The sequence below is a fragment of the Streptopelia decaocto genome (genome assembly GCF_964273445.1).
Source record: "Streptopelia decaocto genome assembly, chromosome: 3".
Taxonomy (NCBI): Eukaryota; Metazoa; Chordata; class Aves; order Columbiformes; family Columbidae; genus Streptopelia; species Streptopelia decaocto.
This window is the reverse complement of record NC_138656.1, coordinates 45,385,569-45,529,747: the sequence shown is the minus strand read 5'-3', so window position 1 is coordinate 45,529,747 and position 144,179 is coordinate 45,385,569. Positions and strand designations below refer to the sequence as shown.

The 144,179-nt window shown below is 41.8% G+C and overlaps 2 protein-coding genes across 5 annotated transcripts; one reads left to right on the top strand and one right to left on the bottom strand.

Annotated features, from left to right (window-relative positions):
• Positions 1 to 62,312: 62,312 nt before the first annotated feature.
• DLL1 (delta like canonical Notch ligand 1) lies at positions 62,313 to 71,224 on the bottom strand. Its single transcript, XM_082048691.1, has 11 exons — positions 70,297 to 71,224; positions 69,793 to 70,104; positions 69,477 to 69,537; positions 68,959 to 69,216; positions 66,459 to 66,519; positions 65,828 to 65,958; positions 65,511 to 65,680; positions 65,152 to 65,368; positions 63,628 to 64,420; positions 63,399 to 63,513; positions 62,313 to 63,014 (listed from the first exon to the last, which is right to left on the bottom strand). The coding sequence occupies exons 1-11, from the start codon at positions 70,354 to 70,356 to the stop codon at positions 63,009 to 63,011; spliced, it is 2,184 nt and encodes a 727-aa protein (XP_081904817.1). The 5' UTR covers positions 70,357 to 71,224; the 3' UTR covers positions 62,313 to 63,008.
• A 6,551-nt stretch (positions 71,225 to 77,775) lies between these two features.
• FAM120B (family with sequence similarity 120 member B) lies at positions 77,776 to 130,824 on the top strand (the record flags this gene model as incomplete). Of its 4 annotated transcripts, none has more annotated exons than XM_082049258.1 (11): positions 77,776 to 77,818; positions 81,104 to 82,149; positions 85,374 to 85,554; positions 91,655 to 91,750; positions 96,949 to 97,121; positions 101,177 to 101,269; positions 118,474 to 118,680; positions 122,613 to 122,721; positions 123,944 to 124,057; positions 127,926 to 127,983; positions 130,523 to 130,824. In XM_082049258.1, coding segments are annotated over 11 exons (2,121 nt in total). In that variant the 3' UTR covers positions 130,524 to 130,824. The 4 variants fall into 4 exon arrangements, with proteins under 4 accessions (XP_081905384.1, XP_081905387.1, XP_081905386.1 ...); XM_082049261.1 differs by having other exon boundaries at positions 77,808 to 77,812; XM_082049260.1 differs by lacking the exon at positions 77,776 to 77,818 and adding an exon at positions 80,072 to 80,621.
• Positions 130,825 to 144,179: the final 13,355 nt, after the last annotated feature.

Below are 144,179 nucleotides of genomic sequence, written 5' to 3'. Positions count from 1 at the left end.
GACTGATCAAGTGTCACACCCAAGGTCACCCTGCAAGCCTGGGGCTCATCAGGGATTACAGCACGACAATATCCTTTGCAGTTCCCGCTCTTGCCCTTTGAACCCTAGACCCCATGGCTCCTCATCAAAATATGACCTGCTTAGATAAAAATATCAAGTATTGTTTCACTCTGGAGTATATAAAATAACTACAGCCTGGTCTTGCTTGCTTTTCAGTGAGCAGGACAGGTTTTCTGCCTTGCCTCTGTTACTTTCAACATGCTACTACTGGCAAAACTGCATAGTTACATTGTTAGCCACGTTCACTGGAAATAAGAATATGCCAAATCAGCATATATTGACATAAACACACCTCACCACATCATCAACATATTTGGTAAGAACTGACCAATTGATCTTTTGAGTTGCATAGGAAAATTCGCCATAAGCCTGAGAGCACAGCAGGCAGCGGGCTGGACTCGCTGGGGTTCGTGTCTTTCAGAAAGTGCTGGCTGTGCATTGCAACCAGAGTGCGTGTGTGGTGAACAGAGCAAATTTTGTGTGCAAGCAGCTCTAGGGTTCAGACACATGGTCTGTGTACAGGGCTGAAGGAGTTACTGCATGTCAGCCAAACCTCTATAACTGTCCATGTCTGCATGTTTAATCTGTTTCAGTTTAAGCTTCTTTCATCAAGTTTTCAGCTAAATGACATTACTTCACATCTAGGGCAGACCAAGAGCATACAGGGCAAACAGCTACCGAGGTTGGTTCAGCTGACACGTGGTGATCTACTGTGCCTTGCAACTTGCTCGTGTGCAAGAACACTACGCACAGGAGACTCACGCAGTCAGGTGGAAACAAAGAGCAATGTATGAAAACTACCTTGATCCTTTAACATTTTCTTTCTGAAACTCAGAAGGCTCAAGAAGTTTACTTAACAAAACAGAGATCTTTGGGGTGGGAATCAAATATCGCATTGGGTTATTAAGTTGATGTTGCTGAAATAAATGTTCAGTGTGCTATCACTGGAAATTTTGCTGCCTGGAAATAGAGAAACCAAAGATCTGTGCATGAGTAGAGAGGTATTCCCTGTCCCAAAGCACAATACTCTTTGCAAAGTCTTTAATGATGTCATAGGTGACCCTTACAATGAAATCATGAACCTAAAGCCATTGAACTTTGGGACTTCACAGGAAGTGAATCCTCAAGAGGCACTCACGGCTGATTACAAAAAACAGCTGATGTAGTGACGTTTCTTAATTTTATAAAGAAGATCGTGAAAAGTCTCATTTTTGATTAAGGCTGTAATACAGCCTATGCACCATCGGTGACTTCTTGCAAGTGAGGAACATTCATGGAAATTTAAAGGTCAAAAAAAGCCCATCAATCTGCCACGAGGAGTTCAACAGAAGCATGCTGCTATCTGAGGACAAGGGAGCTGGAAGAGGCCATTTGAGCTGGAAAGAGATCATTCCACATTTCCAACACAGAACACCTAGGAGATTCAGACATGGAAGACCATTTCAGTTTCATCTCCCATCGGGGCTTACTGCAATCACAGCTGCACAAGACAACGTAAAGCATTCGCTTTTCTTTCTGTATCTTGACATCCTTTCTCTTAAAAGAAAAGCATTAACTCTAGAATTCCTCACTGGAAGTGTTCAGAGGTTTGTTTCATGCCCACTCAGCAACTTAAGGTCTTCAGATGGAAGGTGAAAAGAAACGCAAAGAAGAGTCACTATTAACAGGTATGGTCCCCTGGGGTAAGTATATCTTCTGCTACAGAAAAAAATCTCTGCACTTTCGAGCTGCAGTTACTTGACCTTTTGATGTAGTGTGGAGCTGATGGTTTTCTCAGCTATTAAATCTCAGCCTTTATTGAGGATGTTTCCAAAAACATTGCCATGATGGAAGAACAAACACTCAGTGTTTTACCAGCAGCAGAGGAAGCATTTGCAAGCATGGCTTTGCACACCAGGCCAAAAATCTACTTGACTATACCAACACATTGTGGTGTGGAAAAGACAGTTGGTTGCTCAAAAACTGCAACAAAAGGGTTTCTTTCCTTCCCATTAGAGCTGCACATTCCAGTGACAAGGAAGGCACCTGGGGTGAAAAGTGTCCTAATTGGGCCTTCATTAGCTTTGGGTTGCTGACAGGACCTCCGTCTTTTATGTGCTAGCAGTCTGCCTCTCCCCTAGGAGACGAATAGTGCACCAAATATACTCCCCCAGAGCAACAGGGAACCAGCCCAGCTGGTGCGTTGTGCCACACATCAGGTACTTGCTCTTCAGAGAGCCTGAGGTATCCTCCCACAGCATCCTGAGCTGAGGGCTCTGATGAACCCAGTTGTCCAAGATGTCAAAAAAAGGTTATCTTTTATCAAAGGAACTTCGTTAGGTTAGTCACAGGGTGAACCACCTAATTCCTCAGAAAGAGCTCATGAATGCTGTCTCAGGATAACCCAATATAGGTTTCTGGCTGGCAATGAGGTCACAGCTTCTTTATATCTCATAAAAAATGTGGCCCTGTGCCACCAACATTGTCCTTATCATCTCTACCAGTATGAGCCAAAATATGCGAAGAGTGCCCATTCAGCCACTCTCTCTGCTTCTCCCCGAGGTGATCACCCATATTTTCAAGTGTTTCAGGAACACATTAAGTCATTCTAGACAAGCTTTGCTACCCAGCTAAACAAATGACCTTTTCTGAGCACCAAGCAAAATAAGGGCTTGGGAACAATTGGAGGAAGTGCACCAAACAGATGCTCCTGAAGTAATTATCATCATTCATTTGGGGTAGAGAGGGAGCAGGGGAGCACCCTGGCCAGGACCACCCTCTCCTCTGGGGCTGGGGTCTGCTCCCATTGTTCTCACCAGGAGACACGCCACCGCCTCCAGCAGGAGCAGGATCAGGCCTTTAATCCCCATTTCCTCTTGGCCGAATGAACTGTAGTGTATGCCAGTGACAGCTAAATGAAGGATTCCTTTTTCCAGAGGACCAGCAACAACTCTTAACTCATAAACTCAAGGTAATTGACATTACAAACAAGCTTTACCCACAGGGACCCCAGAGCAGTCAACAATTGTGCTTTAATGAGTAGGAAGGGAGAAGGGGGGAAGTCTTTGCATGCCACGGTAGGACATTCTTAGAAAAGCTCTTTCCCTTTTCCAGGCAAGACAATGATTAAAGTCTGTGCATGAAAGCCGGCAAGGAGGGAAACCTTGATGAAAATGTCTTTCTTCCTGGCTTTCTTGTGGAAAAAAAAAAAAACAAAAACCCTAGGGGGATGAAAAATGGTTATTGGGACTTGAGAAAGATGACGGCAGCCAGCTAATATACTCAAACAATAAAAGAAGAAGCCAAGCTTAGATGAAAAAGTTGAAGATCCCAGAGCTCTGGAGTTTTGCACAAAAGGACATCTGAGAGAGTCCAAATAATAGTATGAACTGCCATAGAAGAGCAGAGCATGGGGTGGAAATGCCAACCCAGGTATTATATGAGCCCAACAACCTAACAAACCTGACAAACTTAAGATGGTATCCTGCCTCATGGTCTCTCTTCTGTTTCTCCTCCTGCCTCATGGTCTCTCTTCTGTTTCTCCTCCTGACTCAGCAAAGCCCTGGTTGGTTGGGAGCAGTGTCAGCACTTCGCAGAGTGACACTAGTCCTGACCGCAGAGAGGAAATGAAGTAGAAGAGCACTACACAAGAGCATCGCTGTTTGCAGGTCTGCACTTGTCAATGCTTATACGGTGCTGCTCAGTTTTCACTTTACCTGTTGGGCACAAAAAGGTACTCATACTTCATAAGGGCATTTTTGTTTGAATGTCTCCTTCCTCTGAAAGCTTAAATCTAAGGCAACTGACCTAGAAATTTATGAAACCTTTGTGCATGTATTACATACAACATATTAGCAATTTATCGTAAAAAGAACAGCATAATGAAAAATCCTATTATTCACCTTTATCAAAATGTTAATGTTGCTGACCATGTTCTAACAGTAGACCACAAAGCCAATGGGCTACCTGTTGTACAAAGCCAGTAAGGATGGCCCCTGCCTAGCAGGATTTTCTCTTAGATTAGAGAGGGAGATACAGACAGAGAGGCAGGGAAGCAAAAAAATCGCTCAGGGGTAATGGACAGTGGCCTCGGCCCATCAGCTACCTAACAGGTATTGTGCTCTGAAGGAAGTTCTGTTTTTCTGGAGTATTAACAAATAGTCAGGACAACCTTCACTGAACGACGTGAGTGAGTGAGACCTGGTCACACCTTGGGGGCTGAGGGTCAGAGACAGACTGTGCAGATGCAAATGCCATGAACCCTTTTAGAAAGGGAGAGCAGTCCACAACTAGTACAAATGCTGTGTGTTGGCTGATGGCACCAGATCAATGTCAGGCAACTGTGGACAGTAACAGCAGTTTTCTGGCTTAAAAACTCACGGGGAAATGATTGCAAATAAGTCGCAAAGCCCTGAGATGGAAGAAAAGGATTAACCTGTCCTGAAAATCCTTAAGAAGAGAGGCAAAGGCAAGATGAGAACTTGGGAGGGCTGCCCCTGGGGAGAGGCAGAGCCCGCTGCTGTCTCAATCCCCAGATACTTGCAAGAGGTTTCCCATCCTCAGGGCACAGGACAGGAGATACCTTCAAGTTTTTGGCAAGCCCTGTAGGGATTCCTCTCACAAACTCCAATGAACTCCTAAGATTTTTGGTTTGTGGACAATCCTTTGTTGATTGGCTGGTTTTCTTTTGTTAGACTTTTAATGGGAGGCATCCTGAATCCTGCATGTATTCCCCCATAAAAGTCTGGTTTATGATGGTCCAGGTGAAAGGGAATATTTCACTGGTGGTCCCTGACACCCAGTCACACCATAATAATAATCAAACTGGGGGGACTCAACTGCAGAGGAGTTATCCCTGAATCCAGCAACTGAGGAGTTAACACAGTAACACAGATAAGACATTACCTATGTTTTGTGATTAGACTAAACCATCTGTCATGTCCATGCTTTTGATGTGCTTTAGCAATGTTTCCTGCCATATCTGGATCCCAAAAACACTATCCAATAATGAAACGTAATCGGCTGGGTTGGGGCCTTTTTTTTTTTCAGTACACACAGAGTTCCCAGGTTTTGCCAGAAAGGAAGGAAGGTCTTGTAAGTGAGCTCACGAGTATAGCACTTGGTGCATGCTGTCTCCATCCCAGCACCACACTAACAGAACTGTGGTATCCAGACCTAAACCTGTCACTGTGACCCCTGTCAGCTCAGAGTTTGAGATCAGGGCAAGCAGGGTCAGCTCTTCCACTGACATGCACCCATCCTTTGCAGCATCACACAGTGAGCTTGTGTCTGACAGCAGCAGTCACACTGGCTAACGGGTGCTGAAACAAGCTTTAGAAAGCTTTCCCAAGAAGGTGAAGCATTGCCTTTCACAGAAATTGAGTGCAGCACTGAAACAGTCCTGTGTGCCCATAATCAGCCATTCATAGCCGTCCTTATCTTGGGTAAGTCCTGTCATGTACATCAATGAAGGGTATACTGGCTGGAAGAAGCACACTTGCCAGTGCTCCAGAAATGCTTGAAACAGATACTTGTAGTGCTTGCTGTCAATTGCTAGTGCACACGAGGGCAGGGAACTTTTCTCTTAGGTGGGGTTCAGGAGCCATTACCACTGCCAGCAATCCCTGAGACCCATTGCATGGGGATCCTGCAGTCTCATCATCCATTTAAACCCCTAATGATATACACCCTGGCCACACTGAGTTCAGTGCAAGCTTACAGACTCAAGCCCTAAGGATGTTGCTCATACTGCCCTGGGATTCACAGCTCATACTCCCTCCTGGTGAAATAGTGGGTTACAGATTTACTCCTACTGTATCTAACAGCAAAACTCTCTGCAAGCCAATAGGAGTGGAGTCAGGCCCACCTTACTCAGGAAATATTGAGTCTAATAAACTATGGTTGTTCAGCAGTCATAATAGTCATCTCTTTGTGCCACCAGAACAGGGAATGGCAGGCCAGTGGCAGGACCACCAAGTTCACTGCAGGTAGCTAGGCCTGATATAACACCATGTGCTTGCTAGCACTATGCTCTAAATACAGTAAACCTGTGTGGGGTAAATCAAATTTATAGCTTACAAAATATTGTCCAAAAAAGACTGTGAATTGCCTAGACCAGTACTATCATTTTGCTTGAGACCTCAAGCTGAACCCAGACCACGTTCCCAACTTTGAAAGGCCAGTGCATTATCTGCTAAGCCACCCATCCTACTGGAAAATCTTCTCCATGTTTGCACAAAAGGAAAACAAAACCCATACTGCTCTGGGCTCTAAGCCAATTCTGAACACAACACACAGTCCCCAACAGGCAGGGAAAGTGCTGCACCAGGGCTTGGCAATTACGAACAGGCACTGATGTTTGCAAACTAGGTTTTGCCACAAAAGTCATTATGCTGGCAGCCTTGGGTATGCTCAGTTGTTTGTATGCTGCAGGTACATTTCCTTACTGGTGGTGTTACATTCCTCCTGGAAAAGAAGCTCTCAGTGGATCAGAAGTATTTTCAAAGAGACTCTTGAAATGTAGGGCACCGTCTTGCTTGTTTTTTTATTCTCTGCTCTTGTGCACTTTGTTTTACAATAACAGGTATAGAGAGCAGCCAGGCACTCGGGACAAGATTTTCTCCTGTCTTGTTCTTTGCTTTGAAATCTCTGCTCACTGCAGTCACCTGTGAAAGCTGTTTCCTACATTCTATAACAAGAGATTCCTCTTAGTTGATGTTCAGCTCTTTTTCAAGAATGTACCCCATGTGAAGATCCATCACAGTGTAGATCTGTTGCTACTTACACCAGAACAAGTTTTTATTTTGTTTCACCTCAAAGTAAGGTACCATTTATTAGCCTTCATCTACATGCAAAACTTCCCTTTAGTGTCACCAAAAATGTGCCCATCCCCAGCTGTGTTGTACTGCAAATAAGCTGCTACAGCACCAATGCTTTGACTTTTCGGTAAACAGTGCTGGGCTGGCACTTATGGAATTGGCTTATTGAAGAAGGTCCCTGGATTTCCTAGTTAATCCTTGGGAGTAAAGTTGAAGACATCTGTAGTCTATTCCTGGCTCTGACAAAGATTTCTGACTTAAATATTGAACAATTGCTGTGTTAACCCTACCCAAACTGCAAGAACAAGGTAAATAACAGAGATCCATCCCAGAGTTAGGGACTAGAAGAACCCAGGCTGGCAACATGGTTTTCTTTCTTCACATGGAGGTTAATGCAGACATGTGAAGGTGCCACTGTATGTTCCTGTCAGGACAGCCAAGGAATCCCACAGCAATGGCAAGAGGCCAGTTTCCCCAGAGAGTGAAGGTTTCTCAGCAGCTATGACCACACTGAAAGCCCACTTCAATAAGATATTGCTGAGCATGAACAAGGGCTTCCACCAACTTCTGCTTCAGAAAAAAACAGTCTAATTGCTCTTTCTAATGGTGTGTCCAAGGTGAACAGCCACAGTGCTGAGGGATGGCAATGCCCATGTGACACAGTCCAGCAGACGGCACCAGGCTGAAGGCAGGTCTCTGCAAACATGCTGCCTCCACCATCACCAGGAGACACCCTCTTTGAGGTCACACAACTACCACTTACGGGATTCATTTCTCATGGAAAGATTTTCTCTGAAAAAGTAAATGAGGTGCATACACAGCACTGGAAGGGAGCCTGCCAGCATCACAGAAGACAGGGTAGAGTGATGATGTTCTGGATCTCCAGAAAAAGACCAAGACAGACATGGAAAGAACAAACACTGAAAGAAAAGACATTCATATCTTTGAAAGAACTGCAGTGCTGTTCTGTATTAATTATATTTACACTTATACAGCACAGACAGCCTGGGAGTCTTGAAAATTCATGCACAACGTTGTACTTTGCATATCAAGAAAGCTAAGGAGCTGAAGTCAAAATGCATGCAGTAGATGAGTCTGATTCAGAGAAAAGGATATTTATTCAGAGCACTTCCAAGTAAACCCCAGATTTTATGAGAAACACCATGAACTGCATCTATCAGCCACTTCTGCATACCACATTGCTTGGTTTATCAGTTTCAGGGTGGTGAAAGGCAGTATCAGTTTTGCCTAGATTTATATCTACAGAGACAGAACAAATGTATTCAGACCACTAGGCTAATATACTCCCTCTGTAATTAGGATTATTGGATCTTTTACAACTTAGATGTTGCATAAAAGAGGTAAACTGATAGGAGTTCAGAAACCATTAAAATGCACATCAGGAAAGTGAGTGTCATTGCTGAAGTTGTAGTTGTGGTCTCCTTCCTTGCACCAAAGGAATAACGTGATGCTTTAAGGCTTGCCAGGTGATGCGAGGTGCTTCCCGGACACTTATGCTTGGAAAGGATAGAGTTTACATCCAGCAGAATTAAAACCTTCCCAAACCTTGACACTTGGGAACAGTGACTCTCAAACAGATCTTTGCTGCTCACTGGGAAATAACTCCTAGCCCTGGTAATTGCCGCAAATTACTCTGCTGAAGCACAGTTTCCTTCAAGAGTATCCTGTCATACTACTTTGTTTGAATTTCTTGCCTCCTTGGAGACAGAAAGTCCTATGGGTGGAACTTACCTGGCCTGCCTCTGGCTACCAAGTGTGCTTGGGCTAGGTGCCCAAAATGTACATAAAGCAAGTTACTTGCCTTCCTGCCCATCACTAAGTGATCTGGTGCTCACCTAAGAGAGGCTTCTGTTTCCCAGTGCCACTGAATAACCCCAGTATCTGCTCCGAGTAATGGGAGTTGTAGATGTTCAGCACCTGAAAAATATGGATTTAGGAGTCTAACCTTTATTCCTCATGATCAACCTTTTTAACCCAGCCACAGTGTTCAGAGCCCTAGCCAGAAGGGCATGTAGCAAGTAGGGATCAGACTCCTACGGGCTGTGACCCCCCCATTGTGGGAGACATGTAAATGTCTCATCAGCGGTGCAGGCTATATCGAACTGATGCAGACATTTGAAGAAAAAAGAGACCAGTTTGAAATCAGCATCTTCTGCTGACCAAGCTGGGCCAGCGCAGCCCTGGTGCACACATCGCCACCGCTCCATCAGCCACGAGACACACATGCTGCCTGCAGCAGCAACTGCTATTCGCAGAGGTGGAAGGAGCCATTTCTTTGTCATTAACAAAAGGCAGAGTGTCTATTAAAAAATAAAAGGCATTCACAAAACAAACAAGATGACTCACTGGGATTTTAGGACTCACCTCCAAGCACAGCAGGAGGGGAAGAGCTTGCCATTACCCATTCTGGCTGCAGAATGGGATCAGCTCAAGAAAAAAGCATGTTCCCACAGTAGACAGTTTGAGCTTGTTTTGTCAGACACTGAGGTTCAAATGACCTTTCTTTTTTGGCACAAGGATTTTGGCAGCCTGGAGAGTGCCGGTGCTAAATAACAGTAACACCAGCTTTCCCCGGTACCACATACAGTACACAATGCAAACACTGTTTCAGGGACTTTGTGAGGCTGAGTTGCTGATTGGGATCCAGAGACAGATCAAACTTTGGTTAGCGAATGAATAGCTCCTGTTCACTTGTAATCTCCATGATGGTGGGGGACAGAGACACGCATGTGAGAGCAACTCCTTCTGTGAAAAGATTTTCCACCTTTCTTGTCTCTGTACTCTGCTTCTTCAAATACCTTGTTGGATGTCATCTCTGCAGCTAGTGTGTCATGCAGGAAAGGTAGCCAGTGACAAGAACAGTATTGTGAAGCAAATGTACAGCATTAACAGCTACAGGAAAAGTAAATGTAATCCTGCACTGCAGATTTTCTACCCAAAGTTACCTTTTAGTTCAGCTATTGTCTGTTTGTGTCTTTATGTCAACTTTTTGTTTAGTAACTTTGAATTCATAGGGCAATTTATTTGAATTTTGGTGGAGAGATAGAGATATTTTATACATCACCTTCTCACAATGTTTGTGAATGGCTTTGTGAGGAAAGAGTCCTTCTTAATGTCTGATACAGAAGGACCCTGCTATGTGGAGTCTGTCAGTCATTATTAGACATCAAAGACATCAAAGAACCCAAGCAGAGGATCAGCTGGCTCCCTTCTCCAGACTTGGCTGGTCTGCATCTTACTGAACTGTGCTCCACTCCAGAAGAGCAGGTATGCAGGTATCTACAGCTCCTTTCAGCTTCCTACCAGGAACAGACTTCTCAAAAGACCAATGGAAGGCACATATGTACACATATTTCATTTGCAGGTGGGGGTGGGTGTTAAAAAAGGGCTCAGCAGCATTATCTTTTGATCAGCTTAGCTTTAGATTCAGTCTAGGCAGCAGAGGCGAAGGTTTGCTAGGAACCCTCAAAGACACAGGGAAGATAATGTGTGGCTAAGTATCACCTGGAAATGTTTGATTTATTTCCTGAAGGCACTGTCCCTCTTGTATGCTCCAACAGCTTTCCATTTGCTGTTCTTCCTTCTCCAGAATTTCAGACTGTCCCCTCTGCCCCACTCCTGACCTCACTGCTAAAAGACACCTTTCTAATTAATCGTTTTACACATTACTACATTTAAATGAAGCCAGGTGGGAGCTTTCAAAGGAGCTGAAGGTGGAAAGTCAACACCTCATTTCCTTTCAAAACCTTTGAGGACCTCATCTAACGGGACTCAAGGGTTTTAAAAGCTGCAACAAAAATTGTACATAGTCCAACACAGTCAACACAATCTTTCAGTTCTGCACCCAACAAAACCAGAGCCTAGAAGACAAATTTTCAGTACTTGAGTCATTGACCGAATTTAGGAAGGTGTCAGAGCACATGAAGATAGCTACAGTCTGTGTGCATGTGGGCTTATACCCCATCACTTAGAGTTTCCACCAGGCAGAAGAACTGTGACCTTGTACTGTTCTTCTGCTTTTGCTATAGAGAAACTCACAGTAGTGCGGTGAAAATTTGCCAGCCTGCAGAACCAGTCCTGGAGATGTGAGCCATAAGGAAACCACTCTGACCTCTTATAAAGAGGGAACCTGTCATTCCCACCACATCCATCATGTATCCCCACACCTGGTGCCAAGTTAGCTTGGTGTCAGTGGTTGGAAGGCAGGTCTACCTTTCCAGCAAAAGGTGGTCATGGCCCTCACCAGCACTGATCAGTGCAGGTGACCTAATCTGGGCCACACTGCCAGGCAGAAGTGTCTCCCACCTCTTCCCGGCATACTGCTGCCTGTGGACGTACCTGAACAGTCGGGTCTTCTGTGGGGTTTGGCAATGGGAGATGTTTGCATGTTTGCTGAGTGGTTTGTGGCTGGGCAGTCAGCTTTGTTATGTGTTCTGTGCTGGAAATATGTAAAATAAATATTTTCTAGTATGTGATACGTGGGCCTCCCCCACTCTGAATTAAAAACACCAGAGCAGAGCCAGCACCAGACCTCGTTGTCCAGTGTACCTCTTGGCAAAGGAGAAAGCAGGAGCAAGAAACACATCAGCGCCTTCCGCTTTCCATGGAGAAATCTGGTGTAAAAGTTCTTTGAAAGCAAAATTTCTTTTCGTATTGACCTGGAATATAGTGAGGCACATCAGGAGGTATTTGTCTTCCTCTGAAAACTGATGGTTCCAGCTTTTTTCACAGAAAGCACATCTGTGAGTTACTACTTTTGATCTGTTCAAGTATAACAAATACTGCTTTAACCTCATGGTAGCAAAAAAATTAAGGCTGAGTCAAGAAAAACTTGAACAAGATCAAATCCTGCTATATGCTGTATAACTTCTACTCCTAAGGAAGGTACATATCTTGCAATATCAAACCATTTCTCCATTCTGCAACACAAAATTATTTTTCTGAGAATAGTGGGTGTCAGGCTTTTTTATAATCTGGCAGTATAATATTCTATTTATCCTTCTACCTGTCTACTGATCTATGTGGTACCATTCGTATAGAACTAGCCATGTCTCACCACAGAGATGGCTGTAATGCCTCAAATATAAATAACTTCAAACTCCTCAGAAAGCTGAGACCAACACATGTCCCTCCTTGATGAGGAACACCAGTTCCTCTGTGTGGATACAGCTGTAATGAGATGGAGCACTGAACAGAAGCATCCAGTGGTTCCACTGTCAGTGGGAACCAGAAGAGAGATAAATTAAACAAAATAAATCTGTATTTTCCTATTTGTCTGAAAGAATGCAGAAAAAAGGAAGGCCAGAGGCTGTCTATGTGACCAGGTAGACCATGGATCAACTCAGCTAACAACAGGCATTTGGTCACCTTAAGTAGAAATAAGTAATTTATATTTAGAAATGTAAACAAAAGCATCACCTATTCAGAACATAGCTCCTTTATCTAACTGTGGTGCAGGCGCAGTGTGTCCACATATACATCAGCAGCAGATACTGTTTGCTTGGGTCTTGTCAGATGAGTCAGGAGTACGAGCAGCAGATTTTCAGAACCAAAGGGATGCTGGAGGTGGTTCGGTCAGGTACTCTGACCTGGCTATTAAGCCACAGCACATTCAAATGCCAAGAGAGCTGTTAAACTTTTCTTCCATTAAACCCAACCAATGCTGCCTTTGCTTTCTCCCTGGGTAGGTGGTCATGCCACCAAAACCCAACCTGATACCTCCTGAACCCCTTTTACCCATCTGCCAGGCCTTTCCTCCCCACAAAATGAGAGTCCTGGGTCTCTGCTGCAGGCTCTAACTGGGGGAGGCTGCCCAGCTGCTGCAAGTGATGCTCCGAGACCAGAGTGGATGGCGACCAGAGCTCCTTTCTGTTTCTGCGCTCCTGGGATGAAATGCCCCATTTTCAAATCCAGACAATGCAGCTCAGCACCCTGACTCCGCAATACGTTCCTCAAGTGTCTTTTAGATTAGTAAAACAGGTATTTAGGAACTAGTCACTCATTTGAATGTTTTGCATCTAAGGTTGGTCCTGGTTTTAAAACTGGGTCAACTGTTGGTTTCTCCTCTAATCTGTCTCTTCACACTGGTGGCAGTCTGCAAAAATTACTTTTGTAATCTGAGCCAATCTCTCACAGATTAATATGACTGAACATTTTTGGTGAATTAGTGTCTTGGGTTGCAAAAGTATGCAGTGACTTACTGAAAAGGTAGGATCTCAGCAGCCTTTGCAGGACTACATACTTAGAGGTAGGACAATTCTCCCAACAAACTGATGTGTCTGATGTGAGAGAGCTCTAATGTGTCTTCAGTCCTCAAAAAAATTTCATAAACAGTGGCTGGATGATGCTGTAAGCGTGGTCAAGAGGCATAATTTGCAGCTTCCCCTAAACAGAGGCTCAGGTAAAAGACTATATGAAAGGCAGCTGGAAAGACTGAAAAAGGAAATGTTTGCAGAAAACACTTAGGTGTTATAGGCTGCATGGACACTGACTTTACAGTTTCACTTCTGGTCACCTACGTGAAGTCATATTAATGGGGGCTTGCTGATGATGACTGCTCAAATTTTTGCTGTGTCAATCCTGTACACAGAGCTGCCCACAATCTGAAAGTTTGGGCTTTTATCTGTTTCGATTCAGAAATTACCAAACTGAGAACTGCTGACCTCAAGCTCTCTGTTTGCTAGAACAAAACCAAAAGTCTGCAAAACCACATTAACTCACTTGGGTCAGCTACCCAGAAAAAATGTGCTCATGCAGGGCCGAGTTTTAGTACGCTGTGCTAATACTGAACACCAGCCCACTCCACAGAGCCTGGGAGAAGGGACAATTGAGACAGGAAAGCAAATCACAGAGTCAGAGGCTCACCACCCTGGACCAGCCTTTCCATTGGAGAGATCATGGTGCCTAACCCTCAGCACAGCTTGTCTCACCTGAAGGTGACAAAGTCCTGGGTGAACACACAAGCACCATTACCAAGTCCAAGTGGGCTCTTCAGCAGAGAGGCTAACCTGGGAATTCAAGAGACAGCTTGGTACCCAATGACATCTTTTCAGCTTGATAATAATAGCTTCCTATACATCATAATTGGTGGGAGTGATGTAATTGCATCCAACTCCTCTGGTTGTTGTCTGTAACCTGTTGTCTGTTTCATCTTCTGTGAACTCCTGCCAGTTAACCTTCATCCCAGCCCAAGCCTTCTATAAACACTGTATTGTCCTTTCCACCGCACCAGCAACACCAACTATATTGAAAATATCCCACCAGATTTGAGCCCCATGTTGCAACACCCATCTCCTGGCTCACCTGCAGGGATGGGACCAGTTGAAGCTCCTGGAAGCTCTCGCAGTAAAGAGGTGGAGGTGACTAGGGGACTACCTTAATTGTAGTTTTTAGTGTTACCATGAGATGCTTGCAATGTTCTTGTCCTGGCCTCTGCTATTCTCAGCATGCTGGACATACTTTCATTTGGATTATCATTTATACTTGGTATCTTAGTATCACTTCGTAAAATTCAAGTTCTTGTTCTGAGCAGCACGTTGCATGTTTATGGTGACAGGCCACAAGACTCTCATCGACAGATGTTTGTTGCTCAGGCTGGCAAATGACGTCTGAGATCATATACTGGGTTTTGGCCTTTTTTTTTTTTTTAATCTTAAATTAAGACAATTTCCGCCAATTTCAAAGAATAGGTGACCTACCAGAGGGACTTAGGCTTAGCTTGGATGTGTTTACTGTCAAGTGTATTGTTTTAGCTCCATTTTTTCTATAATATCTGACCTCGTGCATTTCCCTTGATTAAGGAGCTTGCCCAACTATTTTTCTGTTTTGAAACAGGTGCTCAGGGGTACCTGGAGTCCCCCAGTGCTCTAGCAAGACCTAACCATCTCTGAGCCTCGTTTAGAGAGTTAGCCTAAAGATTCTTGTGGTAGAAGCAGAGGCTGGCTCCAGCAGTATGTCACTCCAGCCACCCCATCTCAATGCAGGGCCAAAGCAGGGAGCAGCAAGGGTCAGCAGCATGGCCAAGGACTTCCAGCTAGTCACATCAAGACTGCTCCAGCCACACACATTTCTAGTCAGCACAAGAGAAGTAACAAAATACTGCATCAGCATAGGGAATGTTTAAGTCTTCCAGAGTGTTTGTTTAATTTTACAGTTCTGCACATGAAATGTTGGGGCTTGGCCTATTTCATGTTGTTTCTTCTTTTCCTTACTGCTTCTTCTATAGTTTTTCTATCAGTCATTCTTCTCTTAAATGCTGTTGCTGGAGCAGCAAAGTTTCTCCCTTAAAAAAACATCATTATTGTTTCTGCAGCCTAACCAGGCTCCTCTCTCTTTGTTACAATGTGCCCCACCAGGAACTGCAAGGATGAGCTCCACGGCAGGAGCCCCACTCCAAAAGCACCGGGGTGCGCGTGTGAATGAGCGTGTGCGTGTGAATGAGCGTGTGCGTGTGTGCAGAAAGGGAATGCGAGAGGGAGAGAATGTGTGTGTCCTCAGTTTAATTAGAAAATTTAATTGGATGGAGTTTGGGTCATTTTTTTCTGCCCCCCTCTTTAGAGCTGGCTGCAATAAACAGACTTTTCTCTTTCCCTTTCATCCTTCAGTGGTTTGTAGTTCTGCATCTGCTCTGCTGGCATTGTCTCTGCTAACGGCCATACCGATCAGGAAGCCAGAGCCAGGAGGCAAATGAAGGGACTGCATTGATACCGCTGATCACTGCACCCCACATAACTGGCAACTGTTTCTGTCTTTTACCTCTGGAGATGAGTTGAACAGATTGTGTAAAATTTGGTGGCTTCCAAAAAAAGAAAGGGGGGGTGGGGAAGGAGAGAGGGACATCTTACCATCATACTGCCTTTGCCCACTGGCTACCTGGTACCCAGGAGTCAGTTGGAAAAACATCTTCAACACAGGAAGCAAAAGTGAAAAATTCATGGAAGTGAGCAAATCCGCTGATTTCAGGGGAGGTTTGCATAAAAGAGAGACTAAACACACTGCGCTCTTTTCTCTGTTGGCGGATGCTACAGGCTTAAATCCTACTGCAGAGCCCTCCACCTCCTTGTTTTGGCTCTGCTGCAGCAAGAGAGCAGGCAAAGCCTTGCACCATATGCTCGAGAAAGTACTTCAGCTTGGACACAGGGGAACCGGTGCCAGGAACAGTGATTAACATTCGAGAGAGGCTGAGGATGTGGGGCGCTTCTCACAGATGCCATCCTCCCTTGTCAGCAGCATTTCATTGCACAGGATATGGGCCACAGTCATAAGGCGAGTTATTTGTCATGTGTACCCAGAAAAAATGACCTGAGGAAGCTGATTGACATTTTTTTGCTGTCCTCAGCCCATCTTCCAAGCAAGAAAGTAAAGAGCTTCTCTCTCACCATGTCCTGCCACCTTTCTGCACACATTAGCAGCTCTCCTGATGTTCGCGATGTGCTTGGGCACGCAGGTGAATTACATGTAGGTGGATGTTTGCTCACCCTTGCCTGGCTTTGAGGAGGATTATGACAAAATGTATCTCTAATAGGGGAAAAAATTCGATGCAAACTGTTTCTTTCTCTGAATTTTAAGATGAGAGGGACAAGGTAGGCCCCCACCAGATCATCCTTCTGGTTCCTCAAGTGGATCAGGTTCAGACACAGGCATTATATGGTCCACATACCCTATAATCTCTCTCTCTTTTTTTCTTCTTACTCTCCCTGCCCCCTCCCCACCACATTACAAAGTCAGGCTGGGATCAAATTCAGCTTACTTGAATGTATATAATTTCCAAGTTGAAGGCTAATCTGCAGCCTTGTCCCCAGTGAGATACTCAATTTACCACTCCTGTAACTAAAGCTAATTGTTACGGCTATAATAATCAAATGTATCATTTTTCTAAAGGATACTTCTGGTCAACATTTTGCATTTTTAGAAAGGTTTCTATAAAACTCTTCTCTTTGTTAGGTCACACGCAGGCTTCCTGCTCCATTCAACCTTTCTTTTTATTTCTGTGTCCCATTCATTACGCCAGTGTGGAGGTAAAAAAATATATATATTTCCCCTTGGAAGAATCAAAACTGTTCATGTCTATGAAAGAATAATAGCATGACCAGGGGACCACAGATCAATGTTATCCAGATCAGCACTTAAATGGAAATCACTCTGCATGAAAAATTCACGATGCCCTCTATCCTTTAAATGGATAATGGGGACATCTGGTTACAGCAGACAGAATCATTTTACGTATGTATATATGTGAGATACAGACCTGTGTGCTTTCAGTGTAATTCAGACAGTGACTGACATTGACTGAATTAGTTATTTTGTAACTATTTTGAGCACTCTTATACACCTTCCTCTAATGAATACAAGTCCCTAATAGCAGTATCATCAGAGATAGGATGATCAGCTAGATAAGACCACTGCTGAGACACTGTGATACCTGTAGGTTACCTGCTGCTATTTTTTAACTGATGTTTTTATTATTAATAAAAAGGTCAGTGGCCAATCCTCCTGCCCATTCCTTTCTCCTTCTTTGACTGGATCCCCAGCAAGGCTTCCGCTGTCCTGGGACTCTTGGTTCACCTGCATAACGAGGGAGGGAGCACAGAGCACCACCATGGTCCAGGCACTTTGCAGTTTATGCCATGGCAGCCTTACAGAGCAGCTACTGGCCAGGGAAACTCAAGTATATCTTAAATCTCTGACCACACTACTGAAGACTGTACAAACCTCATGCTTACCTACCACCTGACTCCCCTTCTGAAGGTTCATGCCTTGATTCTTTACATCTAAGGACTGAACAGGACCCTCTTACCCTTTAAACACAACTGGAGGACAAGTGCCAGCAGCCCCGCTGGTCTCCTGTTGTGGTGGCCTTGGGCTGTGACACCCCTCTAGAAAGTTGGAATCCCAGCCTGGTGCTTTCCTCTGTCCCAAGGGACTCGGTCCCGTGCCCCCACCAGTCTGGGGAGGGAGTACTTTGGGGAAAGGGCTGGGAATGGTTGAGCAGAGAGGCAATGCCTCCATCCCTCATCCCAGAGGTGGCCATTGCCCTACAAGGGATGAAGGCTTCGAGGGCTAGGAGAAGAGGTAATGTCAAAGGGAACCCTGCCTTTAAAGGCATACACCAGCTTCAGTTTCTCAACCCTGCTCCATTGTGGATTTACACTTAATACAATCCAGCCTTTGAAGAGGAGTTGCTAATTTTGATTTGTAATGGGGATATCTCTATCTTTAGTTAGGCTTTCGAAAAAAAACATTAGGCCTATATTGTATTTCGTCTCATGAGACACTCACAGCCACTCCAGTTTTTGCCTGAAAACACATCGGAAGTTTAAGGAAATTAATGAGCTTCCCTCCTCTTTCTCAGGAAAGTCGGGAGTCAGTGTGCAGTGTTGTGTGGCCCCCCCAGAGTCCAGGGAGCACCTCTTGCCCATGTTCACTGGTACCCAAGGCCAGAGGACAGGAGGGCAAGTCCAGGATCTGGGAAGGGGAACAGCAGCACCCTTGTTAGTGTGCAGTAGCATGGAGGAAGGAAAGGTGGGCAGCTATGCCACTTTTTGTTGTCAGGCGTGGAATGTGAAGGCAAAGGCCATCATGGAGAGAAAAGCAATCCAAGTGGTTTCAGGATATGCACATGCAAAGATGCACATATGTTAGTATTAGAGATTAAGGCAAACCTGTCTTATACCTGGAAAAAATACACAAACAGAAGATATCCAAACTCAGCACACCAAAGGTAGAAACGACAACACATGAATCAAGATTATCTCCCACCATAGAGGAAAATTAAGTTGTATATTAGCTGTTCAAGTTAATGATATATCAGCATATGCTTTTATTATCGATATATATTGCTGTCTTGGACAATATAACCGGACTAGATCAGCAGAAGAGGATCCCATACTAGACACCTATGTCCTAATAAATATGCACATGAGAACTACTTCACACTCCGCTCATGCCAGAAGCTGCCATATAGCCATTAATATTGATTGGTGTTTAAGTGGAATTCGCTGTCAGTCCATTTCACTAACTCTAACGTGACAGCCATGGTTAGTGCAATTTCTGTTTCTAACACAGACCTTAACCTTTCTGCACTTACCGATTCCCCCGGTACCCACTGACTCTTCAGGACTGCTGCCTCAATCAAAGGCCATTACACAGTTTACATAAAGGAGATGAAAAGTTTTTATATTAAGAGTATAAATTTTTTCTCCATCGCTCACGCAACTTTAAACATTCAAATGAGGAAATTAACTGCTGAGTGGTACCGACTAGATCTGGTCTCATTAATCCAACAATAATTGAAGTACAGGACTTCCCCTGAGGCCACAGATTAATGACCAGCTAGGTGGAGCTGCTGACATGAAGCACAACCAAGTGCCATTAACCCAAGCCAGGCATTATTTACTCCCAGAGGAAAGGTCCTGTGGAAAATTGGTTACCTTTCGGGTGAGAGCAAGAGCAAGGAGAGGGGGCACATGGGTGGGTGCATGGAGGGTGCCCTTCTGGCTGCCACACAAGGGGCATCCCTGCATGCACCCCTCACCTGCCACCATCCCATTCATCTCGTCACATCCCCATAGCCTGTGCTGACCAGTGGACACGTAATTAAAGTGAATTAATGATCTGAAGCAGAAACTGCGTGTAATGAAGCCTCACTCAGACTCATGCGCTAATGCCAACCCTCTTTGCCGACAAAAGTTTACCAACCCTCTGTGCACAAAGGCCTAAGCCACCCGTTCTTCTTCTCATTATATCTCCCTAAGTCTAAAGGTAGCACTGTCTGGTTGGACCTGGGACCTCCAAGCCACTTGAGAGCCTCCTAAATGTCTCTGACAAAGCTGAGCCAGATCTGCCAAGCTATACTTGTTTCAGTCTCCTTCTTTTTAACTCCAGCCATTGTTCACTTCCTAGATGTAAATTCAACCAATGCTGTTGCCTCTTTTAGCATAAGAGGTAATTTCCTGGTTAAAGGTGCCCACCAAAATAATTTATGTCTTTTCAGCCAGAAATTGGAAATCCTTTAAGCTGCATATGTTACTCCCAATCTCTACAGAAGTGCTACAAATAAAAAAGAAATAGATTATATACCATAGTATTAGTTGTAATAGCAATACTAGCAACACTACTAATAGTTGTAGTAGACATAGTAGTCATAGCAGTAGTAATTAGTATCATCGTAATGTAATTAATAAGAGTAATGGTTTAAGAGCTTATTCTTGTTTTCATTGAACTTGATGGGAGTTTTGGGATTTACTTCAATAAGAACAGGGTCAGATCCTAAACAAGCAAGGGTTAGCCTCCCAAAAAAAAAAAAAAGGAAGCAGTGTAGGATTAAGTCTCCCTCCCCTTTCCACTCCAAGTAAAAGAAAACCAGGAAAGATTAGAAAGCTGTGAGGGAGACATACAAGCAAGTGACAAGCAGAGGTTAAAAAGCAGACAAAGCTGCATGCAGAGCACTGGGTTGTGCCCCCCTATTCCCACCAGTGAGTGAATGTCCACCTCAGCCATTCCAGCAGGATAGGGACAAGCACGTCCACTACCAACAGGAGAGAGGGACCCCATGCACAATGCATGAAATCTGAAAAAACAAAAATGTGCCTCACATTTCACCTCTCTACTCAACGGCTTACACTTTGATGCTGCACTGAGACGCTAGGTGCTCCTACGTGCTCAGGCTGCCCACCCATCCTGACACATGAGCAAGGGAAGTTCTGGGATGCACAGGAGGAGACAATGCTCCTGTGCAGGCCGGTAACTCCTTTGCTACATGGGCTGGAACTTGCTGCAGGCAGACAAGCAGGTATGACTGGGGGGTAACTGCAGCTTGAACATTCAAGGGACACCAAAAACATCTTTCTCTGCAGCAGTCCAAGTCTAAGCTCACAACAATCAAAGCTGAACCGCATCATACCCTGTCAGAGGCCAGGAAGAAGAGTCCCGCAGACAGCACTTGCTCACACTGCACTGTGCTCAGCACAGTTTTGGGGAATCTAAACCCAGAGGAGCTGTTCTGGCAATGGAGGTAGGCTGAATAATACACTCCTGGTGAGAGAAGGAAGAGCAGTTGTGAGTGCAAGATGCACTCGACAGCTTTTTTCCACCTCTGCCTCCTCTGCTCTGGCCATCAGCAACAAAACATTCTGTTTCACATCCTTATTTTTCTGGGAATGGCATGACACAAAGCAAAGCCCCATGGTATTACAAGGTCACAAAAAAAAAAAAAAAAAAAGGGGCCGGGGGGGTGGGGGGGAAGGCACTACCTGCTTGTTCCTCCATCTAACCATAGCCAAACATTAACAACCAATAGTTCCTTTGTAGATAGCTGGCTCCTTCCAGTCCTGACATGTGCAGTTGCTTTCTGGTCTCCCACCCGACAAAGCACAGTATGAAAGGATGTACACATGAAAGCTAGGGTAAATTCAAAAACATCAGTCCCAGACTGCAAGGGAGCTGAATTCAATATCAGCAAAACATACAGGAAAGGACAATGTATAATGGAAGTGGAGGGGGATGGAGGGGGGAGTGTGCTGGGGGAGGGGAGAATGTAAACATTCACACATGAAAATATTAGATGATTCTTGTTGCACAGTGACTTGAATTCAAAGTATTTATGTGGTCATTTCCATTTCTTTTCCCAAGAGGGTGCTGGGACTGGCATGGCTGTCAGAGGAGTGTGAGAAGATGCCAGCACAGGCAAGCAGTTTCCAAGGCAGAACTACAGCAATGCCTGATATTGTATTAATGTGAGTGCTGGCCATCTGGCCATTAGGGACAAGCTGCTGCCAGGGTGTCTCTCTTTTTCCATCTCATTTCAGAAACTCTGGAGCCTGGGACTGAGACCCCTAGGGAGATTCTGGCTAAAGATCATTCCAGCATCCACTCAGATGTTGTAGAGAAACGGCCAGAGAGCTGATAAGGCAGGAGAATGTGCTCACACCCACACAGAAAAAAACAAGAGAGAATAATACGGGGGGGGTGGGGGGGCAGGGGGGGAGTAGAGGCAGAAAGAAAATGAGAGCAGATGAACAAGGGAATGGTTTAAATAAATAAGAGGGAGGAAGCAGGCAAAGGAAAAGAAAAACAAGAGGCACAGCACTCACTCTAAAGAGCCTTAAAAGGAGGGGAGAGGAACAGAGAAGAAAAGGAATAGAAAGGGTTCAATAAGGAGAAACGGTTATCATTAAAGAGGCAGGGGTTCTGAAAGGACTACGAGCACAATGCACCTTTTCGGATTTTAACTACTCGGGGCTAAAGTAAGACTGCTTTCAGTGTGCCTTCCTGAATAGCACCTTGTCCCAGGAGCCTGCTGAAGTCAGTGCTCAGTGTAAGGGGTAAGGGAGCACGGGTAAAGGTGCCAAAACTTTGTCTTGTCAAAATAAATGCTCTTCCTTAAGCTTGTTTATCTACTTTTAATGGTCATTGGAGATGTTTAGTCTAATCCGCTGGGAATTTTTTCAGTGTATAGAAAACTAAGTATAAAGTTGATAGTTACCGTTTTGTGTCAATATGGAAGACTATGTTCCTGGAAATCTCAGCAGCTTTACCAGATTGCTGCTAAATCAGAAAAGTGAAACAGAAACACCAGGCACCCAGTTCTTCTGTAAAAGAAAGCAAAACACCTATCTACAAAATAAATCCTAGCTAATGGGCAAGGAAGTGGCATGGAAGAGTGAGAGCCTGCAAAGCCTCTCTTCCTGCAAAAGCTGCTCAAGAACCGGCATTACAGTGTGATTTCCTGAGCACGTTACTGAAAAGTAGGCACGATATGCGACTGTTATTTCTGTTGCTGTTATTATTATACCACTGTTATTCGGATCCATATCCTCCAAGAGGATCTGTGGGCGGATCTGGAAGTCTGAAAACAGGATTCTTTCTGAGGTTTCCCATGCTTCCTCACATTACCCGACGTCTGCCGGATGACGTTTAAGGGCTGCTTTTCAAGAAGATGTTTCTGGCATGACAGCTGAGGTATGAACTTCACACCAAAAAGCCAAAGTCCATCTCCCAAACTAGGGGAGGAAGTCTGAACTGCACTGCGACATGAAGTTCAGGTCTGAGTGGTGGGAATGGTGCAGGTATCACAGCTGGTGCTTATTGGTAGCTGACATGGATTACAAGAGCCTTTCCATAATGAGATCTGTGAGGTCTCACCCTTTTACATCAGCAACAGGTAAACCTCTGCAACAGGGAACAGGACTGATCCTCACTACAATGAGTGCTGAGGGGTGAAGAACTCCCTAAAAAATAATTTCAGAAAAAATTAATTACTGACAACGTAGAGGGGTGTTAGCTCTGTTTACGTCCATGAAATTCACTTGAATTTAGAGTAGCAGAAATCTTTCTCGTCCATTCTTAACTAAATCCAAACCAAATTAAGTACTGGCATAGCATCACCCTGGAGTTAAACCAGTATAACTGGGATCAGAACCGACGTTTGGTTCCTGCAGACTCTCCCATGCAATTCACTCCCGCTCACCAGAGCAACCTGTTTATGGGGACACGATTACTTGTATAACTTCCCCTTAGCAAAGCAGCAGAGAAGCGTGTTCTTAATGGATAATAATACATTTTTTCTGGCTTTTTGGAGGTCGGGTAGCATTTTTTTTTTTCACATTTGACCAACCATTTCTGCCATGAGTTCCCTCTAGCAGCAGCACTGGCTGCAGGCAGCAGGCACAGGGCTGCGTGTGATGATGCTGCGGGGCTGCGGAGCTGGGGCGGGCGGCAGGACTGGTCACCTCTCAAATGCAGCCAAGAGCCCCCTTCCCAGGGGAGGCGGCTTCAGAGGAAGGCGGCTTAACAAAAAATCCCATACAATGCTGAGGAGGGGAAATAGGACAGCCAGAAACCTGCTTGCATCCGCGGAACACAGTTGTGTGCTGTATCACACAGGGGAGCTGGGGTTTCTCCAGTGAAACCACGCCACATCGCACTTTTGTTCTAACAACTCATTCTGTGCTCACTTCTTTAAAAAAGGTTTTCCAGCAACCTACACAGATTTCAATGAGAAAAAAAAAAATCTGCAGGAAATGTACTTGCATCCATTGCCATTTAAAGTTTCATTTAAGTTTAGAGTTCCTTTGCATGGGTAGTCACGTCACTAAAACATTGAAGGATTGCCACACAAGTGATCTGAGTAGGCAATCTTCAGCGAACATAGAACATTTTAAACATCAGAGAGATAGAACCTAATTGAAAATATCTGAAATAAAACCAACCTGAATGTCTTCACCTTCCTGGAATATTTTTAATGCTGCAGAGTGCCTTATCTCCCTTTATCCTATATTTTATTAGAAAAAGTGTAACTGATAACACACATAAAGATTTTTTTTAATATACATAATTATTTCAGTGAAAAAAAAGTCTTTGTTGGGACAAAGCACACTGTAGGAAGACACATGGTAGGAAGAGAAAAAATCCTTTGCCTTTCACAAAGAAAAGAATAAGATTATGTAAAAGCTCTATTCCACTTTTAGTTTCTGAAATTTGATCTATCTTCTTTATATTTCTCAAGCAGAACTGACCAAAACTTTGGAAAATTATTTTACTCAATAGGAGTGCAAATCAAAACTGGTGTTGTTTTCCAGAATTTTCACTGAATACATTGGTACATGATTTCCTAAGGTATTTTTCAGATAGTGTTTTTCTCCACCAAAATTTTTAACTAAGCTTTTAGCTGAAAGTGGCTTTTTTAATGCCGCATAAAAATATTTCATTTGATGAGACGTTATTTTCGACTAAGAAAATCTATTGTGCTTGATTTTTAAAAATTCAATTATTGTTCTGATAAAAAACACTGGAGAAGAATATTGCAAAGTCAGACCATTCTGACAATGATTTTGGGTTTCCACCATCTTTAAAAGACTTTGAAAATAAAACCATCTAGCATAAGAATTGAAATAATGGTTTTCTGCGGGTAACTTTTTCAGCTCCACCTTGATTCAAGAAGATAACAGGTCCAGCGTGCCCGTGCTTTCTTTCTCTGCTGGTTGAAACAACCACAGGTTGAGGGGCTGAGGTGTTATAAGGGAGGGCCATGAGTTATTAACCAGGTGTACGTGTCACTGCTTGTATTTTCTCACCGTGTTAAATCACAGGCACCCAGGAAACTGTTTCATCTGTTAATGTCTAAGTGGGATAGGACAGAAAAAACAAGATGACTTGGAGCAGAAGGCCAGGATAAAGACCTTTGTGGCTCACGGAATGCCGCCCTGCACATGGGGATCAAGGAGAAGTTAAGCAGCACAGACATCCTATGCTGCACCCTCTGCACAGCACTGGGTTTCATCCCTGGCAGTAGAAGCAGCATGGCAAAGGCCAGGCAAAGCGGTAGCCAGTAGGATGGGTGGTGGTGGGCAGGTGGGAAGCTGGGAGGAGAGCTCTGTTGACCAACACAGTGTCTCTCACCTCAGGATACCCGCACCAGGAGTGGCCAAAAAGGATACCAGCACACAGCGGGGGTTTTGGGTTCATCTGGTTGGACAAAGCAAACCCAGAGCCTGAGCATCTGCTACTCAGTGGGGTTAAGGATAGGTGGTCAAGCTGTTCTCCCTGCAGATCCCATGGACAAGTACAATTTCCCCCACTGTGATTGTCATGTCTTCACCAGGGAGGTATGGAGGGACAGGCTGATGGCTTGGGGACACAGGAGGATAAGGGATCCCCTGTAAGGCTCAGAGAGATGGCACTCAGAGGAAGGCTTCCTTGTGATTGTACCTGCATAGCTCTGCTCATGGTGCCCCTGCTCCTCCTCAGGCCACCAGGCAGCCACTACTGCTCTGCGGCAGCAGTCATGCAGCTGGGGCATGGAGACAGCTCTTTTCTTCACAAGGAGCCCATGCAGCTGAGGAGGAGATGGCTTCCACCTCATCCACTGAGACTGAGGAGAGAAGCAGAAGAAGGAGGACCAGAAGTGAGATGGAGACAAAACTGTGGGAAGTCAGACCAGGATCCAGCCCACACCTGCTGAAACTGGGTATTTAACAGAGCAGTCCTAGAAGTGACACCATATCAGTGTGGTCCTGCAATCTTGGCTGGACAGAGAAGCAGTGACACAGAAATCAATGAGAAAGCCCTCCACAATGTCACCAGATCAGGCTCACACCACAGGTAGAAGCTGAGGGTCATTCTGCAGTAAAGCACAAACCTCTGTATCACAACTAGTGCTGGGGCCAGCCTTACAATATTTACACCCTGTGATTATGATATTCCCTGATTAGGAGAACAATCAACTAACAGATGGGTAAGTAATGGATTACACATGTTGTCTGGTATTTGATTTTACTGTCTTGTGAAGGCAGAAAAACTGTGCGTTTTGAAGGATTTATTGTTTGGAAATAATATACTTCACACTCAAGGAAAATCAGTTCTAATGCAAACATTTACAAATAAATATGACCTTCTTCATAAAATGCACTTTAACATTAGAGTCCAACCTTGGCAAGTCCTGAAAGAGTGAGTTCTTCAAAAACTAAAGGTTCTCATTACCTTTCAGGACCGGCCCTTAAACTCGGTCTCTCCTTAATGTTCATACAGAACTTTCTTCCCTTTTAGGCTTATTTTTGTTTTTAACCAAGAGCCAATTAGACGGATTCTGAATAAGGTTGAAGCAGTTTTTGTTCAAATGAGAAATTTTTAGTCCCTTGAAGTGTAATGGGTTTTCAATAGAAACCCTCTCCTGCTGTGCATTGATCAGCTATTGATTGGTGAGGGTTTAAACTAAATTATCACTGCCAAATAAAAGACCTTCAGGATGAAGGAACTGAGCTGAGCACAGTGTTATATGAAAAGTAAGCCAATCCTTTGTGGTAGAATCGAAAGGCTCTGGTCACTCTTGAAGAAAAAAAATGTTAATTGAAAAATTCCTTAAATAGGTAACAGCTCTGAAAGTCTGCTTTACATAAAAGATATGAAATCACAATCAGCCAACAGAGAGAAAAGGATCTTACAGCTCAAGTGCTTTTTCTCTCTAAATGGTGCTGATTACTTTCCTATTCATGGATGACATGAAGTGATGGAAATTAGTCATTTCAGAAGAAAGGACTAATGACAGCTGAACTTGCGGGCACTGGGGGAAGTTCGATGATTGGCTCCTTGAGACAGAAAGTTAAAACAAAAGAACTTCCTATTGGGTGGAAAGATTTATCCCAAACCTGGCAGGAAAACAAATACAGGAGTTTGATTAGACTTCAAAAGATCCATTTTTTAATTTTTGCTTTCACCAGTGATCACAAGGGTTTCAGGCTTTTTTGAAAGAGCAATGAAAGAGAACTGCATTCACCATATACAACCGGCTATTAATAAAAAATACATTCTCAAACAAGCCTTTTTCTTTACAATTTGGAAATTAAACAAATGGATGTTGCTGATCCTCTGAGGCAGGTGTGGGAGGTCTGAGTTCCAGCCAGCTGTTGAAATTTCAAAGGTCTGATCTGCAAAGGCACTAAAAAGCTTTTGGTATTCCCCATGTAAGTTAAAAATATCAGGATTCTGAAAGTCAGGCCAGATCTTTGAGGAGTGAACTCTAGGTATGTGTATCTCAACATGTGCAGCACTGCGAGACCAGGCCAGGCCGTGCCCTGCCAGAGTCACCAGGCCGAGTTGCTCCGAAATCTCTGAAGCTGCATCGCCACATCCCTGCTGGAGCATGGACACATCCCACATGGCCACATCCCTGCCTGCGCCCAGCGCTGCCTCCACATTGTGAAGCTCACCCACACCACCCTGGGCACAGCTCAGCCTTCTCTGCCGGGAAACTTCGCTGCTGCCAGTCCCCAGAACATGTCTTTTTAAGGATCGGGTAGCATGTACTTAATACTTACTGTCTTAGTATGTCGAAGGGCATAGGATCACTCAGTCAACGTATTTAAGTGTAACATTTTATTATAATCAAAGGTATTTCAGGAGAACAAATCTATAAACCTGTTTGCAAGATTTCAGTAACTCAAAGTTCAGAATTACTCCATTTCACTGACCTTTTTTTTTTTTTTTCCCATTTCTGAATAGCTGTCTCAAGAAATAAATACGGATTCCAAAACATCATCATTCAAATTCATATTTACATGGTTCTATGGTGTCTGGTTCAGGGGTCAGTTTAGTTTGTTATCCAGACCTCTGAAAAAGAAAGGTCTGTTCTGGACTCCACAAAAAACACCTCCAATCTGGCACTTTGTATAACAAAATCATGTATATTTCAAACTTCAAAGAAGCTAAGGACAATATGCTTGCTTGATTCTTTTCAGTCAGAGGAACCATATCTATCCAGTAAAAGCAATCTCTCTGATTATGCTAATCTATAGACATTTAGCTGCTGGTAGTTGTAAATTGAGTGCTTGCCCAGATTTTGATACAAACATTTAATCCAACAAGATCCAGTAGAAGTCTGCCATAACTTCTCAGTTGAGCAGGATATCACAGCAGTAACAGAATAATATTTCTATGTCGTAACTTTGCCAGTATTGTAAATACAGTGGCCAATGCCAGAACCTTCAAAAGAAGAATAAAATGCCTCATAAACCCCTCAGTTTTCTAACTGTAGATACGTTGAACATTAATGTCCCAGAATAACCTCATCATTCTTCATCACAGACCAGACAGCATTCATGTGGCTAATATTTTTATCCATACAGTTGTCTACTGCTTTTTCTTCATTTTATTTATTAATATACCAAAGCTTAGTTTCATCAGATAATCACATGTGCATCAGCCAAGAACAAGCTATGCTTCAGGCAAGCATGCATTCAACCAGGCTTGAGAGAGAGGAAACTGGGAAAAATGTAATAATTCCTGATAAAGAGGAGGTCAAACTAAATTATCTAGTTGTCCCATCTGGCTCAGAGGTCTGTGAAACAACTTAGCATAAGGAGTCATGCCCTTCCATTCATGTTACACCCACTGCCTTTTAACTGAGATAACTCCTTTTTCATGTGCTCTGTGTGCAAAGGTAGGAAGTAACATCTATCTCCAGTGCAACCTTGTGTTGAACACACAAATTTCCCCCTTTTCTGTTAAATAATTACAACAGAAGAGTATACTGAATATTGAAAGCCCAGTCTTTTTACCATTCCAGCAGTGACGAGTCACCTGGCTTTAGTAAGAAAGATCAAGCCACAGACCCGGAGGCAAATGAATCTGATGATGCTGAAGATTGCAATCTGGGAGAAGGAAAAGAGGCAGAGGAGACTGGAAATATTTTCTTCCCCTGCTGCCCACAGACTATTTTCTTCATTCTTTCTCATCCCAGCATATTTAGGCAACAGACAGATTAATAAATTAAATAGTGCCTCCCCAATCTCCAGTTTATCACCAGCATATGGCTACAATATGCTCCAAATCCTAACTCACTGATAATTAGGATGTATTTTAGAGCAAGAATAAAAATAAAAACCTCTAATAATGATGTAGAAGTATTTCATCCATGTAGCAAATACCTACAAAATCATATAAAGTAAAATCTGCCAGTTTGATCGAAGGACCTGATTTGACCAACAACTCGTTGCCAGATTCCCTGTTACATCTCCAGACAGTCAGTGCTTTGAGTGGCCGGAAAAGTCCACTGGCCTGGGAAGTCAGGGTTCTGGGGCAATGCTGGGTTTCTTCCCAGAACACTCTGTGTAAGCTTAACAACAGAGTTTAGAAAAGAAATTCAATAAATGGTAGTCAGCTCTCACCTCTCCTGCACCTTGAATTTCAGAACCTACATTTTATGTCTCAGAGTTTCAGATTACAACCACCAAACCATCAGACTTTGGCATCTGACACAACATGCCTACTGGGCATGTTTTTCAGACTCCACAAACTCACCAGGAAAATGAAGAATAATTTGTTTAAGTATCCACACTACTCCTTTGATGCAGGTATAATGAAAATCTCTATTTCACACCAGAGAAAACTGAGGAATGGAAAAAATACCACATACCTAAGGTGAGGAAACCAGCATCACAGACAACGCTAGAACTCAAATCGTCTAATTACTGGACTGTGTTCCCCTAATTGCCAAATAAACCCACAGCCCTAGCAGAAGAAGGATTATGCCTTCATCACCATCCTGTTTATTCAACAATCCAGTAATAGAGCAATGACTGTGAGAAAATACATTTTGTTTTTGAAAAATTATTTCAGAGATTTGACAAGTCCTCACACAGAGACCTGTAATGGTTTCAAACCACCATGAAATAAAACTAAAATCTGAAACAAGCTTCTGAAAAGGAATCTGTGTCACTTTCTGAAACAAACTGTTCATTTACATTCCTTTAATGATCTGACTGTATTGAACCCAACACTCTGAGCAACACATGCAAGAAAGCTCATTTACACTTCCAACTTTGTTTTTCCAAGGGAGCTATATTATTTACCTCCTCATTTCCTTTGGAGCTCTTACGATGGGAGCTATAAGCTAAATGTCTCAAGTAATAGATGGAAGATGAAAGGTGGCCAAATATATTCAAGCCGATAATAAACAGAGAGCATTTGTAGGTGAAAACAACCAGCTTGGCACAAGAGAGAGAGAGATAATGCAATGGGTTTAATAGGAGGCTTTTAACATTTCCTGTTCAGGATTGGCTGGCTTATTAATGATTTAAGCACAAATTGAATTAACCAAATATTGAACATATGTTCTTTTAAACTCTCTTAAATCTACCAGAGCCGTGTGCGGGAGAGCTATGCGGCCATGCTGTTGAAGTGGGGGAGGATGACAAGGGGGTATTGAGGGTGACTGGGTAAGTAAAACATAACCTGAAGGTGGTCAATTTAATGCTGTGTTAGTGGCCTGAACTTTCAGTTCCCAAAGGGAAAGGATGATTAATGCCACTACCAAATGTATACCCATACCTGACCCTGATCTCATCAAATCCTGCTGCCACCATCTGCTGTTTTTAATTCCTCTGCAATATTTGTATTTGCTACCTCCCTCCTACAAAGAGAGGGAGAAAAAAAAATGTTCCCTGCTTATGAATGGTGTGATCTGGTTGTAGTGGCTGAACGCTGGCCAGGAGGCATCTGTTGCTTATAGTCCTGACAGCATCTGCTACTATTTCTCACTTTTCCCAGCATGCTGTGAGATATGGTTTCTCCCAAAGGTGGCCTTTGTATGCACCATTGTCAATTCCATCATTGTCTGCCACAGCCTGTTCCCACGATGCAGTGGTAGTTATTACCACGCTGCAAAACCTTTTCTTGCAGGCTATCTGTAATCTAAGATATTGTGTGATTGAGTTATGCAGTTAACCCTTTTCCTATGCATCAAACCATTAAAATAAAAAGAAACAGGCTGGACCATTTTTGGAAGGAAAACCTTTGGGGCTTGCAAGGGATGTGAAAGTGAAACAGTGGTGGGTGTTTTGGGGGTTTATGTGGGTTTTTTTTTTGGCTGGGGTATTTTTTGCTTTTAAAATAATGAGAGTGTGGCACTAAGTAAACTCAAGGTTTAAAAACAAACAAAAAGACAAAAAGCAAAAAAATGTCCTAAGTAGCAGTTTTAATTCCTTTAAAAATACTATAAAGGATGTATTGTTTTTTCTCCTGATTCCTGATACGGCTATTAAGCATTGTAACCAAATGTGTGTGAATGCTATTATTTATGTGTCTGATCTTTAAATACCCTCTGCTAGAGGGATACAGACTGAGACTTCTGATGGACATAGGCGTCCCAAGCTGTCATCTTGCCTTGTCCTTCTGTCAAACAGTTAGTGTGTCAAGCGCTTCTCCTGGGAACTTTTAGAGCAAGAGACTGTAAGCGCAGAACGGTCCGGTCTCCAGAGAGCCACTTTTAACTCACGACAATATCCTCGGTGTCAGCTCAGAATAGCCCACTATGGGGCAAGGAGAAAGAAAGCGCAACAGATGTTACTAGTAAAACCATGTTTACAATTCTGTAAAGTTATTGCCCTTACGTACCTTCTAACCAAAACCCACTTAAAAGACGGCCAGGTTCCTAATGGTTGGATTTTTAAGTCGATTCTGTTTACATAAACCTTAGCGTACAGTATCAGTGCGATTAAAATAGACATCACACCTCTCATGTGTACGTGCCCCTCGTATTTCCCCCAGAACATTTGTAATTGTGTGGACTTTTGACTAACATAGTTATCACTTACAGCTCTATTTATGGTAGTCTCTATAGCTGTATAAGAACTGCAAATATCTCTCCCTGAAATACATAGGACATGAGTGAGGTTTTATCTCTCCAAATGCATCCATACATCTTTTATCCTCTTCTATTTCTCTTCTTTTTAAACTTTTTTTTCCCTTTAACTTTTGGGGCTATTTATTATGTATGGAATCATATCTAAATCCCCTCAGAGGTACGTTCAAAATTTTGTAATAGTTAAAGCAAGCAAGGTGGCTGACTCTGGAAGCAGTAATAATAATCAGCTCATTTTTTTTAATCCATCTTAGAGCAGACCAAAATATTGGAGAGATGAGGGGAAAAAACAACCACGAAATTTGTGAAGAAGGCTTTTAAAACTAAGCCACCTCAAAATCCTCATCTCTCCTTCTTCCCAGTCCTGAGGAACTGTCAGACAGTGCAATACAGCACACGGTGACAAAGTAAATATCAGGGCAACATTTATCTGCAAGACTACATATGGCTACTGTTCCCCTCTTCACTTAATTTCTTTTATCTTTTGTGTCACCTACATTACATTTTCCAGGGGAGAGGGTTTCTGAGGAAGGGGAAAATTGTGTTATTTTCTGTCTCTGTGGTTCCTATTTTAAGTGGGGACTCATGTTATTTCAACTGTGTTTTTACTCTGTCTGCTCTAATAATGCTGAGTGTAGTACCAGCATGGAAGGAATGTAAAAAACAAGTACTGTAGAGATGTACTGCTCTCTTGGGCACCAGTTCATCTTGATGTCACACTTTTGCTAGTTATTTAAAGTCCATTTTCAGTGTTACCATAAATTTAAATGAGTAAGTCTGATTTAAAATTGTTTTCCATCTTCTCTGTCCACATAAAATACTAGGGAGAATAAGGCACTTTGCAGGCTAAGGCAGGTGTGATGTTAGATAACAGAACTGCCAAGCTGATGTTGGTTAAGACCATTAAAATACACTGCTGAATCCAAGATCTAATTCCTCTCTGGACTCTAAAATCCTTTTTCCAGAGGCAACAGAAAACAGAAGGAGAACCATGGCTAGATGACTTGCAGCTTTTCTATCACTAAGACAGGATGAGCCTGGGAAAGCAAAGAGAGTACCTAGAGCTGGAGCTCTGTACTTGTGGTATCTGGTCTCCACAGTGGCTGCAAAATCCACACAAGAAGATTTGCATGGAGAAATTCAAGACTTCTTTTTAAAAAAGGGAGTGTGTGCATGTGAAGGAATCCATAGGTACAAACAGTGTGTGACCCACTTTTATAAACATTTAATATCAATCAATGGAAAGCAGTAAGATTTTCCTAGCAGACAGATAATATGACTTGTGACAGAATCATTTAGCGGGATCACAAATGCTCAGAACAACAGATTTCAAGCTACAGGTTCCTCCCAGGTTGGCTGTAGAAGCTCAACTACTGCAAACCTACCACTGTTTGAGTCTGTAGGTCCCTGAGTCGTCACCAAATCCTTTACTAGGATGCCTTACTGACAGCTTTTTTGCAGGAGGAGCTGTGTGTTTATGTTTTCCTGTAACACAGTGAACCATGGTAAGACCTACTGTGAAGGGCACTATTACCATCCTGAGAGCTACAGAAAAGCAGGTGTGATGTAAGGAGGCAGACATGCACAGCTTTCAACAGAAAGAGATTTGCACACTAATGACATAATATTGCTTCAACAAGCCTCACTGGAGACTTTTTCCTACTTCAGGCCCATCATGGGGCCTCTGTTGCTCTTTGGTTTGTCTCCTTGCTGCTCATGGTCTGGCTGACACCAGTGAACTGCTCCTGCCAGAGGCAGTGGGTGCTCCCTGCCCCTCCAACATCGACATGGGGCCGAGCCCTCACCAGCACTATCAACCAGCCAGCAGCTTCCCTGAATGAAAAGCAGCACTGGCACGTTCACAGACAAGCATGTGTATAAATGTCTTCCTGAATCAGGAAATATTGCAAGGAGGCAGCAATATTTTTTCTCTGTTTCAGCAGCAGGAACAAGTATGGGCAGTATTCCTTTATTATGGGCAAGCGGGGTATTCAGGCTGGGTTCTGCTGTCTCTTCTCCTCCCTCCAGCATTATTTTCAGAAGATCTGTTTGCAAACTAGAAGAAGAAAAAAAAAAAAAACAAAAACAACACACAAACAAAGAAAACTTCTGCTGTGTGCAGGTAGGTTTTGGCAGCAAGCGTGAGCCACAAGCTGCTCTCACCCAGTGTCTGTTTGCTATTTAGGCAAGTGGCTACAGCTCCCATCATGCAAAACAGAGAAGCGGAAAAATAAAAAAAAAGGGCAGGAGAGCCTGGTAGTTAGATGGGGCAGGGGTTACTGGAGGAGTAGGCCGCACGCTGGGGGAGATCAGCCACCTGCCCTGGCAGCACCACCTTGCCGCCCCATCGCCCATGGGGCACCAGCTGGCGGCCTCTACCCAGCGCCCTGCGGCTGGGCCAGCGGGGTGGCTGGGCTTGCTGAGACCCCATCCCCCGGTGTTCCCCGGCTTCCTCCAGCCTCCCCTGGCCTTTCCTGGCCTTGCGCGGCCTTCCCCGGCCCTTCCTTCCCCCGGCAACAGCAGGGCGGCAGCCAATGGGGCCGGGCGGGTCAGGGCGGCCGGGCGGCGGCAGCGGCAGCGGCGCGGGCCTTTGTGCGGGGTGGCAGGTGACCACGGCGGGGGAACAAAGCGGGGTCAGGGCGGGAGCCGGGTCCCTTTTCTCAGGCCCATGTTCTCCACTCCTCACAATCTGTCTGAATTTAACTTGCCATTGAGGTCCCTGGCTGTAGAAAACAGCTTTATGTCGACTAATCCAGGCAGAAGTAAGGGTAGACACAGAGACAGGTTTGAAGGCGGGGACGTAGCTATTCTGCTGCCTCTTTTTTTTTTTTTTTGCTTTTTTTTCCCCTCTCCCTCCCTTCCTCTCTGCCTCCAGTGAAAAGTTTTCTGAACAAAAAAAAAAAAAAAAAAGAAAAAAAAAATGGTGACAAGATTAATCAGCCCGTGGAGCTGAAACACATGCTTGACTTAAACAACCTCTTTGCTGTTATTAACAACTGCTCCAGCATTTCTCTTGTTATGCTAATGGTACAGATTAGAGTAAAATCTATTCCTTCTTTGCTGAACAGGCCAATTGATAGAGGCCGATCTATTTTTCTCCCCAATTTTAATGCTTTTTTTCTCCAGGCACAAGTGTTTGCAGCAGCAAGAACAACAGAACATGAAAGAAAAAAAAAAAAAACAAAAAACTGCAAAAACTGCACACAAAAGTGACCAGCCCTCACATACACTAAAATCATTAATAAATACAAATCTATATCAATCTCCATTACAGCCTGGAAATAATGTCTGAGTGTTGTAAGACAGGCTGACCACAAAAGACAGGAAATTCAACATAGTGGCGGATGCCCTACCTTTAACTCATTCTCTTTGGTTTTTTTTCTTTTTTTGCTGCACATTCTCAGAGTTCCTGGTTAAGGAGACAGCTTTGATTAGTTTTAATATGTTCGTGGGATGAAAAATAGAAGAGAAGAGAGCGTTGCTGGCAAGTCCTGGTGCGGAGAACTTCACTCAACAGTAGATTGCATGCTGGAGCATCATTAGGATGGAAGGAGACAGTCCTGTTGCCAGCCCTGTCCATAAGGCCATTTGTTCTTTGACATCAAGGGGAGCAGGATAAGTGCCTGAGTGTCAGTCAGAGATTTGAGGTTTATGCCTCCTGGGTCAGACCCTAAATACTCTCTAGTTTTTCTCTGTTTTTTTCACTTACCATTTTAGTAGTCAAAGACTGGGAGCTGTTTCACAGATAACAGCAAAGCTGACATTGCAGTCTATGAATTTATCATATACTAAATATTTAAAAGCCTGATATGTCTGACATATCAGAGAGGAGCTTTGGACAGGTAGTAGCCACTGAGTGAGAATAAATGCACCATCAGCTTCCTTGTGCAGCATGCACATAGTATTTATATTAAACCCTGTATTATTTCCTCTAGATTCAAAATGTTCCTATATAAATAAATGGAAACATCATGACCCTGGTCTGCCTCAACCTAAGCTAATCCATGAGACTCCTCTCATGGATTTTGCTGATTTCTAGATTTGGCCATACCACTGTTTCTGCATAAAGTCACTGCTGAGTGGCAAACATCTGCTGCTGCCCAACAGCTTCTTCACCCTCACTGGTCCCATTTACGATTGATTGATACTGTAAAGTTGTCCAAGTTCAATGTTCAATGAGTTCAGTGATTCTCCAGGATCCACTTGTGAAGCCTACAGCAACAGCAGGCTGATCTGCCTGGGTCCAAAGACGTTAAAGACTCTTCTGGGCTAAGCCTGGATTTGGAGGTCAGCACTTTGCTAACACTAAATTTGATCAGACAGATTTCATAATTTCATAGAATCAAAGACCACAGGGATTGTTAGATCATCTGCTCTGACTTTCTGTATACCATATGCCATCACATCTTGCCCAGTTATTCCCATATTGAGCCTAATTAACTGTACTTGATTAAAACAGATCACCCATCCTGTCCTAATGAGATGAAATAAAAAAATGAGAAACAACTACCTCCTGTAGTAGTTTGTGCCAGTATTTTAATGACCTTCACTCTTCAAAAACATGTGCCCCATTTCTCTTTTGAGTGAGCCTGGCTTCAATGTTCATTTTTGCCTGATTCAGCTCTACTAAAGTAGAAGAGTCTTTGTGAACCTGGTATTTTCATCTTGTGAAAATATATTGATTTCTTTGCAATCTTTGTGTCTTTATGTCATTTTTTGACGATATAAGCTGGTTGAACTCCTTCCAGTGTTCACTGGAAGCCACTTCCTTGACCTTTCTTTGGTGTTAAATGGGGATTGCCTACTGTTGCTTTCTAATCCTGCTCAGGTACCCAAGGACTGCTTTGACCCCTTTGCCTTAGCCATGTTCAGGCAGCTCGTCCACTGTCAGTGCCAAACCTTTTCAAAAATGCCATATTCCAGGAGGCAACTCCACTTTCTCAAGGAGTGGTTCACCTTCTTTGCTCCTAAGTGTGCACCGTTTTGCAGTTTTAGACACATTGTTCCATATGACTTCTGTGTCCTCAACCATCCTACTAATCTTTGTATGTAAATGTGTATTTAGCAGGGCATTTTTTTCATCCAAGATGGGTAGGATGAGGCTTGCATCTGGCTGCTGTCAAGCACACTAGAAATAATCTCATTGAAAGGTAATTACTCAGGACAACTTCTCTTCATCACAGGCCAGTATCTATCTATTAATCTGTTTATCACATGGTATTTTAAAGAACTGTACTCTTAATTAATGTTCCATAGCATGAATGCTGTATAGAATATATTGTATCGCTGTATTTACCTTTAAAAGTTGGACTTTGAATCTCAATGAAGGAGTTGGCAGTTACTTGGCAAGATCAGCTTTCTTTGGTATCATTAATCCGAAGATATTTCCATCTTCTAATTCTTTATTGATTGAAGCCTACATCAGTCTTAAGTGTTATTTCCTCCCAAATAAATGGTAGGCTAACTGGGCCACTGCTACTTGGGTCATCCTTCTTGCCCTCTTTGAATGTTAGCAGGCCATTTGCACTCTGTACAGCTGGAATATCCTTGGTACTTTGAGATTAATTGAAAATGCATGTCAAAAGTGGAAGGTTTCCTCAGCCAATGGTTTCTGAACTTCTGGGTATGAATTATTGGTTTATAAATGATTGTCACTAAAAGACATTGCCTTGCTTTTCTTCCAATAACCCAGTGTCTGAAAGGAGCTTATATGATCTTCATAAAATAGAACCATATAAAGAAAAGAAAAAAAAAAAATAGCTGTGTCTCATGTTTTAACCCAACCAGCAACTAAATCCCACACAGTCACTCGGTCCCTCTCCCCTGGTCGGGTGGGGGAGAGAATCAGAAGAGTAAAAGTAAGAAAACTCATAGTTTGAGATAAAGGCATTTTAATAGGTAAAGCAAAAGCCACGCACACAGGCAAAGCAAAACAAGGGGTCCATTCACCGCTTCCCATGGGCAGGCAGGTGTTCAGTCATCTCCAGGACAGCCAGGCTCCATAACATGTAATGGTTACTTGGGAAAACAAACGCCATCACTCTGAATGTCCCTCTCCCTTCTTCCCCCAGCTTTATACGCTGAGCATGACATCATATGGTGTGGGATATCCCTTTGGTCAGTTTGGGTCAGCTGTCCCTCTGTTTCCCTTCCCAACTTCTTGTGCACCCCCAGCCCGTTCTGGCGGGGTGGTTTGAGAAGCAGAACAGGCCTGGACTCTCTGTAGCCTTGCTCAGCAGTGACTAAAACACCCCTGTGTTACCAACACTGTTGTCAGCACAAATCCAAAACATAGACCCATACTAGCTACTCTGAAGAAAATTTAACACTATCCCAGCCAAAAGCAGTACAGTGTGGAATACCTGGTTTTCCACATCCAAGGAATATTTTTTTGTAAACTCCATCTGGTAATATTTGTATCATATCATTAGGATTTCTTTTGTTCCTAATGTAGTTTAAAAATTCCTGTTCATTGTCTTCAGCAACTCCAGATAGGGATTTACCCAACTTTAGCTTTTCCTCAGCAATTTTCTGCATTTCATCCCTTGTTACATCCCCTGTTCTCAATTTTACCTTTGTCATTACTTATTTCTGACTACTGCTTTCAATGTTTTGCCAATGCTATGTTGTTTCTTCTTATGATAAGTGCACATTTACCATAAAATATCACTTCTATCCAGAGAAAATGCCAAAATGTACTGCATTTTTAGCATATCTACACTATTATAGACTCCCTAAAGGAAATCTAAGAAATTATGAACTCTCTGTTAGTCCATGCAGAGCTGTCCTCTTTCCAAGAGGGAAGGGTTTATATATCAACATGTTGGTGAATTTCGATGCAGTCCAAAGCTGCAGGCTGCACCACTGCATCCTCATGACTGTGTCACATTGGCAAGAGCATGCAGAGGAGGCATCAAAACCAGTTCAAGCAATCCCAGGCGGAACTAGGGGAGTGCGTGGCACACGGCAGGTGTGCAGTCACCAGCAGGACCATCTCGGCACATTGTAGTCGTACCAGACACAAGCAACAGCCCAAGAGCTGGCCAGAAGCACTGCTCTACTTGGGCTGATGGACATGGGGAGCCCCCTGGGTGCACAAAGGTATGAGGAGGAGAGGGTCTACAGCTGGTTCAGGGTACTGCTGCTCCTTCTTCTCACCCTCAAGCAAATCTGCTTCTCTGGGTAGTGGTGTGTGAAACAAGCGTTGGAGTGCAAGTGGTGTTAGCTGCTTCTTAAACAGAGGGAGAAATCCAGGCATTTTGAGCCAGGTACTAGGTGAGGATCTTACTCCACACTGAAGGAACAGTGTTCCGGGGAGAAATACTCTCTCCTACACTCAAGTCTGAACTCAACAGCAACAACATGAAAACAGAATAAATATTTCTGATTTTCACCCATATACGTTAAAGTAATGAGATTTTTAATCAGAATTTCAATGTCTACTTGCAAGTCAGATATTTGCCTCAGTGACAATTCATCTCTACACAGCACAAGGCCTGTCAGTCCTACCATGGGCCACTTTTTCCCGCTTCACTTGACCCATGTAGGATGTCATTATTTCTTGTTTCAGTTTAGCTGGTGGGGAGCGGTGGGAGAAAAGTGAGAGGAGAAACATGTTGGCTTTGGTGCCAAATCCCTGAGTCTGAGCTTAATGAAAACAATGCCAAAATATGGATTGGGTGATATAGGAGCCAAGATCCTGTACAGGCACTCGTTGCCAAATTTTAAATAAAACTACTGCCCTTAGAGAGGAAACCATTAGATTTTAAGAAGAGATACCACATTGTCCAGCACTAAGGCCTCTTAAAGCCAATAACTGTGATGCAACATAGTGTTACAACAGGGGCTGGAGCCAACTATTCTTGTAAATCAACAAGGAAAGACCAAAAGTGGTATTATTGCTGGTGTATTATTATTATTATTGTTGTTGCTATTGCATCATTTTCTCTTCCTAATAGTGCAGCCATAGACAGTGAACTTCCTTTCACAGCAGATAGTCAAGAAAATGGAACAAAACTCTGCAATTTCCATTTACCAGCATTCACAAAATTTAGTTTGGTCTGCATACCATGCAATCCCTGGTTTACCCAGAAATATCTTGTAGACAGAAGCTGTATCTAAAAATAAGCCAGCAAAGGAACTAAACACCGTAATAAAGAGACTTTGTTGACATGTGTAACATTGTCAGAAAATTGTACAACATCTAGCAATAAACTCTTTTCCAAGTTTTAACTACTTCATCATTAGTTGGGTTGCGCACTGCCTCTTCTGTTGTTGTTTATATTTCTGTAGCATTACAGAGTCCTATTTGTGGACCCATTCTATTTAGCCATCGGTACTCTGTTGAATAGTACCAGATTTTGTGGTCTTGCAAACCAGCTATTGGTTGGAGAAGAAGTGATACAGAGTCTGGAGATTTTCTCAGTGTGGGAGTTATCAGGCTTTTTGGATTAGATACTTGTGACAGACATCCGCATTTCTGTCAGCCATTCAATCATGTCTGTTAAACTTTTAGTTGAATGCACTCCAGAGGAAAGACTGGTCCATAAACTGGTCCTTGCATGGCCAATGGTATACTGTGCTCAGACTGGGAAACAACTGGTTAGACAGTATTTCAGAAAAGCCCCAGGGGCCAGATTTTTTCAAATGAATCAGGACGTATTAAAGAAATACCTAGACTCTGCATCACTGTCTTAGGGTTTGGCTGCAAGAAGCTTTGTAGGCTGACACAAGCTCGCTCTGCCCACACTCCAGGCAAGCACAAACTCTTTCCACCCTAGTCAAAACCAAGGAAACTTTGTTCTGGAGTCCCTGCAGCTGTACTAGTGCTGCATGGATCCAAGGCAGTTTCTCCTGCACCTCTCAGCATCATTTTTTAGCAAAGGCTCAGTATCCCTCTAGCCACAACTTCCAGTTTGGAGCTGTCCTGTGTCCAGCTACCTTACTGAACAAGGCAGCTGTCTGTGAAGTATCACACAGCCATTGCACCATATAGTAACATCTTCTGTATAGCCTATGTGCATGAGATATGGGAAAAAAAAAAAAAAAAACACTCAAAATTCCATTGTCCAAGACCTCCCAGGAAAAATTACTGCTGTGCAATTAGTCAGAAACAATCCTGTTTCTAGAATTCATTCTAGTTAGACAAAACCAGGGGTCAAAATCTTCTAATGCTGGAAGCAAATTCTCCTGAGAAAGAGACAACATGACTTAGCCTAGCAGTTTTTCATGGACAGAATAGTGTTCTTCCTCAGAAAAACAACTGGAAAAGCCACAGGTGTCAGTCCTATGCTGAGACTGTGCCAGCCCGCAGTTGTGTGTTCTTAATGAATGATGCCACTACTATATTAATTTGACTTGTATAACATAAGAATATATTCTATTTATTTTCATAAATATATATATAACATATCTCTTATAAACATTTATTGATTTTACAGCAGGTATGGTCGGTGTATGACAGTCTTGTACTTAACTCACCATTGGTTTTCTGTGCAAATTTGAGTATCACTGTTGAGACAAGATGTACAGAAATTAGAGTAAGCCCAAATAAGATAAGAGAAGGCTGAACAGCTTGGGGTGGTCACATTCAGAAAAGTCTGAGGGACTCCAGGATGAGAGTCTTCAAATATGTGAAAGGCTGCCAGTAACAAATAATATAATATCCTGCTCTCCTTATCCACAAGTTAGGAGTTCATTCAGACATCAGGAAAGCTTTCTGACAGTGCTGACAGTGAAGCACCTGCCTGGGTCACAGGGGGTGATTGCAGGATCTGTGTCACTGAAGGTCTTAAAGAAGCAATTAGAAAATATCTCTCAGCTAAGGAGAGACATCCCATAGCTAGAGCTGATCCTGCCTTGATGCAGTACTATGGACTTAATGACATGCAAAGGTGCCTTCCAGGACTGTTTTTCTGAAGTCCATGTTTTCAGGTATTGCCACCTGAATAAAAATGGCTCAGTCTCAAAGAAGAGCAAGACTTCTCCCTCTAAAGACCCAAAGACCAGTGCTAGCCAGCTCCAGCTTGTCAGTGGTAAAAGCTTCAGAATAAGGGCTGGTGCCTGCAGACTTCTGTGGGTTAAATGCAAGTATCTGGAGGTATTAACTACTGCCCATTCCTGGTCTTCAACCATCAACCATGTGCTGGAAATGCAACAGCAGACATGACAAAGAAGCAATTATCCCAACAAAATCAGTTATTACCAGTGATTCATATGGTAATGATGGTGGTGAGGATGGTGATGATACTGTTCAACTGTAGCAAGGATGATAATAACCAGTGTTTTAGGGGACGGATTACAGGTTTAATCAAAATGAATAGTTTATCACAGATAATGAATTTTACAGGGGAATATAGTCCTAGTAAAATGCCTTGTTCTGAATGCCTGAAAATTACATTGATTTAAGTAGTGGGCTACCATATTTGCACTATTCATTTAGGAGAAGAGAGAATGCAGCACTTTTATGCAGATATTCTTTGCCATCCTTAAAAAAATGCGTGTTAATGTCATGATCATAGTAAGGAGAGCCATTACAGAGTCTCACATTTATTTGCGTCATTTTTATAAGCTCTAAAATTTTACTCGAGTCCTATTTATATCCTCTTTGTTTTGTCTCTGGCATAGAAAGAAAAAACTATCCATATGCTAAAGAGAAATTAAGACTTGTGAGCATCTTGTGAAATTCTTAAGCACTAAAGATCCAAATTCAGAAGAATGTTGATATTCCTGTTATTAGAGTGCAACTTAAAACACAAGCGTAGATGAGAGGGAAGCTCTTTCAAACAAAGGATAAATGGAGGAGGTCTGGAACAATATATTAGCACTAAAAAAATTGTTAAGCATATTCATTTCACAGCACATGTCCTTTTTTTTTCTCAAAAGTAAAGGTTAGAATCTTCATTTATATGTCGTATGGAGAGGTTAGGGAGCAAAAAATGAGAAGGGTGTGATAAGATAGAACTGAAGAGTTGCCCATGTTTTAAAAATGGATAGAGACATTTTAGATGCAAGAGAACATTATTTTATTCCCCAAAAGAAGCAGATGTGGGCTACCGGTGTATCTCCTTTCCCATTCATTTAACTTGTCTATGTGTAGTTTGCATGTTGAATTGTTCCTAATACTGTTAATGCTATTCTGCTATCATTCTTGATTTCAAACCAGGCTCTGCTTTACTTCATAAAGTGCCCTCCAAACTCAAACAAGCTGCAGAAATGCTGAAATCAATACATGCCTCTTGAAGGATAGATCTTTTGTAACACAAAGGGGAGAATGACTAATAGATTACTGAAGCCTTAACAAAACCTCAACAGATCCCCATATGGTGCATTGCAATTAAAAGAGTAGAGGATGGATTTATAATTTTTGGGGTGGAGAAAATAAAAAGAAAAGAAAGAGTTTTGGACAAGAAAATGAGTGAGGTGGAGACAGAAGTGATGTGTGACCATACACAAAATAGAAACCCTTTTTTCTGAGCCTTTCATCTCCGGGTCACTGGTTCCAATCGAGCCCAGGTCGATAGCGAACAAAAATCATTTTAATCTGATGGCTGTTTGCTGACCTATGTGAAATGAACTGGTTGTGTCAGTCCACTTCCCAGCTGACAGCTCTCCCCATCATCAAGGCTATTGCTACAAGTGGCAGTAATTGGTACTTTTTTGAGGCCAGCTCAGCTAAAAGGCTGAAGAAAGGAAAAAGCAGTAGGGCTGAACCACCTCCTCCTCTTGTCCAGCTGCTCCCTCCAGGTGAGTGCTGGGGGACGCTGGGGGAAGCTGGCACTGCTGTTGCCTGCACCACATCTGCTCTTTGGACCAACAAAAGACTTCGGGGCAAAGGGGAGGCCTCTGATGTGGTAGAGACCTCTTGTGAACACAGATTTCTTGGTGAGGATGTGAGGTGGTAAGGCCCCAGGCCTCCAGTATATTGCACGTGGACACCGTTGTTTGTTGGTGGCCCCATGGGAGGGTGTCTGTGCAAGCATGGGTCACTGAAAGGACCAATTGGGCTACCAAGCCCAGTCCCCGGAGCCTGAGGGTCTATAACTACAATTCCACCTGCAAAACAGGAGCGGGGAAGCCCACGTCCAACTTCCACTTGTGGCAGTGGAAGAAAATTTGGGCTCTATCACATAAGGGCACATCCGAAGGACTTTAATAATATTTTCAGAGAATTTCAGTTTTTAACAAAACAAACTCATATGAGGGGGGGTCTGACAAAGTGAGCTGAATCTAAGATGTTAAAATAATAAAGGAAGAAATAAAAGATTGACTTCAAGAGGTTAATAAAGAGTAATGCCCTGGAGTTGACAGTTTTAATCATGAATTTTATCAGTGTTCTCCAAGCAGCTGATACCTCTCCTATTGTGTGGGGATAATGTATTACGAAAAGGATATTATGAGGGGGACTTTCAATTGTGCTTTAAGCCACAGCCACCTCGCCTCTGTCAAATGCCTCCTGGGAGCAGAGATTTTGCAGTGGGACATCAGAGATGACAGGATGGCCTTAGCTAATTGGGGCACCAACAAGTACTCCAAAGTCTGCTCAGATGGTCCTGGCCAGTGACGTTTTCTAAAGGGTAAATCTGTGCCTGCCACTGCAGACAAGAGGGAAAGCAGTCAAAGGTGTCAGATCTGCTGGCAAAGCTCTGAAACAAAGTCTCACAAAGTGGGAAATCCACCTTGTGAATATCTGTTTCCCCTTTCAGGGATACACACAGAAGGGTAAGAGGGTGAGATTGCATCAGGCACACTCCAGCTGAAAGGATCCAGGCTACAAGTGGATTTTGTGACATGTGAATGAGCTGCTCCCAACATTGAACTTCATGAGCAGATTGTGTGATATTACAGCTGCGAGATTTAGGTGCATGGTATAGGGTCAAGGAAGAAAAGAAGCCTGAAAAGATTAGCATGAACTTGGGTTTTGTAAGTCAAGCCTTGTGCAACTAAGCCTTTGACATACATGGTCCTCTTTTCAGCACCCACAGCAAGCATCACAGTCACTTGTCAGACTGGGCACTAGGGAAAGCAACACCTCAATTCTCAGAGTAGGAGCAAGAAAAAGACATGATGCTCTCTCATGTGATACCCTTCTGAACTCCCACCATTCCCTTTCCGTCATCAGATAGACTGCAGCTAGACGCAGTCTGGGGGTGGGGGGGTCTGGCAGTGGTCTTCACCAGCACATGGACCCTCTATGCCATTTCTCTAGAGCTGGGGATAAATAAGTGATGTGTCTGCATGGAAGAAATTTGTTTTCAGTTTTCATTGGTGGTCCCCGTATTACTGCCAAGAAAATAAAACACCTGGAAAGTTCTAGCTATTTCAGTCTGGACAGTAATGAACACTGACTGCTATCAAAGCTGCCTGTGCACACTCAAGTCCCTTGTAGCTCAGAGTCTGAAGAGTAAGAGATACTAGGATACCTCCAAAATCTAAAAAAAGAGCTGTTGCCTTCCCACTAGCTGAAATTATTTGAAAGGCCGTGAGAAGACGTAATGGCCTAACAGGCACTGGTCCCACCTCAGTCTGAACCAGTCCTTGGGCAGGAAGGTTAAGAACAAGCACTTAGAGGTCTGCAAGTGTGTTATGGCAACTGAACTAGCTGGGCTTTGGCTGGAGTCTCATACTCCATAGGATCCTTTCTCTGTTTAATCCAAGTTAAACCACTTTGTTCAGAGGTTTGCCAGTGGGGTAAGTGCAAAGTGAATTTTGCTGCCATGAATAAAGATCTAGGATGAATATCCTGCCACAGGCAACGAAGAGAAAGGGCAGAGCTAGGAAGGAGAGTTTGCAGGATGAGCCCATCTCCATAGCATGCTGTGGGATATATGGTTTGTAATTCACAGCGGGTAAGGAGTTGTATTAAGAGGAATGTCATTTGTAGAGCATCCGTTGGCAAACTAAAACCTACGTGTATTCTCTATGATAGTCCTCTTCTCTTAGAATACAAACAAGAGCAAAATATTCAGGGGCAGGTAGAAACATCACACATAGGTGAATTGCACCTGTGAGGTGTCTGACCTTCCTCTGAATAATTTGGCCTTTTCAGAGATTATATCAGTACTGGAATAAATAGGCTGCAAACAGAAGAACACCATTTCAATTGGAAACAGAGAAATTTCCACAGTGGCTCAGACCTCTGGTCCATTTAATTCAGTACCCTGGTGGAGCCACCAGCAGATGCTTGCTCAGAAGCTGTTACACCCCTGCAATAGGCAGTTCTGTGAGGACATATCTGTTTTGAGCTGTTTCTGTCTAAATACTGCAATATTGTCACCTCCTCAGGATTTGGGTGAGCCTCAGTGAATATTCATCACTTGTAAGCTATGGGGTTTAGAGAACTGGAGTTTTGCAGTAATTGGGAATTACATGAGACCACCTAGTTCATTAAAACAAAATGAAAGACAGAGTCAAAGCCAGGCCTGCAAAGGTAAACACTGCATGAATTCACTGTCTCCATATTTAAAGCCTTCAAAGCCTTCAGTTAAAATCCTTTTCCGCTCTGGATCTCAGCGTGAGTCTGGCTGCGGGGAGGTTTTGTGTGGTGGCCTGTCAGCTTCCATCTCCAACACAGTGAAATTCAACTAATTGTAAGTGCACATTGCTCCAGGCAAACACTGCACACTGACACTCGGGCCGTACACACGAGTCGTGACCCATCCACCTACCAAAAAATACGGTATTCTCTCCCCACGCACACACACTTTTTTTTTTTGTTACTTGAAATCACTGAAAAGATGACAAGCCAGAGCAAGGAGCAGAGATGCCCGTTGTGTTTCTGCAAAAATTGGTGTGGAGGGATTTAGTCTCACGACTGTGCATGTGCCAAAAACTGCGGCAGTCATTGGGTTGTGCTTCCATTAATGACAAAGGGCTGGTCAGAGAGCACAGTGTGGGGCTGCGTCTGCTTTCAGACTTTGATCTTACCTGCTGAAGCTGACCTCACTGCCATGTCAGGCTCTCTGCATTGCAGCTGAGGATCAGAAAGCATCAAGAAGAAAAGAGGAAAAGAAAAATGGGAAATACCTCACAGTTGAAGACCCTCCGTGACCCAAAATAGCCTCTGTTAGCGCTAATCCTCAGTTGCTTGTGAGGTTCTGCAAGGTCAGGACTAATTTGCTCCTTATGCAAAATGGTTTCATTCCTGAGCTTTCATAATATAGTCAGAGTTAGTAGCAAACTGTCCCCAGCTTTTTTCAGCACATTCTCATTCTTCAGAATTCACCATCTGAATTTCACAGAAGTCATCTGAGTTTGTTTCTCTTTCTGGTTTGGATAGTCCAGGTTTTCCTTCCATCAAAGTAGGGTTTGTTTCCTCTCTCCTTAAACTAGAATCTTTTTCAACTTAGTTTTGGCTATCAGCTTGACCATCACATACTGCTTGCACGAATGTCTTTGTCTTCAGCTGGACTCTTTTCTGGAGGGACAATGTAGGAGTATGTTTACTTTCCTCTCCCACAAATTTCCCAACTCCCTGGTTGAGAGGATCATTTGCATCACTTTTGTTGCTGCCAGTTGATCAGCAAAGTATTATGGCTGCAAATCATACACATCACCCTTCTAGGCTCACTTTTTTTTTGTCTTTGTGTGCTCAGTGAGGTAAGCAGCCACCTGCTCCACCACACCTAGTATCCTCTGTAGGCACCTCGATGCTCTTGGGGTGCATTAAGCATAATCCATACACACCGAGAGATCAGCCCCATCGTGACACTCAGGTAGAGCATAGGTGTCTCCAAAGTTCACTGAGCTTGGCCTGGAAGCAAGTGCTTGCCCCCAGGATTGTAAAAGCTCCTGTGGCAATGGGGAAATTTCAGGGACCTTTGTGACCCAAAGCTCAAAAGCTCATTGGTGCTAGGTGCCTCCCCAGCAATGGGGAACTGGATTTCTGAATTAATCTCCTTGTGCCTCAGTCTTGTTACAAGAGTATAGGGTTCTGGAAGAGGTCGTTTCAGTCCTGCCCTATGCCTTTATTGTGTTTTAATACCTGATCCTTCACTGGAAACTCAGGTTGAATGAGTCATGTAAATAAGTTTAATGTTTGGTTAGTTGTTAGCACACCTTTTAGGCTGATCCTCCTAAAGCTAACTTCTGTTCTGAGCAACCTTCCCTGATGTGACGAGCTTCATTTTCATTACTCTATTGCAGAAGTGTTTCTTGTCCTTCAGATCACCTGCTAACTCTGCTCTCATGTTCAGTCGACCTGTGACACTGTATAATTCAATGCTACTTCAGTGACAATAACATTGAAATTCGACCACACAAGATCAACAATTTAAATAAATAGTTCTGACTGCTCTCAAAGAACTCATAATCCAAAGGCTTTCATTGCCACTCACCACTGAACCTCACCACTTATGCTCACCTAATTAAGCAATACTTTTCTTCCCAAGCCATTGCACCTGAAGTGCTGATTATACTGTACTTGGGGTGCTGTATGCTCTCTGAAGGGCTATTTGTGGTGTCTGTGAGGTTGCCACTTGCTTCCTGATAGAAGTGATCCCATTGCTATTTCTACTTTGTTTTGGAGGAAATAATTGAAGTGCTAATGTTCAGGGATGCATCCACAACACTGCAAGAAGTGCAACAACTCCATTTTTGGAGATGGGGATGTTGGAGCAAAGCAGTTAGCCCAAAATCTCGTCCTCATTTCTAGGCAGTGTGAGAACTATGATCCAGGAGTGCCAGACCCCTCTCTCCTGACTGAGAGAGCACACTTCTCCAAAAGCCCTGACTAAGATAACATCTGCTGCAAGCTGCCTCAGGAATTAATTTGTTACATATAAGAGAGTCCCAAAAATATTTGAAGGAACTATTCTGTTTATTAAATTCTGTTTATTAAATTAAAAAAAGAAAAAATCTTGAGGAGTTAATAGAAAGGAACAGAATATGGTTATGCGTGTGGTGTATGTGTGCACGTCTGGAGATAGCAAGATATAGGTACAGATACAGAATAGATATAGATATATATACAAGATAGATAGAGATTGTCTCTCCCTAACTGAAGTATTCTCATTAGTTTTATTGGTTCATTTATTTATTTCTAGGCGTTTTTATAAATACATTTTTTAAAAAGAAGTCATTCCAAATACTAGAGCCAAGGGGTACTTTGTCTTGGATCTTTTGAAGTTGAATCAGAGTGCACTGGGGTTTTCTAATAGAGCAAAGACAGCTTCTGCACATATAGCCAGGAAAAAACTGTGTGCCAGTGAAGTCTTGTCTTAAGGACTTAAATGCTAAGGACCTGCTTTTTACTGATCATCTGCAAGACAGGAATTCCATCCACAAAGCTTCACAAGGTAAAAAGTGGCATCATAGCAGACTAGAGGCACAAGTACACCTCTTCTCACTTGACCTATTTGAACTCACATTTCCAAGAAGAGATTACAATTAGGAAGAAGATTATTAGATAGAACTGAGTGGCTCAGCTGATCCTGACATATATTCCGATAGGTTTTGTGTTTCTGGAAGTAGTTATTCAAGAGAGTTAGGTCTCCTTCCTTTAATGAAGACTCTAGGTCTATCATATCAGATGAGTTGTCTCAGAGCACCTCACCCACCTTGTGGGCAGAGAGCCAGTCTCTAACACCAAAGTGAAAAGGGAAATGTTGGAGGCACAGCCCAAAGGAATGAAGAAAATAAATAGCGTGTCGTCGCGTGTCCTTCCTTATGCCAGGACTCAAGAAGGGCCGGACTGACCATTCTCACAGATTTCTCAGAGTTCTGACTCCTGTCTCCCTCTTTGTGCTGATTCTTGCAAAAGAACATAGAATTTTACCAGCCAGGAAACTCTCAGAAGATGGCTTTTTCTTCTAGCTGAGCCAGTGCTGGACAACAAATGGCTTCCCACACTTCGAGTTCACAGATCTTCTGCCTATGGTCAGGCCTGGATTTTTCCTTGAGCATTCTGGATGTGAAGACAAAGTATTTTCTCCCAGTGGGGCAAATTCACTTTCCTCTTTTCCCCTGCAGTTGCCGTATGGTTTCTTTGAGAAGCCAGAAATAACTAGAGCAATTGCTAATACAGTTGCTTTTTGCCATTATGACAGTCAGTAGTAGTCATTAGTGAGCAAACACTGAGCTCTTCATGTTGTATCATCTTTCTCTTGCAGTTTAAAGACATTAATCTCTCTTTCCTGCCATGCTTCTTCTAAGATGACGATACAGTATAAAACTCACAGGTTTTTTAACACTCTTCTATTCTTAATAAGCAGTAATGGCTGCAGGGATTATTTCTGAAGAGTTCCTGACAAGTCAGGAGGAGCTGCTGGTTTGAGGTGTAGCAGAAAATCATTAACCTTCAGCTAGTCATTAATCCCCAGGAAATGTCCACCCAGTACTCATTACAGCTCTTAGGATGAAAAGTGCTATTTAAGAGCAGAGTATTATTATGAGGTGAGAAGGGGGGAAAAAATATGTTTTTCTGAGAGTAAGTGCTGTCTGAATTTTATTTGGTTTTGATTTCCTTTTCCTATCAGTATTGAACTTCAGCCGAATGAGCACTGGGATGCTTTAAACCATTGCTTCCCTCATATGCAACTCAGTTTGTACAGACTTGTATTTTTTTTTGTTGGTGGTTTCTCTGAATGCTGTTTATTTAAGTAATTGTTGGCTCTTTTCCTGTCCTTTGTTGACCCCAGGAAACAACTTTTTTTATGTGTTTCCATTCTGGGATTTCTATTATCTACTGACTTGAGCCGGGTGTACTTCCGTTAAAAGGTCTAAAAGAGAAGGCGAGAGCCGAAGTTACTCTTGAACTAAAGTCAACTTATCTTCCAGTCTGAGGCCCAAGAAAGCCATCATTTGAAGCAAAGCACTTAGAATGTAGTTTACAAGTCTGCTTCCCAAGGACAAGCCAGGATGCAATGCTATCACCTTTGTGAAGTTAAAGGAGGTGTTATTACAATATAGTGGAAAGAAGTCATGCTATTCATTAGTCATATTTATTTGACCAAAAAAAAGTGGGGGAAGGTGAAAAGGGGAAAGGAAGTTGGGAAAGCAAAACAGAAGGGAAAAAATCTTTATGATGAGGTGCTCAGCAGGATGAAGGAACAAAAGGAAGGCTTTCTGCCTGTCTCCTGATATTTTCCAACTCAGCAAAAAAATCCATTGTGTAACGTAAGGGGAAAAAAAGTTAAAGTTGAAAGCTTAGTGTGTGAAAGCAACAGCTCAACCATTGTGTAATATGGGCTAATGTAATGTCACTGTTTCCCCATGATGTAAGTTGCAATTTTTGTTCCAGTTGCTGTGGTCAATGTTATCGCTTTCACTTTTCAAAAGGGGGCAAAGGGGTGCATGGAGATGGTATTTCTCTTTACCCCACCGCCCCTTCCCCATCCCGAAACAAATACTTCTGTTAGGAAATATCAGTGCTGACCAGATGTCACTGACTTTTTTTTTTTTTTGCATGTGTCCCTTAACAGCTGGCAAGAATATCAGCTCAAATTATTCACCACAAGCACACTCTTTCTGTTTGTCTCCAGATAAAGGGATTTGAGATCCTGGTTGTCAGAGAGGGATGCTGAAAACTGTGGGATGGATTTCTTTGGGCAAAGGGAATACTTCCTGAAGATTTTTAAAGCAGTCAGGGATGGTCATGACTACCATGCACAACCAAACAGATCCATTAGGGTTGCCACTTCACGTTCTCAGAAACTGTTTTAGCCCAAGATGTTTTCATGGAACCACTGTGAAGTGGCTTGTTCATAACAACCAGTGAATCTAAATGTAGAGACACCTTCTGTTTTGGTCATGTCAGCTGAAAAAAAAAAAAAAATCTTAGGTGTGGTTTCAGATCACAAATACAGTGGGTGGATGATTAAAAGAGACTGCTGTGCATGGATGCTCTAGAATTGCTTGAGGCCATAGCCATTTGTCTGTGCTACCTTGAACTACAATTTCTACATCTTGCAAATGGGCTGAGGGCACAGAGCACCCCCAGGTTTGCAGTGGGACCACACCCCACACAGCCCTGGTGCCACAGAGCTCAGGAGGCGGCAGTGGTGATGCAGCGAGTGGCACTGCTCCACCTGGAACTGCACTTGCTGGGTACCACTGTGCACAGCACAGAACAGAAACTGATTTATCCTCACAGGCCATAAACTAATGGCAGTGAGCACCATTACCTTCTTCCTAACCATAACCACCTTCTCTTCCCTTCATATCTGCAGTTATATCTGCATTTCTCTTCAGGACTGTCATAGGTAACTGGTGTTGTACAGAATAGCACTGTGTTCTTCCCCAGTTACGGCTCCATTGTAAAATAAGTGTGTTTTCCTTACATGAGCAAAGATAAATAAGTAGCTCAGTACATGGAAGTCATAGCGTGATAGCATGACTATTAGCATTATCTTCAGATTATAAATGAAAGAACAAGATCAGACGAAGACAACTCAGAGTTTCTGAAAAGTCACAGACAGCAGCTCTTCAGCTCTGTCTCTAAACCAGAACGAATCACTGTGTTCATTTAATACTGCTTCTTGTCTTTGATAATGGTTTTAGACAGTCACTTTAAAAGAAAGAGGCAAAGATTTTTAATGAACTTTGAGGAACTAGCCTTAGAAGAGAATGTAACACATGACATGTCCCAGGTATGATAATGTTACACTTCAGCATGTAAAAGCTTGTATTTTAATACTTAACATCTCTAATGTAGCTCTAGAGATCCTCACTATTGATATTAAAAAAATGCTTTTCTAAAGCATGCCAAGCTCTTGAAATGACATCAAAATTGCTCATAGGCACTAAATTCCACTGGCGAGCTGCATGTTATGGGTTCAAGTCCTCTTATTTTGGCTTTTTCCAGTAAGCAAGTAGGAGACACCAATTCACTGTTCTATGTATTCTTCCATCTTTACCTACCTTTGAGTAACGAAATCCTAGTATTTTATCATGACATGAAAGCCTTTCCATATGCCTCGTAACCTCCACTGTCAGTCTCTGCAGTTCATTCATTTATGAACCTACCTGGTTTAAAATGCAGAGATGGGAACTGACTGTGGCTTTCTGTCCATTTTAGGCGCAGGGAGATGGGGCTCCAGCCTGCTGGAAAGGCAGTCTTGAATGACCTAGATTTCTGCAAGAAATCCTAGCAACACCTTAGTAAATACCAGTGTTGCCATTGGCTTCAAAGGGGCGAAGACAGTAGCCCCTGTGCCTTCATTTTTGTGCTGAAAATGGGATATTATGGTACGCACCATTGTTTCTGAAGTCATTTCAGATGCATATAAAATTATTAAATAAAAACTAATTATTACTGTATTTTCCGTATTGTTTTCCATCACACTATTTTTTGTGCTTCTCTGATGGCCCCAAGGCACAGAACAGATGTTTTCACTGAGCTGTCCTCAATGGCTTTTAAATTACTTCATCATTGAAAAATGGCAACAGTGCCAGTCTTTCCTGTGACATTCAATCTCATTATCCCTCATAGGCTTACAAAAAGACAACTTCAGGGCCAAATATACATGGCATTGGAACCACCATTTCCAGGTACCTCAAGTAAACAGCAAGAGGGGGACAGAGAGGTAAAAAGAGGGAAAAAAAAAAAAAAAACAAAAAAAAACAGGAAGAGTGAGAGAGCACAAGATGGAAATGGACAGAAAGAAAGGAAAGCTTATTTGTGCAATTGAAAAGTATTATAGCTTGGATTTTCCTCAACTATTGATGGCCTGAAACTCAAATATAAATTTAGGTTGATTCCTGAATCTGGTTTGCCGTAGAAGTAATGGAGGACCCCTTTATTAGAAAAAGGAAAAAAACATTCCTTGAATATATGACAATGGAGCATTACTGAAAACTTCTGATTCCACCAACAGAAAACCTATTTTAAAAAAGACAAGTCATTAATCAGTAACAGCTGCTCCCAGCACCTGTTATGTATTCCCATCATTAACACTTCCTTTAGCATTTCTGACAGAAATGGGTATCTTTTCCATCCAAACACTCTGTGCTCTGTGGAACATCCCCAGAACTTGATGGCTGTATTTGATCGACAAGGTGCATTTATGGCTTACCCCAGTGTGGTATTGCAGCTTTTCTTTTTCACTTGTGGGTTTTTTTCTTTATTCTGAATGTAGGTTTTAAAAGCCCTAAAAATTCCATATGTTTTGATGAATACTTGTGCAGCCTCTAACCTTCATTATGCTCTGGTTAATTGGCCACAGGGGCACATATTGACCGTGGGCTGTGCACAGGTGCCAAAGGATTCCCAGCCATCATGGCCCCCCTCTGCCTAATTCTCATTGAGACAAATGGAAACTCGTTGGGCTTACGAGCTGGGATTTCAGTGCTGCAGGTGCTGTAATGTTGTTGTGTCAGTTTTGTCTTCTGTCAGAGCCCCCACCTCCCTTCTCAAATCAAGCTTAGCCAGCACCCCCATGGAGCTGGCGAGGAGGTTCCTCACCTACCTTTCCCCACTAGCACAGCTCTGTGATCCCTTGGCTCCCTAACACCATCCAGACAAGGGGGGTTCCCCAGGCTAAACAATGCCCTGGATTACCACTTCTTGCAACAGCCCCTGGCTGCCTCTTGCCCCTTCCCTTCCCAGTGCAGGAGGCAGCCCAACCTCTTTTGCAGAAGAAAACAGGGGAGAACAGCAACATCATCATTTAGAGGCACCTTTCCTTTATATCCATTGCCTCCAGGCTTCCAGCACCGCAGCTCGGTGTGTGAAGTCCTGCTTTCCACAATCATTTAAAACCATTCTGTGCACGTGCAGAAGTGAGTTCTGAAAGTCCAGCAGGCTCTAGCAATCCTGGTTTGAAAATCTTATAGTAAACACTAATATATAATATAATATAAAATAATGTGATATAGAAGACATGTAGATGCTTAGGGACATGGTTTAGTGGTAGACTTGGCAGTGTTAGGTTAATGGCTGGACTTGATGATCTTAAGGGTCTTTTCCAACCTAAATGATTCTATGAGTGCAGAAGAGGCAACAAAGCTGGTGAAGGGTCTGGAGCACAAGTCTGATGAGGAGCAGCTGAGGGAACTGGGGCTGTTCATCCTGGAGAAAAGGAGGCTGAGGGGAGACCTTATCACTGTCTACAACTACCTGAAAGGAGGCTGTAGCGTGGAGAGTGTTGGTCTCTTCTCCCAAGTAACAAGCGACAGGAACTAGAAGAAATGGCCTCAAGTTGCACCAGGGAAGGTTTAGATTGGATATTAGGAAAAAATTCTTCACAGAAAGGGTTGTCAGGCATTGGAACAGGCTGCCCAGGGAAGTGGTAGAGTCACCATGCCTGGAGGTATTTAAAAAGCGTTTAGATGAAGTTCTTAGGGACATGGTTTAGTGCCAGGGTTAGGTTATGTTTGGACTCGAGGATCCTGAGGGTCTCTTCCAACTGAAATTATTCTATTATTCAATGATTCTATATTTCTTCACATAGTTAAGTATATCAGCAGCAGTGAAGAAATGCAAGCATATCTGTAATATTGCTGCTCTTTATTTCCTCTTTCTTTTTCCAGCTCTCTCTTTTTGCTTAATAAATATGAGCCAAATCTGCTTCATGCTGATTCACAGTTTAAACATTAAGATTTGTAGTGGTTTCCTACCACTGTTAGATAATGTTTTTCATCTGAAAGCCACTGTTTTCATTTAGGACTGTTGAAGTTGTGGCAACATTTCTGTTAGTCTTGGGGTTTATAACATTGTTTTAGTAAAAAACATGCATGGGGTTGGATTTAGGAGAACATTGTTTCTTTAATACAGATAGATAAAGAAAGCAGTGTATTGTATTTATCAAAAGGAAATGTCAGCAGAACTTTATAGTCTGGTAATTAGATAACGCAGATAAGTCTGCTGAGTTTGTGTGCTCACAACTGCCATTCCAGATAACACTTCCTGAAGTCAATTAGAAGAACTTACACAACATCAGACATTTTTCACTGTTCCTTTCTTCAAAATGATAAAGAAATAAATAAAGAAAATTAAGATACAGGCTACAACCACCATGATATGTAGTCAGTCCACGTTATTTTCTGCTCTGAAAAATCCCGCTCACTTTAAGCGAAAGTACTGGGCATCTGACTATTCCAAAGACACCCACAATTGCGGCAGCAGCAGTGGCAGCTGTGCCAAACCATCACCACTGCAGGGCAATACAGAATTCCATGGGCCCTTCGATTCAATATAAGGTAAAACCAGACCGAAGCAAGGGGCTTACATTTTTCAGACAGGTGGCCTTTGTAAACACCCGTGCTTGCATCTGTGGAAAAACTCGTAAAGGAAAATCTCCTAGTGCCTTGAAAAGGAAAGCACATAAGTAATAGTCAAATTATCTTGGGTGCGGAACTTGTATCCAAATATTGGAGGCCTGACCTCCATCTATACAATTTTTATGTTAAATGCAGATGAGGTATTTTGACCTATGCCTGTTGAAAATGTTATGAAGAGGTTTAATTTATTTATGCCAATAGTGAAATATTAGTCTTTTGTGCTAGGAGTTCATATCTTGAAATGCTTTATACCTCAAGCAATTAGTTTTTCTTGAGGATACCAGTTTTTCATTGTGCAGGTTACCATTAAAAGTATTTTCTGACGTGTGGCCAAATCCTGCAGTTTACCTGTGTTAAATATTAATACAACCTTCCTCAAGCCACTGAAGTGCTACTTAGGGCCAGAAAATGGGTTGAGATGACCACTTATATTTGAAGATGTTCACAATGTAAAGCAAAATCAAAAGTAAAATACACAACTTTTTAATGACATACAATTCCCATATCAATTCTATTATTGGTAGGGAAAAAAAAAAAAAAAAAAAAAAAAAAGGACGTTTTCAGCTAATTTGCTGTGTTCTGGGAAGCACTTGCTTATCATTTTATTATCTTGTTTCACAAAGAAAATGAAACTCATAAGAACTTTTCCAAGAGGATGTTGCAGTTTACCATAGCTGAAAAACAGTTTCTCCACTGAAAATGTCCTTCCTAAAAATATTGACTTTGAAGTATTGTGGAAAATTTTCTGCTAGGTAAAAATTCTGATTAGAAATTGCCATCGACAGCCTCCAGCACAAACATCGTGGCAGTGGTGGGAGCTGGGTGCAGAAATGGCTCTGCAGCACATGTCCTCCCTGCACTAAGGGCTCGTCAGAGTTGTCCATCTGCTCTGTTCTTTCCCAGAGAAAGTGCTGTCCTCACAAAGTTCCAGTTTCATGTTTTGAAAGAGAACATAGGACACCTGTCCTGGTCCTTTCTCTTGCTCAGCCTTCAGCGCCCAGGGAAATTACCTTATGGAGATAAATGGATGAACTAGCAGTCCTGACCTCATGCAGCTGTAAGCACTCGAGCCTTGCCTGAATAACCATATATTTTCTGAATTATACCTGCACCTTTATAGCTCCACAACCAGGCTCTGGAGAGCACAGTGGTATAAAGCTGCTTTTACTAGCATGGTTTAGATAAATAAACATGGGAAGAGAAAATACTTGCACTGATATATGTGACCTTTCTTTCAATGTAGCTACATCTACTCTGTCTATTCAGCTGGTATAGTTTTATACCACAAAAAAAAACCCACCCTGGTCATATATAACTCAGGCATAAAGCAGGCTTTAAAGTAAGCAATGCTGGTTTATATAGTTGCCCCTAGCAGGTGACATGGCTCTGCACTGACCCTCACAGTTACCCTCACAGCTGACACACAGCGTTCCTCGCCTATGCCAAGGAGTAAGGCATTCCTGGACACGGCACTAAGATACTCTGGATACATCTGTGCTGGGAAATTAAGCACCTCCCGGTCTCTGGAGCACAATCATCTGTATCATCGCGTTGCTACAGTGGTCCTTGTCATGCTTTTGCCCCTGCAGTTAGCAGTGTCCCAGGCTGTTCCCGGGCACAGAGCAGCAACCACCCCCACAGGCAGTGTAGATGTAAGCAGTCGGATTGGGAGGGAAAGGCAGTTTAACACTATGGATACAAACCAATCCATACTGACTGGTTTAAGGGCCAGAGAACAGCCCCAGCAGTGCTGAATTTCTTGGTGCAGGAGATGAGGCTGAAGCAGCAGCAGAAGAAAACATAAGGGGTGTTTATTTCTGAGAAAAAAAAGAAAGCCATCCTGCCACAAGGATGCTGCAACCTCCAGCCCCATCTCCCCCACCTCCCTGCCCCTCTGAGCAGGCAGCAGCCTCTGCATGGCAGTGGGTCTGTCCTCCACCTCTGCCTCACTGTGAGTAGCAGGATCAGCCATCATGTTTTTGCAACAGAAGGTCCCATGTTTCATCTGAAAATCTGTCTGGTAGCACACATCAGATCTTTTCCAGGCAGGCTCTTGATTTCTCTGACTTGCATAATAGGTAGCAGAGACACAGGCAGAAAGCCAGGTCTTAACAACCAGGTGAAAAAAGTGGCTCCTGAGGAGGGAAGGAAACAGAGAGGCTCCCCATTTGTCTGACACAAATAGATCTCAGGCATCATGAGAGATCACTACTCAGTTTGGGATTTGTCCTAGGAGAAGTAGTTCTCAGGTAATTTTCTTTGAAATATATGACTGTGGACATTAGCAAGATTTCCCGGGGTTTGTGAGCAGAGAATACCCATCTGTATAATTTCTGCAGCTTTCCTTCTTGTCCTCCATTGTCCCAAGCCAAGTTTAATCTGTATCCCTACCTGCAAAATGAGATACTGGTACAGCGGAGAGCCAGCTAGCTACAGACTTTGAGTGCAGGTGCTCATTCATGAGAGGAGGTTGATGGCACACTGGTCCCCCACGTTAACACTGCCATGTGTGGCATCCTTTCTGGGCTGTGGGTACACAGCTGCATCACATCCCCCAGCACAGACTCTGCGCAGGCTTATACCTCCACAGCTGCCTCCCTCCCCCACCAGTTTGTCTCCTTGCTTCCAGTACAGGGCTTGCTTATCCTCTCTGAGATGATGGATGTTTCAGTTGTGATAGGGGTCTTTATTTCATGCAAGCATCTCAAAGCGCTTTACAAAAATAGCTCACCACCTCCAGACAAACAATCCAGCATACAGAGATAGGAAGTAACCTTACTTGTCTTGGAGGGTATTTTAACATTCCCCACCACCGCAGTATCCTTCCACAAGCACAAATGACCTTCTCCCTCTTAGCACAACCAGGAGGCCCCCATTTTCCTAAGGCCCTGTAAAGATTAAGTGACACAGGTCCAAGGTTGCACAGGAAGTCTGGAGGGAGCACTGGAAATAGAAGTGGGCCCTCCCAAGTCCCTCCACAGCGCCTTGACCACAAGACCATCCTTCCTCTCCCAAGGTTACACACTGAGTCTGCGGTGGAGCCAGGAATAGTACCCAAGTTTCCTGATGCCCAAAGCCATCCTCCTGCACTGTGTACAAAGTAAGCACAAATATCGATTTAAAGCAGTTTATAAACCCGTGTCTTGCCATTAAACCTATGACACGCTGTCTGAACCCAAAGCTTCTTACATTTCGAAAGCTGTGACACACCTTGCTTAAAAAGTCCCCTTCCACAAACAGGGCAGCTGATACCTCCCTGCAGCTAACCTCTTCTGCTGCCTCAGTGCCTCTAAGTTCCCAGCATGTCCTGCCCATGCCAATGCTGCAAAATACTTTGCCTCTTGCCACAGAGAAACAGGTTTGCAGGCACACGCATGGGCTGAGGGGTGCCCTCTCTGGCCACCCTGCTGAGACCTGGCACATAACAAGGCCAAGCCCTCCCTGGTCGCTGCAAGGGGAAGGGGAGGAGATGTTGCAGGTCAAGGTGGGGGCATGAAGGGATGGTGCTGCAGGGGTAGCCTGAAGAAGGACCCCAGGCCCCTGCAGGCTGGCACTGCGGGAACGAGCTGCCCTGGGGGCAGACCCAGCTAGACCAGCCATGAGCTTTCATGTCGCCTCCCGTGGGGAGACACGCTGCGTCGGTACGTGCAGCTTCCCCAGGGAGAGCCAGAGATGTGCTGTGTCAGGAGGGGCACGGTGCCACGTGTTCCTGCAGCTCGTTGGAGCCTTTCCATTAATTTTAATGGGCTTTGGATCAGGCCCTGAATTCTCAGCTGTCCCAGCTAAATGGCCTCCTCAGGCAGCTTCTCCTCTCGTTTTAGACCAAGGAGGCCTTTCGGATACCCTGTTGACCAGGAGGCTCCTGCCACTTTTTGCAGCAGAGCCCACACCCTCGGGTGAGCGCTGGCCCAATGAGGTCCCTGCCCAAGGTGGGCCCCTGCCCACATCGTCCTTTCTCTTCCCCAGAAAGGCCCAGGTACAAAGCTGAGAAGTATGGGTCCAGTGCTCCACACTGCATGCCTCAACCTACTCTTGTCATTGAGAACCCCTGCGTATGCACACGCACAGGTTTTGGGGGACTTAGTATTCCTGTACAATAAATAAATCCTGAATGTGCCAGTAGCCCCAACCTTGCTCAAGGCAGAAACGGAAGAAGCTGTTGGGCTCATCTGCATAGCTATCATTTCAGAAGGTGCTTCAGAAGGACAAGACTATGCCCTTCTCTTTGCCCACAGTATATTTTCCTTCTCTTGCCAAGCTCAGCACTTCTTGTAATTAGCACATTTGGAGAAACTGAGCTTTTCAAAGCTGTTTTATTTGTAAGTGAAGTTAGGCAGATGCTGATGGTGTGCCTCTTCAGAAGAGCAAGGAGCTGTCTGCTTTTCCAGACCTTTACCTGACACCATATTAAAGTAGTACTTGTTGTAGCACTAAAGACCTGATGTTATAGGGGCCCTCAGGCATCAGTGACTTTCCGTTCATGATTGCTGTTTCTACAGAAGCAGCACTGAGAGGGCCCAGCTGAGACCATGGCGCTGGCTGTGCTAAGTGCAGTATGTCGAAAGAGACAAGCCTGCTCCAAAAAGCTTGGGAAGAAGAGGAAACAGAGAGAAATAAAGTGATTTTCCTAAGGTTGAAGAGCAAGATGGCAACAGAGATGGCAATAAAACCTAACAAAGCTGACTTTTTTGTTCAATCTGTGACATTATGTTGCTCTGAACACCTGCTACCATACACATCATTGTGCCTTGTTCAATATGATGCATCGACTGGTTATTGGCAGGTTGTTATGTTACTGCTCAGATTGAAAATGCTGTTCAGACCATCACTGACAGGCTGGTTTTTAACACCTCCCATAACTATCCTCATAAAAACTTCCACTAAAAGGACACTTTGGGATAAATGAAGAGGATTACCCTGTCAGGTCACTTCATGAGAAGTAAGTCAGTAGATCTTGTGTAAGGTTTGGCTTAGTGAGGAGGCCTTGTAAATGGACAGCCCCTGCAGCCAGCATGATATTTCCATTGACCTCACACCAAACTACAGTTTCAGTGGTTCAGGTACTTATGTACAGTAAAACAAGGGGAGCACAGTTATACTTTATAGTTATATACCAAAAGCTGCAATAATTGTTTGATTGTATCTGCTAACCATTCTTTGCATTTAGGATAGCATCTCTCACCCTTGAAGGGTGTGGGAACAGAGTAATTTCTGCAGCCCCCAGAAGATGCAGGAGGTGGCCCACAATGACTGTTGTGGGTTCAGCTTTAATAGTTTAAAAAAATAAATTGTTTCCTAGATTTTCCTTTTCTTCCTGGAGTGGATGAACACTTTGCCTGGTTTTGTTTTAACACACAGCACAGCCTGAAGGAGAGCTTGTGAGAGCAAACTTAACTGGGGAAATTGCCTGAACTTTTGGGACCAAGCCAGGGGATGGGATCACACCCTGACGCAGTGTGAAGGCAGCAGGCACCAGGGACAGGGCTGAAACCAAAGATGCAGTTAATACTTTAGACAGGTATCACAGCCAGAAGAGTTGTGGCCATCAGTCAGTTGTGTCACCCTTTCCCAGGGCTGGAAGTGCCAGTCCCCTGGCAGATGTGACTGGGTGAGCATCCCATAGATGAGCATCAAGGGCCTGAACTGGGGGGAACCTCGCTGGTGTACCCTGGGTGTCCCAAACTCCTCTGGGCTCCAGGCAAGTGTTTGAGGTTGCAAGAAATGAATAACTGAGTCACGATGAGCCCCGTTTCAGGATTGCAACAGAGCACACTCATGTTGCTATTCCTCAGGAAGTGGTGCTGAATGTGTTTAATATATACACAGCCCAACATGACCAAGCAAACATTACTCAAGGTCTTGACAGACATTTGCCTTTGGGATAAGAGCACAACCATGGGGTCAACAATTCAGAAGGTTAGGAGGGGGAGGAGGGGGCGATCTACACAGAACAAGTTGTTTCCCCATCTTTGTGATAGGTCTTGGTCTTACTTTGTCCACCTGTCAGTCCACAGAAGCCTGTCAGATGCCTGGTTGAAAGGTTCAGTCAGTTCATCATTGGTTATGGAATAAACATAGCACTCTGATTATCATTAATAATATTTATTTTGGAAAAATATTTTTAAAATGAATTTTTTCATTAACAAAACAGTAAAAAAAAACTCAAATAACATTTGCACAATATTGCATAAATACATTTATATACAAAAAAATATAGTCACATAGACCCGAAGTGCCTTTGTACATATTTACCAAAAAATTTAAATTATAAAAAAATGAACATCACAAAATACTCAAGCTTTACAATTATCATGAAAATATTTTTACAGATTCAAAAAAATAACACACTTTTTATCACCTAGTAAAAACACATTTTAGTATCAAAAAAGACAATAAAGGCAGTGTTTGTGTCTCTAATTCAAGAAAAGACTGGCTCATAAGAATCCAAAATATACACTTCAGGCAGTGCATGCTTCTTATGTAGTAATTAAGTCCATTCATTTAAATATATATAGAAAAGCAACTGACCATAGTGCAATGATAAAATTCGTAAAAGGCAGTGCAACAGTAATCCTTGAACACAGACCCTTGCCTGGTGTCCATCTTGTTTATTTTGCAGTCACTTTGCTAACTTCAGTAGAGAACCAGCTCAAGCCTGAATTTAGTTTCTCAGCAGCAGTCAGTGAAGGAATCTATCTCCCATTCCTCTTTCAGCAGCATTCATTGGGGCACATCTCCTCTGAAATTGTTCTGAACAACCACCTTGCCATATCGCCTCTGGTTTACACCTGGTGAGAGAAAACATAAGCAGAGATCAGGAGAGGTTAATGGAAAGTAAGAAGAGGGTTGTAAGGCTGCAAAGAGTTGCAACTCTGCACCAGGCAAGAATGGCCGCTGCATGAAGCACACGAAGGGGTAGGTCAGCAGACCACAACCACACTATTTTGTACCCTTGTCTACAAAAGTCATTGTAACCATAACATCTACAGTGGCACGTCACGGAGCTTGTCTTTACAACATACGCAGCATGACAAACTCATGCTGGCTGGATTCCAACAGGTACAAATGGCTGTGGCACCGTGAAAATAGTGTAGCTGCCCTGACGTGTGTTAGAGGAGGGTCACTCACTGAGACTTTTCTCTTCTGGTCCAACTGCCAGGCGGTATACTCACCTCAGTTGCTATGATGCACTCATCTTTCTCTTCTGATATGACATACACCGACTGGTACTTTGTGTCCTTTGAAGTGGAATATACTGAATCTGGTCGTTTTCTTTCAGAAGTATCACTGTCAAAGACAAAAAGAAACAACACAGGTCAGATGGATGTTGCTTGATGCTACTTATGGGACACCCCACCCTTCAGAGTCAAGCTACCCCCTGCGCTCAGATGTGAGAGGTACCTCTTTAGTTGTACTGCACTTTTCTCCTCTGCCTCTGAATCATATGTTTCACACTTGGCTTCACATTTGCTGTGCTCCTCTTTAACAGAGTCCTCGTTCTTAAGTTCATGCACCAAATTGTAATCCACTGATGGGTATCTGACTTTGTAGCCATTTTTATCAGAGTTATCGCTGTGAAAGTCTACTTTCTTATTCGTGTTTTTAATCTGAGTGGCACCAATGACACTTATGGAAATGTCTTTCTCTCGCTGGCAGTTTGCCAGGTTGTTCATGGTCTCAGTCTCGCTCCTGCAGGCATCAGGCTGGTGGTGCCTCTTCTGCACTCTGAGCCTGACACAGACAACCACAGCAGCACACCCCAGCAGCAGCATCAGGACCAGAATAATCCCTGCGCAGACAGCGATCCAGGGGAACTGGGAGTTCTGGCTTTCTGTGTATTTCTCAGTGAAGTCGACGATGACGGGTCCCTGAGGTGGCTCAGGGAGCAAAAACTGGCAGTTGAGCCCGCCGTACCCCCGGGCACACTCACAGACGTAGCGGTTGTTTCTTTCATGGCAGGTGGCCCCGTTGTGGCAGGGGTTGTGTTCGCATCTGCTCACCGGGGTGCTGCAGTTCTTCCCGTTGTATCCCGGCGGGCAGGTGCAGGAATAGTCATTGACGCCATCCTGGCAAGTCCCTCCATTGACGCAGGGAAAGGAGGCACAGTCGTCCACGTTGTCATCGCAGTGTCTCCCAGTGAAGCCAGCCTGGCACTGGCATATGTAGGAGTTCCCCAGATCAACACACTGGGCCCCTGCAAGACATCAAGAGAGACAAGCACTGAGTGGTGGGCAGCCAGACCCGACAGCCTCCCACCTGCTGCTCGCAGGGTAACCATCACCACTGGCAGCTGAGAAAAGATTTCTTTTTGAGAGGTTAGCTCAACCTTTGCCAAGTCTGACACACCATGAAAAGTATGGGTTTTTTTTAAAGGAAAATATTTGTTTATCGGATCTACTTTTTATTCCCCATCCTAGTCCCTTTTTGACATTTCACCCAGCTTGGACAACAAAGTTAGTCCAGATCAGGTTAACATCACAATCTTGCTTTACAGAGTTTGAGTCGCAATGAATGAGGAGGACTGAAGTAAAGAAAGTTTCCACTAGTTTAATCAAAACAAGAAGATTACTGTTATCAGATTACAAGTAATAATATTTAGCACTTGTATGGCATTTTGCATCCACAGACCTCAAAGAGTCTTTGCAAAACATTTGCAAGTATAATCCTCCACATTTTTATGCATGAAGCTTCAGGTCAAGTTACCTGGCTGCTGTCACTCCTTGAAATTAAAAAAAAAGCTATCTGTAGCAGTGTCCCAAACCACATCACTACTTTTTAAGTAAAGTTCTTCCACCAAGTCAACTATTCGCATGACATGACATGGACCATGATTGATCCATGGGCCTTGTTATGAACTCCAGACCAGAAGCCATAGTAACTGGATGGTCTCCTTTTAGAAGGTCACCATAGCATGTTTGGCCTTACCATTAGCACAAGGGCTGGAACTGCAGTAATCAATTTTCTTTTCACAGTTGAACCCAGAATAACCCAGTGGGCAGCGGCAGCTGTATCCCCCATCAGGGTTGTCGGTGCATCGCCCACCGTTGAAGCATGGACCGTCAGCACAAGTCATTGCACTCAGCTCACAGTTTTTGCCATAGAAGCCCGGGGGGCAGGTACAGGAATAGCTGTTCTCAAGATCCTGTGGGGAAAGAAATCCGAAATGTTCAAAATATTTATCTAAAGCTGCTTTGAAATCCAAAAAGGAATTTTGAAAAAAATCAGTAAAACTGACATTAACTCCTCCCTTGGGGTTTCAGTTGGCACAAGCAACTCAAACTTACAGTGCAGCTTCCACCATTCTTGCAAGGGTTGGCATCACATTCATTGATTTCAGTCTCACAGTTGGAGCCTGTGTACCCAGGTCGGCAAGAACAAGTGTAGCTTCCCTGACCAGTGTTGGTGCATGTGGCACCATTCTTGCAGGGCTTGTGGTGGGTGCAGTAGTTCAGGTCTGTAAAAGATTTTTTTTTAAAAAAAAAAAAGAGAGCAGTCAATATACTTGCTACTTTGCAAGGCTAGCACAGGGTGGGTGAGCTGGAAATAGCCACATGCTCTCTGCATTTTAAAACAGATACTCAGGCAAGGACTGAGAACTCACCCTGGTTGCAGAAAAGGCCACCCCAGCCTTCTTGGCAGTTGCACTGCCATGGCTGCTGACATGTACCATGAAGACAGCCTGGGTATCGGATGCACTCATCACAATATCGCCCCTGCCAACCCACTCTGCATCTGAAAAAAAAAAAAATAAATAAACAAAAAAAAACCCAACAACAAAGTCTTGTCAGATTTAGACTGCTTACAGTTGGAAACCCTATCGCAAACTCTGCAAACACACTGATGCCAGGGATCAAGTTTCCTAAAAGCCCTCAGTGATCCTTCATGTGAGAAAGTCACCGAGTCCAACTGTAGTATCAGCTTTCATCAGGCCCAGCTATTTCTTCCACTTCCTTAGATAGAGCCATGGTTCCAGGTAGTTAATTTGTTTACTCTAATAACAAACAGCTAAGTTGTACACACAGCACTGTAAACTCATTAGGTTAATATTAATAGCACTGATGTTTGACTTGTAGATTAATACTTTGATCTAGCATGACCTGGATTTCTCAAACTACTGTCTAATATGAAGAAAGGCACTTAAACTGACCCTTCAAATGACCAGTGGCTTACTTAACACCAGACCACCAGCGTTAAAGACAAAGACGGGAGCAGGAGGGGAGTAGAAAACTTACTTGCATTCCCCAGGTTTGTCGCAAAAGCCGTGTTGCTCATCACATCCAGGCAAACAAATCGCTATAAAGAAACCAAGCAGGGAGAGACATCAGCACTGGGGCCAAACACCCACTTTCACAAGACCGATTCCAAGAGCACCTTGCAGGTGGGGAGTGAGCCCCTTTCACTGGGTCAGGGCAGTTAAGCACAGCTGAGTTAATCTCTGGAGTCCACAGGAGTATTGATCTCACCCCGTAACTGGGCACTTTACTTATCGCTGGGGATGAGCATTCTTCTTAATACAGTTGCACACAGACAAAAGAGGGCTCACAATTGCTCCCGTCCCCACAGCCCCTCACCCCCCCTTCCCTTCCCAGTGAGGGTCAGAAGTCCTTTTTTCCAATTCTATGCACACAGCTCCACCTCTTAATATCCCCCAAAAGTGTGTGTGCAGATAAGAGTGGACAGCTGGTGTGCAGGGTGCCAGTGCAAGACAGCTGCTCTATTGTCTATTCTCTCCCAGCAGCTGCCCCACTGCAACAATACCCCAGCCCCGGAGCCAATGGGGCTGGCGGCCGGCGGCCGGGCAGCCTATCCCTGCCCACAGTTAATCTATGGCACGCGCATGATTTCGCTGCAAAAAAACTTTTTTTTTTTTTTTCTTATTCAAATAAATAAGTCTAAAGTTCTTCCTCCCTCCTCCCCCGCCTCCGCTCCGCTCCAAAAAGGGGTGGGCGGGTGGGTGCAGCCCTGGTAAAAGAGGTAAGCAGGCCAGCGGGAGGGAGGATGAGGGAAGAGGAAAAAAGGACTTCTGCTCATTACTTTGCCTGGTTATGGAACTCATTAAGCAGGCACTGCAAAGTTTTAATACAACAAAGCCAGCCAGAGACAATGGCATGCAAGGGGAAGGGGGGGTGAAGAAAAAGAAAGAAAGAATCTGCGCTGATAATCAGATTGCCTCCAAGTTGGAAAGAATGGAGCTGGGGGCAAGGCGACGGGAAGCAATCTGCGACTGGCAGCTCCACTTGCCAACAGCAAAACATTCTTTTTGCATGCACACGTAAACACATCTCCCCCGCTTAGTAGGTTTGCATTGCTGTTATAAGCTCTTTTTTTTTCTGAGAGGGAAAGCAGAGCAAAGAACGTACATAACGAGTCAAGAAAGACAGACAGCCTTCTACTTTACTATGGGAAGAACAGCAATGCATAGGCATCCAAAAGTGCTGACAGCCCTGAAAGAGCTCATTATCAAAATGCTTCCTTTTTCCACACCCATTAACACAACTGCTCTAGGCACTTTTGACCATGGGAAAGGTTGTAGTTCCTATTTAAAACATTATCAAAGGAAATGCAGGCTCCTCTGCCTGCTGTTTATCATGCAACATTGGACCATGAACTGCTGAAAGCATCCTAGCAGTCACTAAGAGTGTGAATAATCGATATGGATAGCAGTTCAGCTGAGACCACAGTGTAGGTGGGTTTTAAGAAAAACAAAAACACAAGAAGAAAAGCAAGAGGCTGCTTTACAGCCTGTAACTGTTTTCTCCCTGCCTGGCTGGCCCTTTGATGGCTGGAGTAGAGTACTCGCCCAGTACATCATCTGCCAGCTTACTTCAGATCCATGTATACACACAAACAGAGAATGCCATCACATGCTGCAGCAGGAGCTCAGTCTGTGTGTTTGGGTGTACACCACTATGTATCTACAAAAGGACCCCAATCTAATACAAAGCTGGAGGTATCTGACATCTCTGACTATCCTCTCTGTGATCTGCTTACTCTCCCAGGTTTCCTGCTGTATCAACACACCACATTCCCCAACAACTTCAAGATCAGGTGTACTTTAAAATTCATGTCACTCACTACTTAATTAGTAGTAATGATTGTGGCAATAGTACAGTCTTCTGTGCCATTTTGAGATGGGGAAGAAGTTGAATGTTCTTATGGAACAATTTCTGCTAATGGCAGTTTTTGAGTACCCCAAATGAGAAATGTAAGGTCTAGAGGCCACAGATAATATCTTGGACTTCCCAATACTTTTCTCAGTATAAGGTGGCAAGATCAGGCCATAACAAGCCTATCAATAGGCCTGCTGCATAGATGTTGCCAAAACCTAGCTCCCTCTCCTGAAGCCATGTACCCTGTAGATGATGGTACCAATGTACCATGTTTGAAGAGATAGCTAGGTATAAAAAGTAGTCCTGATATCTTTTAACAAATCTTCAAACAACTGCTGAACATTTTGCTATCAGACTTGATGTCTACAGCAAATGAGCAAGAGTGTAACATTGACACTGACATTATATTAGCTTGAGAAGGGGCTGACTTAACTTTCTGTGGTAATTCTGAGGACCTCCTGTCCCCTGCACCAGTAAAGCCTGTACACAGCAGCAAACCTCCATGTGTTGTTGCTTGGTTCCCCCTCTCCCACGGGACCTGATGTCAGAGAAACACCCCCCCAAGAGCTCAGGGGACACAGCTGCAACTGGCGCCCAGGGAGACAAGAAGGTGGACACTCACGCTCAGTGCAGTACTGGCCTTTCCAGCCCGGGTTGCAGACTTTCTCGCCACGCTCTCCACAAGTGAAGTGACCAAAGGCATCATCCCGGGGGCGGCAGAAGACGGAGCAGCCTTCTCCATAGTAGTGCTCATCACACACAAAGCGATAGGAGTACTTGAGGTCAGTGCGGCCACTGCTGTGCAGGTCCTGGGACCACTCTTCACCCACCGCCAAGTGCCTCTGGGTGGCCAGACGGCTGATGAGGCGCTCGGGGTTTTCTGTGTGAAAGTGGAGAGGTGTGATTAGGGAGCCCGAAGTGAGCAGAGGAAGACGCTCAACAGGGGGTATCTGGTGAGAGGGGAACTGCAAAAGCAGTATGATACGGCTATGTGCCAGCAGGTTGGCCTCTCTTCCCATAGTCTCCCACAAAGGAGCAGGAATGGGGTGAGGGAATGTGCTACACATCACAGAGAGAGGGGCTGAATGGGGCCGCAGTGCTGGGATTGTTCCCGTGAGGGATCTATTTCAGGACAGTTACCTGTGGTGAGGTCGTCAGGCGAGTCCGTATGCAGAGCCTCAATGATGAGCGAAAAGGTACCCTGAGGAAAGAAGGAGCAGAGAAAACACGCCGGGAGAGCGTGAGAGAGGGCAGGGCAGCTACCCCAGCCTCCCAGGGGTTACTCAGCCCGCCCCAAGCACCCTCAGGGGATCGGCAGCCCCTCGGATGGCAGTTCACCTGCCTGGGGCGGCCGGGGGGTGTGGGGTGGGATGGGACGGGAGGGATGGGATGGCACTGGGCGGGGCGGGATGGGACGGGATGTGGGCTGCCCCCTCCCGCGCCGCTCCCCACTTACGGGCCAGGTGAAGCCGAAGGGGAAGCGGATGGGGTTGCTGAAGGCGGGGTCGGCGCCGCCCGCGCCGTCGGGGACGCTGAAGGAGTTGGCGCCGAGGACGGGGGTGATGGCGCTCCCGTAGGTGCAGGGCGGCTCGGGGGAGACGCTGGCCTGGTAGTGCTTGAGGCAGACGCGGAAGAAGGTCTTGCAGTCGCACTGCTGCAGCCCGCCAGCGCCGGGGCCGCCCCCGCGGCAGCAGTTGCGGTTGCTGAGCAGCCCCTTCTTATTGACAAACTCCTGCAGCTTCAGCTCGAAGACCCCGGAGCAGCCGACCTGCAGGGTGGGGACCGCGGCCGTCAGCCCGCCGAACAGCCCGCTCCCCCGGCCCGACTTCAACCCCGCCGGGCATCAGCGGGACTGAGGCCCCGCTCCCCGCCACCTCTCCCCGCTTCTCCCTGCTGCCACAGGCAGTGACTGTGCCCGACTGCCCCGCGGGAGCATTTCAGCTCTCCCCCAGGCACTTACCTGGCAGCGGCCGAGCAGCACCGAGAGGAGGGCAAGCGTCAGCAGGAACCGACCTCCCATTTTGGAGGGGCAGCTCTGGTGCCCTCGCTTTCCTCCCTCTCGTCTTCTCGTCAGAGGGGAAAGGGGAAAGTGTTTCTCGGGGAAAGGGAAAAATAGAGCGGCCAAAGCCGCTCGCTCCAGCAGAGCTGGAAGAGTTAGTGTCACGGTCTCCTTCTTTCAGGAGTGTCTCTGACTTTTTTTTCCCCTCTGTCGATACCTCTAGGTGTAGCCTGTCAGCGACTGACAGCTCTTACGGATGGCAAAAGAAAAAGAAAGGAGCAGGGGGGGAATAATAAAAAAGAAAGGTTAAGATTAATCTGCTAAACACTTTTTCTTTCCCAATCCACGGTGCTCCTCCTTTTCTCCAGGAAGAAAAAAATAAAAATTAAATTTAAAAAAAAAAAAAAGGCAACTTAATTCCCAACAGAGGCAGAGAAGAGGCTTCCCAAGGAAGATTAAAAATCGGCGATCTGGAAATCCCTGCAGAGGCAGAGGCAGCGGCGGACACGGCGGCAACGGCGATAATTCCCGGTGCGGTGAGATGCGGGAGCAGCTCTGCGCGGCTGCGCTCGCCCTGCGCACGTCAGGGCTGGTGGGTGTCAAACAGCAGCGGCGGCGGGCAGGTCACCTCGGAGCCTTGATCCCCCTCTTTCCTTTTCCTTTTTCCTTTTTTTTTTTTCTTTTTCTTCTTTTTTTTTTTTCTTTTCAAAAGAAGAGAAGCTCTCTTTCCTTGTTGTGGGCTTACTTTTGTTTTTAGAGGAATCCCAGCCAACAAAAATAAGCTCGTGTCAATAGCGGCGCACGGAGCGTGTCCGGGTGTGCTCCTATGAGGGAGGGGGGGGGTGCCTGCTCCGCGCCGCGGCTCGGCGGCTCTCTCCGAGGGTGAAGCGCTAAGGATCTGCCTCTCCTTGGGCGCCTGCCTCCCTTATATCCCGCCGGCCGCCTGCATGCCTAATGAGATGCAAATGAGCAGCCCCCCAATCTGGCTAGAGCTGTCACAAAGGAGCCACTTTTCCAAACCCTCCTCTCAATGGATCGCCAAATGGTCAGTGAGCTGTAAAATGTGCAACCCTCCTCCCCCTCCCCTCCGTGCTCACAAAACGTGCTCATTTACATTCCTGCAAATTTGGTAACCGCAAGAATCCCCCTTCTGCTCCGGGGAGAGAGTAACAACCCCCTCTGTACCGAAGAGAGGCAGCGCAACATACTCCGGCGAGAAAACAACTCCGCGGACGGCGGGTTGTAATTACCTCTTGAAACGTGCAAAGCAGCCGCCGTGCCCCCAAAAAGTAATTCGGTGATCATGACCACTTCCAAGGGGCATCTTCGGCTTTAAAGGGACGAGGGAGGTGGGACCCAGCGGTCCGCACCAAGGGGAAGCTGATCCCTTGAAATTCACACCGCATTTCCCATGGCATAACCAGGATAATTGGGGAGGGGGATATGATTTTGCGGGAACCGAGCTGGGGATCGTCCTTCCCTCGGCTCCGCTCACAGCGCTCATCCCGCCGGCGGAGGGAAGGGGGGTCTCCGGGGGTCCCGGCGGCGGGGGAGGGCGCGGGCGGGTTCGCGGAGGGGACCCGTGGAGGGGACCCGTCTGCGGGGCTCCGCGATCCCGTCCCCGACGCGGCCGAAGAGAGCTTTCCGCCCGGGTCCTGCACCCCTGTATGATTATTATCATCATCACCAGCAACCTCTCCCTCTCTCTCTTTTTTCCTCCTTCAGCTTAGTAAAAAGTGAGTTTGGTGTGTGTCGTTCGCGTGGCTGTCATTAAGGCCGTTTGTTATTGTGTGAGGGCTGAATCAGTTAGCTCTTTGTGCTCTCAGCTGTATGGTAATGTAGACAGCACCTGCTCCCCGCACAATGCGAGGGAGAGAAAGAGCTCCCCTCGGCGCACGCTACTGCCTCTACAACAATGTCCGCACATTTTTTAAAGAAATCCCTTCCAGCACTTACCCCCTCCGTAAAAAAAAAAAAAAAAAAAAAAGAAAACCACAACTTTACACCAACCGTCATCTTTTTTTTTTTTTTTAATATCCATCAGATACTAGAACTTTTGTTTTTATCTTAAAAACATGGAAAGGAATTTACGGTGAAAGGGGAATAGAGATGATTACCATTTGAGCACTTTCTTAATGATGGATGGATGGATGGATGAATGGATGGATGGATGGATGGAAGCAGAGGATAAAAGTTGGAGGGCGACTCTGGCATGTCACTCGAAGCGGGGTTTTCCACTTTGTTTGGGCCCTCTGTTTAAACACCTTCGGTAGGCACAGGCGGATTCATTAGGATGCAAGGTGTAACTGTCTCTGTAAATGTCATTTTAATTGTAACAGATCATTTCAGCACAGATTAAGCTTGTGTGCAAAAGGAGAGGATTTGGCTACAATAACCTCACTGTAGGTATGCCGTGCTAAAAGCCTTATTATGGCGACTTTATTGGGTGAAACGTGCATTTGCATGGCAAAATGTGACTTTCATTGAAGCAGATGTCTTGATCACAAATTATCTTACAATGCGCTAGAAAAAAAAAAAATCTCAAAGACTTCTTAAAGTAAAAGCATTGGGTAATACCAATTAAAAGAAAATCACTAATGAGTTCATTCATCCCGGCTCTTCTTGACTGTTCTAGGACTGTAGCTGCCCTCGTTCATTTACCCACCGTTTGTGGCACCTATCCCAAACCCAGGCAGGTACTCGCAGTACATAAGCACGCATCCAGACTTTTGCAACGTTTCGCCACTCAACGTGTGTGTCCTTTACATTTGATTTTGGTCGAACGAGCCACCCACACCCAGGTACTCGTCTTCTACGCTCTCCCTGCCCCTCGACGCTTAAGCGAAAGCTTAAATGTACAGGAATGTTTGGTTGGTTTCTTTTTTTTTTACCCCGGAGTTATACCTGGGTAGGGAAGGGAGCAGCAATCCCGCGGGCACCGTGCGAGGGCGCAGAGAGGGCGTCCCTGGAGGGAGCGGAGCGGGCGATGGGTGCCCGGAGGACGGGCCACCCGCCCGGAGTGCGCAGCCCGTGCAGCGGGGAGCGGGGCGGGGGCGCGCCCCGCAGCAACGTCGGATTTAACTGCACATTACTTTTGCCACCTAGCGTCAACATCTTTTCAAGTGGCTTGCCGCTGCTTCGCGAACTTTGCTGCGGTGTTATTCGCAGGACAGGGAGAGAGAAAAAAAACCTAAATCGTTTCGTATGGGGTTTACAAAATGAGTGGGGTAAGGAGGGAGGGCAATATCTGTCTTGAAATTTGGGGATAGCTCGTCGGTGGAGGCGAGAAGTGACATATCACCGCGGATCTTTTAATCTGTGAGAGATAGAAAGTTGGTCCATTAGCATCCGCTTGCTTAAAAAACTGGAAATAAAAAGTTACACGCGCGAGGGCTTTAACCTAGCGAAAGAAAAAAAAAAAAAAAAAGACCCGAAAAAAACTTGCCCTCAAATCCTTAACAACCCCCCTTCGGTACCGGGTATTTGTTAAATTGACGTGGCACAGATTTCTCGATTACCGCTGCTGAGCGTGACTGAAAGGCGCCGTGAGAGCCGGCAGGATCCTGCCCACGGCGCTCATTCTTCTCCGGCTTAATTTATGCCACGCGATTCTGTATTGGGGAAATCAAGCAGAAAGCTCCTTTTTCTGCTTTTTTCCCCCCTCTCCCTCTCTCTTTCAGATGCTGGGCTAACGGGGAGACTGTTTAACTTAAGTGTTTCTATAGGAGGCTGTTGTAGTTTAACTCCTGCCCACCAGTAGCTGAGGCGAACAAAGGAGGGACTCGAGGTCTAACTATTCATCCATTCTCTGCACTTTAATTTTCATTGATTTCGAAGACAAGGGGAGCCCTTAGGGATTCTCGCTGAAGGGGGATGACACGCCTTTAGACGCGATCAGCCCCCCAGCCAGCCATCTGCTCCCAACCAAATGGCGCTTTTTCGCTCCCAACCGCGTGTCTCCGCACCGCGCTCGCCCGCCGCCCTCCGCGCCGCCCCCGTGGTGTTAACCGCGCCCGCGCACCGCCGCCGGCCCCCGCTGCCGGGGATGAGCCGCCGGTCCCGCCTGACGCCTTGCCCGGCCGCGCCCGCCCTGGCGGGGCGAGCCGGCGGTGGGACCCCCCGGAGGCGGGCGCGGTGCCCGGGGCCCCGCCGGGACGCGGTGACCCCGCACGGCCGGGACGCGGCGGGCCCGGCCCCGCCTGCCAGAGGCTCGCTGGGGCTGGTGGGGTTTTGTGCTCTCCCTCCCCGCCCCTAATTGGTACCCTTCCCGCAACGCCGGCCCCCCTCTCCTACCCCGGCGAGGATTTACGGTTCCGCCGCGCAGCAGCGCGGCCGAGAGATCCCCATCGGCCACAGCTTTTATTTCTCAGCGAGCCAGATTATGGGAAAAGTCACTTCAAAAGCGGGGAACGGACTGTTAATTAGGGCGAAGCCCTGCCATCGCTGGCGCGCAACTCTGATTTTTCCTGGGATGAAGGGCTCCGGGCATATGGCGAACGGTGTGTCGGCGGAGGGACGTGTACGTGTGGAGCTATGTGTAGCCGAGTGTTCATAATATTTTAATTAGGTCTATAGTCCCTATGGAGGTATGTGTGCGCGGCTGCTCCTCCGCCGCAGCTCTCTGTGCACGACCCCTTCACCTGTCCCCCCGGACCGAGCCGGGAGGGATAAGGAAAGCATGGGATGTCAGGCGCGGCGCCGTCGGGCCGGGTCTTCGTCTCCCCGGCCGGCCCCGGGCTCGGCGACGTTACCGGGGTGCCGGCGCTGCCTGGGGCTCCACCGCGGGGCGCCCAGACCCGAGGCGGGTGGGCGGCGGGCGCGGAGGTACCGCGGTGCCGGAGGGGCGCTCCGCCGCCCTTGCCGTGTGCGGGGAGAGGGATTAAGAAGTTCAGCGTGTAGGTTAGCCCAAAGTTGCAAAGGCATGTGCTGATTAGAATAAGAAAGAGCAGTCGCGTGGCTCAGCTGGCACACAGCGAGGCCAGATGATAGATAAGCAGCTCTGGGCCTTCCCTCCCCCCCAGCCCCCTTTTTCAAATCGCAAATCATCTGCTCCGGCCCTATCCTAGCCCCTTATTTTCATGACAATGGTTGTGTGTTTACCTGTGATCCTGGGACCGACGGGGCATTCCTTTGTCTCCCGAGGAGATTACCGCAGCCAGCTGCTCTCCAACCCTTTCCCGGGCAAATCCCGCAGTGGCCCCTATATGTGTTTTACTGATTGCACACGAGGAAAAAGCGAGCCCACCCCCGCCCCGCTCCCCTGCGCTACTTGAGTTTGCTTCCTGCCTTGCTTCCGACGGGATTTTGCTTGTGGGAAACTACGAGGGGTAAAAATTGGTCGCTCGTGTGCATGAGCTGTCGTTGCTCCAAAAGTAGGAAGGGCGAAGGGCTGCAGACCCCTCCGAGGGTTAAGCGCTGACCACCCGGGGGGCAGAGACGTCGGGCCTCCCGGAGATGAAGGCACATCAGGAGCCCAGATGAAGGAGGCCTCCCCTGCTTGCTGTCCTTTGGGCCCTCGGCCTCCTCCCGGTCCAAAACAGCATCTTCTCCCAAAACTTCCAGCAGGTGCCCCAGGCATGGTGGGTCCTGCTGCCTCCCCCGGTCTCTGCTTTGGGACACAGTGATTCCAATGCTCTCACTGCCCATGCCCCTGCCGGGAGCAGCTCAGCCTCACATTTGAAGAACTGGCCTCTTTGCCCCCCTTTAACTCCAAGGACACTCACAATCTTCAGCATCCTAGAAAACACAGATCACATTTGCACTAGATGACCTTCTGAAATCCTTTCCAACCCGAGATATCCCACGATGCTGAGATTTACCCTGTGCTCCAGCACCTTATCCACCCCATCAGGCAAGCCTGGCGTAACCCCGAGCAGCACTGACACTTGGCTTGTCTTGGCGGGGTGTCACAGAGCAGGGAGGGGGAGCAATCAGGCTCAGATCATGTACTTGGGATATAAACCATGACAGCACTTCTCAGAAAAATGTTTTGCATTCCAGCTATGAGATTTCGTTGGATGGCTGGAAATATTCCTCTTTGATACCCACTTCAGTAGCAATATTCACTGCGTTCACCCGTTCCCACACGAAACCCTCTATTCTCTTTTCCCTGGTTTTATTAACCATCACCATAGTCCAGAACTTTAAATAGGAGCTGCAAACTACCACTCCAGACAGTAGCTGCACAGATCACTCTCCCCCTATGACAGCCAGCACAGCGTGCCACTGTGCTGTACTGCATTTTGTGCATGAACGCGTTCTGTTCCCCTGTGGCCTGCAACGCCCCCCCTTGCACGGTGCACACATCTTGTGCATTGTGCACAGGCTGTAGGACAAAACCTGCTGCTAAGAAACTTTGGAGGGGGAGCAGTTGGATCATATGTTTCCAGGGCTTTCTGATCCACTTCCAATTTGTGTCGTTTTTATTTCCTTCCACATCTCTCCATATGCAGGGAAGGTGGGGGAGGAGGGAGAAGGAGAGAGCAGAAACTCCTCTGCAGAAGGTGATTATGAGAAAGAGGATGGGTATAGATGGGGCAGGCCAGAGCTTTTGGAAATGCTCTCCCCTTTTCTGAGAGCATCTGCCTGGAGACGAACAGATGTGGGCACCTGCGGTGACAGGCCACATATGCTCCATCCTATTCACAGGCATTCAGCCACAGCTACAATGGTGAGGCTTTGTGCACACGGAGTCACCCAATATATTAATCTGTGCTCCCCAGAGCATCGCCCTGTTTAGTTTCTCACCGGCAATAACATCTGATCTAATCCTCCCACCGGCTCCCCCATGGCCCTCTTCCCCCCCTGGAAAGATGTGAAGTTATTCAGGTCCCCACCTGTTGCCGGCGGTGTGGAAGCGGGCGGTGCTCCCGGCACGCCTGCAGCCAGGCCGCTATCCCGCGCTGTGCCCCGAGATCCACCCGAGAAACCGGGGGCTCTCCTGCCCTGGCGATTGCCGGGCAAAGCGAAGCGAAGCAAACCCGCCCGCTCCGCGCCGCGGGCCGGGGTCCCGCCGGAGCCGCCCGCCAGGCTGCCCCGGGCCGCTTTGTTCCCCCCCAGCGCCGCTCAGCAGGCCGCGCAGCCAAGGGGCGACATAAATCTCCCATCTACGACTCGGGGGGTTTTCAAGCCATTTCGGTGCGCGACGCTTTCATCTCGCCACGTCCCCCCTTCCGTCCCGGTTGGGTTTGTTCGGGGGCATAATGGCCCCTCCGGCCCCATTGTGGCCGTACAAAGCCGAGGGACACCAGGCCGCGAGCGGGGACAACCGCGGTTCAGCCCAGTCCGCTCCCCGCCCCCCCCTCGCCCCCCGCCGCTGTCATGCGAAGGGGCCCGTTGCAGCCGGCTGTCCGCAGCCGCGCGAGAGGCGGGGGGGGGGAGGGGGCGACACAGGGACAGCGACAGCAGCGACAGCCTCGGGCCCAGGCGAGCGCCGCGCGCATGCGCGAGCCCGCCCCCGCGGGAAGCGGAAGCGCAGGTTCGGGTCAGTGCCGCGGTGCCGTTGGGAGGGGGCAGTTGGTTGTTCAACGGGCACAGTGCGCGGGGCGAAGGGAGGAGGGGGGCTGCCGGTGGTGAGACTGAGCGGAGCCCAACTTGAGCACGGTCCGGGCGCCGCACGGCCTCCTGAGGGAGGGGCTCGGCCCTTCAGGGGCTGGTCGCAGCGGCCCTCCCTTCACCCGCGGGCGGATACCGTCCGCCCTTCACCCGCCCGCGGCCTCCCGCTCTCGTCTCTGGGACGGACTCCGGCCTTCCAAGGCGGTGGGGAGCTGTGGGCCAGTCTGTGCGCTGGTGCGCTTCAGGAGTGGAGGACTTTGCTCCACGTTCCTTGTGGGCCTCGGCCAGAGGGCTGTTGTGAGGGCAGGAGTGGTTATTTTGAACGTTTCTGCTATCAGCTCTGCAACACTGTGTGTTACTATCTATGGGCATAATAAAATTTGTGTCGTGGTAGTTACTTGCTGATAAGATCAAGTTTAGTGGTATTATCAACTCTTGTAGGGGTCATGTCTCTGAAATTTGCGTCTGTATAAAACGGCACAGGGAGGATGACATGGAATGTTTTTGATTGTTTCAGTTTATGGAGAAATTCCCCCTGTGGTTTCATACTCTTGATAGTAGTGCCGTTGAGATGCTATGGTAACCTGAGATCTCCATTTTACCCAAGTAACATTAAAAATAAGCGTCCAGCCTTAAACTGTTCATCTGTTACACAGAATGTGTATGTTTCTACTCTTGGGAAACTTAGCACTGCAATGTAAAGCATTTTAGTCCTGATTCTGCCAACTTTATTGAGGTGCCTCTGATGAAAGTGCCTCTCAAGTCAGTAGATTCTATTTATTCTCTTTTCTGCTACTTTGATGGATTAAAGAGTGACATGACTGTTACTGTTTAGTAGTAAAACAGGATGGTTGACAGAACATAAACTTTATTTTTTTTATTATACTTTCAGTGAATGTGATAATAAAATGCTAGTGGTGGCCAAGGTGCTTGCTTATGTGTTTGGGTGTCCACTTTCTATTGATTAAGCTAAACTGTACTGGTAATGGATTTTTTTTCTGATAATCTCTGTATCACAGACTTGCTTAAGTTGTTAAGTAAGAAGAGTGCTTCAAATACAGGTGTGAGGAGGTGGGAAAATGTTTCCATTCATTGCAGTACAGTGTAGCAAGCAAATTGCTTACCACACTTCTTGCTCTAAGTGCATGGCCACTAAGAACACAGTACTGAATCATAACTGAAACTTGCTTGGATGTAATGCATTTTTTGCAGAAGTAAGACCTGCCATGGCATATGGTATCTGTATAGTGACCTTAGAACATTTAGTCTGACCACGTGTTAGTGATTGAAAGATTAAGACCTTCACACCCATTGCTAGGTCTCCATGGAAGATAATAAAAAGCAATAACCTACCAGTGCTCAAACTGTTTGGAATCAGAGGTGCAGCTTTCCTGAAAGAGCAAATGGCTGGAGTCTTAAGGGCACCCAGATGACACTGGAAGTAGCATCACTGAGAAAGCTGTGCCCTACCTTGTGTCCGTATGTAGCAATGAAGCAGATTCATACACATTTATTTCTGGTTTGATAACAACAAGGTCTGCTCTCAGCTTTATTTTGTATGTATTTCATATTGCATTATATGAGGAAGAAGTGGTTTGTGATGAGGTTGCCCAGAGAGGTGGTAGATGCCCCATCCCTGGAGACATTCAAGGCCAGGCCGGACGGGGCTCTAAGCAACCAGATCTAGTTGAAAATGCCCCTGCTCATGGCAGGGGATTGGACTAAATGACCTTTAAAGGTCCCTTCCAACCCCAGCCATTCTGTTATTAAAGAGGATGATAATAAAAAAACTGTATCTGGAGGCTATTAGATATTTAAACTCCAAAGACTCAGGAATACCTTTAAAAGCTGTCAATTTGCAACACTCTTCTGAATTCTACTTCATTTTATTTTTTCTTTTTGTAAGCATGTATACTGTAATGTAACATTCTGGAGACAGTCTGTAATTGCAATGCCAGTAATCAGCAGTGTGAAGAGCAGGAAAAATGGTATCCGTTTAATTAAAACATTGTGAATTTCTTCATTGTTTAACTGGGAAAGGATTTGACTTTCAGGTAAAATCAAAATGAAAACAAAACAGGTTTTCTGAGAATAAAGAAGAAAGCAAAGCTTGATGGAGCTTGTTACCTCCATTTTTCATTGGAAGGTCCTTTAAAATAAAATGTTGCTGTGGTAGAGGAAACTGATGCTGTAGTAAAGAGCACATCTAACATAGAAGCTGTGACAAACTTCTTTGCATTGAGACTTCTAGAAATAAAAATGGAGGTCATCAACAGTTTTAATTTTATCCCACAGCTTTCTATGGAACATGTAAATTGGTTTACTTGGCATGCTATTAAGTTCTAACACAGAATTTGGAGACTTTCTTCTTCAGTATTTTGGTATTTCCTAAACCAAAAATAGCCTTATTCATTTTTGAATTATTAATTCCTAGCTAATGTTTGCATGTGTGTCTTCTAAAATAGATTGGGTCAAAATTGCTGTGTGTGTTAGAAATCCCATTTGATATATAAACTTCACTATTAATGGTAGTCATATTTGTAGATTCACAAAATATAGGTAAACCTCTAATTCTTTAAACAGGTCTTGAAAATTATGTCTTCAAATGACAGGATGGTAAAATAGATTGAATTTCTTCTTCAAAGCAGAAATGATACTACCAAAATTGTTCCAGAAGTAGAGGTATTGCAGCTGGTGCCACATCAATGAACTGCTGTCTGTAAACTCAGCTGGTAACAGCCATTTGCACAGTCAACGTTCAAGACTGATTTCCCAAGTTCAGTATTTTTTTTTCCACTGACTTCAATTAAAGATGTTTGTATACTTTTGGTGTGAAAATCAAACTATTAATTCCAGTGTTATACACTGTCAGCTAAGAAATTACAAAGCTTTTAATTATGTTTATACCAGTTTTCTAGCAATGCACACTTTTCTATATTTTACACTATTAATCTGAAATTGTTAAGATATTTACAGTTTTCACTGATACAAAAAGTGGAAGTGGAAGGCAAAGTGAATGGGTGCTTATTTCCAGTTTGTTCATGGGGAAAAAAAATGGTTCAAACAGTTTAAAAGTCAGGACAACACAACAAGCTATTAGCAAAAGCAGAAAAACAACTGTTTAGTTTCCAAGCTGCTTTGCTTTGATTGAATAATTTAATTGCATTTCTCAGTATTGCAGTTTAGAATATTGTTTTTATTTTTCCTCTTTCAGACTGCTGTGAATTTTGGAGATCAGCGATGGGCATTAAAGGTTTGCAGGGATTTGTGGCAAGAGTTTGCCCTGATGCATGCAGAACGGTCGATCTGAGAGAGATGGCAGAAAAACATCGCATCGATCATCCTGATTCCCCCCCTGTCATCGTGGTAGATGCCATGAGTTGTGTTAAACACTGGTATACACCAGAATCCTGGGTGTGTGGTGGCCAGTGGCGAGAGTATCTTGCCATTTTAGAGGATTTTGTTAAAGCTTTTATGTCAGCTGGAATCAAGTTGGTGTTTTACTTTGATGGAGTGGTAGAAGAGAAAAAGTTAGATGAGTGGATCAAACGGAGGTTTCAGAATAACAAGGAAATAGCCAGAATATTTCAGTTTATCAAGACTCACAGGAAACAACCAGGGAGAGAAATGTTCACTATTCCTTCTGCTTTGCCTACTTTTACACGTTTTGCCCTGAAGTCACTTGGTCAAAAAACAGTATGCACATTGCAAGAGGCAGACTTTGAGGTGGCTGCATATGGTTTGCAACATAACTGCATGGGGATTCTCGGGCAAGATAGCGACTATCTCATCTATAACACATGCCCCTACTTTTCCATTGAGAAGCTCCATTTGGACAGGCTGGTCACTGTTATGTACTCTCGAGAAGATCTTTGCCGTGCGTTGGGTCTTAGTTTGATACACCTCCCTCTTTTTGCTAGCTTACTTGGCAATGATGTTGTTCCAGAAAGCTTGTTGGAAGGTTTTTGGCAAAAATGTTTAGTCACCAGTCCCTGCAGGAATAATGGCTACAACAGAAGAACAAACATACTTCTAGCTGTAGCAAATTACATCTCAAAACTTCCGTGCTCGTACAGCAGCCTGAAACACTTGGAAGAGATGCTACCTTTGGGATCAGACAAGACATTACTTTCCCAAGGAGTGGAGTCCTATATTTTGCCTGGACAGCACTCTCCATGGATTCTTCCCAACATAACAAATTGTCAAATGTTCCCCCTTCAACAACAAACAGCCATGTGTCAAGATAAGGAAATCTTTCAGGTACCTTGTTTTTTAAAACCTAATGGTCACTTTATTGCCATGACTACTTAGTGGAAGTTGGCAATGAGTACACTGAACCCATTGATTTAAATTTGCAAGAGCAAAATCTTTTGTCAAGTACAGCCATGGTTAGGACTATTGGGTACATCAAGGTGAGGGCAGATGCAGCACATTTAATTAAAAGTGGTTTCTCCCTTTTGAAGCATCAGGTAGATCACATAATGGGGAGCAGCTCCTGTGTAGGACTATAGCTGGGTGTAAAGATGTACTTCTCATGTATTGCATGATGTAATGACGTGCTTATTGCTTCATCAGCAACAGCTGGTTAGTGGTCTTTTTGGCTGTGCCTGGCACATGCAGTCAAGGTACTAAAGGGAGTTCTGCTAAGAATGCAGAAGCTGAAGTTGCTTTTGTGGAGGACATGAAGCAACTTCCTATAAATCTCCATTTTGTGAGTTTTGGGTCAGGTTAATTATCCTTCAGATTCATTGTCCCTGAATGAACCAAAAGCTCTTTGAGTGGCTTGTTAATCCTGTAAAAGGCAGGGCTGCACTAGCAAGCTTCCCTTGCGGCTTCCCAGAAGGGCAAAGATGTGCTGATGTTGGGGTGAGAAACAATGCAGTCAGATTGGGTCATTCTGAGAGCTTGGATATATTAGCTAGGGTAGCCTACCTGGCTAATAGAAACTGAGCTACCTTGCATCAGAGTTTATGCAATAGTAGTAAGTCTATTACAATTCTACAAATTAATGGCAATTGAGATAACATACTGAGATTTAACTTACAAAAAAACTATATGAGGTAGTGTATTTTAGACCACATATTAGACATCCGTTGCTCTGTAATTTATGTACTTACAGAATTCAAATAGAGAGTCTTTCTTTTGTTTGTCTCTTACTTATCTTGAGCATTTTCTTCAAAACTATTTTTCTCTTTCCTCATAGTATTCCAAAGTAATCCTGTAATTTCCATTTTCCTTTTCTAAAAGGACTCTAAAACATTTTAAAGCTACCATGTAACCTATGCAATGCTCATTTCAGCTAAACTGCATATATATATATATATATATATGTATATATATATGTAAATCACACTTGGATACAGTACATGTCACTTCTGACTGAAGTAGTTAAATAGAATACATTATTTTAAAAAAACAACCACCATACATCCCAATAAAGTGTTGAAAAATACTGTTTATGCTTGAAGTGCAAGGAAAAATTAGCTAGAATGTAATTAGCTAGGTTAGATTATGGCCCAGACAATAGTAATGAAATCCTTACTCTTTAAGAAACTGTACCATGTGGTCTTTATGACAAGTTATCATTATTTCTTGGCTTGATCTTTCATTTGAAAGGTTGCAGTTCTCTAGTGTCATGCTGAGCTACTGCTGTAATAAAATAATAATGTTTAGAAACGCTGCTAAAGAATGCCTTGTGGTTGCTGCATAAATCCTATCTTGAGCCAGTTTCTGGGCCAAGTCAAAGTTGTAGATGTGTTAACTTGTATTTTGGTTTTGTTACAGGTGTTTAAATATTTGTATATGTACTGTGTGTGCTTTGCTTCTTATTTAGAAACCCATATGTAGTTCTGCTTACCTTGCATATAACCTGAACTGCACATAAATTACATACACAGCTCAATTCCAACCTTGAGGACATAACCTCATGTTGTTGCTTCTAGCTGCTTTCAAGCTGATTGTAGGTGTAAATCAGAAATATTTTTCAAGATACAGCACTGAATAAAGCAATACTTTTGAAATCAGCTCGTATTTTTTTCAGTACCTAATTTAGATTATTCTGAAATTGCAAGAAACTGATTTTTTCTAATGATCTCCTATCTGTGACAGTGATTTGTATGAAATAGTTCAATGATTCTTTCAAATCATGCTTAGAAATACTTAACTCCTTGGGATTTTTTAATATAAAAACAGATTTGGGGGATGACATAGTTTATATATATTACAAATACTGACATATTTATTCCAGGGTAACCATTTGTTGCTATAAGAAAATGCTTTCTTGAATGACTTTGTACACAGAAGCCTATCACTGATTTTATGCTCACATGAGAGTATCTCCTGAAATTATGACGTTTCAATAGCATTAGTTTTGATCAGTAATGACTCGGTGACTGACTGCAGCCTTGACCTGCTAAGTTCCCAAATGTGCAGATACTGGAATTCTGCAGAAATGGTGAATTTGGCTGTGGCCAGTGGTCTGGTAATTTCCAGTGAAAGAGGCTGAAATGACCGTATGGAGGGCACAAAACCCAACTAATACGGATAGCGTGACACATGCAGGGAATACAGAGCAGAGACACTTCAGTGCCTGCTCACCATCTGGCATGGGTTCAGGAGAATTGATTAGTGGCAGCCCATGGAAATCACTGGCTCTGCTCAGCTGTTTGAGCACTCCCATAGTTTGGGTCTGAAGTTGTGAAGTAGAAAGTCTGTCTGGGTCTACACTTGGCCAGTCCAGGTTACAGGTGTTACTGGTTGAAATTCTGCGCTGCCTGAGAGCAGCTTTGTTGCTTCTGCGTCTAAGCTGCTCCAGACCAGCGGTCCCTGTTGGTGCTGAGGCTGCTGTAGCCAGATGTATCTGCACCCAGATGAGTGGTTCATGGTTAATATGCAGCCTTGGCAATGCTGTGATTCTGCTTTTCAACAGAAAACAGCCTGTAGACCTGGTTTTCCTTATTGGAGCAGATTGTATTTATTTTCTTGGGGAAGAGCTATTGCAAAGTAAAAAGTGTGGTGAAGTTACACAAAGTCAGCTCAGGAAAGAAATGGAGCTGTCTTATGTAGTTCATCTTGCAATAAAATTAAAAGTTTGGGTTTTGTCATGCCTTCACTCCCTATTTAAAGAGGGAAGATATGCTTTCAGGTGACTAAAGGAGGGCAGCTAATTTTTCCATGTCTGAATTCAGAAATCATTTTAAGAATAATTACTCTTTAAAAAACTGTCATTAAAAAAACGAAGTTTTAAGAATTCAAGGAGGAGCTAAGAAAGGCAATGATGGGTTTCTCAGGGATTCTTGTCTGCCTAAAGATAGATTTCTGAAAATATACTATGCTGGTGTTATTTGAAAAAGTACTCCCTAGACATTTCCTCCATTTCCACTAATAAAGAAATCACTACTTCCTTGAACAGTGAATACATTTTGTTACTTTTTGATCCTTCTTAATTTTGAAGATAATGCTTTCTTCCTTTTTTGAACAAACAGTTAGCTAAAGAACAGCATATCCAATCTGAAAATTACACAATCTTCAATATCCTGAGTAATGGAGAGATTAAGTGCAGCAACTCTTTGGAAGATGACTGTGATAGAGAGATTCCTGGACAGGCACTTATCTACCGCCCTGCTCGTCAGCATATTTATTCTGTCTTGTTGGAATCTGGAAAAGGTAAGGATTAAACTACTTACACTGTTATTCACATATACTTTCAATTTTTAAATATAAAACCCTGAATTAATTGTTTCAGTGACTACATCAGCATCGTGTTTAGGATAAAAACTGTGGGCAGCTGAAGTGTTACTGCTTAAGGAATCAAGAGAAAGTGTTACAATGAAATTGCAGCTTTTCTGCATGTTTTTCAGTTTCAGTGCTTTTAAAGAGATTTTTAAAAATTGGTTTGTGGGGTATTTTTTGTTGTTTCTTTTTTCCTTGTTAAATGGGAAGTTGTGAAAGTTGTTAATGATCAAAAGGTTGAGCGAAACAATGACATTTAGAAGATTTTAGAAGTTTGAGGGGTAAGAAATATTAACTTGCTTTGATAAGTGTAGCTCCAGATGAAACAGTGAGTTGTAATACACTTCTGCAAAACAGTCATGCACTGTTACAGGTTTTACCTTCTGTTAAGTCTGCAATTTTAAGAACAGTGGAAAGTCAAATATAGTTACTGTAGTAATACAAATGCAAGTAGTCATGCCAGTGTTTATTAGTTCTTTCATCGAAGTGCAAAAAAAAAAAAAAAGATTTCTTTATCTAGTGGTATAAACAGATTCTGTAGCAGGTATATAGATTTGTTCTTCCATTCTTCTGCTTTAAGACAGATAATTCTTTATTCTCATCTTTAGACAAATGTTATGTTCTTAAGACTTCCATTCATTAAATGTTATCTTTACAGTGTCTTTTAGTTAGTGAGTTGAAAATTTAAAATGTACCGAACTCTTATTCTTTTTAATATGTTGATTTCTCCTTGGTAATCACTTTACATTTTATTGATGAAAGTGCACCACCATCAAACCTAATAATCAGACAATGTGTTTAGAAAGGCAATTAAGTACTTGACTTCCTTCAGCAACTAGAGGTTGAAGTTGTGCCATAATAGGAAACAAAAAAATAGGAAAAACTGAATCAGAGTTTACATAGTCATTTGGAGAGAGTAACAAAAATCTCAGCAGTAATCATGCACATCTGTCATTTTTCACTTTTTGGCCTACTGCCTCTAAATTTTGTAGACAATTGTAACTTGGTTGGGTTTTGTTTATTCCTCTAAGCAGCAGGATATTCATTGATGTTTTCAGAAACACCCAGACCAAAAGTTCTAATTAACAGTTATTGCTGTGAGATGGCAGGGTAGTAGGCAAATTTGCATTTGTGTTACAGTGTTTGTAGTACTCAGATTAAGATTAGAACTGAAGTACAGAAACATTAATTTAGAATCTTATAGAAATTTAAATTCAAACGTGAAAGAGGTCTTCTTTTGAGAAAGTGATTTTGGCATAAACCCACAGATAACATGCATTATTTGTTCTCAGTTCCTGCTTCAAATTCCAGAGATAATTTTCTTAAGTGAACGATAGTGCACCTGAATCCTTAACCCTTCCAGTTTCAGACTGTGTCTGCATGGCCACCCCTATTAAAACTGCATTTTTAGTGCAAATATCTACCTCCAACTGCTTTAACCATGTCACTTCCTACTAGTTTGTGGGTTGTTTTTTTATTCCAGTGTAAAGCTGCTTCAAAGTCAAGCGTGTAGATCATTACTCAGAGTCTGAATGGGAATTCATAGTAAATTTTTTATTAATTTGCTGCTAGATCTACAAGGAAGTTTTGTTCTTTACAAAGTAAGTAGAATCCTTTCCCAGTTTCCCTCAGATGAGGCCAAATTGACTGTTTGTTGTAATTTGATGAAAGGTAGGATGGGAAGAAGTAACCTACACTGTATGCAGGTTGTAGTATGATGTAGAAATACTTTGGATTAGCATTAAAGAGGAGTTTATTGGAAAGAGTCAACCAATTAAATTAGTTCATGTCAAGTCTGCTGCCACTGGGATACAGTTGCTGATGTAGCTCCTTTGAAGCTAACTTGGCTAACTCTACACAATGTTCCAGTTTGCAGGGGAGATATGTGCATTAATGATCTTGTTTTTAATTCCTTAAGATCCCTCAGTTACAAGATTCCTGTGTTGAAAACTGACCTCTTTGCAGTTTGCAAATCTGCTTATTTACTAAATATGTTGGCTGGCAAAGCAGCCAACATTTAGAAAAAGCAGTGATTACAGTTTTAGTAAGAATGAGTTAAAAATATCGTAAACTGTTTCCTCTACCCTGAAACGAGAAACTGTTGATTTTGAATGTTTAGGTTGAGATTTCCAAGGCTGCCTAAGAGAGCCAAAAATCCATAGGAGCTGGAAACTGTCATATCCTTTGAAATCACCCACATAGACTATGCCACATTACCCGAAGCCATCATGTGATAAGCGTTTCTTTTGCTGTCAGTGCTAGTGTAATCCTCTTGCACAGCCACTCCTTTTAGTCCCTGTGCAAGCTCTCAGTTGTGCTGGTGCAGCTGTTTGTGCAGCTGTGTGTTGGCCTAGTTTGAGAAACTGAAAATAGACACTCTCTCCTCCCTCCCTTTCTTGTAGTCAGGTAACTAACCTGCTGTTTCCCCATCTGACTGTGTGTGTAGCCACAAACAGCTGGGGTGAAACAACCCAAAGGAATGGCAGGGAGTGGGAATGAGCCCATGAGTGGTTGCCTGAAAAAGCAGCACTGCTGAAAGAATTGCTTATCAAGCTCTGACTTTGGCATAGTTTGGTCTGTGGTTAGGCTATGTATACTTTTACTCACAGAAATGTTACTAGAATCACAGGCTTATTTTTGATCCTACCAAAATAAATAGGGGGTTGATGATGATCCTGATAACATGGCATTTGTTGACAGTGTATTTTAAAGATATCTTTATCATTGAGCTATTTCTCATCATTAAGTGGAATATTGCGTATAGTGATGTATTGTCAACTTTTAGCATCTTTCCTAGAAAACTGGCACTATTAGAAAAAATCAAGGAGGAGGGGAAAATAACAGTAAATAATGCATCTTGGTAGGCCAGCAAAGCCCTTTCTTTTGTGTGGGAAGAGTTCAGAACAAAGCACGCAGGTTCTGGCACTAGTGCAGTCCATGGAAATACCCACACCTGCGTGGCTGTTGCCAATTAGGAGGTTGTATAATGCAGCCTACGCCTGTGGCCAGCTCCTGGAAGTCCTGGCATCCCTCCCAGTTCTAACATTAGCAGGCCAGACTGACCCTTGCTTTGACACTGTCAGAACCACTCCGTTAGCAGAATTTTTGCCAGTTATCACCAGTGACCACTTAGGATGGCTGGCATTGTTGCAGGTGTAAAGGGGCACACAACCCCATTTCCAGCTGACTCGCATTTCAGTGTTTTGCACATAGTGGAAGTTTTCCTTAGGCTGCCTAAGCAGTGCTTCTACTGGTCATTCAAAATCTATTTAAACAAAGGAACTGTTGTTATTTAAATTTCACTGATGAAATTCTGTATATGCACTGTGGGGGAAAAAGTTTGAAAAAAAAATTACCTTTTTTTTTTTTTTTTTTTCCTTTTTCTTCCCCAGAGGTATTTCCATGCAAGGAGGGTTGGCATTTAGTAATCATGTCTTCATTTTGTTCTTGGTATGTTAATGTGCTGTCAGTTTGCAGGATCTTACTTTCAGCTATATTTGTTTGGCTACTTGTGTTAATAGTCATATACTTTTGTTTCTAATGGATTATAATACTGAAAAGCACTCGGCCGATGTGTGCTACATCCTGTACCAACATTCACATAGATTAAAAGAACAAAACTAGAGGTTTCCTATTGACTTCTCTTTTTACCGTTCTTGAGATCGATGTGTGACGTAAAAATAGTATCTCACTGGCACTTGGAATCAAGTGCCATTTTGATAAGTTGTTCTGTGAGTCGTGGAACTTGTAAAGAATGACTCTCCCCAGCAGCTTCCCCTCAGCAAAGCTTTTATATTTCCATGCTCCTTTCTAGCATCCTCTTAACTTCTCCCTGTGTTCTTGACAACTCCCTCCTACAATACGTGGTGTTGACAAGTAGGTTCCCTTTTTCCTTCTGCTCTCCCTAAATAGCATCTACCTTTTTATTCCACTCCAGCTCTTCCATAGTTACCAGTGCATTCAGATGCAACAGGTAACTTGACTTTCCTGCCTTTCTTTCAGTTGGTGTCCAGCTGAGTCACCAGGTTCACAAAAAGTTTAGGAATTTAATACATTTGCAATCTCTTCTTCTCTGTCAGGTTGAGTTGAAACAGAGCCTTGCATCCGTGAATTAGCTATAAGACAGATGCCCTAATTGAATTAGGTTTGCTTCTTAAAGAAGCCAGGCTAAAATTTGGGAGGCTGAGTGAGCTGGATAGATTGAATAAAGCAGAGTAATTTACATGATAAATCCTAAACCAGAATGCTAAAACATCAGAATGTTTCTGAAAGTGACTTTGGGGTATTAAATTGCAGGGTTTTGTTCATGAAATAGCACTATCGTAGGCAGTGATTTATAATCAGGATGGGAGACTATTCAGCTACAGGAATATGCAGTTTAAGGCTTCCCCCCCCCCCCCCTCAGTTTAGACATTTTTTTGTTTTAATGTCATCAATTTTTGAACAGTGAAGTATGGCAGGCCAGGTGCAATGCTGTCCCTCATAGTCCAGCTGTTGGTTCTTCAGTCCCTCACCTTTGTTGGGAGTTTGTGCTGCAGGTCCGCAGTAAGGAAGGAAGAAGCAGATTTTATCATGTTCTTTTACCCCTCTCTTACCCCTGACACTAGAACTCCATCTGGGCAGTTTCTGCTCTTGCACCATAGCACTACTTGTTCATTCATGCCAGCAGCCATTTGCAGTGTTGAGCTAGGAACGAGATCAGGAAATTAATGTGACCATACACTTTGGAGTGGTGGAAGGAAGGGAAAGAGTGTGTTGGGAGAGATTTCTTTGGTTTGTTTTAAGCTAGGTGAAGTTTTTGATTAGGGTTCATAATGTGGCATCAGAAATACTTGTGCAGTAAAGTGCAGGGTGATTGGAATTGATGATAAAAGGCCAGAATTTTTAAGAACAGTGGCTTTAGCACTGGCTGAGAGCTAGGAATTAGAGAAGCTATTCTGTGAATCTCTAAAGAGTCAAGAGAAGAAGGAAAAAAAGCTTTGAGATTTGCCTGGAAAAGATGTGAAAACACTGTTCCACATGCCTAGGACTGGCTAAATCTGTTTACTTCTTGCTGATTACCAGATTACAGAGGGTGGAAATTAGGGCATTATGACATGGTTGCCATAAGCAAAATGTGTACAAAAGGCAGAAGCAACATTTATAACAACAATCATGTTTCTAGATTATTGTATGAATACTTGCATTGGAATGATTACAAGCTGACTATTGAAAATTGGATAGATTGCATTTCAAAAATTCCTAAATGCTTGAGTTTTTTTCTGAGGGTGTTTTTTCTGAGGGTATTTTTTTTTTAAGCATCAAGTAGTTAGATGCACAACTCAAGTAGTGAAATTTTTAATTTAAGTGGCACCCTACTTTTTACAGGGCGTGGGCAGGCGGGGCAGAGTAGGGGTTAGCGGGGGTGAAAGCCGCTTGAGCTATTATGCATAAGCAATCTCTTTATACTAGATAAAAGGTCTGGAACAATGGGCTGTAAAAGCTCTGCATCTGACAGTGGGATGACTCCATTGCTGTCAGCTTTCAAATAGCCATCAAAGCTCCTTATAAAGATTTTGTCTCAGACCCTGACACAGGAAATGTCAGGGCAAGTTGGGAGGAGAATCATATTAAGGGCTGCATATGTGGCAGTGTGGCAGCTCTGAGAGACTGAGGTAGCTCATGTAGATCCCTAAGCTATGCCAGATGCCTCCACAGCTTCCTGAACTGCCTTGGAATGGGAAGGCCTAAAACTGGCTGAAAGCTGTTTTAGAATGCTTTCCACACTCTTGTACTTACATTTTTGGCTGCAATTACCAGCACCAAACTCATGTTTCTAGTACATAATTCAAACTCTCTTCTTTTGTTCTGATGATTTGTCATAAAGATACTAAAACTAATTTTTCTTGGTTTGTTTTAAAGAAGCTGAGCAAGCAAGTCATTATGAAGTGCCTTCTATTATAATACTTGAGAATCCTGATCACCACTGCTTCCAACTTTTACACAAGTGTTAATACTTGCATTTGACTTGCTGATCCAATTCTGTCTTTTTTAGATGGAGACTGTCCTGTGGTAAAAGAGTGGTTTGTCTATTTTGGAAATCCTCTTCGGCAGCCAGAGCTGATACAACCTGTACAACCTTCTATACCAGGTAGAATAAAAATGTGTTTAAATCTGAACTGAAACAACTACATCACTAAAATGAGGTTAGGCAATCCATCATCACATGTTTGAAATGGGATCCAAAGGACTGTGGAGAACAGGGAGCTAAAGTAGAAATGCTGCATGCCTGTCATTGTTTTTAATTACTGTATGTAATTATAATAGGATTCAGCTTGGAGCTATCTGTTATTACTATGTCTTGTTAAACCCAGTGCTAATTCAAACATGAGTTTTAAAATGTAAACAATTTATTTGACGTTCTCAATACTGCTCTGAGGCCAGGGTAAGTGGAGTATAGGGCCATATTAAAATTCTCCTGTTAAGCTGTTTGAGAGAATGTGTTAATGAGACTGGCAGAGAATATAAAATAGGGCCATTTTTAGATCACCTGTGACAACCCAAAAAGAGAATACCTCTTTCAATTAAAAAAATGATTAGGCTATGTGTTTCTGTTAAGCTTTTTCTACTGTCTTAAGCATCAAGTGTTTTCTGTGTTTTTATCTTCTTTCCTTTGGTAAAGGACACATTTGTGAACACTCTTAGTGAAATTAGTGTTATGAGGAATGTGTAGTATTTACAAGGAAGTAAGAAAGAAATGAGCTATACAGACAAAGTACAAACAAGATTTCGTTTGATATACAGTAGTTTCACTGTCCAGTACCCTGGTACGGTATTAGGACAGTGATTATCTAATTGACTTGATGATCGCATGAAATTGCTGTGAAATTTTCCAAATGGATATGAATATGCAGGGTAAAAATTGATAAGTCTGTCCTGTACAACTGTTTTATTGCAGCATACAATGATCTGGGAACATGCATTTGTAAAACAAGCAAACAAAAGCTCAACAAAGCATAAACCATACCTGTGTAGTTACTTTTCAGTTTGCGTGGCAAATATATTGTATTTATGGTTGTGAAATTTTCCTTTCCTGATAGCATAGTACCTTCTTCTGTTTCTGGAGAAGAATCCACTTAATCTAATGTACTCTGGTTCTACTGCTCTGCAAACATGCTCCACGTAGAACCCACCTTCATGTTGACAATAAGCAGAATTGAAAATCACTGTCTGTGTTTGTTTATAGCAACCACATAGGAGGAGTTTATAAAAACATCTTCTCAGACATCATCTTTACTAAGTAATGAAAGGCTGTTCAGCCAGACTATTAAAAAGGGGGAGGAGGACTACCAGTGTTTATTTTTAGTGCTCTGTTGTCATTCCTTCAGTGAACAAATATTTTTCTAAAATTTTTACAGTCCATATTTGTATGCCTTACATTCGCTCATGCATCTTTTAGTTTCCACAGCATGACTTTCTAATTCACCAAATAAGGTTCTCAACAGCGCATCACATTTTTCAAACAGGGATCATATTTAGGGCTAAATTTAAAGAAGTTGTTATAGGAAGTTAGAGTTCAAAGCTGTCAAACAAGATCAGGTTGCTCAAAAAAGAGAAGAAACCTTACCAGAAACTATTTGAAAAATCACAGGTGCATTTAATCTGGGAAGGTTCTTTGTTTTATCATTTTTGCTAAAAATGGTAATTTCATCATCATGACTACTTCAGAAGTGTACAGAGAATATATGGGAAATCCTGACTATTGGATTTGATTTAGATTAAAAAACCTGAAGAAAGAATATTTGATACAAACTTTGAACTGTAATGTGCATAACCAGAAATATTTAAACTTCACATTAATCATCAAAAAAACATAGAATTCCCACTGATTTTTTTTTGTGTGTATATCAGACAGCAAAACTGTCTTGCATGTGAAAAAACTTTCAGGTGAGAGACTGAATGTTAGCTTTCTTTAAAAAAATGAAATATCGAATCCTAAAGGCTGTAAGATTATAGCTTGAAATATATTTAAAATATAGTCTGTTTTATGAATATGTATTTTGCTTGAGAGACCGTCTTCTGAATTAGCATCTGCGTTTGCTGTCATTCTCTGTCTCTCTCCCTTCTGGAATGTTTCCTTTCAGTTGAATGAATGTGATCATGATGTTTCCCACACATTGACAGAGTAGCACTTAAATTAATTTTAAAAAGTCTCTGAGAAATTAATTTTGCCAGAACATCTGTGATCCAAGAAGATACTGGTTAATATCCATATGTTGTGAACATAGCTGATCTGTTTGATATGTGTGCAGTTTAAATGGAATGGAGGAAGTTTTAAAGTCTTTGCTGGAAATGTATGAATTCTGGTTTTCATTTTATTTTTGAAAATGTGTAGGATATTGTAGCTTCATACCACAGGAGCTCGGATGTTCATTCATTATTCTAATCATTGCATCTTACAGGAATATATCCTGAATACACTGATTTTCAAAATGCCATCTCTGGAATGCTTCTTTAATGGTCAGATTTAATTGGCTTTTGGGTTTATGGCATCTTTAAAATCGGCCACAGTTGTTGACAAGGTCATGTTGAGTGTTCCCAGCATGTACGTTTTTATAAATGATTGTGAGGATCACCTTTATGTAAGCCTTGACTTCAACAATAACATAGCATTCCACAACTTTTGCATGCATTGCATATTCATGAATCAGTTATTGACGTTCAGACAAATTAAATAATATATATTCTCTTGAAGTGTTCATTTATCACGATGCTTTCTGTATCACAATGTCTTTAAACATGAGTCAAAAAGGAAAAAGGAAAAAAATAATTCCATCAATACTTTTTCTGTTAACTGAATACAGTTTTCACACAATTTTGTGCGTGTTGAAAATAACCATAAGCATATGAAGTGTTTGAGTATCTCTTTGTAATTCATAGGAACTTGTGGTTTCTACGGCCCCAGCAGGACAGATCATTTTCTCATGACTAATCTTTATAGTAAAGAAGTATCAATTATGTATATCCAAGTATGTTTTGCTCTGTTTCCGTTTTGTTACTCAGTTGTTGTTTGTTATTATTTTGTTTGGTTGTCTTTTTAATGTTAATTTAGTAAATATTTAAATGTGTTCAGAAAGCAAAATATCTCTCCTCCCTGCCCAAGTAAATTTCTCTCTTTCAGGAATGTTTTCTAATGATGTAAAGTATGTAGTGAGGATGTAACAGTTTGGAGGGTCTATTGTATGTGAATCTTGGCTCTGTTGTTGACTGCGCATGATGGGAGAGTCCTTAAACTTCAGTGTCTTTGTTTCTTTGTTTTACTTATCTTTCATTTAAGGGTTAATATAATGGCTCACTCTTTGGTATTACATGGAATGTAATTACTTGCAGAAGAGATCTTTTCTGAAAAATAATGCTGTTGGTTGGTTATGTTCCAAAAGGAGATAGCGTCAAGTTTTCTTTCCCAGAGTGAATAACTCATAATTCATCAGTACCTCTTTTTCCCAGGCGCAAGTAGATGTTGTTTCTGAAAGTATAAGAAACTATTTATGGAAGAGATGTCTTGAATTTTTTGTTGAGCTCTCTCAATATAGATATGAAATCTTGGTTATTGATGTAGTTTCATGGGTTTAGTCTGAAGAAAGAAGGATTTCTATTATTAGGTATACCCCTGGATGCAATTAATTTAAAAAAAAAAAAGTACAGATGGAAGGAGTACTTTCCTTTAACAGATTCTTGGCGTATCTCTTCGTATGCAGCTGATTTGGAACCTTCTGGAAAGCAGAAACCATCAAAACTATTTGAGTAAAATAGTTTTTCTGTTAAAATTGTCTTGCACATTAAAGTTGCTTAGCCTTGGTAGGAAATGTTGGCTTTGTTTTGGTTTTATGCATGTTATATTTGCTTTTCTTAGAAAAGTCTCTGCTGACTTTTCTTAAGGCAGCAATTACCAGTATCAAAACCAGTAATCTGAGCCTTGTCGTGCTGTCTGTACTGGCCCTCTTGCTGCCAGTATTTGTGTTATCACTAACCTGCTTTTCTACCTCCAAATAAGCAACTGGTATTTTTTTCTTAATATATATATATTTCCCTACAAAATCCAGTTAAAAACTTACAGGTTGTATGATGGTAGATCTTTACATGGTTAAAATGTTTGATGAGAGACTTAGTCTTACAAATAGTAAAAGAAACATCCATCGGGGAGATGAAGAAAGAAAATACCAGCTTCTCTTCCCCCTCTCTAAGGAATTAGTACCATTTGGTTAATGGGCTTTCCTGACTAAATAAACATTGTCTATGTAGATTTCAGCACCTTGTCACTTTAACCATTTATTACCACCAAGTGTTCCTAACTGGACTGCAGTTGCTGCATGTCACACAAAAAAGAAAAGGTGTTACCAAATGTAGCTTAATTAGTCTACATTTATAATTCACACCTCGTTTTATTTAACTACAGAAGCAGCAGTACTTTATGGGAGAGTTCTGTCTTTAATTGGGATTCTCAGGCATAACCAGTTAGTTGTGCTGTTATTTCATTAGTGTTTATTTTGATAATGGATTTAATGTAATTTAAATGGGAAACAAATTTTACATTAGTTCAGGTGTCACAAGTTGGGAGATGGCAACATGAGGTAAATGTTAAGGCTTTAGAGACCAGGATGAATGATACTATAGAAAGCCTGGAAAGATACATTATACATAAGTGATGACAGGTGTGTGTGTGCAGCAGTGTTTCATACAGTAGCCAAGGAACTGCAAAATACCAGATAGCCTTGATTTTTGTTCCCAGACTTGCTGGTGGACCTGCTGCAGAGGAGTCATACCATCACAGTGTTTTGTGGAGAATGTGTGTTTGCCAGCCAATAGAAGAGGTGACCAGTTTGTTCATTAGACCAGGTAATGCGAGGATCCCTCAAGGAACCCTGGTACGCCAGCTCTAGGAGAGAGAAAGCAGAAACAGATATAGTTGTTTTCTGCTGGTTAGCTATTTTATGGTGAAGCTGATCACACTCAATGCTATGGATCCCCATGGGAAAGGACGTACTTGTAGGCAAACTACTCCTGCAGAGGTTAAAAGCCTGATGTCTGAACGTTGTCTGTGGTGTTGTAACAATTGAATTTAGGCCACTGTGCTTAAATATGCCTCTATTCAACACAATTTGTTTAAATTACAGGTCATAATTTTTTTTTTTTTTTTCAAATGCCAGATTTTTTCAAATACATTTCATTTTCAACTCTGTGGTTCTTGCAGGCGCCGAGAGCAGATCAGTTGTTTCCTTTTGGATTGTAATGAAGAAGGCATGTTTTATGTCATTGCTGCCAAGATAAAATAATGGGTTGCTTTTGCAGGTGGAACACCTAGTTTGAAAACACTGTGGTTTGCCAAAGGACCTGATGTGGAAAAGCAACGGTATAGAACATTTCTGGCATGCTTTCACCTTCAGGATGAAATGGAAGAGCTTCAAGCTCTAGAAGCACCTGTTGCAGCATTCTGCTGCTTGCTGGCCTATCTTATGATGCAGGTAACTGGGACACTTGCTTTTTCTTCAGGTGTCAGCCATGCTAGATGTGATTGACTGATAAACTGTTTATTTCTAGACTATGCTGGAATTTTCTCTTAATCTTTACTGTAGGCATAGTTGAGCAAATATAATAGTGCTGCATTACGGTATTTTTAATTACACCGTTTAACGTGTGTCATCCTGTTCAAGAAACATTTGCATAATTTTTAGTGGTTCATCATAACTGTCACGTGCCCATGACAAAGCCCCCTGAGCATTTTAATAGAGACAGTGTAAACTGAGGGATTTCCACCACTTTTTGTGGCCTGTTTGCAAATTAAAGCTTCTCTTTTTGTGTTTCCTTTGTGTTGTCAAAAGAAGACATTCCCTCAGGTGACTATGCAGGCTGTGCAAACACGCAATATAAATATTTAGTCAGCTCTCCTACTTTTTCACACCACTTTGTCAATCTACTCAGTTTCAAGGCAGAATTGAGGATTTGACTCTGCTCATTGAATTCTGAGTTATAGGTGATCATTAGGTAGCAGTTCTGTTATAATTCCAAACATTTGGCAGCCTGCAGACTACCTTAATTGTCATAAAAAGGAACGTAAGATTAAATACAATATTACTTCATTATTTACATTTCTCTTAGGTATTTAATATATTGTCTGTACTTGCTGCCTTTCAAATACTGATCTCACAAGCAGGTTTTCCTCTTCGAGGATGAGAAAATTATAATGCCTTTATCTAATCTCATAAGCTCTGTTACACTTTTACTTACACTGGACTACATTTTAGCTTTTCTTTTGCTTTTTCAGATTTTAGTTTCCTCAATAACAGATATGTACTGATGTGTGATACAGGAAAACAAGTCCTCCCTGACTTTTCCCTTCTTTTTCCTTCATATGTGTTTGCTTCAATTTAAATGATGCATTGACGAAGGACATATGGGAATTATACAAATTATCCAAATATTTATTTAGTTTTCTTTAATTTCTGTACAGCAGAATATAAATGGAAAGCTTTTTGGAGATGAAACTCACTGAACATAATTTCATGCTTTGTGGTTTCAGTTCAGCAAAATACATATCATGTACTTAGCTTTAAATGTATTTTGAGTGTTTTTCATGTTTGGATATGAAATCACTGGTTCACTTATTTATCTATTTGCACTATTTCATGTATTTATTGTGCTATCCTGTACACCCTTTCATAGCATGATTACTGAATTATTTGAGAAGTGTTTCTTTGGTGGCATTAAGCAGAGGAATATTGGGACACAACACCTACAGAAATGTGAATTTACTGAGCCTATTAATAAATATTAATTAAAAAAAAAAAAAGCTTGTTAAGGATATGGTTTTCAGAACTTGGTAATCAATGGCTAATGCAAAAAACCCAGACGTGAAAACAGTTTTGCAGCCTGTGTTTTCAATGAGAATAATATATTGAGAGATCATGCAAAGGGCTTAGTTTGATTTAAGATTTTTCACGGCAGTACCAGTTTCTCAACACCTGTCCCATTTTCCCATTTTCTTGATTCTCTGAGTTGCAGTGATACAGTCTACCCTGTGAAAGACTAGGAAATTGATTTGGATTAAAATGTTTTTCACTGCTGCGTTGTTTTAAACTTTGGTTAGTTCTCTTATATTGTCCATTTGTTTCTTGGGGTGTTTGAGAAGAAAACATGAGAGTGTCAGAAGTCATGCTTTGAGCTGGCTGTACTGCATCCATTTGTTTTATAGTTGAGAAAACAATGCTTGTCTCACTGTGGCCTAATTCTTCTCTTTACTTTACACTTCAGTCTTATATTTGCATTAGAGAGGGAAGGTGGATTGTTAACCCAAAGGGGTTTTAAGTTGAGTGATTGTAAGTTGCCTTGAAGCACGCTAACATCTTTTTCTTCAGCTCATATGAGAGAGAAATAAACTTCTTAAAAATGTCATTACTTATCATTTAATCTAATGGAGGAACCAGCATACTGGCCAACCCACCTGGCTTCCTCAACATTTATGTGCAAGTGTTTAATGAAAACTTCAGATGCTTTTTTTTTTCCTTTTTTAAAAATCCAGTAAGCAAATCTGAACTATATAAAGCAAGTGTCACTTTGAAGAGTATTTTTTTTTCAGTGAGGGTACTTTTCAAATATTCTCCAAATTAAGAACAAAAATAGTCAAAAAATACAAAATAATAGAAGTGTCTTTAAAGTTAGGGAAATGAGTGAATGAGTTTGTGTATCAAACTGTGGAGCCTCCAACGAAAGGGGAAATTCCTCTTTCAAGCTCTTACAGTTTTGGAAGAAATCTGGCAATGGAAGTGTGATAACTCACCAAGTTTGGTTACTGAATAACATATTTGTCTAAAGAAATGTTTTGACATTCATCAGCTTTTTGACTGATTCCCTCTATTGGGGGGATTTCTGTGCTGTTGCACTTGCAAGCAATCTTTGACTTTTCTTAAGACAAAATTTGCAAGTATTAAGAATTGTTTTGTGGATGAAATTAACTTTTTCTGTTACTGTAATGTATAAAATGTCTAGGTTTAGTAAACCTCTCTTGTTGCCATCTATACAAAGTTGACGCAGGGTAAAGTAGGGCCTTTATCAGATCTTAGCAGCCAGGTGGAGTTAATGAATACCAAGGAGCATTTTGAAAGCTTAAAACTTTTCTGATCCCCCTAACATACTTGTGTTATGCAGGTTTTAATAGAGTCATGGAGGGCAAAGTATTTTACAGTGGGATAAGCAGCAAGGCCTGATTAAAAAAAAATCTCAGTTGTGGTTGAATAATTTTTTATCTTGAGGACGAAAGAATGGGTTAGTCGTTCTGAGCAAATAAATGAATGAAGTCATTGTAGATGGCTTCTTGGTGGGTTTTGGGTTTTTTTTTTCAGTTCCTATTGATTTACATCAATACTTTTTTTGTTAATTTTTCTGTGCTTCATTTTTTCTGTCACTTTTTGATTTGCAATAGCCTTAATAGAAACTCTTAAGAGATTGAAATGGGATATACACAACATTCCCTTTCTTTTAACAACTTGGTTTTCAGGGCATGTGGAGTTTTAGGCAGCCTTTTAACTGTACTGCAAGCCCACAACCCGCATTTCCACACTTTGCAAGAGAAACCTTCCCTCGAGTTCACACTGTTAAAGAATTGTAATGCTTTATGGATCTCACTCAGAGCCCTCTTTATAACTTCAATATTTGTAACAGATATTTGGTCTTGGTGCACATGTATAATCTGTAGTGTTCTTACAAGAGGAAGCAAGTGGACTCGTACTGTCAGTGAAGCACCCAGCTGGTGTAGAGGCTCTGTCTTGCTCCTGAGCTGACCATGTTCCTCTATAGAAGCTCAGAATACTTTTTCACAACAGTAAATGCCCCCATTCTCCCTTTTCTGATAGAAGTATTAGAGTGAACTGTTACATTAATTTAGAATTTTCCTTTATGTTTTCCCACTTGAACATTTTAGTTTCAGGTTTTTTATAGTTTTGAGTTCTTCCCACTTTAACATGTAATGTCAAATACTAAAAGAATCCAAACATGTTTTGTAAAATCCTGAAATTTAGTTTATAATAGGCCATTGAAATATTTTAGATTATTTTTAAAGTTTCCAACAGATAACCATGTCAGCATTTGAAGGTCATCCTAATGATCATCACACTTGTGGCTCATTGTGGTGGTTTTTGTTCTGGGTCTTGATTATAAAGCAATTTATATTTTTTTTTTAATCTCAATTTTTTGCTGTGCTCGGTGTTACAGAGTTGAAGAAATTTCCTATTATTAAGAAACTCCAAGGGAGAGGAGACAGGAATACATGAAGGGTGGGCATTTTGTTTGGTGTGTGGTAATCCATGTATACACACTATACATGGGTATGGGCTATGCACTAAAGTTGTGAAAATAAGTATTTTGTTCCCTGCAAGTGTCTTTTCCTAAATGATGCATTCATGGTGATCATAATTTTATGAGGTCATTGATTTAAGGTTGATGTGCTTGAGCAAGAGGAGCCAATTTTCAGGAAGTTTCTCTTCAGAACCTTCAGATAATCTGTTATTTTTTTCATCTATTTTAGGTCAGTAGCCTCTCTCTGGAGGACTTAAATGCATTTGTGGCACTCATTCTCTGCCTCAAAGGGAAGTCAGCTGCTCAACTGGCAGGTTTGCAGGTATGGACTGGAATAATTGAGTAACATACAATGTTCATGGTAACTTTGGGATAAATGTTTTTCGAGAAAATTCTTCTACATAAAGTTTTTTCAGATATAGGAACTGAGGGTCATGGTAAATATATAAGCTTTTGATGTGTTACAGTTCATGTGAATACTTATATTTGTTAATGGCATAAAAAACATAAAATAGGAAGGACATTTTCTAGTGATTGCAGTCCTAGGGTGAGCAAATTAGTCTCAGATTTCTTCCTGATTTGGCTTCTAGACTTCAGCTGATGGAAAATTTGTAATGGTGAATTCTGTCTTGCAAAATTGCTTCGTTCTTTTTACCTGAGGAGGATAGTGTTCTGGGACATAAGTTGTATGAAAATAACTGCATTAAATAAAGTTTGGTATTACTACTTGTGGGAGAATATGAACATAACATAAACGTAACAAAAAAAAATGTCTTGTTACCTAACATGGTCCACTGGAGTGAAGACCTTTTGGATCACTCTGTTCTGTAATTATTCAGGAGTTTTTGGTGCAAATCTGTTTTGTTTTGTTTCCTTTTCTATCTTCTTTAATCCATATGGAAAAGCAAGTTTCTAGATGTTATTACAGCAGAACCATCTAAATGGTTCTTCTTGAATATCTAATTATACAAGAGTATTTTCAATCTCATAGGTTAGGATTCTATTCCAAGTATTAGCAGTGTACAGCACCTGCTGCACGTCAATGCCTATTTGAGTTGTGGCTTTACTTAAGAGGGAAAGAGTTAGAAATGATTGGAACCTTAATGTATCTTCATTCTGAAAATCTTGCTTGTATTTCCAGTAAATTCTTTGTTGCTTTGAACAGTCCATGTTGGAGTTTTAAAAGTACTTTTTGCCGATAGCAACATAAATCAAGCACTTCTGGTACTATCCATTGGTTTCTAGTGCACAGGGACCAAAATAACAAAACTTGTGTGATTCCAGTTTCATTATTTGATTCATTATAACAGATAAAGTCACGTCTCCTGTCAGTTTTTTCCAAAATCATCACAAATTTGCTTTGCAGCTGATCAAGTGTTAGATCTGTGTAACAAAAAGAAGCAATGAGGTGAAGGCAGTATGGAAAACAACAAAAACGTGGGATTTATTTTTGTGTTGAAGAAATTATTGCACATAGTGAGTATTGAGAGTATCGTTATTTTATCAAGTCTGTTGTGGAAGCCATTGAGTAAAAGCATAAAGGAAGCCAGGCATAAGCAGGAAGTGGTGAAACATTTGTTTATAGGTGCACTTGCAGGTATTATTCAAATTTCTAAAGTGCTTGGAGATTCATTCTGTTTGAATTAGATGACTTTATGTGATTCATTTATGTTGTAATTCTATGAAATTATAGATCTGGGTTTGCATCCAAATGCATAATATTAATCAATGCACACTGCTTACCAGCAGTCATTCTACTAATTCCAAGTAGTTCACAACATTTTGTAACTTTCCCACAAAGCTTATGGCAGAACAGATACTGTCAGCTCTTACGTTGTTGATATAGAAGTATATGAAGGATGAAGCTGGTCTGACACTGTGTCATACATCCCTGTGTCACTTTGTGAAGCCGACAGTATGATGTTTGAATTGACTTACCCAGGCTATTGGCAGGTACCTCCCAAAGTTACATCACTCTGCTGCTTATGTAAGCACTTCTTGCAGTGACGCAGAATGCCTTCTGCTCTGCTAAAAACCAACAAAAGATTCATATAATGCAGTTGAAATTGTTGTATCAGGCTATTTTGTAGAACACTTGCTTGTCTTATTCTATTGAAATTCACAGTAGCGCCTTTGGTAGTAGTTTGAGCCAGAACAAATCCCTCTGAAGGGAACAGTCAGGGAAGATTTTGGCCTCTTTCCTTACAAGGTTGTGAATAGGGAAGTAACAGTTTCAAAACTTTCCCGTTACCTTCAAATTAACCTCCCTTCCTATGTTTTAATGTCTTGGATCTCCCAGTGGAAAATAGTTGCTCTTTCTTGGTATATTGTGTATCTCTGACTTGTCAAGCTGTATGAAGAGGTGATGTTATGTTGTATTAATTGCCACTAAAATACTTTTTCTTTTCTTCATGTGTAAGCCACCTGTAATTTTGTGGTAGCACCAGGATCAATTTGCAGAATCATATGAGGTTAATCTCACTTCACAGGAAGAGTAAAAAATTGTCTGTTGCTGTGCTTTTAAAATGTGGTGTGTAGGTGAACTTAAGAATGTCCTGTGATTTTTTTCTCGAAAGGGCAGGAGACTAAACTAGTAGAATATCTTATATAAATATACTAAAAATAATGATTAATAAAGCAAGCTTTCTCAGCATTGTAATTCAAATATCTCATTTTCAAGATTCCATCTCAGAATAGCTTAAACTGGTTTTACTCATTATTATGTTTATTTAATAGTTTTACAAAAATGAGTTATGCTGTTAAGTTCTTTTAGCAGATAGTTTTCAACAGGTTATCAACAGGTATTTAATAGCTTAATTTTCTAGGTATTTGTATTTAAAATCAGCGGATCCAAGTGCAGTGGTTCACATTAGTACATAGCTAATTAAAATATGGGGTTTATAGTGGGAAAACAGAGGAAGAGAGTGTAATCTGTTTACCATACTGTTATTCTCCAATGAGAAGTTAAACACAATCCCTAGAAACAACTTAATAACAGAACTTTCAAGGAAGTTACGTTAAACTCAGTCACCATCTGAAAATTTTAATGAAAATGTTTGCTCATTTGCGATTTTGGACTTAACACTCTATTACTATTTTAAATGTAGAAAACATGTCTACTCGTTGTAAACAATTCTGTGAAGAACACTGATTTGATAAAAAACAATTGCTCTGTTTCTGCAAGAGTACGTTAGCAAATAAGAAAATTTCCAATGTGAAGTATGAGAGAAAATGTAAATAGAGCCTGTTCTTCTCATAGGATGAAGAGGTCTTTTCAGCCTTCACTTTGAAATCTGCTTTCCGGTATGCTATCCTTATTTCATAGTTAATGAGATCCATAAACCCACACATTTATGAAGCAGAAATGTCCATGGTTGGAATAAAGTGGGTTAAAGCCATAAAAAAATGTAGTTTTTCTCATACTGAAAGAAAGTGGTCTGGGGACATATAACTAAAATGCACAGTAAATAGTTACTTTCTGAGAATAATTTAACGTTTATACATGAAGATTTAATTATTTTTCAAGACTGATGATTTCAAAATACCAAAATCTACTCACGATAGAGAAAAGAGATTGTATATGTTCTTTTTCTCTAAGTTTTTTCTAGTTTTCTTGTACCCTCCCTTTTATTATAGATTAACATTCTGCTTTGCCCAAGCCTCCCATAGAGCTTATACATAAGGTCAGAATTAAATTTTGGACCCCAGGTTGCCTGTTTCCCTGCTTTCTATTTTAATCCAGTGTGCGGTTTTGGCAAAAAGCCCAGAAAGCCCTCAGTCTGGCTTGGAGGCCATTGTAGAGAAAAAGAGGCACCAGCAGCCAGGCTTGCAGTCTTGCTTCTTATGTTGTGCTGGCCCTGATTGTTTACAAGTGCAATTAGAGATCATTTCTTACCTGTAATACATGCAAAATACTGCCCAAACAGGAAAGGCCCTAGTGAATTATAGACAGAAATACATTTCTTCTAAGATTTCTCTCAATATACAAATATATGAAAAAATTGTATTGCAGGTGGAAAGTTGTGAACAGCATCATTTCTGAACGGTGTAGCCAGAGATGAGACAGAAAAAAATGGTTAAAAAGGAAATACACCTAGAAATTGGTAGATTGAATTTGGGTCCTGCTAAATGCTTTTTAAAATGAAATGTATGTCAGCAAACATGGACTCAAAGTTAGTAGCAGATGCATGGGTGGACAAACACATCCCTTAACTACTGGAATTCATGGCATTTGCAAGCTCTTTATAGCTTTGCCATAAAATATCCAGTTGTGCCAGAATATCTGCTTTGGAGTTAATTACATCTTTTGTGCCACTTGTAAAAGGAACAGTTTGGCTGTGTATGAGGTATAAGAAAGTCAAACACTGAAGTGTATTCCTGCAATTTTTAAGTGCTTTCAGTTATTTTAAAAGTATTACAGATACAAAATGAGCACAGTCATTTTAGATCTTAAATTATAAGCTCCAGAGAGTTGTTGCAATTTGATTGCAAATGAACTTTCACAAAATACATATTAAGTATTCCTTAATTAGCTTTTGGAATAATAATGAAAAAAATACTCAGCAAACTAGTTAACTAGTTTGACAGGCAGAAGTAGCTTTAGCAAGAATATTTTCTTTTGTACAGTGTCATGGGAAAAGAATTAGCTTGGTAATAGTATTATAACAATTTTACACGTATATTTACACATATTTTCCTGAGGGATACTTAGCCACATGCATGCAAAAAAAGCAGTATGTTTTAGAGTAGTGTGTAGGTATCTTGGTTAAGGTCCCACAAATTTCAGAAGGATGTTGCTAAATCTGTTCTGTATTTTTCAACTCAGTATTCTTTCTCCCTTGCTATGTGGACAGAAAAGCATAAATAATACCCAGATTCTGAACATTCCAGAATTTCAGTCTTCTGACCTATTTGGCAAGCCAAGCTACGTTAGTCAACACCATTAGATGCAATACTTTTTAGACAGACTCCAAACAGGCTTTATGAGCTTTCTATGTTTTTCAAAATATAATTGTTTAGAAAAACTTCTTTCTCTCCCAGGGAGTGTATGTTTGTTGTGCCTCTGTGACTGTTTCCTAATAAATACTTGCTTGAAGTCTAATTGGATTGAGGAAAACATAAAATCACAAGTAAGAATACTGTAAAGATCTCAAAGATAAACCTCTCTTACATACTTAGGACCTGCTTCTGTGATGTATGTTGGTATCAGCTGAAGTGGAATTTGAGTGCGTTCCCAAATGCTCTACTGAATTGGGGCTTTATATTCCCACAAAATTTGAATCTGTCAAAAGTGGTTTTAAAATGACGGGTGAGAGTGTAACTGGCAGGGGATGGGGAATGGGGGGATTGAGGTGGTTTACTGATCTTGGCACTGCTTCCCAGCCTGTTCTCTCATTTGCAGACTTCAGGTTTTCTCAGTGTTCTGGGCTAATCTGGAACAAAAAGCAGCAGTATGTGATGTGATTGCAAGCTGAGTTTGGTTCAGTCCCTGTTCAACCTCAGAAATATGTTCTTCTCATTTCCTAAGGGTAGCCTTCAATGAACTAATCCAAATAGCAACAGTCCAAGTCTTCCAGCAACTAAATTAGTTTTGGTTTCAAGTATTAAAAAAAAATTTACAGGATTAATCAAGAGAAAGTTGCATCCGATGAACCTGCTTGTATTAAATCTGCATATTAAGGGTGAATATATTCAGGTTTCTATACTCGCTTTTCTTTAATATCTGTCTTTTTGCCTCCCAGGCCTGCCTGCCTGGGTCAGTACCGCAGAGTCTATTTATTTTCTCTAAGGACTTCGAAGTGGTGGGCGTGGCTCCTCCATTCTGTTACCAAGAGTGAAGTGTTGCATTTGCATGGGTCAAGCATTAGTGCAAATACAGTTCTATCTCAGGAGCTGAAGTCACTGTTTACAGTGGTTTTTGAAAGTCCCATCTCTAAATCCATTGCTATTTTCATAATCATCTTTTGAAGTTCTGAATAAATTCAAGTTTTCTTGGTCCTGTTGCATGGACAGCTGGCCTTACCTTTCTTTGCTGCTGTTTGTTCATAAACATATAAAAAATCCCTTTTCTTAGGCTAACGTATTCGACTTCCAGACAAGACTGCTGTTCGGCCCTGCTCTCCCTTATTTTCTTCTTTGCCGAATTTGGTATATTTATTAGTATTATTAGAGTCATAGAATCATAGAATGTCACGAGTTGGAAGGGACCCACAAAGATCATTGAGTCTGTTTCCCTGAACATTTTTTTACATTTGACATAAGCTCAAGTATAAGAATTCACATAACTGTGAATTCTGTGATGTGTCAGGGGCACAAATACAAACCCCAGCATGACTAGATCAGCTCTTCTACCTTCCGAGAAAAATGCATTCATTTAGTTGGACATAGTTTGCTTACAAATAAAATCTTGAGCAAGATTTTGAGCAAGGGCCTTAAACTAGAGGTTGCAAATTCCTTTTTGTGGAAAACGATCTTGCATTTTTCTCCATAATTGTATGAGTTCTTTCTGCTTTTCTGTGAGTTTTCATCTTTACTGTCATGCAGCTTATTAGCAAGGTTTCAAATTAAAATTTCATATATAAATTGCTTTTGGGCTTTGTATAGCATAAAGAATTTTCAGTGATGTTTAAGGTAAAAGACACTCAGATAACAAAGTTACTGTTAATTTTTAATCCGCGCTCAATAAGTCTGCAGAAGGTGAACCATAGTTACTGGTAGTGAGAGTAATAAACCTCTCCCAAAATATTAAACAAACGGACAGCTATGAAAAAGTCAGAGATAACTTATTACAGACAGGAGAATAATAATTTCTAGTATCAACTGACATTTTCCTGCCAAGCTCCTGTTGGTCAAAGTGTACATTTACTCACGAGATAACCAGTTTTCACTTCCTGGTGTTTGCCTGGCATAGGTGGGGTCACTCTCCATAGCCTCTAAGGGCTGAGCTGTGTGGGGCAGGTGACTCGCAGGGGCTGGAGCCGGGACAGGCAGGGATGGTCCCGTCAGGAGATGCCGGCACCCACGCACCTGCCCACCTGGCCTTGGCACGCCCAAGCAGGAATGCAAGCTGCACATCTGCCTGGGCTCTCCCTGGAGAAGCAGGTGGCCCTGTGTAACTTTGGAGGAGCAAAAATGTTTTCTGAAATGACCTAACGAGCCATTTGTAGTTGGATGGAGAAAGAAGATAAAACAAGCCTTTAGGCATATGGTTACAGTGCTTTGTAGGAGGTACTGGAATTTTTAAAATAACTAGTAGAAATGTTTGTCTTGAAGATATCAGAAACAGCAAGGCTAACCAAGAACTGATTTGTTCTCTTTCTTTTTAGGAGTATTCTTGATCGATGTTATCATTGTCCAGGGGTTAAAAGTCAAGATGGTGTCCAGTTGCTTCCTCTATGACTTTAGTAAAATTGTTCAGTTCTTTCTCATATTTTATTTCTTACTTATAACACTCCTGCATCAGTAGTCTCAATAATAGAAGTTCCTTAGCCAAAAGTTATGTATAAGTGTGAATTTTTAATATATCCTTAACGTTAATATTGATGGTGCATGTATATTCTACTCCCCTTCACCTTTATTTTTGGGATGATTTAATTTGATGTTCACTGAACAACAGCTGAGACATGGTTAAAGGATCTTTTTATAAAGAAGTGGAGCTATGTTAATAGAAAAATAGTATCTGTGTACATTATGACATCCCTTACCAGCATTATATCTTAGCACCTCAAGATATCATCACTCATTAAGACAATTCTATCCCAGTATTACAAGTGGGGAAACCACACACATGGATAATAAACACCAGATGTGTTACAGTGATTGTGTGTTACCTCCAAACAAAACTAATTATTCTTGGTGAGATTTAGTTAATTGTTTAGGAATCTAAGCCACATGTCTAGTGTCACTCCAGCACTAGTAGGAAGCATTTGCACATTAACTGAAAAGGTATATTGCATTCATCTAGGCTGCTATCTATTCCCCTGATGGATTTAAAAGAGGCATTCAGTTCCTTGCCAAATACAAAATAATGTATGTATTGGTTTTAACACAGGCAGTCAATGCATACCCAGGTATCGTTTCCTATTTAGCAATAGTTTTCTATTTACTTTTTGTGTATAGGATACAGAAATACATCTTTGTGGAAAATATTTCTATGCTAGGACTGAAGTACCCTAAGTTTCTACTAAAGTCAGTGAGAGCTTTACTACTGAATTTAATAAAAATAAAGCTATGCCAATACACTATTGAAAAAAAATTCCTTAATTTTCTCAGTGTTATTTACTTTTTAGCAAAATTATACAGTTGTATTTTGTATTTGTACGCTGAGACTTCAATACAACAGAGGCAGACTTCAGTCCAGCAACAACGGCAAGTAATATTTTGCAGTTATAGGAGGCTTAAAGCATGGTGGGTTCTACAGGAAGTTTATTTTGGCACAACACCTTGTGCCAAAAAAAAAATAGGTACCTTTTGTTTTAAAATGGCTGTGGATCAGTTCCTGAGGCTGGAATGTCAGTGAATACTGATTTCATAAGCAAAGTGCCTGCAGAGTCCAATACTGGCTGAAATGCTGAGATCCCAAAGTTTGACTTATTACAGAGTTCGCATTATCTTTTAAATGGTGTTCTTCTCCATGTTAAGTACACCTCTTAAAATGGCCAGGTTACTCTCACGTTAACTGTTTCCCTATTTATATTCAATTTGCTCTGACACAGTGCTGATACAAGAAATTGTAGAATATTACACGTAAAAGATGTTATTTTCTTTAAAGCCATTATTTGTGGTCAGTTCTTGAGTAGCTCAGAAGACCATCTTTATGCAACAGCTGTGTGCACCAAACAAGGATTCTCTGATTTCACTGTGTGTGTTCATCTAAACTACAGGATGGTGTTGATGTTCTTGTGCCAAAAGGTAGCAGCTTTCAAGCTGTGTATGGCAGTTTACCATCCCAAAATAAATAGGTATTCTAGAAGTGGATACTCTATTGCAGCTTAATTACAAATCATTTTCTAGTATCTTGAACATACCTGATCACAAGCTGCAGGTTGGCAGTTCCTTTCATAGGTCATCTGAGATACTGCTGCGTTGATTTATGGTTCAATGTGTCTTGGACTTCGGGATGGTTGTGAATTAAAAGTAGAGTAGATCTTCTTTTCTTCCTCAACCTGTGGACTTAACACTTGGAAAATTCCTTAGCCAGAACTGTTTACCTTAGACCGTATCACTGTAAAAGGTAAACATAGTATCAACATTCTTCTTGTGCAACTGCTTTGCAATACAACAAAACCCTAGAAGAAAAAACACAACTATATTGCACTGGCAAAAAGTATTTGTTCTCCTGGAATTTTCTATACTAGGTTCAATGACAGTTTTATTTTAATAGCTTATATACCAGACATGACATTAGTAACAGTTGTAGTAATGTTTCTGGAAGCAGTACAGCTTCAAATGTACTCAATTTTGCCCAGTCTAATTCTGCTGACGTTTACTAGTCTTTCTGTTGGTTTCAGTGGCAAATAGGTCAGTGCCTTACAAAGTATATACTCGAAACAGCTTGAGAGGGAATGGTCATGCATTAGGTCAATTAAATACATCTTCAACTTCTACTCTGCCTCTGGGGAGAGAAAAAAACTGATTTTTAGGCTTGGCTAATAAGCCTTAGATAGTTTTAGCAGTGAACTCCCACCTATCAAAATTTCTTTGTAGACACAATGATTATCTTAATCCATGGCAACGGTTTCAGAGTATGCTACAAAATGTCCACAAGAGAGACCACCACCCAGCAGCACCCTGAGAAGCCATCGTTTGCCAGCGTGGTCTGCTGCTGTGCAGGGACACGCTGCATCAACAAGGGCAGCCAAGCACACTACGCCGAGCAGTTGCGCTGATGGCAGAATTTTTACTCCTAAAGCTTTGTTCTGTGAACTGGTTCTATGATAAAACAAAGGGAAAGGGCTGGGGTATGGTATGGATAAGGATTTTAGATGGGGACTGTAGTCAAGATGCGGGTAGTGGCACATGAAGCCACGATAAAGGAGCTAGTCGGTGTATAGTAGAATACGGAAGTACATAGTGAGTGTCAGAAAGTGAGAGACTAGAAGAAGTCTGGTCCTTGAAGGCTTACAATGGAAAGTTACTGGAACTAAGAGAGGGAACTGACCTTTTGTACATTTTTAAAAATCTTTTCTCTATGTGTCCTAATAACTTTGAATGTGTTGGGTAGTTTCAGCTGTGTTTGACAGGGATGTAGGGGTCTTTTAGAAAAGTTACTGCTGATTGTTTTAAATAGACAGCTGGGGAGAAGGGGAAGGCAATCTCAGTTGTCCAACAAAAGGAAGCTTTGATGCGAGATCACTTTACTAGGGCATTCATGTGAGAGGGAGACATTACCACAAGTATGGGAAAAAATTTCAGATAGCTACTGAACCCTTTCAGGTGCCAGTGACAGCACATACAGGTGGTAGTGACTGACACCCTGAGAGCCCATCAGTTCCTGGTGCAGACGTACCAGGAGCACCTCAGCAGTTTGCCCACCATCAGGGACAAACTTTATTAGTTGCAAGGCAGATGGAGCCACCAATACATCCCCATCTCATAATTCCACAACATCTGACTAAAGTATGGAGAAAAAAAAAAGAAAGAAAATGTAATCAGAAGAGTTTTCAGAGTCTCAAACAAATAACATGTATTTTAATACCAAAGTAAGCCAATATTATCTACGTGAGAGAAAGGTGAGGAAGCTCAAAGAGAAGTATGTCACCAAAAACTTGAGCATGTATTTAAGACAGTAAAAATGAAAACCCTCATGAATCCATTCAGTTTTACAGAAAGGATGTGGCTGCTGGCTGGGCTACAGTCAGATGGTTAGCCTGGTGACTGTAACTCAAAAGTTTATGTAAATGTTCTGTAACTGTCACATGTATTATGGACTGTCATTAGCCCAGTAATTGTTTAGCTCAGAGTCAAGCAATTGTGGCCAAAATAAGAAAAGTAATGTTATTTTAATCTTTTTTGCAGGTGCTAGTGTGCTGTCCATTACATAACTGTGTGCAAATAACCTGAAGGGGCTAAGCTTTTAAAATGGTGATATTAATCATTACAGAAATGTCATTTGTGTTAGGTTTTCTTGTAGAAAGGATTAAGAGCTCTGTTGAACACTGATATTTTTGAAAATGAAACAAGAAATGAAAACCAATCTTTTTGGAACTGAATGAGATTTTTATCTGGTTGCAGACTGGTTAGCAGTATTACTTTGTTGTTGTTATTTCATAGGGTGCTTAGAGGTAAAAGTAACTTTGAAGCTTTTGGTAGATTGACTTCATTGGAGTTTTTTGCTTAATGTAAATAACAATGTTGTTCCTCAGAGAGGTATCATTTTACATCAAACTCCTGATAAAACACAGTAAGTAAACTTTCCTCAATATATAAACACTAAACAATTGGATTGTTTACTGCTAAATATTTACCATGAAGCCTTAGAAGTGTTTAAAAACTGGTTTTTCTAGTTTCCGTCCTAGCAGATGCCCTCATAGGATCTCTTCAATCCCTATTTTCCTTTGCACACACCTTGTTTAAGCAGGAAGAGCTTAATTTAAGCCGTAATCTTTTATCAGAATAAACTTTAGTCGTGTTTTCAAAATACTGGTGCTCCTCTCCCCCCTCTATTTGACAGGTCAAGGAAGCAGGTGAGGTATGACACTCCCAGCAGCCTATCGCTTAAAGTTGACTGTAAATGCACTTTTTGACCAGCCCAGCTCTATAGGATAACACTCCTTTAATATATGACCATTGCACCAGTTATCTTTGCTCAAGAGCAGAGCATATCATTCTAGCACACGAGGTTTACGACGTCTTTTGACAACTCCCACTGAGAATTTATAATAATGGCTGAAGGCAGGAAGATCTGGAATTCAGGAAAGGACTCCTGTCGTTTGGTTGAAATATTTTGTTAAGTGATACTTTGCATTGCAGAGAATTTAACTTTAGTGAAGTTATCATCACTTGACAGTTCATCTGTTTCTATTTGGAACACCATGTGCCTTACCTCTCCCTGGCAAAGCTAAGCCTTACTGTTTTAATGACAAGTTCCTGAGATAGGATCTACCAGCTACCTTTATTGCTCAGGCACAAATTGCCTATGGTTAAATATTTGATTATTTAAGAGACAGGTGGGTTTGAAGGAGGTAATGTAAGTAGAATACAGACAATATCCTGACTGACTTCAAATAGATCTAAAAAGAACCAGTTAAACTAGGAAAGTACTCAGATTTTAATCACCTTCACTTGAACTCTAGCAGTGTATTGCTTGGATCAAATTTCACTGAGTTTTAGTTATTATTCTCCAGTTGATTAATTTTAACTAGAAATTAGCAAATACTGACCTATCTTTGTGTGTTGAGTTTTCCTCCTTATAACAGAAACAAGTATGTTGTTTTGGGGGGAGGGAGAAAAAGGGAGGAAAAAAACCCCAACTGTGTAATTTTGAAGTTATTTATTTTTAAATTTGTATTTTAAAATGTTAGCCATAGTCATATCTTCTATATTCAGCTCAACCACAGGAAGAAGGCAACATACTAGAAAAAATAATAAAATGCGTAAGAACAACTCTAACCTAAGTTTCAATGAAAAAAACTTGTATCGATGGTTGTTAAAGTGTGTTACCTCAACATTATTAAAAATCCTACTAAAGGAACCAGTTCTTAATTCAAATGTAGTATTTAGTGGATTGAGATACAGATGACATGTAAAGTAGCACAAGTAAAGAAATATAAAATTATTATCATATCCTCATCTTTCTCCTTGGTTTCCAGAAATGAAGATAGTGAGGTAGTTTTGCTGATGGGTATGATTCTGGCCTTCATTTATGTGTGCTGACATCTGGCATGTTCAGATGCTTGCCCTCACATTTCACATGTGGCAGGACCTATTCATCCTTTTAACAGAATTTGAACCCTCTAAACTCCGAAGAGTAGAGTGGTGAAGGAGTCATGGGGATTTTTAGCATGTTCCTGAAAATACAGCGTGCAGCTTTCCAAGTACACAAGATAGAGTTTACATCTCTGTCAAAAAATAACTTGTGAATCCACGAAGAAGACTCAGAGGACTAGTTGTATTTCCTTAAAACATAAAGGTAATTTTACATCCTGGCTATTTTTTACTATGATTATTTAATCAGGTATAATTTGAACTGGAAATTTGCATTTCATTTATGAGATCCATGTATTTTTCTTCCTGTAAGAAAGAACTCCTCAGGAGAATATGCAGTCTCTGGGTCTGGATTGCAAACTGCCTCTGTGAGCAAAGACTTTCCTTCTTGCACAGCCTCTTTCTGCGGTCAGTGAGGATGCACATGAGCACAGAGATCAGCCCAAACTTGCGGTCCACAGACTAAAGCCATGTGTTTCTAGAGAAGAAAAAGGCATGGTATGAGAGAAGTCTGTGGTGATGGCTCTTCTAGCAAACACATATCTCACATTGTTGGGAAAAAACATTATGAATTAGTGATGTGGGTACGGTAGCACTTCTCTTGCTCCTTTCAAGTGGGCTTCCCTAGTTCAGCTCAGGCCTCCTAAGCACAGTATCAGTAACGTCTGCTGCAGTGATACTAGAGGACTGTGAGCTTTGAGTTCTCGGTCTTCAGTTAATGTTGGCAAATGGGAAATGTAATCTTTTTCCCCAAAGGCTGAGCGGGTGGGGAGCTGTGCAGGCAGGAGCAGCAGTGGGGGCACAGCGCAGGCAGCTGGTGCAGGAGGAGCCGTTCTCACGCAGTCCCCAGCTCTCTCACAACAAATCTCATCAGCTGGTGGTAGGAGTAGCAGCAGTGGGTGTATCTCGCATGATTCACTGGGGTCCTGAGTTTATAAAAATAGTAAAAAGAACAGACATAATTTCCAATAAGAAGTAATCTCTAGGGTGTAATGCCCTGGAAGGCAGGCCTTCTTTTCTTTTGGAATTTTCCACTTCTCCTCATCATGACGTCTTTGCATTGCAGACACCAAGCAGTTGTGAGCATTCCCATGGCAAAGCAAGTCTGTGGTTTGCCATGTGCAGGGGCTCATTGTTATAGACTTACTGTGCTTTCATTTTCTTTGTTTTTCATCACCAGATATGGAAAATAGAAACTACCCTTTAGTGAATATATTTCCTGTCTTATTAAAATAAAGAAATCCCTGTTGATAGTTCTTGCCTCGGTCTTCCCAATCTTGATTTCCATTAAAAAAAGACAAGCGTTACCCTCGTTCACCCCTATTACTTTAGTGCTTTAGGAAAGTTCTGGTTTGATATCCTTAGACAGTGAAGTGTTCCACCTGTAAAACCTGTCATTGACAACATTATTTTATCCTTTTAACCAGTATATCTCAGTTGTAATTGAAAAGAGCAGAACTAGGAATGTATTGGTGGCTCAGACTTCATACTCACTTAGATGGAAAGAAGAGTTAGCATCAATGACTGTACTACACTGATGTCCAGCCTGAGACAGCACTCAAAGTCTTCTTCTATATTTTACTATTTTGCACATCACCATCAAAAGCAAATTTTTTCAAATTCTCCTGTGGACGTTTGTTCTGCAAATATGTATGCGTTTGTTTTGCACTAACTTGAATAACATCACTGGAGAAAGTTGATTTAATCACATATTTGTGTTGGGTATGTACTTAGTGTTTTCAGAGTAAAACAAAGATACAAAAGCTTTATTTTAAGATTTATGGCCCAGATGGCATCCGACATCCACATATAATATTTGTAATCTGTTCTAACAGCTGTTTTACATCCTTGGTACCAGTGGCATTAAAAAAGACAGTAAAAGCATCTTTGTCAATAAATGACAGAAAGGTATGAATTAATAGTCATACAGTACACAGCCGTTAAATGAGAAGATAGGAAATTGCTTGTTGCAGATGACTGCATTTACTGTTTTCTTTCCAGCAGCTTAAATACTTGTTTTCATTCTTCTTCATGAAAGTTTGTTTTCAGCAATGAAATCTTTTGACATTATCAGTACTCACTGTTAATTCAGTGACAAGATACTGATTTGTATGGCAGGGAATTTCAGTCTGGTTTTGTACAGATCTGTAATAAAGTGACTATTGATGGCATAAATCATATTCATACAAATTTGGCCAAGTTTGATTCAGCTGGTTGGTGTGTTTCTATCACTCTTGGCCTCTGCTGCTAATTGTAGCTTGACATGTCCCTTTCCATATAGCTTAAGAGCAAAACTTTACCTATATTAAGTGCCTGCCAAAGTATTTTACTGAAGTTATTTCTAGTTCCATTTATTATTGTGTTGCAAGGGAGACCAGGGTGCATAAATTCTGAAAGAATTCCCCAGCTGGATTAGTTCTCAAAAAAAATGGAGTTCTGATTCCCAGCAGTTCTTACTCTTTGTAGTTCCCACTCGTGAAGTCTTTCTTTGTGGTCACAAACCAAGCAGGTTCCATTTAAAGCTTGTAATGACGTTGACTCATTTCTCTCAGCATGTCTCAAGATTTGATCAGGTGATCAGAAACAATCTGTTTAGGGCATTGTAAGAATCTCTCATGACACCTGGTTGTGTGCACGCTCACAATCTACTTTAGTACAAACAGTACCAGTTCATTTAAATGATGTTTCTCTTTCAAGTACCTTTTGGCATTGTTAAGTGCTTTGTGAAAACCTGCTTTACTTGCCAGAGCAAGGGCTATGAGTGTGCATGTAGTTATGAGTCTCCACTGTCAAAATGATAGCTTACATCTGCAGGCAATAACTTCCTGAAACTCCATAGCCTGATCTCATGCTGAAGATACTTTTATTTTAATGGGGTGGGAGAAGAAGGTCTCTCTTACTCAAGTATGAAGTGTCACAGTCAGGGGAGGATGGGCCTTTCATTTTCTAAATGACCGCTCAACTTAGTGTTGTCTGCATTTGTCTGCACATCAGTGGTTGTCTTCATTTGTCTGTATTGGGTGAATTTCAAGTACTGAGTGTCATGTTGGGTCAGTGCCCTGAGGGCCAGCTTGATGCCTTTCCAGGAATCACTAGAGGCAGAAGCCGTTCTTCCAAGAGAGCTCTGGACCATCCTGCCTGGTATCTTTTGATTGCATCATCACCTCTAGGTCATCTTTTCTTCTGCATGCTAGAAAAACCAGCCACTGGAGGTACACCCTCTACCTTCAAGTCAGGTTAACAGAACTCTCCTGCACCTTGTTTGTGGTTCAGTCTCACATAATAAAATTATACAACAAACTTCAACTTGCTGCATAATAATACAGAAAACCTAAGTCCTTGACCAAATTCTAGCTGTATTCTCCAAATGATTTATTGGGTTTGTCTCTTTTGGAATAAGCTTTGTTGCTAGTAAAGGTTTCCTCGTTTTGTTATGTGGGCCTTAGGGGTGAAAAAGTTCTGATCTGTTAGTACAACATTTCATGCTGTCTGCTGTTACTTGTCATTTTTTTAAATAGGGCATTTGTGGCATATATGCATACTTGTAAGTCTTTTGGGGATCTTTCAATGTGTAAGATGTCGTTACTGTTAGTAAAAATGGGCTGACCCTTTTCGTTGCATTTCCAACAAACAATTCACAGCTCTTCAGGAGCTCGGGCTAAGACAAATTTGAACCACATTTTCATCCTTTCTGTTCTGGAGTATTTGGGATGCTATTCCATTCCTGGTATAACTTACACTGTAAGGAAAACTGTATTGTAAGGGTATATCAGCTGCCACGGATTTACAGTATCGATGGCTGCTCTGTTATGTGGAAAAGGCATTCCTCACTGAGGAGCTCTGTACTGTTCACACAAAATTAAAATCATGGTTTTCCCCATATTGGACTCAAGTCTTTTATAGTTTGCTATGCCATGCCACAGCAGGATGTTAAATTGACCCATCACATTTATTTTGACAGTGAGTTTTAATTGTCTTTTTGAGTTTCTCATTTTGCATTTTCTGGATGTTGTCATAACATTCCAGTATTTCTTCTGGAGACATCCATGTTGAAGTGAAGTAATTTGACTTTCAAACTGCAGTCAGAGGAAATTTTAATGTGTTTGAAATAAAAGCCTGGGCACAATAAACTTTGTTCTGTCAAATCTTGTAATTTAACTGATCTTTAAGTGCTGTATCATTTCCCAGTTGATCAAACTGTGGAAGGTCAATGGATCACTGTACACATCATGTTTTACTCCCAGTTCATGTTTTGCATTCCACTAATAGAATTCTTTCTGGGGAACTGCTAATGCTTGAGAAATACTGTGGAGATTAGCCATTTATTTTGTATTTCCATTTTCGTTTTGAATGTATCCGTCCTAAAAACTTGAGCGAGATGCTGTATTTGTTAAAACAAACTTCACTTCTTTCACTTTATTGAATAAAACTATATACAGAATCCTTTGATGAATTTGCTGTGCAATAGAGGACCATCATTGTCACAACTTTGGGACTGTTTAGCATGTGCTCTGCTCTTTGCATTGTTGTATGGTATGATAAGCTTGCTTATATTCTCTGATTTGTGAGGCCTACGGGGTTTTTTTTGTTTGGTGTTAACAGCTTGCACAAGTGGACTCCAGAGCTGTACATCTTGGTGCTGTCATTGTTCGTGGCCTTACAACTTTGCTCATGGCCAATAGTGCCTGTGGCTTTCCATTCAGAATGGATGATTTGATGCCTTGGGAAGTGTTTGATGGAAAACTTTTTCAAGAAAAATACCAGCGGTCGCACCGAGGTTGCTCTATGGAAGAGCTTTTGGAAGGCAATGTGAGTAATAACATCCTCTTAGACAGTTCTATATTCTTTGAAATATGTGCCTGTCCATGTTTGTTGCTTGTTTTAATACACTTGTTTACACTGTCCCCCTTTATTTTTATTTTTCCTTTCTTATTCCTTTTCCATCTCCTCTGAAATTAAAAAAAAAAAAAAAAAAGAAAAAGAAAAAGAAAAAAAAAAGTGGAAATACTGGGACTATGAAGGAAGGTATAATTTGACCTTTATTTTTGTTTATGTTACTCAGAAAATAATATAGGGAGTGTCAGAATAGTTGTCAATTTTAAAAAGTGAAAATGTAATGGTTTTCTGGTGCTAAGATATGGATGATATCTTTTTCCCGTAAGATTTTAAGCAATATATTAATAATGTCTTTAAGTAAGCATACTGGTTATAATTTTTGAAGTGTTTACGAGTGATATTTTTAAAGGTATTAAGGAACCTAAACTTTAAGATGAAGGTTTGGTGAACTCAAAGGGGAATTGGAAATCAGAGGAAAGTATATATCTAGGTATTTTTTTAGAATCTCACCAAGTCCCTTCCTGTGCCTTTAAGTACTTGTTTAGGTCTCAATCCTACTTTTCAGAAGCTGGGAATTTGTACATTTTCCATGCTATGTTACCAAAAAACCAATATGACTGAAAGCATGTCTGCCAGGCAAGGGCAGGGAGACACCAGCAGAGTCCTGCTGGGTGTGGGCCCTGTGTGATGTGTGAGGGTGGCACCATGGCCAGGCTGAGCCAGGATCTCCTAGGCTGGTGCAAGGCTCTACTAATGCACCAGTGAAGCCTCAGACCAGACCTGGCTCATACCCCAGCAGCACAGACTGTGTGGAGAGATGCTTGGTTATGTCTGTGCTCATTTGTACTCAGCTGTGTAGACAGCTCTTAAGACCTTTGATTGATGTGTCTCTTTTCAATGTAGGACTGAAAACCCTATGTTTGTTTAATTACTTTTGAAAATTTTACCTTTGGAATGTTTTTACCTGCTGTTACATATATCACTTGAGGTTAACATATATAAAAGTGATTACAGAGAAGAAAGTTTTTAGTTTTGAATTATTTTAATCTCATGCATGCATTCGACATCAGTTGTTGTATAACGTTTTCTGTTCCAGTTTTGTGTCCAGTTACACACCATCCTGATCTGGAGTGATGAGTGGAACACGTGTGGGTGGGTGGAATGTATGTGTTTTCAGCATGGAGGAGTGGGATAAGCCTTTCCATATGGAATCAATCATATGATTAAGACTATAACCTCTATCCAAATCCAGTGGTTTTTATCAATTGGTCTGTTGATTTCAGCAGATTTTAGATTGGGCCAGTGGTCCATCCAGTTTTTCATGTAGGACTTTTACAGAACAATAGAGGGTCTAAAGAATAAATAGAAAAATGTAAAACTATACAAATCTATGTTAAACTGATACCTCCTTTCCATTTGGGTAAAATTCAGGCTAGAGAATAACTTCTACAACATGTAACTAAATCTGAATAAAATTGATATTGGCTAAGAGGACTTTTTAGATGTGTTAGCTAGTATGTTTTAGCTTACATTTGAAAATCCCAATGTGGTCGGGTTAAAGTTATATTTTAACCTGCCTTAGAAGAAAGATGAATGAAGACACTTAGATCCCTAGAAGAAAGATGGAAATTTGCTTGATCAACTTAAATATCTAGGTCAGTTTTTTTAAAAGTCTGCTACTCTAATTTAAATAAACCCCAGATAAATTCTTCTGTTGTGGGGAAAAAATAGTCTATCCCTGTGAATTTTTAGAGTAGTTTAAATACCTTTTTCCTGTTTAGGTACGATTTTGTGGTACATATATGGCAGAGATTGCTCCCAGACTAATAAAATAGCTTTCTAGCTTATCAGTTTGAGGCAAGAATCTGTTTTTGGGAGAATTGCCAAGAGATGCCAGTTTAGCTGGGGACACTGGCAAGGCAACAAGCATGTGTGACTGGTTTTTCCTATTATTATAAGTTCAACTTTAATAAATAAAACTGGTACTTATTTCCTGGCAGAGCTTAGTGTACCCTTGGAAGCCAAGATCTTTCAGCACTTGTTTGCTAACAATCTACCCCTGAGCACCATAAATCAAATCTGATGATAGCTACAGCATTGTATTAAGAAAAAAAGTTATACTGCATGGCATGTTTTATTATAGAAAAAGATAAGTAATAGGAAAAAATGACTTCTTTTGGTGTTCCTTGCTTGTCTCTCAACTCCTCAGGTCCCTTCTCCATGATCTGGACAGTTACTTCAGGGTGTTCGGGAGAACTCAGAATCAGTGTTGTTTTGATTATTATGGACTTAAATAGAGTTAATAATTCTATGAAAAGCACAGTAGAAATGCAATCTTGGTTAAATATTTACACATATTCCAGAATTTTTCAACATTTTATGGTTTGATTCCCACAGATTCTTGTACCAAAATAAAATGTTTAAACTAAATGCAGTTGATGCATTTGTGGGCAAGATTTTGTGTAGCTCAGCTCTTTGTACCCCTAGCAGCTGTTAAAGATAAAAAATTGAAAGCTTCTGATAAGAATAAAAAATAGAGCCATCTTTCTTTAAAAAAACAAATTATAAGCTCATATTATGCTAGTTCTCTGGTTTTCATAACAGTAATCATATTAGTTTGTTTATCCACACAGAAAATTGGATATAATTGTCTCATGAAACAGTAAGGCAATTATATTATCACTTTATTAGCCTTTTTATTGTGCTTCTCACTAATGACTGTGTTCATGATCAATTTTTTAAAATTAAAACCAAATTACCAAATGGGGTCAACCTAAGTGATATGTTTTGTCATATCTTTCATCCAACCTTCATAAACACATTCTGAATTTATTCTCCCGGTAATATAATGAAAGGTTTTTCCCATTAGTGGGTGTTCTTCACAGACTGTACTCTGTGTGGGGGAAAAAAATCTGTGGGTTGTGCTTAAGGGTCTATAAAGAAGATCATTAATTCAAAAAATGTGCTAGGAAAGTTCACGGATTCAGGCTCTACCTCTAATTTAAGAAACCTTCTAGTTGCTGCTGTCTTGACACCTGTTGGATTTTTATCTTATGCTGTAATTCTGTCCCCTCCTTCCTGCTCCCCCCTCTGCCTTGTCGGTGGTTACAAAAAGTAACTATAATCCTGTAAAAATCAGTTCCATTTTATGAAAATCATAAAATATGCTATTGCTCTAAAAATCTATCTTTTCATAGTTCTTCTCAATGTGTACTACTGCCCACATGCCCAGTACAAATCAATAAAAAGATTCTTAGATCTGACACTTCTTCAAAACTCCCCAAAGTCAGTGAAAGTTAAGAATATATAACATCTCCTAGTATTGCGTCTTTAAGTAGCTTCAGCTTGTCGTTTTCACAGTAGAACTTTTCATCACATCACAAGGTATACATTTTTATATAATTCCCTCGTTTCTCTTTAGACATGATTATATTTTATTAGTCAAGAGTTGAGGCTGATGTATTACTACTCTGTTAAATTTTGCTTGTAATATCTGAAATTAAGACACTCTGTTTTTCATTGATGTGTTTTCCATGAGTTCATCAGTCCTTATCTGGAGGCTTCAACCGTCTGCCAGTGGAAGTCTAGTTAAGTTTATCTACAGGTGTAAGGTAATAGAATAGGAAAGCAAGTGATTTACAGATGTGAGTAGGAAAGAAAAACAAGTTTCACTGAGAAAGGGGAAAATGTTCCTTCTGCATCTCTACTCATCCCTCCAAGGATCAACTTTTAGTATGAAATGTTTGAACTTCGTTTCCTGAAAAAAAATGCTAACCAGATCTACCACCTTTATATACATATGAGGGTAAGACAAGTCTTTTAGTTGTTGTGTATATGATTGATTTGTGCTATACCTGAAGTGAGAAAAGCAGAACAGTCATTATTTTTAATCCTATTGTCTGCAGGAGTCTTTATACACACCCTTCCAGAATCTGAAGTCTTTCATTTGCAAGGTTTGCATGGCGAAGAAAAGAACAATACAGAGCAGACCAAGGGGGAATGGATTTTTCACAGGTTGGTATTGTGTTAATTTTCCCAGTAAACTGATTAACTCAATTATCCTTCAATAGCAGCAGCATTTACATAGGTAGCCCATCAAGCTAAGTTGTAAAGTCTTTCTCTAAGAAACTAAAGGAGAGATCTAAGAGAGATCCATTTTTTTAGGAATTCATGTGAATTTGATTACCCAAGTTTGGATTAAAAATACTTTCATCTAGCTACATAGTTAGTGAGGTACGGGCAGTAAATATCATTCACAGCCAAACTTCACTGCCACTTCAGTGGCGAAAATTATTTTTATAGGAGGAACTAGATTACTCAAAGTTTTTTCTTCCTTTCCTTCAGGGGCCCTCTTTTAACATTGGTAGTTGAAGGTCTGAGTGATGCGTTGAAGAGAGAATACTCTTTATGGGACTGACAGTTCAAAATATAAGAAAGCTTTTGGGCAACCTAGAGAATGACTTTTTTTTTTTGTCCCTAACTTTGTGGCTCAGTTTACTAAAGGCATTTGTTTTCCCCACCCGATCTTCCCAGCTTTCAGGGGAGGAAAAAAAACATCTAAAGGATTTTCAGCATCGTTCACAAATCAGCCTGAATGTTGAGCCTTTTGAGGTTTCAAAGTAATTCACATTGAATCTCAGTGTTTATACTGGTATTATGTTTATTACCTGCTTAATACCTGATTAAGTATAATGCCTGTGAGGATGAAAATTACCCCTTCAAAAATCCTTGAGCAAATTACAACAGATAGAATGATTTCTGCTAGTTCAGTACCTTGCATTATGTGACAGCAATACTTCTGATGTGGTACTACACCACACTGGTGCTGGACATTCAAAACTGAGAGTATCTCATGGTGATTTATGATACCAGACCTTGTTAGCATCTGCTATTGCTTGAGAGCTGTACTTAAACATTTTAATTATGATTTGTGATTCCAATTTGGACAGAGATTTCTGTTTTGTTTTAATGACTGCCGTCTTCTAATCTGTGTCATAAAATTTTGGTCTGGTTTCTAAATACACTTGTTAACAGCTTGCAATCATGATGTGCATAGATGGAAATGAGGACAAGAACCATGCTTATTAGGCTGGCTTTAGTTTGCAAAAAACATAGTTGTGTATAATTATTTTGGCATAAAACTAAGAAATATTGTTTCCCAAAAAAGAATATGCTCTCTTTTTCTTCATTTAATCTTGTATATAGTCAGAGTTGCTTAGTAAATACTGTTTTTCAGGAACACGACAAAGAGAATATAATCCCAGGTTCCAACAAACACACAGAAGTTCTTTTGTTCCTCCATACCATAACCAGATGAGGGGCTTTCTACGGAGAAATCATCAACCACGAGGTAAAAAAATGTGTTCATGTGTGTGTATTTGGAATCATCTCTGTGAACAGTATAACAGCTCTATGGCTATCTGCAATTTGTGTTTGTGGGTATGCAGTTACCCTGTGGCCACAGGAGTCAGTAATAAAACTTGTATCAATTATGGTTGTGTACTACCATTAGCAAAAACAAACTCTGCAAGGTTAGGTAGAGTGTAGCATTATAACCTGGAGTCTTCTTTTATTCACAGTGTTCTGAGAAAAAAAGCTTTCATGTTGTATTGAAACTTTCCATGCTTGGTCTCAGCTGATGACTATATTTGAAATTGTAATAGTTCTAAAACAAATTGGCGCAGATGCCCAGAAGTATGTGTCTGTCTGAAGTCTTTAGCTACAGATCTTGGTTCATAATTCAAGAAAACACTTAAGCACATGAATAAAATTAAGCACATTCTTAAGTGGTTTTCTACATCAGTCTCAGCTTCCAGATCATCACCTAAGTAATACAAATGTAAGTTCTGTTTTGTCTCGGCAGAAGTTTATCTTAAGTCATTCACCAATCTCACTTATTGGACAGAACAGACATTTCAATGAAGCATCACTGTGGATAATATTGTTGAGCTGACAGCAGTTCAGTTTCACTTCCTCATCGTTATGACTCAAAGCATATACATGTAGATTAAATAAAATAAGCAAAGAAAGAGAAGTGTCTAAGAAAGGTCAGTTATTAAGTTTGCAGAGTCTAAATTTCTTCTATTTCCAGGTGATTTTTTCAAAGAAGATTGATGTAATGATGTGATTAGGGAGGACAAATAATAAATAAATACAGTAAAGTGTGGAATGTGACCATCTCAAGAAGCCTGATATTCAGAGGTCATGTCATCTCTAACCAGCTCCAGAGATCTCATGAATTCCACAAAGTTCCACTGTGCTGAATTGTGTTATAAATGTGTTTCAGTACCATTACTAAAACAAATACACTTCTTATACACTAGCCCTCTTTACTAGCTTCAGGATGCTCTTTAAAACATGATCCCATTAATGTGGTTAAATTGCCTCTGTTTTAAGTAAAATACTTATTGAAAATATATACCTTACAAAAGAGTCCTGTAATCTTTTAGATCTGATCTGCCAAAATGACTCATTTTTACAAAGTTTCTTTTTCCTAAGTTTGCTAATATTAAGACAGATATTTGATTTGCTTCATTATGTAGCTGTTGTCTCTGCTATGTGTGTGTGTCTCATGAAGAAGAGAGAAAAAAGAACAGAAGAGTAGCAATTTTGTGTTCCATTATATCTTACATGATAAAACTTCCTAGTAATATTGCTGTTATCTATCTGTTCCACCGTTTATAAACCTTCCATGGTATATGTTATGGTTCTTGCTGTTGTATATTATATATAAATCATTGGATAAAATGCATTAGAAAGTAATGGAACAGTAACCACAGGACCCAAATCTTCTGTGTCAGGAGTGTACCCAACAATTGGGCAGCCTTCACGCTCTCTGATCAGTTAACATTTAAGAATCCCATAACAATGGCTCAGTGTCAACAGTGGAGGAAAGGGTGCTTCCACCCAGAAAGCATAAACCTGAGAAGCACTGGTATTTCTTTGAGATGATGGTTTGAATCCTTTCAGGCAGAACAAGAATTCAACTTGGGCATCCCTCATTTTTTAATTACAACTGATCTGTTGTAATTACCATCTCATCCTCTAGCTGTATTTTGAGAGAAGGGAATTCAGCTGTGGGTTTTGGGGGTTTTCAGGGGCTTGTGGGGGTTTTTTTGTTTGGTTTGATTTTATTTGTTTTATATTATCTTCATAAATTTCTTGGCTTCATGTCACAAATGGAGAGTGCATCCCTGTACCTCAGAGCAGGACAACTAAGCCTCACGGGGAGGTAGAATTTTCCTTGGTGTTTCTTGTTTGTTAATTTAGAAGACTTCCTGTTTAGCACACTGACTTTTGTGTATCCCATTGTGAGTGTCTGTCCCTTCCGATGCTTGTTAAACAGATTGTAGGTATCTCATTTAAAGCTAAGGGTAGGCTTCCAATATTGAGATATAAAATTTTGCATTGCAGCACTTCGTAATCTGTGTACTTTGTGTTTAAAGTAATCTTGCCTGAGTTAGCATAGATGTCTGTAATAAAGCATGACTTTCCAAATTCTAGGTTCATGGCTGAAACAGCACACGACATGCCATATAGCCTATTGGTAGACAAAACCTCATTAATTAGCAGTTAAGACCACTGATATGTAGTTTGGGTCACATTGTTACCTTGTTCTGCAAATAGCTAAAAGTAAACTGAGCCCTAAGAACTATGGAAAACACTATTGAGTATGTTTGTCATTCTCTTCATCAGTCCAACTGATACACACGAGATTGTCATAGCATACAAATTACCACCTAGATCTGAATCTATGTACAAAAGCTAGCAAGAAAAGAAAATTAGAAAGTCTAACCTTACCTATGCACTGTCTTATATACTTTTATAGCTGTATTTAAAAATATTGGTGATTTGGACAATGGTTCTCATGCTAGTATTTGAGAACCTGTTTGAAAAGTGGACTGAAGATGAAGGAAGGTGATAGGGGAGAAGGTGTCTGTGGGACTGGTTGTAACAGCAACATGAATGGTTGAAATCAAGGATACACTAATACATTAGAAATAGTGAAAGGTATTGGCAAGGATATCGAATTCCTGATAGTGATAAAGTAAACATTAGAACACCCTGTATAGTGGACCCAGAATTATAAACAGTGAGATGAGGAAATAGTAAAGCATTTTGACAATTTCGTACTTGCATTTAGAAGGTTTTGGATTTGGAGGTCAACTATATTCTGTCTAAGTATGTTATCTCAAAAAAAATAGTTTAGTTTTCTTTGTTTCCATCTACCTTTGCCTTGTTTTTCTTACATCTCTTTATGGGACAAGAATAGGAAAAGGGAAATTGGCAACTTTTGTTTTTTAAAGAATTCAACTTAGAAAATATAACTTTTTCAAAAGTGTTTTATTTTTCTTTAAAAACAAGGCATTGGAGAAAACCTTTTATGGAAAAGTGAAAGCAGTTTTTTCAGAGGAAAGGAAAGATTAGTGTCAAGGAAAGATATGAAAAAATAGAATAATTGGAAGTATGTCTCACTCAAAAGAAACTCTTTTGTCCAAGACTGTCCAGAGTCCCATTTCTTCATGGAATGTAGCACCAAAAGGGTACAGCCACTTGAGTCTTAGCACACCGTTAACCATGTAGTTGAACATAATACAACTATACTGAAGCATCTGAGTTTGTAGCAAGTTTTTGTTTGTTAGGTGTTTAATCAAGACTTCCACACTTGCATTGCATACTCTATGTTCAAGCCTGTTTCTGATAAATAGGATTTTGATAGAACTCTAAAGTAGATGGGACTTGGTAGAACTTTGGTGCTGAAGAAAACATTTCATTTACAGTTTGAGTAGTACTTTTCTTATAGAAATCTATAACTAAAGCAGTATGGTACAGAGGCACACTTAGACCAGGATGAAAATATTTTGTTAATATAGCTTATGTCTGATTCTAAATAGTGTATTTTCCTTTCCTGAATTCACACAGTCTGATCTACCAGCCACAGTGTATATAACCTGTATGATTCATTGTCCCAACACATTAATTGAACTAGACTTTTAAGTTACAGTGGTCTAACAGTTTTAAAAGATCAACATCGCCATTGACTTTATCCTCCAACATCTCAAATTACTAGCCATAATTATACACCAACTGGAGAGGGATGTGTTCATTTTTCAAAATACGTGTAAGTGTAATTTTTCTTGCAGGCTGTCTGAATAAGATCTTGTTTTCCTGCTTTAATGTTAATTTAAAATATTTAATTCCTCTCCTACTCCCTCCAGGTAGAGAATATGGATCGGGACATCCAGACTGCAGGAGAAGATTCCATCTTCCTCCTTGGTAAGGACAACAAGTAGCAAACTGAGATGATGGGATAGTTACCACTGAGATAATTTTTGTCTGGGAGAGCCTCTTTTTATGAACTTTACAGAGTAATAGAACCATGTGACTGTAGAAATAATCACTCAAACCTGAAGCTATTCAGCTTGTTAATTGTTGGAGCGATAAAGGACTCAGCAAAACAATTCGATTCAATGTGAATCACGCTAAAGCCATTTATTACAGAAACAAGCCTCCTTATATATGCAACTATATTCTAATCACGCGTCCACGCTCCAAGCATGGATTCGCTAAATGAGTATCGTGGGCTGTCCGTGCGCTGGAGTCTCACTGATGATACGTCCGATGATTCATGCCATGCCAGGACCCCGGTGATTGAGGAACGCCCCTCTTTCTCACAGCAGATTCTGTTCTCAGCTTCTCGAAGCGGCCTTGAGATTCCTTTGAGCCTGACTAATTCAGCAACAGATCTTTATCTATCAAAACCCCTCCACAGTTAATCACTTGTCATGTTAGGTCTAAGCTTGCTATGAGATTGAAATTATTAAAACTTAAGTTAAAGGTACCAGCTGAAGCCCAGTGGCATCCCAGTATAGCTAAATTGTTCTGTCCCTTTGACGCTGGAAACTCTCAAGTGTTTTTACAACATCATTAGGTATTCCTGAGTATTGGTTTTAAGACTTAGACTGTAAGTTTTGCATACTTTCATTATAGTTGTGTACATTACAAGAGTTTGCTCACCATGTACAATGTGGCATATCCATGCTGATTGTGATTTGTGTCTTAATTTTGGATTATACCTTTATTTTTCGGATTATACCATTGTTACTTTTGAAAAGTTTGAAACATGGCATCACTGATGTAAACATCGTCTGCCAGTGAAACACAATAACCTTTCTGTAAAATGCAGAGCTTTCTTAGAAGAGCCAAAAATTGCTCTTACTTTTGGCACTTGTAGTTAAGCAACTTTTTCTGTCTCAACTGACTGTGTGGAGTGAACCACATCACAGCTGAGGACAGAATCTGTCATGCTTTACATCTATACTGAATAATACTTATGAGAGCTAAGCATTTTTTCTTGTCCAGAGTTCTAATTTAAACACATATTTTCAGAATTATTTCTTAAAAATTGATATATTTTACTTTGTGATTCCATTTTGGTGATGTATGTATTTAATTATAAAATTAATTCATTTTAAATGGAGTTAATATAAGTAATACTAAAGAAATCTAAAATAACAGAGCACATGCATTTTTAACAGGACCATAGGATCATACATTGGTAAATTGGTGCCACAAAAGCCCTTCATCATTACTTGTGTTTTTTAAGAAACTGTTTTAGAGATTACAACAACTTTCTCATGTCTTCCATTTGCATATCCATTCAGTTAAAAATAATCACAGGTACTTTACTTAATTACTGTCTTCAGGGAAAAAAAAATGAAGCAGTCATGTAGAAATCTCATTTTAAATCGTGAAATGTAAAAATTGTACCAGAGGAAAAAAAGGATCAAAAACACTTATGTGACTTAGAAAGGTGGTGACACAGTTAGAACCATGTTTATCTCTTTACTGATCTGCATCTCAACCTAACTGAAAATTGTCTCCATCTATGTAATCTACAACAATTTCATGCTTTTCTTCGGTTTCTAGCAATCTTTGAATTGGGTTGGCTCAAGTGGATGTTTATGGAACTGATGGGTTTTCATTTATGTGGAATTCATTTTGGAATCATGGTATCTTTAGTTTTTACTTCAGCATTTTGAGTACATGATGTTATAGAATAATCTCTCTTCTCATACGGAAGGTATATAATTAAAGAAAAATGAAAGCCTGATGTCCTGTTCCTGCTCTCTAAAAAGACTGAGCAGCAAAAAAAGAGGCTGTGCAAAGACAGAGGCAAAATGTTAAGAGCAAGTTTTGAAATCTGGTACAGTTTGCGGATTTTCATAAGAGCGTGTTTAGTTATGGAGGCTGACAACTGTTCCACACAGTGAAGTCAGTGGTGTTGCACGTGGGCAAAACTTTGTATTTACACAGAGAACTGTGGCCTTTAATGTTGATCATGTTGGAAAATCCACTCTTTGGATTATTTTTCTTTTTGGTTTTGAATAATACTGATTAGTGTCTTGTTATTGTAGTTCTCATAATCATCATTCTAGATTTTACTGATATGGAAACTGTATCTCAGGCTTCTTAGTGTACTACTGTCAGCATTATTTATTTTTATAAGCATTCAAAAATTAGATTTATATCTGAAAACTATCTTACTATCTTACCCATACTAACAAAGGAGCGGATGCTATAGAACTTAATGCTTCCACTAAGACTTACTGAACTTAAGGTTCAAAACATAAGTGCTGATCTGAATAATTTATACGTAAATCATTAAACCCAGAACACATCATTATGGTAGTTTGATCACCTGCATAATACAGATCACAAAATCTTGCTCTGCAACAGGCTATAACTTTTAAAATTGTTTCAGTGCTGATGTTCACATGTTTTATTTGGCTCCTCACAACTGTTTGTCTTTTAGATCACCCAGGTGACCCCGCTCGTTACTGAAAGCAGATGAAAATGGATAAGAGAAGAAGCTGGTTTTTTATGAAATGCTGTATGCTGAAGATCATAAAAACTTCATCAGTATTTCAAAAATGGTAGTCAGAAGGCTCTAATCAGAAATTTATCATGCCTTATTTTAAGTTCCATTTTAGCCTGTAGCTTAGAGAAGTAAATCATGGAATATTGTGAAACAACTATTATATAATTTAGGTTCCAGATAGTATTGTTTGGAGGACTTCACAAAAACCTTGCTGACACAGTTATGAAAAATGGTCATTAAAATTAAAATGGTCATTAAAATTAAAATGGTCATTAAAATTAAAAATTATGTTTAAAAAGTAAAGGCCAGTCCTGTGTATTGAAGAAAGCTATACATTTAATTTAATTAATTCATTGCAAAACAATTATGTGTTTGCTGTTAAACTTTTATGCTTATATGAGGCTGAAAGTGGCCATTCTCAGACAAAATGTGTACTTCTAAAGTGTTTATAACCATGTCATAGTTGAAAAATGTTACTTTTCTTAATTTCATACTTCCTCAGTCTCAGAGAATGAGAAAACAGTAACTAAAACATTCCAGGAAGTTATAAAATTAGTTTATATGTACAAAAGGCTACAGCTTTAATGTCCTGTTATTTGGGGGTGTTTCAGAGCTGAATGAGGAAAAAGCATTATTTTTATATTCCAAAGAGCAAATTTAGCTCTAATTTTGAAATAGATTTTTAGAAGAAGTACTATAGCTATAGTAAAACTTATATTGATCTTTATGGTACAGTGATTACTGATTTAAACTCTGTTTTTAGTCCATTATTATTCAGTTAATGTTGTTTCTTAGGCCTTGTGCAGGTAACTCCTTCGAGTCAATTGTCAGTGGAACTTAGTTCCTATTTAGTATACATGTTATGTCAAAGTGAACAGTATTGTCAGACATACGTAACTCAATACTATAATTTCCTTGCATGGATTTTTCTTTTTTTAACCCAATAAATATATTTTTTCATATTCTGCATATAGCAACAGTCCAGCTAAAGAAATAAATTGGCAACAATACAGGATTTCTAGTTCTATTAAAGGTTTGAACAGACACAATTTTCACACAATGTAGTGTCTGATTTGCATTCCAGGGATCCTGTCACGGGAGTGACATTCCTGCTTCCTTTTTCTATTGATTTGTCACTGACTGTAATTGTGCTACCACCTTTTTAATTTTTTTTTTTACCTCTTCAGTCATTTTAGAATAACGTGGTCTGAGTTTTATGGAAAGTCCTCTAGTTTCAGGAATCTCATGATGTGTAATAGTGTATTCGAAAAGAATGTAACTGTGTGCCAGAATTTTTTGGTAATTCCTTCTTCAGGCTATGATATGAGAAAAGATTTCTGTTGGCCTCAATAAACAAAGTTAAATACAGTTAGAGTGGGAGTTTTGCTGTGCTAGTTGTATGTTGTGAATTATTGGTAATAATTACCCTGACTACTGAAGAGTTGGTGGCTTCTCTGTGAGGTTTTTTTTCTTCCTAATGTTAGACCATAAGCAGAAGCTGCTTATTATTATTTCCAAGCCAAAAGATTTTTTTTCCCACCAGGAATCATAGAGTGAAAGCAGAAGCATGAAGCTGAAACAGAGGTGCTACTTTCCGGTCTTACTGAACTTTAAATTCATCAGAGTACAATAAAGCTTGTGGACTGTAGAAGGAAATCATGTACAAGAACATGACCTTAAAGATTCCAGTCTAGTAGGGTTTCCTTAACATGCAGACTACAGGGTTACTTTGAATGGGTACAGGACAGAGGAAAAACAGACCTGTGGATTTGAAGTGAAGGAACCTATGTTTGTGAAGAAAAACATTTGTATTTCTTGTTTAGCTGTATTGCTTACTGTCATCTCTAGCCTGTACACTGGGTAGCTGCCTTTCATCAAATGTTCACTGAAATTGTGAATTTATTTATTAGCTTTATTTATTCCCCTTCTGGAAGGGGATTCAGAGAACATTTGTTAACAACAATAACTTAGTCACTGTGAAATCATGACAAGGTTATTGTAAGAGAGTGACTGACAAGAAGAGATTTGTCAGCTTTCCTCTTTTTATCTATTCTGTATCCTTTATCTTACATTACTTTGCTCATTTGTGACTCACACTGGGACTCGGAATCAGAAAACACTGAAACACTGAGTTAATCTTAGGATGACTGTGTCACTGTAAGTATCAAAACATATAGATTATGCCTGTTTTATAAAACAAGAAACTACAGTTTTAATTCCTTTGCTACCTTAGCAAGCGCTGCACTGAGGCAGAGGGAACAGAAGTGCTAAAGCTCTACAAATCTTGTACCATGCTGTCTGGGCAAAGTTATAAGGATAATCAAAGACATGGCATTGTTTTGCAAAGGTGGTCTTTAATTAGAAGTTGGGGAAGAAGATCAGAAGTTTACATGTTCACATTTACACATTGACTCCCTCCTGTCAGCCAAGCTGGGAGGCAGGCTAGTGCTGGAAGGTGGATGGGCGATTCCTCTGTGATGCATGGCCTCCTTCTTAGAGAGTTTCTTTTGGTGGTACAGAAGCATGATCAGCCCAGTAAATAAGCAGAAACCTTGGCTTGTTTGTACCACATAGGTGCATCGTGCTTGAAAGCGTAGGGATACCATGACATTTTGTGAGGCTGCCCTCATAGATGCATTTTGATGATCTGATAAGGTTGCTCCTGGACATAGGTTGTTCAGAATTGCTGAGGTTGCTCAGGACAGGACTTGGGGATGGCAAGTATACAAGCTCTGGTGTTTCCTTATGTCCTAGGTGCAGAGGTGCCTGTCAGCCACTTGACTGTCTGCACCCTGAATGCTCTACCAGGCTCTCCTGGCCCCCAAGGGATTTGGCTGACTGTAGCTGGGCGATCTTGGATCCAGCAAGTGTGTGAGAAACACTGGTGTGGGAGAGCTGTGAAAAGTCTCATGGGAGGCCCCTTGGCTCAAGAATGGATTTAAGCCCTTGGTCCTTGCCTAATCTACTTTGCAGGTACACCCATGTCCAGCCTGGCACCTTGTTGATTCTGCCCTCACCTTGCTGATCTGACTTCCTGGTTTAACCTGGGACATCCCTCATCACTGTGGACTTGTCCAGTGATCACAGGACTGTTGTGTGAACCTGGTTACAATCTTCACACCTGCTCTGCCCTTGTTCAGGTATGGTGGATCTGCACCCTCACTGGTGAGGTCACCTGTGTTGCTGCTCTGCTGCTGGCTTGCCTTCCCTTGAGGAGCAGCCCACCTTTGCTGCTCCATGGCAGTGGGCTTTAAGGCCCTGACAGCACAGGTGGTCAGGAAGTTTAACTGTAACTACCATAGGAATTGGACAGTGTCAAAACAATAGATATGGCCTGTGGGATTACTTGCTGCTGAAAACAGCTTGAAAAACTGAAAACAGCTACAACCAGCAAAGTGTCTTTGTGTATCTCTGTACAGTTAGGACCTTGCATTCATTGCTTTCCTAGACCTTGCAGCTGACATCCAGATCATTCTCACTCAACATCAGGCTACTGAGTACACTGTGTTTCAAAGTTACACACCACAAATGTGATGCTGCTTCAGAACATGAAAGGTCAGTTGTTAAAGAATACGTTCTTGCTACTGATACTCCTAGAGCTCTGCTGGCTTGTGCTGCTTTTGAAGTCCTAGGTAGGACATCAGGTGTGAAGCTTAACCTACAGTGTCTTCAGATTTTCTACCTGGAAGTATTTGGTTCTCTTAGGGCTCTGTAGTTGAGATAACACGTGATGAGTTGAAGAGTTGTCTGTAAAAAAGAGGCAGCTGACAGGGTATTCTGTCTGAGCACTCACCAGCCTAAATGTGTTATTTAATCTTACTACAAAAGTAAGGACTAATGTTTGATTTTGCTTGTGCCAACTGGGAAAATATATCTTTATTGTCTTAAAAAAATGCCAACCCTATAGTCTTGAATATTTGTTTGTTCAGATGAGGAACCAAAACCCAGTACTGGCCCTGAGTGCTGCTCATTGCACAGGTAAGATTTATGGTAGAGCACAACTGAAGAATCTCTGACACGCTTGAAATTGGAGTGCAGGCAGGACTTCAGCTGTAGTAATTTCAGGCTCTCTCTCCTGCATCTCTACATATTACAAATAGGGAGGTAGACATCTGAGGCCAGAGAACCACTCTGACTGCAGACTTTCAGTCACAGTGTTGCATTCTGCACTGGCTGTTCATATTTTATTTTAAAATTGTATTTCATCAATAAGCATCACCAAAAGACTCTCCTCATTGATTGTTTTTGCAACTGCTGCTCCCCAGTCCTTCAGAGATGCAGGACTTGATTTGCTAATCTGATACAGTCACAAACCTGAAAATTACACAGTCTAGGGAAGCAAGGAAGAGACATAGAATACAAGGGAGACATACAGCATTTAATATTTTTAGGCTTTTTGTGTTTGTGCTTTTTATTCTCCCACAGTTAGTCATTAGATCACTTATTGAATGACCTGTTATTAGTAGTGGTCACATAGATAAGAAGGGATATATTCAATGTTGATATACTTAATATAGGCATGAATTTTGATGTAAAATACACTGGTATTTCAAATGTATGAATCTTCTCTTTTTCGTGCCAGAGACACAGGAAATACTAGACGCAGAAATCAATCTTGGATATAAGCCCCCTGAAAATGCTTGATAACTGAAGGCTTTCTAATAGAGAATGGTGTCCCCGTCTCAAAAATTAGGTAGCCAAGCTTGCAGCTGGCCTTCGGACTCTTAGTAGAGAGCAAAACTGTACCGTAAGAACTGTTTTGATCTCAATGTGATTTCAAAATATGCTGTAGGTAGCTTGAAAAGGCATTGTTCAATGAATGCAATAATAATTTTTAGAAAAGTGATGAGATATTTGCATGTTGTTTATAGCATTTGGAAAATGTAAGTCAAGGCAACCATTCAGGAGTTAGCTTTATCAGATCCAGCTTTATTTTAGTTAAGCGTTGGTGTGTTTGTTAATAGCAGAGGCCCAGCAGGCTCTGTATTTACTTGCTGAGAATACTTAAGTTTTCATTTGTGATGATGATGCAGCTCATCTAAAAGGATGTAAGTGCATATGTGCTGCCTTTTGATAATCATCTTCAACTCTGGTTTAATTACCCATCAGATCCTTTAGTCCTTCTGATCTACATTCTGCTGGAGGGTTTTCAATTTGAGTGAAGTTATCCAGGTTTGAGGCATGCTGCTGATAAAGCTAGACCTCTTGTTAGGTAATACGCATATGAAAGATCACCACATTTAAATATGGTGATAAGGCCAACTCAGAATCTTAACTATCTCTGGGCAAATTGCAAAACTTCTCTCTTTAACAAAGCCTTCATTTTGTAGGTGTGATTTGATTTCTGCTCTACCTTCCCACACAAAGAGGAGACTCCACAAAGGAGCAAATAGGAGAGGTTCAAAAAAATCCACTAGTGATGTTGCGTTTCCAAATGAAAGAGGGAGAGCAGCTACACAGTTGATGAACAGCAGCACAGAACATTAAGAAGGTGGCTAGTGCATCTAGGCCAAAAGTTCTAGAGTTAAAAACAATTCAGCAACCTAGGGCATAAGGTACTTACGTCATGGTTGCAATACATTAATTCAGTTTTTTGGTTTTTTATTTAATTAACATTTAGGCTCATTTTGCCACTGTGTGTGACCCCTCTGCAAGTTTAGACAGTGACTGTGGTTTATGGTTTACACAAAGATTACATTTTTAATGATTTCCTGAAGTGGTCGAACAAAATAAGTAAATAATCTGCATATTCATCCTCCTTTTATTTTGTGGAGGGAATTCTTTTACTTCTTTGCATTACTGGTTACTATATTACTTCTTGGCAACAAATAGTGCTGTAAGAAGCTTCTACTCCAAGCAAGTTAAAAAATAACATCGCAGAAAAAAAGACAGTGAGTGCTCATAGGAGACAGTTTGTGTGTCCTAACACTTACTTGTTGAGAGTAGGAAATAAATCCTGAATTTGTCATTGTGCATTTGTTTACACTAATGTGCTATTGCTTAATCAATTCACCAGCCCCCAGCCTGATAAACACCCCCATCTGTCTGTAGAGAGAGCCCAATCTAGCAAGGCTGGTAGTTAGTTGTTTTAGAAATTAGGATCTTGGGAGGGGGGGGGGAAGGCTTCTGCTTGCCTCAGGGGCTGTTAACTGCCCCCTGTAATGTTCAATAGAGGCTACAGTTGGTACCAGCCAACCATTTTGATTTTGAGAGGATGAGTGTCCAGCCTGCTGGAGGATAAAGATGTGTTTGCCTTTCTGTGTGTTGGATATGATCTGTCCTTCAAGAGGGAACAGTTTCAACCTTAAAACAGTTGTACTTTTAGGTATGTGAGGGTAGCACATGTGAAATTTCTGTGAGAGACACGGTAGGATTTTTCTCCCACACAGTTTCCTCACTCTTTATGACTTCAGTTAGATCTCTGAAGGGCCAAAGGGAGGGTTTTTTTCCCTGAATTTTGTTGAGTTTAAATTGGGCCAGAAAGGGGGCTAAATCAGTTTAACTTTACAGAAGAAGAATAAGAGTATATGAGGCCAGAATTACTTGAAAAATAGAAATTAAGGGTCATGTTTTGTCTTAGATGGCTTGTGCACTGACGTCAGATTAACTGCACCCTTTTCGACGTGTTAGGCTGACAGTGCTGGGAAATCAGCCCAGGCCTTCTGACTCCTGGTAGCTTTTCTGACTGCTGGACTACAGACTCGCATGACAGATTGCATCCAGCACAGTAGGCTGCAGAAAGTAGTTAATGGAAAATAGGCGGCTTTGATGTTCACTTCTGGTGGGCCGATCCTCTGGTTTAAAGGCTAAACATCTATTGTCCTCAGCAGGAGTTTTCTTTGTGATAAGCTTTCACAAAATCTGTAATTTCCCATTCTGTTTTCTGAGACTGTGGTTTGCTCTGTTTCTGCATTCAGTAGCCAACAAATATTTTGAAGAGCAATTTGTAATTTTCGAGTCTCTAACTTTGGATGCCACAGACTGGACCTTATTTCTCAGAAATTGCTGAGCATCTGTCCTCTTCTGCTAAAGCAGATGTCTCTAAAGTATTTCCATCAGAGCACCAGGAAGGCACCTAAACACACTGCCTGCTTTCCTGAAGAAAGGGGCTAAGCACTGCAGAGATGCACCTTAGAAAACAGGCTCAGCTAGAATTAAAATGGGAGGTGGGGGGGGGGGGGGGGGAGGGTGAGGAGAGTGAGAGCAAATACAGTAACAGCCTATGATTAGAAATCTTAACAATGACAGTGAGTTCTGTTTAATTTCTAACTGCTTAAAAGCAGGCCTGGGGAAATGCTCTGCTTAGAAATGTCATGGAAAGTGCAGCTGGTCCATGGGCTTTATCTTGAAAAGCAAAGGATCTTTCCCATTTTGCAGTAACACTGCCATTTACTGGGCCATACCACTAGCAATTTGCAACAATGGGAGGGAAAAAAGCTGCCATTTGACCTAGAATGCAATTTTCAACTAATTAATAAAGTGACCATTAGTGCCCGAGGGGATAATAACAGGAATAAGAACAAATTACTGTGGGGTGCAAAGGAGGCTTGGGCATTGTATTGCAAATTTCTTATGGCACTATTCTTCTTTTTTTTCTTCACTAATACTTTTAAAGTGCCCCCACTCAACACTTGCTCCTTGTAGGACCCTTGCAAACCACATAAGAATTAGCCCTTCAAAGATCAATCAGGATCTAATTGTTGTTAACAAAGTGCCACCTGGAGAGAAATGTTACAATATACCTTCATTACAAAGCATTCAATCTCTCTCACGCTCACAAGTCCTGGCTACAGTACAGACAAAAAGAAGTGGTTGCTAGCATTAATGTCAGGCACCTGCAATTGCTTGTAAAACACTGCCAGTCCTTGCACAAATATGCTCCTAACATTGCATGAGCTTCATTAGAACTGCTCTGTTTATGCTTCCTCATAGCAAATTTTGCTGGGGTCTCTCTATTCGCAATGCTTTAACAGGTCGCTGAAGCCCTCATGTTGATGGGGACGTTAGCCAAGTGCACCATTTGCCGTGCTACTTCACAGGCTCTGGGATCTGTTCTCAGTAAGGATTCTTCTGTATTTTATGGCCCCTGCTCTCCGGGTCCCAAAGGCAAATGTTCAGGAAGCTCCCAGTGAACTGATTTTTAATGCCTTGGTTCCGTTTCTCTGTCCTGTCAGAGATTTTCCTTGTAGATATAGCACATTTGCTGTGGGTCCTGCCTGTGCTAGTACTTTGCAACTTCAATGGTTAAAATTCAAGACATTGCCAAGTGTCTGCCACTTAATTATTGGACACCTTTATGGCTACATGTTCACAGAATTTGAAGTTATCTGATATTGCTTTCATCTGTCCTGAAAATTTCCAGTGGGCTGCTTTACAGCAAATTGAAAACTACTGTCTGCAGACTTGCTTTGCTCATGCCTTGTTTACAAAGTCAGGGAGTTGACATGACTGAAAGGTAACCTGCTTGAGGAACTAAAAATAAATACTAGTTTTTGCTCAGCTACTCAATCTGTCTGCTGTGGCTATACAACAGCTAGTGCCAGCACAAAGAAGGGACAAAAACTGGTAGCTGGGAGCAGGTGAGCAAACAGAGGACCTTCCCTTTAGTGGAAGGACTTGCTCCACATTAAGGTGAACCCAGACACTCTTCCTAAAAGCTTTTTGCACTTTATTTTTTTTAAGCGGTGGGAGATATAGAATCATAGAGCAGCCCACATTGGAAAAAATCTCCAAAGATCATCTGGTCCAACCTCTCATGGGAAAGGAAGCCTAGATGAGATTATCTAGCACCCTGTCCGATTACATCATGACAACCTCTAGTGATGAGGACTCCACCACCTCCCTAGAGAGGTCATTCCAGTCATAGATTGTTCTCACTGTAAAGAATTATTTATTATATTGAGGTGAAACCTTTACCGGTGCAACTTACACCTGTTATCCCTTGTCTTCTCTGTGTGGCTCTGAAAACCTCTGGCCTCTTTGTAGCTGCCCTTTAAGTACTGCAGTACTGTGATGAGGTCCCCTCTGAGCCTTCTACAGGAAGAAAAGACCTAAATCCTTCAGTCTTCCTCACAGGACAGGTTCTCCAGCCCTTTGATCATCTTTGTGGCCCTCTTTTGGAGCCTCTCCAGTCTGTCAGCATATTTTTTGAATTATGGGGACCACAACTAGCCACAGTACTCCAGATGTAGCCCAACAGATGCTGAGTAGAATGGGATGATCATGTCTTTGTCTCTGCTAGTGATGCCTCTGCCAATGCAGCCCAGGATTCCATTTGGTTTTGTTGCTGCAGCAGCACACTACTGACTTACATTCAGCTTGTTGTTCACCAGGACCCCCAGGTCTCTCTCAGCAAGGCTGATCCCCAGGCACAGAGGTCCTGGCCTGCACTGAGCTCTTCAGTTATGTTGTGCCAGGTGCAGGACTTTGGTCTTGTCTTTGTTAAACTCCATACTGTTCTTGCCAGCCCACCCTTCCAGCTTGACCAGGTCTTTCTGTAAGATGGTTCTCCCTTCTGACGTGTCCATCTCACCACCCAGTTTAGTGTCATCAGCAATATAGATTAACCTTTGGCAAGTGGGCATCTTACATTATGAATAGTGGCTGCAGTGAATCAGAATGAAGGCCGTGAACAGGAGAGGGAAATAATCTTTATTTCAATAAACATGAATGTGCTGCTTGTTCTGAGGATTGGGAAATTGGAGAGTGAAGGAGAGGTGAAAGCGCTCTCCTCTCTTCCCGTTTCTTGCTCAGACTGGCCACTGGGAGTGCTCAGGTACCTTGACCAGATTGATTCTTTACTGCATGTACATGGAGGCAGGAATATTCTGAAGATCTAGGCAGTGATAACAACCTTAGGCTGCCAGTTTTACTAGAGAAATTATCTCAGCATGAGACCCTGTCTCATACAGATATACATACAGGGAGAAATTGCATACTCAGTGTCTGTCTTGTTGGGTAACCAATACCAGTGTCCTACTTGCCTCATATTTTGGAACATATGTAGTGCAAATAGAGATACAGAAGATATTTTTTCTGATAAAGAGCACATTATACAAAACCAGACCAATCGTTCTGGATCCTGAAAGGCTTCATTTGTTAAATGTTAATTCCAAATGTCCTTAACTAGCAGATACTAGCTGTATGTGCTTACCCTGCAGTTGTTTCTCAAACAGTCAGCGTTATTGCTACAATTAAAACACATGCTTTGAATTTTTCATTTTGACTTTGTGTGTCTTCGACCATCTTCAACTTCCGTGTAAGGAGAACATAAAGGATTTGTGTTGCTTTAACCTCAGTGAAGATTTGCCAAAGAACCAAGTGTCTGGTGAAATGGGGACAGTGAGGCTGCACGAAACTAATAAGTATGTGCAAGCTTTGCTTATGTGTGGTGGAGAAAAAAAAAATAATCTTCTGTGACTGGAAAAAACTCCCCCAAATGTCACTGAAGGAGCTGAGCTTTTGACATCACAATCCCCGACTTGCAGAGTGCCTCGCAGATGGGCTAAAAGTCATTGATGGCTTGAAGCAGCACAGAGCATAAAATGGACACCTATCAGCAGCCTGGCTTCCTTGTGTTTGAAGTGAATCAAAAATCGTTCAGCTACTCAGTCTTTTCAGGTTAAAAGTGGGTTTAAATGGCTTTACTGGAGTTACAGTGCTTATCCCTGGAGGTCAGCAACAAGAGTACGTGCTTGGGATGCCTTGCTACTTCTGCAAAAATCTGCAGTTTGCATGGGATTGTCTGTCCGGTGATTGGCATATATCCTTCATTAGGGCGTTCTCATTGGACACATGTTTTCAGAGTTGATGAGTATCTAATTTGGTCTGCTGTAAGAGGATTCTGTCTAATCGGTAGGATATGGGACACAGTTAGGAAACCTGATTAATTCCCCTGCATTTCCCTAGAACTGCTATTTACTCACTCAATGACCTTGGTCATCTTGTGCCACCCCTTGTCGCCTGTTGGAGGACAGTCTGCCATCTCTAGAAGTCTCTGTGAAGCTTAGATCCACTAGGCGCTGATTGCTGTAGTGGGTGCCCAGTAAATATGTGGAATAGTACCCCTAATAACTCTGTAATGTTGAAGCCAGATGTAGAGGTGTACAAAACTGGAAGCCACTTGAAAATATAGGCAATCGACTCCCTGTGCTGGTCCTTGCTAAAAGAGGGCTGACAATATTCACCTCTCAGAGATATTATAGCTTGAAGAAGGGCAAGAGATCCTTATGTGAATGGGTTGTAGGGCTGTATAGTATCTGGGTAAAGCTCTAGATGAGAAACTGTATGAATAAATAGTGGGGTGTACACAGGCTTATCCAGACTGCCGGTCTCTGAGCAAACCCATACTCTCCAAAGAAAGGCACAAGGAAAAGAGATGCAAGGGTTTGCCATCCCCAGAACAGCTTGGTGATCCCCCAGGACTGGCTTCACCAGAGGGTCTGTTCTGCTGACACAGGAGATGGATGTACATACAAGTCCCATTAGCATTGAAGGGAGGTGCCTGCTAAACTTTCCCACACATTAGCAGAGGAAAAGTCTTCTACAGGTATCTCACGAGGTAACAGAAGGTTGTTTCTGCGCACGTCATTTCTTTCATGTTGGCATGTGGTATAGCTGTATGCTTACGTCATTTGGATGTATCTGCTTGACATCTTACTATCTGTCACAAAGAGACATTTTGGAGCCATCCAGCATGCTTTCCCATTATCCTCAGTGCAAGTCTATAAATATACAACTTCTGTGTAATCTGTTTGCATACTGGTTCCCTGTCCCCTAGATCGGTCTGTTGATTTCCAAGGACTACAGTCTCCTTTGATTCCTGGTGTTTTATTGAGTGCTCTTCAGCAGGGATATATGCTTGATTATTTTTTTCCTTCTGTGGCTGTTTTTCTGTCTTCTGTAGCAATCGTTAAAGTTTATTTGTGGCCTAGGGCAAGTTATACCCCTTCTGACAACATGTTGTGGGGCTTTATTTAATCCTGTGGGGTATTTGGGTGCATTCTGTTGGGGGAGGGATGGAAGGAGTAAAAGAAAAAAGCTGTAGAAATCAGTGGAACTGGATATCTAGAGTCCTAGAAGGTGGCAATCTGTTAATTAGTGTTCTTGGGAAAACCTGCCTGTGATGAAAATAAAGCTCCATCGTTAAAACCCACTGCATTTTCCTTTTCTGTCCCCGAATGTTGTTAACAATGTTGCACTCTGGTTAAGTAAAAATCTAAAACTGCAGTGAAGTGTTAGTAATCGGTTCCTGAGCAGATTCACTAATGCTATTCACTTTTCCCTGCTAATCTTCCTGTGTAAGTTATAACAATGCAGCACCAAATGAGAAGGAAATGTCAGGTTATGTTTCAGGGCCAGCCTCCTGCCCACCCTCCATCTGTGCTGATGTCAGTGCTTATTGGAACATATGCTGCCTGTTGCTCACTGACCATCTGTTAGCTGAGCTGATGAAGTGTTCCCGTTGCTGGGACAACCCAGCCCTTGATTGCCACTGGCACCGCAAACATTTTCCGCTTAGGTTTCACTTTTATCCCTGCTTTGGAATGGCAGCCCCGCCATGGCACAGGTTACCCCATCCCTGCCTTTTCCCTCCACTTGTTGTGGGGAGCGCAGTCAAAATTCAAGTTACAAGTTTTTTGGCAAATGTAAAAGGCTGCAGCAGAGCTAACATGCCCGAGATAAACTGCTGGTGTCATGGGCTTGGATGCAGGGGCAGGAACACTTTCTGATGGGAGCCCGGGGTCAGGGGAGCACATCTGGTGGTGGTTAGAAAGTTTGTGTGATGAGACTGTGACTGGCATCATGCAGAAACACCGATACCCCTGAAGATGTCCAAGGTGACACAGGGAATTTTTGAGCCGAGACAAAACGTGGGAGATGATGATAGGCAACTTTTCCCTTGCTTAAGAGTCACTTGTTCTGTAATTGCTGTGTGTTGTAATTGTGCCTGACAGCCACAAATCTTTCAGGCATAACTAAATCCAAATATAACCATTCCTTTACAGTATAGGCATCAGTTTGTGGAGTGAAAGCAACGTTAAACAGTAGTAGTGATAATAAAACTGTTTGCCTGCATGCAGCTTTTTTGCAGTGCCGTCTGGTGAGCTTTTCCTCTCTCTTAAAAATGTCTACAAACGTTAATCAATCCTCTTGACAAGCCTGTGGGGCCAGCAGGTGGTATTCCCATTTTGAAGAGGGAGAAGCAAAGTGTGAGAGCTGGCATGAGAAGCGCGGCATGCCCACCTCCCAGCCCTCGCCTGCTGAGATCACTAGACCATATTGCCCTTCATTACACACCAAGAGCCACAGCTCAGCCGTGGTGCCAACAGGAGCTGCATACCAGACACCAGGGCCAAGTAAACTGTGTCCCGTAGTTATTTCGCTGTTACAAGTGAAGGGAAAAGGGCAGCGTCTGATAAATGAACTTCATTGGTGAAGCTGACCATAACAGCTGGGGTAAAAAGCAGTGGCCTTTAGGGTGCAGGAAGTCTGGATGCTTGGTAGTGTTAAACACTCTGAAGCTGCGAAATGTCTTGGCCTCTCATTTTCTGCTTTGGTGTTCCTTGGTGTTTTGGTCCCTGAATGACAG

Excerpts from the sequence above, each read along its gene's own strand:
- DLL1 (XM_082048691.1), bottom strand. The coding sequence starts at position 70,356 with ATGGGAGGTCGGTTCCTGCTGACGCTTGCCCTCCTCTCGGTGCTGCTC. Across the intron at positions 65,959-66,458 it reads GACAAACCTGGGGAATGCAA|ATGCAGAGTGGGTTGGCAGG; the intron begins GTAAGTTTTCTA and ends TTTTTTTTTCAG. Across the intron at positions 65,681-65,827 it reads TGGCCTTTTCTGCAACCAGG|ACCTGAACTACTGCACCCAC; the intron begins GTGAGTTCTCAG and ends AATCTTTTACAG.